Raw genomic sequence first — 144179 nt, forward strand, 5'->3', positions numbered from 1 at the left:
TAGGAAAAATATGAAGATACAAATTTCATTGGAATGCTTAGCCGGTGGTGGTAAACAGAGGATGCTTTCAGTGAAACGAGTAAGATGAAGGTGTATGTTTGGGTTTCTGTGTGTGTGTTTGTATGCGTGTGTTCTTGTTATTGTTGCTGTTACTGAAGCTTGAAACAGGGCCTTGGGTTCAGAGCTTCATGCTCTTGTTTCATGCTTTTCTTTTTAATGGAAGGCTTAACTACTACTTAATATACAGGTTCACTTCCACTGCTATCTATTTTTCCTTTTATTAATTGAAGATAAATTTTCACAGATATTTCTTCATAGGCTAGATAAGAACCATTATCCTCAGCTTTCCAATTCCTGAGTAACTAAGATTATAAGTATAAACTGGCCTGGATGATTAATTAGATATTAGTATCTGAAGAATGATTCTCCCAGCAAAGGCAGATCTGAGAAATCCAGTTCAAAGCCAAACAGGGCAGAAAAGTACACGAAAGTGCTCTCCAATTATTCACCAAACATTGAAAGTGGAAGTAGTTAGTGGTAGAGCACTAGTCTTGAGCACAAATTATAAGGGTGCCCAGATGCTGAGTTCCAGGTCCAGGACAAACACACAAGCCCCCAGCCCCAAGCCCCCCACCCCCACAAATAATAAAAATAAGAATCAGGTTTAAAGAGTGAGTCAATGAGCTATTGCAATACCATGTTTCAAGAAAATTAAAATGGAAAAAGAAAAAGACAGTGGCACCTGAAATTATTTTTGTTTTATCTATCTATCTATCTATCTATCTATCTATCTATCTATCTATCTATCTATATCTATCTATCTATCTATCTATGTCAGTCGTGGAGCTTGAACTCTGGGACTGGGCGGTGTCCCTGAGCTCATCATCTCAAGGCTACCAACCTACCTTCTGAGCCACAGTGCCACTTACGGTTTTCTAGTGATCAATTGGAGATGCGTCTTTAATGCCCGGGTTGGCTTTGAAGCGCCATCCTCAGATCACAGCCTCTTGAATAGACAGGTGTGAGCCATCGCGCCCGGCTTGAATTTATCATTTTAAAAAGGAAACATTTGCTCGGTGTTAATTCTTTTTTCTGTTATTATAACTTTAACATTTATATGTGCAGAAATATGATTAACGACTTTTAGGATTGTAATTGTTCTTTAAATAAAAATAAAATTTTGAAGATTTCAAAACGACTGTGGTTTTTCATAGTATAAATTTTTGGTACATTTTTTTTAACCTAGTTATTTTCTTAATGATAGTTCTTACTTTTCATGTAAATATAAACTTTGGTTTGTTTTCTTGGTTATTCTTTATACTTTGATATGTTTTCTGAATTCTATAGTTTGTAAGATAACAATGTGTGTGTGTACACACACACACACACACACACACACACATTGGATTGTACTCTTGGCTTTACTTTTGACATAAATTATTCACCAACACTTTTTTCCAAGTCAGTCTTTGAAGGTGTTACACTGTGAATAGCTAAGTTGAAATTTTATGGTGGCTAGAAGGTGTGGTTTTATCCTTTCGAAATTTCATTTTGACCTTAGGTCATGGAGTGTAGAATTACGAAGACACCGATATTGTGTTATAACTCTCCTTGGAAGTGGCTACCTTTTTTTTTTTTTTACTATTTCTCATTTGGTGTAAGTGAAAGAAGTCATTATCAAAATAAAATGATAGCTTTGTAATCTAAAACATAACTATCTATTTTTACATTCCTATCATAACATATTTTCACAGTTTGTTGAAATAGCATTTCAAAACTTATCAGTTGATGATGTATGCAAAAGATTCAAAGCATTGTCACTAAGCTGAATTTTTACATGGGATTTAAACATTTTTATTATTTAGTTTTAAGGTTGAACTTGAACTATATATTTATATAGTTCCAGGTTTCTTACTTTAATCCATATTACCTGAGTACCTTTATAAATACTTTGAACATTACTTACTGAGCATATATTATCTTACCCAAATGTGGTTAAAAAAAAGGCAACATTAACTTATGACTTTTTAGTGGCAGTGGCATAGAAATACATACAATCCTTTCCATTTTTCTTTCCTTCTTATAAACAGTCAGGCAGTTTAAATTAGTTTTCTGAACAATTTAACTGTTATACATGTCAATATGTTCACTTATGTAGCAATAAATCATAATGCACATATAAATACATCACGTTTACACTTTGTGCATATATAAATTGAAAAAAAAGAATGAGTTGGTTAACAGAATGTGGTACAACCATGATTTGAAGAAAATGAGCTAAAAAAAATACATGGTTGTTGTTGAATAAGGTAAGGCTTGACATAGGTAATACATTCCAGATAACTAGAAGGTGTGAATATAGTGCAAATCTTTACATCAGATTACAGTGATCAATCAAAATTAAATTTAGGAGTGCCCCCTAAAATGTTGTTCAGCCAATGGGAACAACCAGCTGTCGGTGTGAGTTGACAGGGCACAAAGAAATTCCAAAGGGGTCATCAAGGACTTGAACTTAACCTAAAGAAGGCTGAACAAGAAGTAAGAACCTGAAGGGTATATGCTAAGTTTGTCTTTTGCCTTCAGTAGTCCCCAATTATGTATGCTACAAATGCAGGCCAGTCTCTCTGCTAAAAGATAAGGTTAAAGAGTTCTACAATCATCTCTCTATGAGCTGAGGTTTCTAAGAGGCCAAAAGGTGAGACTGTATCAAGAAAGAATATATAAAACAATTCAGAAAGGAAAAAGAATGCCAAGGGGAAATAAAACAGCAATGGCAATAATATGTGTTTGGAAACTAAATTTAAAAATGAAAAAGTTATAATTTTAGGCCTTTGAATTTATCAACAAGCACAAAGCTTTCTAATACAGCATGACTTGAGACTATCAGAAGAAAGATAATTTTTGTATTCCGTATAGTAATTATAATACTAATAAATACAAGTTCACAGGATCTTTTGACAAAGTAATATCCATACAGATATATTCCATTATCTCATATATCTTGATTGTCACAAACTTTTGAAGTGTGTGGTTTCTCCCAGCTAATGACAATAAGTGCTGACACTAGTACAGAACATGACAAATGGCAAGCTTTCTCATTAGGAAATACCTGAGACATGAAAGGGAGTCAACTCTCATAAGTATTGAGAATCATCCATGTATTGACATTAGCATTTATTTAAACTATTTTTTTTGGCAGTAGACCATGTTTAACTTCATTGTTTTGCTTAAACTTGAATCTGAACTCAAGAATTCATGCTTATTGGTATGGCTTGTTGGGCAGGCATATTATCAATTGAGCCATGCCTTGACCTCAGCTTTTTGCTTTTTTTTTTTTGAGATGGAGTCTCACAGACTATCCGACTCATCTGGCTTCAACCAATGATCTTTCAGATCTCAGTCTTCTGAGTAGCTATGATTAGACAGAGGGCACAGGCTTTACTTTATCCTTTTAGAAACATCAATGATCACACTTTTATCTCGATGTACAAGTTTACTTTGATATTTTTAATGGATTAGCTGATAATTAACTTGGCATCTTTCTGTAATTAATTTTGTAAATAAATCATGTCCACACCACACAACTGATAGACGATATTAATTTGCTTAATATTTTGTCACACACCATGAAATTTGAAATTTACTTGGTTATTCATTACTTTTGTCCTATTCTGAATGTCATTACATCAAATATTTTCTGTCAAAGCATCAGTTACAGTATACAAAAAATTAGCATAAACAATAGCTTCCTCAAATTTTCAAATACATAAAATCAGTTAAACAACTAATACCCATGATTGGAATCATTCAGAACTCTGAAACTCAACCAAAAACTCCCAGAAAAAAAATGAGGAATATTGCTTATTCTTAATGAAAATGGCAGCCCCCCAAAACCATCAATCAATCAATCAATCAATCAATCAAATAACTGAAATTTGTGGTGCTTTACTTTCTCCTAGACTTTGCTTTATCTTGAGCCTCACAATAGCCATGAAATCCAGTAGCCTATAGTCTTAATGAATATTAGAAGCTGGGGAAGACCAGGCAGAAGAATGAGTTTGGAGTTTCTTCAGAGAATTTTCATTATTTTGCTTTTCTGCTCGCTTCTGCTTCTAGTGATAGATCAAAGTTAAAACTTTGTTCCTAAAAAAAAAAAAAGGCTCTGTTTCAACTGTAGAGTGAAAGAAAACATGACTCTAAGAAATCCTTTAGAAACAATAAAAAAAAGCCAGTGTTTAACCAGCTGCACACCTGAGGTAGTCAGTAATAGTTGAGGCAACTCATCAGGTAAGAAAATACATGAAGGACTATATGAAGTAGCAAAGGTTCTTTGAGAGGCTGTGAAATTACAGTGACTACCTGCAACAAAATATAGACATATGTAACTAACCCAAGAAAGCAACTTAAAAGAAACCACATTCAGAAACAGCAACAAAAAATTGAAGCCGTGAGAACAAGGAAAGTATCATTAGAGAGTTACTACATGGTATCATGTAAACATTCTATTGACAACAGAAAACAAAAATTTCTTAGTGTGCAAAGAAGCTGGGAGTGTTTAACATATACAGAGGCATTATGAGAAACTGCCTTTGAGGGGTCTTCCCCTCAAATTACCAATTTAAAAAAAATCTAAAATCTGCTAGTATAGGAAAGAAAGAAAGAAAGAGAGAGAGAGAGAGAGAGAGAGAGAGAGAGAGAGAGAGAGAGAGAGAGAGAGAGAGAGAGAAAGAAAGAAAGAAAGAAAGAAAGAAAGAAAGGAGAGAGGGAGGGAGGGAGGGAGAGGGGGAAGGAAGAGGGGAGAGGGAGGGAGGGAGGGAAGGAGGGAGAGAGGGAGAAAGGAAGGAAGGAAGGAAGGAAGGAAGGAAGGAAGGAAGGAAGGAAGGAAGGAACTAGATGCTGGTGTCTATAATTCTAGCTACTCAGAAGGCTGAGATATAAGGATATCAGTTCAAAGCTGACAATCCATAAGATTCTTCTCTCCAATAAAATATCAAAGAGCAAGAAGTAGAGCTATAACTGAAGGGATAAAGTGTTAGACTTGAGCCAAAAAGTTCAAGAAGAGTACTCAGGCCAGATCTGTGTTCAAGTAATAATAACAACAACAATAATAAAGCATTAATGATAATAACAGTAATTTTAAAATAATCACATGTCCAAAATAATGCCTCCCAAATGGAAGAACATTGTCATCAATAATTGACTAAGAAAACAGTCCAAAACCAACTTTAAAACATATTCTTTATGACCTAAAATCCATTTTCAGCTTTTCAGCTGGGACACAATTTTATTCTCAATCCTCTGTGCTTAGACAAAATCTTTTGGCTGTTAACGGGGCTTCGGTAATGTAGTTGGATGGTGTTGTGACAGCTTACAATTTGATTGAACTGTTAGAGTAGACCTTTGGGTTAAGTGGACAGCCTGCTTAACACATCAAGGGCATGACCTTTTCTGGTGAGTGTTTTCCTTTCAACGAGATTCAAACACAACTAGCAGTCATATTTCTCATTTCTTTGTAAAAACTACACTAGCCAATCCCAATTGTAGGGATAAGCTTTGAGTTCCACACTGCAATTTTCAAGCTATCAAAGAAGAAATCAACTTTACTGGCATTCAGAGATTGTAGTAAAATAGGCTGCAATCCTTGTAAATTGTCTTAGTGCTTTTTTTTCCCCCTGGAGGAACAGTCCTGAGGCTAGAACTGAGGTCGTGAACACTTGCACGTGTGGCTTTCTTGTTTGTTTTGCCTTGTTTTTTCTCGAGGTTAGTCCTCTATTACTTCTCATTTTTGGGTAGTTAACTGGAAATAAATGCTATTAGTTTATCTATTCTCAATTAGTGCCAAAATTCAACTTGAGTACAATCATTGTGACTCTCTTTAGGAAATAACAAGAATCCTACATTCTGTACATTTCAAATCACAAATGCTTTAATTTTGCAAAATATCTATTATCCATTCCTTCATAAGTAGAGTGCAAAATATACTTTTAAAAATAAAAATGTAATTTCAAACAGTCAAAGTGACTTCTGAATAAACCTAAGAAAGTGAACACCTAACTTTATTCAGTTGAGCTTAGAGAAAATAGTTACTCTGTTTCTATAAATTCAGCATTCAAGGCAACAAGGGAGTTGAAGATGTATTAATCTTTCACGATCATTGCATTTAAATGAATAACACTGACAGGCACAAGATTGTATGGAGACACAATTGATCTTTCATGTTAACACCTTGCTCCTGATTGGGTAGTTTTTATAAAAATAAGGTTTACTAGATAGACAATCTAGCAACCCTAAATGTAGAAATGTCTTACAATTTGGGGGGTTCTTGCCTTAGCATCTTCATTAAAAATATTTCCTTCAGGGCCGGGAGTTTGGCCTAGTGGTAGAGTGCTGGGCTAGCATGCAGGGAGACCCAGGTTGAATTCTTCGGTACCACATACATAGCAAAAAGCCAGAAGTGGTGCTGAGGCTCAAGTGGTAGAGCTCTAGCCTTGAGAAAGTCCAAGGACAGTGCTTAGGCCTTGAGCTTAGGCCCCAGGACTGGCATATATATATATATATATATATATATATATATATATATATATATATATTCAATTTTATAGCTGTTTACTTACTAAAGAGGCATGGCTTGACGGCACCTTAACAGCATGAATAAAAAATTGCTGAAAAGTTTTTCTGCTTGATGCATATGCACAGCTCCAGATAAAAGACGAAAAGCAGTATCATGATTGGTTTCAGCAAGTACTAAGCCTTCTATGTACTGTCAGTTGTGCCAAGGGAGTCACCAAATACTCCTCCTTCATGCCAACACTTATGGCCACGCATTCGCTCTCTTTGAGCTATCAAAGTATATTTCTTCCTTCTGGGTGCCATAAGATCACCAGGGAATCTGACTAAATAAACCAGGAAAGACAATAAAGTAAACACAATCTAGGAGAGAACTGAGGAAATTATTTGGATCCCATTATTAAGGATTCCAGTGGATTTCTAGAAAATATGTAGAAATCATATAGACAGACAGGCAGGAAGACAGTCAGACAGACAGGTAAACATGGTTAGAATACAGGAGAGAGGTCCAGGGTCATCATAGAACTCGGTAATGGATGTCAACTAGAAAACATTTTATCCATGAAATAGAAAGAAGTCACCAAGAGCACGAGTATAGAAGAATTTCAATCGTACTTTAATAACCAAAAATTACGAAGAGGAGAAGGACGTGGAAATAGAATGTGTGAGCAGGACTACCAGTGGGCCTCCCTTGCTTTCGCACTTACTTAGTGACGGTCTAGTCTCTGTACAGTCAAACCATCATTATAAATGATAGCCCTGATCACAGCACTTATTTGCTCCTACTCTTTAATGGCTTGACCTTTACTCAGAGTAAAAGTCAAATGACCACCACCATCTGCCAGGCCATCACAGCCTGCAGCGTTCATTAACATTCCGAACTGTTGCTGCCTTGTCTTCCTGGATGTTCCTTCAGGGCGCAGGCTGAACTTGACATGAGCGCCTTTCTCCCAGATTTTCCTTCCATGGGCTGGAAACTGAACTGTTTCCACTTTCTCGAATTTTCGGTCAGTTCTGACGTCCTCATAATAAGTCTCTCCTGACTTCTCCATTTAATAGTGTAACTTTCCTCCCATTCTGCCCCTGAAGTGTGGGAAATTTTTTTCTCTTTATCTTTTCATTGCACGCATTGCAATTTATAGTATTTAGTGTTGATTATTTCTCTTCCCACATAACCGAGCTGTTTCTGTGCAGGATCAACTTAGGTACCTTGAAAAGTCTTTCTCATTAAGTAGTCATACATTGGTATTATTTGGGACTCATTAAATTCATGTCTTATTTAAAAATTGATTTTCTTAGAACTTGTGATTTAGGATGATAATCTAGCAAGGTAGATTATAGAAAATAGTTGAAACGTTGTGTGATCTAGAGTTGGTGTTTAATTTACATTGCTTTTTTCCACCAATTTTCTAGAAACATTTATTATTGTATGTTATTTGGGTTTTTTATATCAATAGCAATGTTTCCTATTCTCAAATGATACCAAAATATAATATTTTGGTAGTAAATTAAGGACAGCAATAGTGTTTTAGGTTAGCTTTGTAGTTCAATATTATCTGTTCAGAGATTCCTTTAAGATCTAAGCAGACTAGCTTGGGTGCCTTTGATTCAAAAATTAAGGTGATTTCCATTGAAGACATTCTTGTACTTGATGAGTATTTTTGCACATGTGTTAGGAAAGGGATTCCATTTTTAATAGCTAATAATTTCTTCCCCACAAAAGATTTCCTTGATGGGGTAGAAATAAACTAAATAGTAGCCTTCTGTGCAGCAGAATGAATTGACATCAACTGTTTTTAACTCTTCAGACTAACTTTTATACTAATTCTCAAAATCATAGCTAATGAAACACACCAGAAAGGTATTTCATACTTTGGTATTTCATACTTTTTAGGTTCCATACCAGAAAAAAATATGTCAGAATTGTTAGTGATGAGGTAATTTCCCTTGTAATAGAAAGCTTATTCTTACTGACTTCCTGTTGGAAAAAATCATATTTATATGTCTTTAAAATAATCTTTTTCTATCCCCGCAAATGTATGTATCTTACCTAACATACTCTTTTGAGACTGAAATTGTCACCACAGAAGAGGCCTCCTTAGCAAGGAAGCGACTGCCTGTGTCTGCTTCCAGTGAGTGCTTTGTGTGTAAGAACCAAGTCATTTTATGTCTTGCTCGATGAATGAATGTTCTTCAATGACTGTCCTACATAAAATTTTGGAAAGAAGAAAAATGATCCAAGACAGTGATTTCAGCATTATGTATGCTTATGTTCTTGGTTTTGAAACTTTTTTACATTTATTTACATGTTAGGATTGGATTGGATAACTTTCAGTTATCCACATTTTTAACTTTCCCATAAGCTGATTTTTATCAACTTAAGCACAACCTGTTGATAGGGAAAATACAACTTGGGTTCTAAAAAAAGAAGATCTAAGCAGAGAAATGGAATTCATTTATGCAAACACATTATGAAAACAACTTGTGCATGTGTACATACACACACACACACACACACATACACACACACACACACACACACACACTCCCCTTAACAATTGATATTATGCCTCCAACCTCCTCGGCTGTTTTTCCTTATTTTGCCTCTATACTTACCTTTTAAAATAACCATATTACTTTACATTTTATATGTTTTTGAGAAAAAAAATTGGTGCCTTCCCTCATATTTCAATGAATTCAGATTGATTTGTTAAAAGAATATGTAGAATATTAGCTAAACCAATAAAGGATAAAAATAGCAAGTTATTTTGTACAGATCAGCACAGCAATCATACAAATACTATATAGCTGTCCTGTATGTTTGCATACATGTTGGAATGAATCTAAGCAAATGTTTGTATATTTCCTAAAGTTCTGTGAAATATATGCATAAGCGCTATCACATGTTGAAGAATTGCACTTGTATTTCTGTGTCATAGTTCCAGATCGCTGTTAATTGGCTACTTTGAATGGAATCACTGGACTATGTGGGTTTCAAATACAGAATTCCAGGTTTATCTTGATTTCTTAAACTTTTGCCTGCATGTAAGGTCTGCAGAGCTGCATGGCAAATGAGCTCTTGTGGTAATTTAGAGACTCTACTGAAAAGGATTTGGGTAAGTATGTTCAAGAATAATTCATGTTGGTGAGAGAAATGAAATTATTCTGAAATATTTGGTTTGCATGAATGAATACTTTTGAGTAAAGTTTCAAAGTGACGAAACTGGAGCTTCTAATCCTTGCATGTATTCAGTTATAACTTTAAAAGAAAACACTAAATACACAAATTATTTTTCATGTTTTCTTTTTTTCTGGTGGATTTTCAAAAATAGACTGATATTAATTAATGTGAACTTGCTTAAAGAGTAAAATCTAATAATTTGATTCAGTTTGTCTTCTGATTTCTTAGTCTGAGCTGTATTTCTTCTTAATGTTTAATTTTAGGCACTCTAGAATGAACAAAAAGACTTTGAAAAATCTTACCATTATTTTTAGACAACATTAGATACAAAATAACAAGTCAGACTCAAAACTTGTTCTGTAATGCAAATAAATATTTTTATCCAAGTGGAGCCCTTTCTGAAATCTTATTTGTTTACTAATTTCTCACAGATATTATATTTCACAATTTTATACAGTTCTTCAAATTCAATATGTAGATCAATTATCTTCCTCATATTATATCCATGATGTCTAAGCTAGCAATTGTCAACAAAATACTTTAGTTTTTAAAATATATAATAGACTTTGCTGAAACTATACCTATAAGCATACTCAGCATCTTAGAATGTTAATTCTCTTTATTTCCACACAATTAAAAAAAAGTATTCTTACTTATTTTATTTTTCTAATTTGTATAAAGTTAGCATGGGATCTTAATTAACATTCGGTTGATCTTTGATTCTGTTGATTGAAAATAAAAATATTAATTTTTAAAAGAAGGATATTGGGGGTGGGGAAGGTGGCTTAGTGTTAGAGTGCTTGCTTGCATGCAGGAGGACATGGTTTTGATTACTTGATACTTAACAAATGACAGAATAACATTAATGGTAATAATAAAATTGATAAAATTAGAAAAGGGAAAAACATTGAAATTGTTTTTATAAAGCTTCTTTCTAAAAATCAAAATAATAGTGGGGCTGGGAAATTAATGAGAAGTAGAAGAGTGCATAAAGTATTCTTTTCACTGCAATGCCTTCCCAAATCACCAAGCATTAACAAAAATAGAAGTAAGGTGTGAAATACTGCATAGTCCATTATTCTCTGTAGTTCTGCATGGTATGAACACTCAAAATTCATCAGGCAATATACTTGTGGTTTGTGTGATTTAATGTATCAGTTATGTGTTTCACAAATTAACTATCTACTTTTTTTAATTAAAGTGACTCATTAACAATATATTTCTCAAGTGTAGAATTCATTCTGTGCTAAAAAGCTGTTAGTTTACGTGTAATAGTGGTGCAAATCAAATACTGTATATCAAAAAACAATGTGCTATTTTAAAAAGAGGAAAGCTAATAATGTTTTTTATGCTAAGTAAATTTATTGATTGTGATACATTTTTCAACACTTTTTTCATATATTTTTATTGTAATTAAGAGAAGGGTTACATGATATTTGACAGATACATGGTGCATTAATTCCCATACATTGATACCCTTTCACATGTCTTGGTCCCCATTTCCCTCTCCCCCACCCCCACCCCTCATCTTGTTTTCCCCCCTTCCCTATCCAATTTCAAATAACCAAATACAAATATATCTGATATATCAGGTAACAAAGTGAGATACTGTAACAATATGAGATAACAAAGGGACAGCAAAAGAGATGAGAGATAACATAGTACCTTAAGAACAACAATCATTCATTATATGGTTTATGTTTCTATATCCTAGAGATCCTTTCATTTAGTGTCAACACGTTTTAAAGAAGTTTATGATCCTTAACTGTAAATGTCAGGATAATTTTTATATACTACAAATGATATCTAAATTTTTACCATTGTTTTATAAGCTATAGAAGAAAAATTTGTTTAAAATTAAGAGAAAATTAGGATGAATCTAGGTTTTATGAATATTAGGATAATGTACAATAGCAAGTAAGAGAATTTATGAATTGGAAAATAGTTATTCACAGAAAGCAATACTTTTTGCAGACTTTTTCATTAGATGTTGAAATCAACTTTTTAAAATTTTTGTTTTATAATTGTTTTAGAAATTTCAGAAATTTAAGAAAGAAAGTAGCATTTAAGCATTTTAAAACTGCTTATTTCTAACTTTAAATTTTTCAAATGTTGTCCCAATACCAAACAATTTTTTATAAATATTTTTATTGTGATTAATAGAAGGGTTACATTATATTCACCAGATAGAAGGTGCATAACTTCACAAACATTGATACCCTTTCTCATGACATGAGGACACTTCCCAATGTAGAGTCCTTTTCCCCCAACAGGGGATGAAATACCGAAATACCCACCTTTCTTCTCTGAATAATAATATCATTATGATTGTAATAGTGATGACAGATCAAGAAAAGAAAATACCCTAAGTTTGAAGAACATCCCATACATTTCAAAGCATTTTTCACACATATTTATTCATTTGTACCTAGTAATATCAATTCTATGAAACTGATGACATATTTACAAAATGCAGGAACTTAATGATGTTTTTAAAACACTTCAATCTATTATTGTATGTATTAATTCTTTCATTTATTATTTCTTTAAGTTAAAATTACTTAAATTAGGGCCTGGAGTTTGGCCTAGTGGTTGAAGTGCTTGCCTAGCATGCACAAAGACCCGGGTTCGATTCCTCGGTACCACATACATAGAAAAAAGCCGGAAGTGGTGCTGAGGCTCAAGTGGTAGAGCTCTAGCCTTGAGAAAGTCCAAGGACAGTGCTCAGGCCCTGAGCTCAAGCCCAGGACTGGCAAAAAAAAAATTACTTAAATTATAGCTCTGAATGAACCATACGAATGGATATATATATATATATATATATATGTATATATAGGTATGGGTATGTATACATAATATGTGGGAAAGTGTAAACAGTTTTTATCTTACTTTCACATTAAAACACTGTCAAGTTGACATTGCTTAAAAGTGAAACAAAATTAAACTTGCTTGCTAGTTTTCTTCTAATAAAGTGACATATGCTAAAAATTTACTTCTTTTATTCTGCATATGTTCTGTGTTATTTTGTTTCTAGTCATCTTATTCCCTTTGATCTAACTGACAAATGCTGTCTTTTCACTTCAGAAAAGACTATTAGATGATAGAATGTTAACTTTTTGTGTTACAGGATTAGGCAAAATTGTATTCAAGATTAATTGCAGTTTTTGTTATCAAATATCACATCTGACAGCTCTTAGGGCTAGCTCTCAGTTTAATTAGGATACTGTCCTGTTATTTTACTTTATTTTATTTTTTCAGGTAGTGTAGCTCTTTCTGAAGTTAGGGTGCCACAGTCAATCCGTGTTTAACTGGGACTAGGTAAGGTGGTAAGGAGGATTTTTATGATGATAGAAATCTCTCCAAAAGTGTTTCTAAAGGCAATCTGTGTGCATAAAAAAATGTCTCCAAAGCAGGAGTCATCTGAAACCATCTCTGTAAATGAGATGTATTTTTTTTTGAGAAAGAACATCACATGCCAGAGGAAATTAGGCCCCTGCCCACCACAGGAGGAATTAACCTACAGAAACCTTGCAGGCTTAGTGTGTGTGTACATGTGTGTTGGGTTTTTATATGGAAAGAAAAAAAATCCTTTTCCACGTATCTATCGTTTTCTGAATCAATTGGGCTCCAGTAGTAGTGATGAAATGTGTATTTTCTTCAGTACAAATATTTATATGAATTATTAGTAACATCTAGAAAGAGTCATTAGAGCTTTATGTGCTGACCAAACCTGATGTTTTTTAGAACATTGGGTAGTTTTTTTCGTAAAGACTTTTTCTTTAGACAACACAATAAATATGTATACCTAAATATATACACAATACAAAGGCTTGATTTCAGGAAGTTGTATTATTTGTGGGGGGGGGGGGTGGGGGGGCGGGAGTACACGTTCTTATTTGAAGATAAGTTGAGTCTTGAGCGAGGCTTAGAAGTAGAGTGCTTGCCTAGCGTGCATGAAGCCCTGAGTTCCATTTCTTGGTACCACATACACAGAAAAAGCCGGAAGTGGTGCCATGGTTCAAGTGTAGAGCACTTGCCTTGAGGAAGCTTAAGGACAGTGCCCAGTCCCTGAGTTCAAGCTTCAGGACTGACTAAATAAATAAATGACATGCTATGAGAAAAATGAGGATGAAATAAATGAAACAAAGTTGGCAAATGTGTTGGATCATTCACAACCTACCCTGGAACACTCATGTGCTTAATTGAACGAGAAAGGCTTATTGGCTATTTTATGATCAAGATGTGTTAAAAATCATCACGAAGATAATGCATTCACAGACAGGAAACTACTACTTTCACTGAGATAAGTCAAGGTATGAGGTGTGTTTTTTCTTGAAAGACTAGAAGATAATCTATTCCTATCTTTTAATGTAATGTAGGCCTTTGTACATCCTCTTCCATCTTTAAGACAGTATTAGCCAATGATTTTCTTCACAATAGATTGCTGTGCAACTAAATTTTCTTAATTGCTTACACTTAAAATAATCTGTGTTTACAGTGGAAACCCATATAATTTCTAAGTTTCATCTCCATGTGGGTTCATAATGACATTATCAATTATCAAATGTAATTTATTCATAATTTTGATCTCTTCCCAAATATATTCATAGATTGCTGAAATTGAGCCAAGTGACATCTCCAGGGACCATTATTATTTCATCTATCACAAAAATTATTGTCTTCTGAAAGTAATATTATCTCATATTAACTCACATGTTGCTCATAATAAATTTACTACAGGCAAGACTGGAGCCTAAATTTAGCCAAGTAAATATGTGAAAATATGTTTAATATGTCATTCCATAATATCAAATTTTTTTCTCATATGGATTAAAAATTCTCTCATATGAATAATGGAGACTCATTATTGGAAAATCAATACTGAGGAGATTCTTCAAGACTACTATAGCTATCTGGACAATATTCCACTCTTAAACCAAAGACAATGAACTTCTTTATTTACCTTTGGTATTATTTTCACATTCTCCCTAAACTCACCACTGAAATGTAAATTTTATTGTGCTATTCCTAATTTTTTTTGATGGTTTAACAGTAGTTTCAAATTTTTGGCATGCTGTCTACCTCCAAACTACATTACTTATGTTTCCTAAATGTCGCTTGTCTCGGAATTTTGTTTTTGTATTTGTTTTGGATTTTGCAATTTACCTTTTTTATTCAGAGGTTATTGTTTGTCCTTTGGAGCAAATAAAAAGTAAAGATAAAAAGTATTTGTATGGGGCCAGGAGCATGGCCTAGTGGTAGAGTGCTTGCCTACCATGCATGAAGCCCTGGGATTGATTCCTCCATACTGCACACACAGACAAAGCCAGACGTGGTGCTATGGCTCAAGTGGTAGAGTTCTAGCCTTGAGCACAGAGAGGATCATGGACAATGTCCATGCCTTGAGTTCAAGCCCCAGGACTGGAGGGAAAAAAGTGTATGTAAAGAGCTACTTTATTCTCTTGCCTTTATAAAAGAGGAAGTCATTTCTAACACTTGTAACCATATCTAAACCCTATTACCAGTCCATAAATATGTGAGTGGGAGCATCTTGTTTAATGCTGGACATTAATATAATAGAAAGCAATTACTTGAGCAGAGAAAACTAGGGCTCCTATGGCCATATATCTTCATCATATTATGTCCACACATCAGAAAATACACAACTACTACATTTAACATTAAAGGATCTTTTTAATTACTAATTTGGTTGGTATTACTAAGGTGTTCTACAGAGGGTTAACATTTCATAAGTCAGGTAATGAGTATATTTTTTGGACAATGTCATCCTTTCCTTGGTTTTTCCACCCAGTTTCCCCTTCTTATTCTTGTCCATTATTTGCATAGTTCATTTTCCATGTAGTATACACAGAATACCATGACTTCCTTCAAAACTAGAATGTTATTAAAGAATAAATAAAATATGCACTCAAAATATCTTCTTTCAAAAATACAATTCTCTTTAAGAACTGAAGTCTTTTGGTTTAGAATTTTTTCAACCTATATGTGAAAAGCTAGCATGTTTATGGCATGTCACTTTCAGCATTTTTTTTGTCTGTTGTGGAATATGAACTAGAACTCTGGGCCTGGGTGTTGTCCCTGAGCTCTTCAGTTCAAGGCTGCTGCCCTACCCCTTGAGCCACAGTGTCACTTCTGGTTTTCGAGTGGTTACTTTACGATAAGACTCTCATGGACTTTACTGCCAAGCTGGCTTTGAACCTACAGCCTCAGATCTCAGCCTCCTGAGTAGGTAGGATTACAGGCATGAGCCAATGTGCCAGATTCAGCGTAATTTTAAATTATATTATCCTATAGCTGATTTCCTCACATTTACTAAAGCTTTCTTACACACTTTATATTGAAAATCAGTCTTGCTACATTTCACAGAATAAATGACTACTTCTTATATCTTAAAATAAATAAAGAAAATATTTTTACTGTAAAAAAAGAAACATTTCTGTTTTAATGTAACAGTAAAAATCCCTTATTTCCTGGGGTATAAATATTAACTATTGAGAAATTTAAAATTATTGAAAAGGTCAATGTCAAGTTGGTCATGTCTTCGAACATGAAATAATACCTTATTAGTATTTTTTTTGCCATTCCTCAGACTTGAATTCAGGGCTTGGGCCTTCTCATGGCTAGCACTCTTCTCTTGAGCCACAGCACCACTTCTGCGTATGTGTTACCGTGGAATCAAACTCAGGGCTTTGTGCTTATTAGGCAAACACTCTATCACTAGGTATATGTATATACACATATATACCAATATATACCTATATATATATATATATATATAATTTCCCTACAAAGTTTTCAAGATCAATGCCAATACAAAGTAGGTGCTCAACAACTATCTTTCAATAAATGAATGAGTGAATGACTCACCAAAACTGATGATGGATTTCAGAATCCACAACTCTGAATATACTTATATTCTAAGGTATAATCACGGCAAATGGAAGCACTCCTGCTTGCATAGATTTTTAAATTAAAATCTAATTTATTGAGATTCTTAGGTAAGCCAGATGATATGGTCATTACTCTTCAACATTAAATGTTTCAATAGAAATGTCAAAATGAAATCCGCTTGTCTAAGTAATTGATGCAAATAAAAGAGAGTGGAAGTTAAGAATCAACTTTTCTGATCTGTATTACATCATGTAATTAGGAAAGAACACATGTATAAATTACAATACTTTCTTAGCAATAACAAAACAAACCAGCCTATTAGATGCTCATTTCTGATGAACACATACAATGCTTTCCTACTTTTTACAATGTAAGCTGTATCCAATTCATTATTGTTCTCAGTTTATAGTCTAACATGTTGAAGTACAGGAATTTTTAGTAACTCCCAGAAGACATGGTAAGAAGGAATAATTTGATCACAATACTGTCTGTGCCACAATTATTTTATTCTTTTAGTATTGCAAAATTGTCAATTGTACATTGATGGTATCCATGTGTACATTGTCTTCTCCAAATGAGAACTGATAATGAATAAATAAGTAAACAAAGTTCTATTCTAAAGTTATTTTATGTCTCTCCTCAGTGGCCTATGCTATAAACTTAGTTTTTGAGAAAAACATGAGAACTAGTTAAACGTAGCACTCCAAAACAAACACACATCCATTGACTTAAATAATTTTGCCTTTTTTTCTGGATCTACCAATAAAATGATAAAGAAGTACCAATTTGTTTATTGGGCTAGATAGTGGGCAGTATTTAATGTTTGAAATAATAATTTCACATAAATAGCATAAAACTTTAATGTTGACATTACAAGTATTGATAACATGTTTGTGGGGCTGTGTAGGTTCATTTTTGCATTCCTAAGGTAAGGTTTGTATTAGTTCAGGGCTTTTGATATAATTTAGAGGCTTATGTCTGTCCATGGTGTAATTAGTGGTTGGAATGCTCTCTAGTTTACTGGATAGAAAATATTGGTGCCCTGGCCTCTTCCTGATTGCTTTCTGACTACTCTGGGGTTAGCAGCACAGCACTATCCCACTTTTTCAGCCCAAGAGACAACTAAACAACCACTGACAGATACTTGGGAAACGGTAAGCCAAATAAAGGATTTCCTCTTTATGTTTTCATCTCAGGTGTTGTTGTCGCAGCAATGGACATCTGATTAATACAAGATATTTCCTTGAAACCATACACTTGTGACAAGATCTGTTTACTGAGTAGCAGAAGGAGGGAAAACCATGATGAGTGACAAAAATCAGTGCGGGTAGATTTTCTAGGGGACAGATTGTGTATCATTGTCTCCCCAACTGTCAGACTGTGGGAATGACATTTTGAAAGCAAATAGGTCTTTTTTTCAGGTAGGAAGTGAGGCGCCACAAAACGTGAGGCTCTTTGTTCCCTTTTGACAGAAGGCACAATCTCAGGTTTCCATTTGTCCTTTGACTGTGAATGAAAGCTAAGGTCACAGAAACCTCACACCCACAATCACCAGGGAAAATGTAACCTTTTCCCTGGAAGCAACTTAGAACGGATATCTTCACTTATATTTATACTTTTAACAATTACTATGCAAATTATTTCTTCATGGTAGCAAGTTGCAAGAGAATCTTAACAGAAATAAATATGTAATAGATTGCTATTGTCATGAATAATCTGAATAACACAAACACTTTCAAAAGCCACAGCTTTGTGGCTTCCTCACTGTTCCTAGTTCCCTGCTGACATGTATACGTAGATTTTCCTGGTGGTATTCATTCTTGTTCTCATCCTTTCTCAGAGGACATCAGAATCCCTTATTACTGGCTCCTGAGAATGTCCTTTCCTCTAGATTTATGTCACCAGTTTTAATTTTCAAAATTATTTACAAGAAACTTGTATCATTTATTGCATCATCAAAGAGACTAAAATTAGTAACTAATTCTTCCCTTTAGTATCTTTTAAGAGAAGGCAAAGAATTACTTGAAACATCTAAAGATTGTTTGGGACTTGAAGTAAATGAATAGATAACACTACCTGTCAACAGATATATACATTCAAATCACCCTGCAAGAATATCACAGATAATGGATACCAAAAAATTGAGATGAGATGACAGAAATTTATTTTGGCCAGTCCTGGGACTTGAACTCAGGGCATGGGCTCTATCCCTGAGCTTAAGACTATTACTACTGTAGTACTTGAGGGATAGCACTACTTTGAGCCTTTTCTGAGTATCTTACTAGAGATGAGAGTCTTGTGGACTTTACTGCCAAGGTGTACTTCGAACTGTGATCCTTAGATCTCAGCCTCCTGAGTAAACACAGGCTTGAGCCACCAGCAAGCTGCTATGAAGTGTTTTGAGATAAAACAGAAGGATAGAAAGGGTAGAGAGAAAGAATGACAATAGAAATGGAAGAGATGAAGGAAGAACTAAGAAATATAATAACCAGGTACTTTTTATTCCCTGGCTTTGCTAAATGACTTAAATTATACAGTAAATATAATATAATATAACATAACATACATGATTTAGAAATGTAAAGAGAGCAATAACAATAAATGGAATATAATAAATAAAGTAAGACATTAAAATATACAATAGAAATAGCAGATATGATACAGACATAAATTATGACTAAATTTAAGTGGATCAAATTTCCCAGTTGGAAAAAATAACTTCTAAACTTGAGTCCAAATATGAAATGTAGGTAACAGAGCAAAAATAAATAAATAAATAAATAAATAAATAAATGAAATTAGAAGTCAAGACTTGTAAAGCAGCCAAAAAAATAAAACCACAAATAAAACAGTCATAAGTGTTTTAAAAAGTAGTATTTAATTTTAGGCTGTGCATTGATGTTTTTGCCATTAAAGCAGTGAGAATGTTGAAAACAGTGCTGTGAATTAAGGTACACTGTATTCATAAACTGCCTCTGTGACTGGCAACTCCTTTTTGTAAAGGCTTAAATATATACAAATGAAAGAAAAAAGTTAAACTGAAAACAATTCATCAAGCAAAAATGTTGGCTCATGTTTACAAAAGAAACATCTGATAAAGCTGATTTAATAAAATCTCTTCATAGTAAAAGACTCATAAACGACATAAATCCATTTATGTACTTAAACCTTTAAGGAAAAAGAATATCTATGACATTGAGTTAATAGTTAAATGTTTTCCTTTAGTCTTTAAAAATAATGAGTACATTTCTTTTTGAGCAGTGTCACCACTTTCCTCATTTTCTGTGTTTTCCCTTCTGACTCCCCTCCCACACAAGTTCCATAGTTCATTTTTAACACAGTGTCAGTAGAGAACCCTTGCTGAATTTTTTCACCCTTTGTCCCTCCATGTCTGTGGAAAGCACAATTCTTCAAAATTATTTCCAGAGATGTCTCATTCTTTCCTTACATTTGGCTTTGGTTATTTACATCCTCTCCCTAGTTCTTCCACTAGGGAGCTTCCAGAAATTGTCTTTGCCTCACCTTTCATGACAGCAACAGGGAATCCTGTATATCCTCGATTATAGAGAAGCTCATTTGTGATAATTTGTTTTACAATAATATTTCTTTCTTCCAGGCTTATCATTTCCAGAGGGAAACAAAAAGTTCATTTCAGGAAATCTTCTGGCACTTACCATTATGCCAGTGTAAAGATTATTGTGCAAACATGCAAGCAAACAGTAAGACTTGGTCCTCAACAAGCACTGAGATTCTCCATCACAGCACAACAGCCAGGGAAACAAACAGAATTTCACCCCATGAAACTGAACAGCAGCTACTTTAAAAAAGGTGAATTTTCACAGTAAAATATGATGCTTGTCATGGTAGTTACCACTGGGAACTCTGTTAGCACTTTCCTCTTCTGTCATTAGGCTGTGAGAGTCTTCACTCATCTGAAATCTCTGCCAAACACTTTAAAAAATAGTCACATAATTATGTACAGCGAAAGATACACCTGAGATTTGTTGAATGTAAGAGAGGTGACGATGGCTCTCCAAGAAACATTACATTCTCCAAAGAAATCTTTGCAATTAGAGCTGGTGAATTTTAACTTTCCTGACAGTGTGTATTATTCTAGTTTGTATGTGTTTTCACAGAGTTAGTTTGGCTTATTTTTGTAATGCTCAATCTGGCAATCTATCCTGTAAGAAATAGTTTGTCTTTTAGAAAAGAGCTATCCATTTATACTAAAGCTTCCCATAGGAAAATATTGAGAAAACAAACAAACAAACAAACAAACATGAAAAGTAACTCTCTTGGGAGAATAATGGATGATACACGTAGAAGGCATAAATAAAATCCATGCACAAGCAAAGTATTATAACGTGAGTTCACCCATTTTTGCCAAAAGTAGAGAGAATCTATAGAGAAATTCAATTAGGTTATGTATTCTCTTTTCTTTTCCTTTTATGTAATGAGGGCAGACCTGCTTGGGAAATAGAGCATGATGATTGAGGTAGCATATTAAAATTCTTGTTACCTTCAGATGAATTCTCACTATACACACACTAGATTCTGGTTCAGCAAATTAGTCTTATTACATTTATTATGCCTAAAATTCCAATGCTAAATTCAAGGAAGGGGCTAAAATAAGGACATATATAGTTCTCTAATGCCCTTAATGAATTTTGTCATTTCTTTTTTCAAAATGTAACCTAAGCCCAAGGGAATCCCCAACAATTCTATTAAGCAGTTGAGTACATACATTTAATACAAGCTTGTGAGTACACAAAGACATTGTCACATTTCCCTAGAGGATTCTGCACTTATTATATTTTTCTGTTTAATGGAGTTTGAAGTCTGAACAAACTTGAGTGCTCTACTAATTAAGCCACACCTCCAGTATACATTTTTGCTATATTGTTAGAAGTGGAGTCTAAAGGTCAGTTCTTCTCATGCTGGCTACAAACTACTATCCTGCAAGTCTCAGCTCCCTGAATGGTTCAGATTAGACACATGAGTCACCAGTGCCCAGATTCAATATTCACCTTGAATTCTCCACAGCACAAAACATGGAAGGAAGCAAACCAAAGAACTGCAGTTGTTTTGATGATAAATCTTTATGAGCCTTTATCTTTGAAAAATCTTTATATAAACTTTTATAATCATTCTTTCATAGATTAGGTAATACAATTTTTGTCTAGTTTCCTTCCTGCTTCTCTGTTTAAATTCTAAAATTAGAAACAGGAGAAAAATGCTGGAAATAATGTTCACTTTTCTTCATTTCTGTTGGACATTTATTTCTTTTAACTATACATTCTCATTGTGGTAATCCCTGTCATGCAGGCTTTGTGTGTCTATGTCTATGTGTGTGTGTTTTGCTCAGATGAGTGAGAACTCCAAGGTTAATTGTGATTGCTATCAAAGAATGGGCACATTTAACAACTCCTTAGAATTACACAAAAATTTATTTTTCAATAATGTAAAATAAAACAATTATGATATAAAAGAAGGGAGATAAAATGGATGTGGAGCAGTTGTATTTACAAAATATTTTCTCAAAGTGCACTTAACCTTCACCTTGGATAGGACCTTTCACGATAGTGCTATGTAGCATAAAATATGATTCTTAAAAAATTGTGCTGGTTTACATCAGTATTATTGGCTGTGTGGGAAGCAGAATTTATCCAGAATATTGATTTCTTTTTTTTTCTACTTTCTTTTTTTTTTTGCATTTTTTTATTGTAATTAGTAAAAGGGTTACATGATATTTGCCAGATAAAAGTGCATTAATTCACATGCATTGATACCATTTCACATGTCTTGGTACCCATTTCCCTCCCCTCCCCCCAGAATATTGATTTTCTTAAAAAAACATTTTTAAGCTGAGATTTTTGATTTTATATAATACTTCTGTTATTATTTCAGATGAATAGATACATTAGTGGATTGTAGCTTCGATTTTTTTTATGTTCAAGACATTCTAACAGTCTTCAATTCCCTTTCTTCATATATGTATACTTTATATGAACTTGTGGGAATCCTGGATATTCCTTTATTACTTATGTTAAATTTAATATGACAGAACAGAACACTTGATTTCACTTGAATCATTGTAACTTTATTGATTGTGTGTGTGTGTGTGTGTGTGTGTGTGTTGATATATGTATGATGATATATTAGAATAACTATGGTAAGTAGTCACAAAGGATATTTTCTCTGCTTCTCTGGAAATATTTCTGCTCCTTGTTCCTTAAAATCTATGGATAAATATTAAAGTTGGAATAAATGGATTCATTACATCTATCAGAGACAGAAAAGATTGTATGGGTCATTTTTTGCAATGTTTAAAATTGACATGTAGTATTAGACATAGAAGTAATTGTGAAACAGAAAGCCACTCCAATGCATGAATTATTTATTTATAATTTAGATCTAATTTCCACATTGGAAAGAAAACATGCATCTTTTGTCTCTCTGAACTTGATTTTTCGTAATGTAATTTTTCCAGGTTTCTAGGTCAATTATTTCTCATCATTCTTACTGATCAAGATCTCTTTTTTGTAGTAGACAAACTATCTAAAAAAGTCTTAAGAAAATTATCCAGTCACCTATTATTTCACTGGTTTATCAAAAGTGATTGTGATGACAGATGTTTGTCTGTAATTTCAGTCACCATGGAGTTTGAAGCAAGAGTATGGCAGGTCCAGGGCAGCCCAGGCAAATTTAGACAGGCTCGATCTTTAAACACATCCAATGCGAGTGCTGAGGAATGGCTCCAGTTGCAGTGTTTCTGATTCACATCCATTGGCACTTGCAAACCTAAGAAGATCAAAATGGATTCATTTCTAGCTAATAGAAAAGTTAAGTAAACAAAAACTTTATCACTCTCTGTACTATTGCATAAATTACTTTATTTATTTATTTAGCCCGTTCTGGGGCTTCAACTCAGTGCCCGCGCACTGTCTGTGAACTTTCTCAAGGCCAGAACGCTTCCACTTGAGACACAGCACCACTACCGGCTTTTTCTAGTATGTGATACCAAGGAATCGAACCTGGGTATTCCTGCAAGCCAGGCAAACACTTTACCAGTAGGCCAAACTCCCAGCCGTTCTTTCATCATCCTTAAAATGCTAATAATTAGTGTGAGAAAACGTAAATACAAAACACCAACATTTCCTAATTTCCTCCTCCTTCCTGAGTTCTTACCTCCACTCAACTATTTAATATCTGCCCGGGATCCATACATTTAGATGCAAATGTGGCTCATTCTTGAAACATGCAGTCACTGTTTGACAAGAATACAAAAAAAAGGAACTAAAACCTAAATCTTTTGGGAGGTGATCTAGCTCTTCTTAGCACTCAGGCTACCTTTTACTGCAAAGTTCTTTTTGTAGTTGGAAAAAGTCAAACACTGGGAAACTGAGAATTGTATATTATTTAAAGTATCTGGAGATAATTCTATAACTGAAATTTATTCAGTTATACATTATTTTCTAAATTAATAAATCTCAGCTAAGTTTATGACCTTCTAGCAAAAAAATATTGTATTCAAAAATCTCTTTCTTTGGAGTTATTTTGAAATATAGAACAAATGGGGATTCCAAAATTGATTTTGTATAAGACTTTGTGAATGTAAGTAGCACAAGTCATTTCCTCCAAGAATTTTTAAGGCTTTTTAAAAAAAGCAGCCTATGAATTCTTGGAATAATTTTGTCTAATAAGAAACAAATAGTAGATGGGATGTAGTTCAGTGGCAAAGTGCTTGCCTTGCAAATGCAACATCCTGGGTTCAAACCCCAGTACCAAAAAAAGAAAAGACAGAAAAAATGTGGTTTAAAAAACTCAAACAAAGAAACAATTATTAGTAAAATCAGTGGTAATGTCTAATCTGCAGGCATTTCACAGATGATGGGAGCTGGTAATAAGGTGCAAAAATTAGACAAATCTGTTTTTGTGGGGTTTTTTTTTGAAATAGTTACAGAACTGTTGTCTCTCAAGGGTATTTCAGCATTACAAGCAATTTGAATGGGGAGTGGAACTAGTGCAGGTGGGTGACATCTATGATTCTAGCTACTCAGAAAGCTGAGCTCTGAGAATGGCCATTTGAAGCCATCCCAGGTAAAAAAAAATTCCATGAGACTTATCTCCAGTTAACCACCAAAAAAAAAAAAAAAATAAGTAGAAGTGGAGCTGTGGCTCAAGTGATAGTCAAGTGTAGTCAAGTGGTAGAACACTAGTCCTGAGCAAGAAATATCTCAGGAACAGTTGGTAGGCCTAGAGTTCAAGGTTTAGAACCATCACCAAAATCTTAATAATTTTCAATTTCTTTATAGTTTTTGCCTTCAATTTTCTTAATACTCAGGTGGAGTAAATTTAAAAAGGTAAAGCTTTTTTTTTAATTTCCTAGTCGGAAAATGTAATCATATTTATAATGTGCTAACAAAATATGCATATTAAGCAGTTTCTCACCAACTGACAGCATTAATTAGTGAGTTAAATTCATCAGCTATTACTGCTTCCATTTCAATTAACCTTTAAACTTTTTTTGTTAATTTGAGTACTTCTGAAAAAAAATCTCAGCTAGCTATAGACTAATTGTTTTATTTAAATTTACACCTATATATTTAATAACTGTGTGTTTGCTGAGTTATCTAATAACATTTGATGTATCTCTTCTAATTACATTTTGGTTCAGTTTCATTCCATGACCAACTATCTTAGTTTAAAATGATTTTAATATTTGCATCTTAATGATTGTAAATGAAATGAGAATGATAAAAATCCCATGACAATGTCAATAAAATATTTAATAGTCATAAATCATAAAATTTTAGCTACATAGAAACTTATATTTAGTATACTGTATGTCTGTTATCCATTTTTTAGTTATTTTTAATGCGCCAATTAAAAGAACAGGACAAATATTCTCTTCTCAATGTTCAAAGGGCATCAAAATATAGTGAGTAATGATCCTGAATTAATCATTGCCATTTTCTAATGCACAAATTTCCTGTGTCAAATTATCTAACCTTGTTATTACAATCAGTGCCATATAAGCTTGTATTAATTGTAGATGTTGTCATTCGCAACTTAGACATTTAAACAACACAGGAATCCAAACTATACCATCATTAAAATTGCATAAAAAATGTAATTTCTTTGTTGGTCACTATCATATGGCAAAAAGAATCTACTTTTTTCTCATATTTTTAATTGTAATGAATAGAACAGTTACAGTGATATTTGCCAGAGGAAAATGCATTACTTCACATACATCGATACCCCTTCTCTTGCTTTTGTCCCCATTTCCCTTCCTCCAAACCCCCTCATCTTGTTTTCCCCTTCCCTTTCCTATTTCAAATAAACAAATAAACAAAAGGAAGCTACTTTATTATACGGATCATAACAGTATTTTAAAATAAAATTGACTAATTAATAACTGTTCAAAATAGATACCTAAAATGTGTGTCAGTCAACATTTATGTTTTCCTAATAATATGCCTTGAACAAAATATATTTACTTTGTGGTAGCCTCCCAATTATAAAAAATGAGGTACATTTTTAAAAAGAAAAGAAAATGCCATTGAGGTGTCAGCGGAAGATGGCAGCAGTTCAGGGTGAGACATACTGAGCTCCTGCCAAGATTCATGTACTTTGCAGTGCAGGAGACAGTCCTCTACCAGAAATTGATCCTAAGTAAGCTTTAGGAACACAGAGAACTCAGGCAGAGAGGAAAAAAAGGAAGAATACCATGCAAAAAGAGAGCCTAGAACTCCACTGCGGAGCGGTCGGGACACAAAGGCTCTTCTGAATCAGAGCAGAGAAAGCGCTGTCTCCACAGCAGCACAGACCCACAGGCTGCAGACAGAACCACACAGAGCCTGCACAAACCCAGAGCCGACATGCACGGACCTGCCAGCTTCACAGAACCGGACAATCCAGCAATTTGTGAGTACCTCCAAGGAGAAGTTTCCACTTCTGCTCCAGAACGGCATTGGGAGGGAGGGAGGGAGGAATCCAGGGAGGGATCCCTCCCCCACCAGCTGAGAGCAGCGCCATCTTGACTGCTGGCAAGAACATAGGCCAAAGCAATTGGAGCCTGAGAGGTGTTGCTGACAGCGCCATCTTTCTAACTGGCAAAGGATTTCCCAGAGATCCCTTAGCCAGAAATCTAGCCCCAGCTCTGCTGAAGTCCATCGCCCTGCACCTCCTGCAGACCTGGTAAACAAAGCCACACATGGATCTTTCAGCTTTGTTTTACCAAACAAGCAATCTCACCCAAAAAACCGCAAAGCCAAATCACAAGAGAAAAAGACTTTGTGAAGTGTTCAGATTCCAAATTTAGTGGAGACACAAGTTTCCTATCCTGCCCCCCACCAAAAAAAAAAAAAAACCTGAATACCGTTTTTTAATTTTTTTACCCCATTTCATTTGCATTTTTAAATGAATGTTCTTATTTTTCTCTTTGCCATTTAACCTACACCTTTTTTCTAAAGTTGTGATTCATTCCTTTTTTTTTCCTTCTTTTTTTCTTTTTTTTCTCCTCTCTTTTCCCACAATCCTGCAGTCACTGTGGTCATTCCTAGAAACACAGTGACAGCTCTGGGTACAGTCTGAACAAAAATGATATCCATACTGATACAGTCATCTGCTTTTTAAACTCCTGATTCTCAACCATAGTATCTCTTTGGTAAGAATTCAGAACAATGAGGAATCTCCCCCCACCTTCCTTTTTTTGTTGTTTTTGTATTTGTGTGTGTGTGTGTGTGTGTGTGTGTGTGTATTCTGTTTTCTTTTATTTTGTTGATGTTTTGTTTCTTTTTTCTTTTTTTCTTTTCTTTCTTAAATTGTTATCATTGAAATCTCCTATATCAACCTCTCTCTTTTCTCTATATATTCTTCTTATTACTCTTCATATTTTGATAAGTTTTATCTAAGTTCATCTAAACTTTCTACACAAATGATCTACCTGTCTATCACCTTAGATCAGTTATCTTTACACGATACCCTTTCTTAATTATTTTAATATTCTTACACTCCTGTATTATTCTTTTCCTACCTACCTTGTTGTCTTTCATATTATTGTTCTATCTCTGGTCCTCTGTTTATCCTTCAACTCTTATGATACATGGATCTACATTTATGGTTGTTGAGCAATGCTGTGTATCTAGGTGTTCGATCTAGGTCCCTCTAGAGGGACTTAAATACAACAGAGATTGGATTGAGGGGCTTATTGTTTTGGTCATAAATTGGTCATCTGTGATTGTATTAGATTTGTATGTAAGGGTACAAAAAGAAAGAGAGAGTGTTATTACCAATCTAAAAGAGCTAATATCTATTGTCAGCCAACTAAAAAGGTCTAGGTTGGTTATATCTGAAAAATTATAATCTTGTTTAGTCTCAATCTTGCTCCCATCCTCAAATGGACAGAAAAAGAAGCTCAAGAAAAATGTCAAACCAAGGAATAGCATCTCCCACCCAATATAAACACACAATGGAGCAATCAGTGGCAAATCTATAGGAGAGCCTTCCAAGTGCTATACAAATGCAATTATTGATAAACATCATTAATGAAAAATGTGAAAACATAAAGAAATAGATAAGGGAGAAAAACAGAGCTAAACAAGAGGAAACCATAAACCAGGTGATATGTGAAAAAGGGGAAGCCATAAAAGAGGCCATAATAAAGGGTTTTCAAAGAAAATGGACGAAATCATAGAATCCACAAACAAAAAGGTGACTGAACTCCAACAAATGTCCACAAAGAGAATAAAGCTGCTGAGCTAACCACTCAAATGGAAATCAAGGCGCTAAAGAAATCCATACATGATCTAAAAGAAGAGATGCAAGGCATCAAAAATGAGCAATTAGAAACAAGGGAGATGGAGAATAAAGTAGATAGCTTTGATAGCAGGTTAGACAATGCAGAAGAGAGAATTTCCGGGGTTGAAGATAATTTAGTTGTTATAGGAAAAGAACAGAAAATGAGTAAATTCAAATCTAGGAAATATGAGAAAATGCTACAGGAGGTCCAAGATACAGTTAGGAAGCCTAATTTAAGGCTAATTGGTATTAAGGAGGGTCTGGAGAAAGAGATCAATGGTATTGGCAATATACTTCAGGGAATCATCTCAGAGATCTTCCCAAATATCCAGAAAGGCAGACCCATCCAGATACAAGAAGCTTTTAGAACCCCAAACAGGGATGACCAGAAAAGGACATCCCACCGCCACATTATAATCCTAACTGGATCAATAGAGGACAAAGAAAGGATCCTAAAAGCAGTCAGGGAGAAGAGAACTATCACCTAAAAGGCAAACCAATCAGAATAACCCCAGATTTCTCAGCAGAGAACATGCAAGCAAGAAGGCATTGGAATGATATATACCATGTCCTGAAGTCAAATAAATACCAGCCAAGAATACTGTACCCAGCTAAGCTCTCATTCATAATTGAGGGAACAATAAAAACATTCCATTCCAGGGAAAAGCTGCAACATTATGTAGCAACAAAACCAACATTACAGAAAATTCGCAAAGGTGTTCTACAAATGGAAAACCAACACAAATGTAATACAGAGAAAGACATGGCACCTAAAACTCATAACATCTAAGTACCACAAAAACTATCAAGACATAGACACTAATGAAAGCTTGTAAAAATGGTAGAAACTAATAAATATTTCTCATTCCTGTCTCTCAGTATCAATGGACTTAACTCTCCAATTAAACAGCATAGATTATCCAGTTGGATCAAAAAACAGGACCCATCATTCTACTGTCTTCAAGAGACACATTTTACCCAAAAAAACAGACACCATTTGAAAATGAGAAGGTGGAATAAACTCTATCAAGCTCATGGACCCCATAAACAGGCTGGAGTTGCCATCCTCATATCAGATAAAATAGATTTTAAACTAAAATTAGTGAGAAAAGACAAAGAAGGTTACAACATAGTACTAAAGGGATATTTCCTCCAGGAGGACATAACCATCCTAAATATCTACACACTGAATCCAGGAGCTCCGAACTTCATCAAGCAAACTTTACTTTCACTGAAACCATACATAGATCAAAACACAGTGATTGTTGGTGACTTTAACACACCACTCTCACCTTTGGACAGATCAACAAGGCAAAAACTCAACAGAGAAACCTTAGAACTGAACAACTTTACTATATAGACCAACTAGATATAACAGACATCTGCAGATTATTCCACCCAGCAATAACACAATATACATTTTTCTCAGCAACACATGGTACATTTTCCAAAACAGACCACATTTTAGGCCATAAAACAAACCTGGACAGATTCAGAAACACTGAAATAATTCCCTGAACTCTCTCAGACCACAAGGGCATCAAATTGGAACTAAACACACAACTCCACCAATGAAAACCCTGTAATTCATGGAGATTGAACAACACATTGTTGAATCACCAATGGGTCATCGAAGAGATCAGAACAGAAATCCAACAGTTTATGAAATTTAACAATAAGGAGCACACAGAATACCAGCTACTTTGGGACACGGCAAAAGCAGTACTCAGAGGAAAATTTATAGCACTGAGTGACTACAATAACAAATTGGAAAAATCACAAACCAACAAGTTAATGTCTCACCTTAAGCTCCTGGAAAAAGAGCAACAAACCAACCCTAATCCCACTAGAATGAAGCAAATTATTAAAATCAAAGCTGAATTAAATGAATTGGAATCCAAAAAAACTATAGAAAGAATCAACAAAACAAGGAGTTGGTTCTTTGAAAGATTTAACAAAATTGACAAACCCTTACCAAATCTCACCAAAAACAGAAGGGAGCATACTTTCTTAATAAGGACCAAGAATCACACCAAATCAGAGAAAGGCTGTATAAGTGGGACTGCATTAAACTGCAGAGCTTTTGTATGGCAAAGGATATAGCCAGTAAACTAATTAGGAAGCCTGCAGAGTGGCAGAAGATCTTCACCAACCATACAACAGACAAAGGCCTCATATCTAAAATATATGAACAGCTCAAAAAATCGACTAAATTTGTGAATAACGGCTAAAGCTTATTGTTTTTAAGATATCAACATTGACCCATGCCTAATTCATTCACATTTTTCAGCACTGACAGTTTATAAACTTATTTTATCACTTGTTAAATTTGAAGGATAGAAAGATAAGAGAAAGGGTAAGAGGGAAAATAGAGACAGCATATTAAGTGTACACAATTCTTGAAATCTTTGTAATATAGACAACTAGAAAATATATTTGTGTAATTTTAATTTGGCATGAAAGTTAAATTTTCTTCATTTTCTTAATCAACTATCCATGTTCATCAAATTGGTACTATATGTGAACACTTGCCTGTAGAACAGATTATCGTGTGCTGTAAAAGATAAACTTCTTTTACAAAGCAGGGATGATACTATCTTTCATGAGAATGCAATGACATTATGAATAACTAATATATGCCATTTAAAAATAATCACTTAAAATTGGTTAAATTGCATTGATCAAAATATATTTGAATCCTACTAACAAAAGCATACCTGAAGTTTTAGTGGCATATTCTCTTGCACAAAATACACACAAATAGACTCTGTATTTAAAAAAAAAAGTGAATGACATTTGTCTTTGCTGTGAATGCATCAATAATTCATTAGATTTGCTTCATTAACCTCTTTTAGTGCTTGGAGAAAGTACATGTACTCTTTTGGGTGGTGATAAAAGAAATTTGCATTCAAACAAAGACTCTGAAACAGGTTTAAACCAAATTGTAATCTTGCTCTTTTCTCTGGTTTATTTTTCTTCAGAAATTCTATGACCTTCCCAAGAGATGATATGGTTTATTTATTTGCTTTACTCTCTGTGTTATCAAGTGAGAATGTGAAGTGTAGGGAGAAAGATCATTTTGTCTGCTTTCCTTTGTTATTCTTTCTCTAATACCTCTAACAGTTTCTGTCACAAAATAGAAAAATATATGTGAATTTTATGTACAAATAAATAAAATCTTTTCTTCTACCTAAATTGAATGAAAGCTCTATTTTATCAATTAACTATATATAGTAATTTGCTCCAAGAGCATTTCATTTTATAAACCCTTCATGGTGACATGAAAAAGATATGCAGAGATTATTTCCTAAGAATCCTAACATGGTTTAATTAAAAAATCTCATGCCAGAATAGGAACTTATGAAATAGTGATTACAGAAAATGAATACAGACATGAGATGAAGATAAAAGGTATCCAGTCAGATCTATAACAGTTCCTACATCTGTTTCTAAACTGATTGTGTGTTTTGCTAGCTTAGTTCACTTTTTTTTTTTTTTTGCCAGTCCTGGGCTTGAACTCAGGGCCTGAGCACTGTCCTTGGATTTTTCTCAAGGCTGGAACTCTACCACGTGAGCCTCAGCACCACTTCTGGCTTTTTCTAAATATGTGGTACCAAGGAATCGAACCCGGGTCTTCGTGCATGCTAGGCAAGCACTATACCACTAGGCCAAACTCCCGGCCCCGCTTAGTTCACTTTTTATATGAATGTATTTTGTTTTTCTGAAGAACTCCACATTTCCAATGAAATAATATTCATACACATGTTTCTTCTACTGAATCATTCTTACAAGGAATGACAGAGTGATAACATCTTTTCTAGCTTATTCCACTATTTCCCACTTTCTCTTTGCTTGTGAACCACTTGCTTGTTATCCCAATACCCTCCTTTCTCTCTGACAAGTCAGAGGATATTTTTAAATGATCGCAATATTCTTTGATAAAAACAAGGCCCGCCTGTCTAAATGGTTAAAACCTTCCCCTTTTCTTTTTCAGAAATTGTTTCTAAATTGAAATCTTTCCATTCTATTTGGCTTCTGGTGGGTTAAGCTGTGAAACTATTATCAAACTACAATTAAAACAGCCCCCAATATTATGGTGTTGGTAACTGATGGCGAATCACTGCAATGTATTAGGAACCCTTTTAAAAAGATATTACGATAAAGGTAGAATTACACTTCTCAGTAGGTCTGAATAACTGATAATCAATTTTATTGACACAAGTATTTCCTTGTTTTTCCTTTCTTAGTTTCAATATTTTGTGAGGATTATATACAGTTAGGAGATGTGCATTCCTTGTTCTTAGCTGATGTTTAAAATTTTTTTAATGTAATCAATTTTCAGAAATACCAAAATTCACTTTTTGTTTTTTTCACCTTTCTTATTGTCTTTAACTCTTTGTAGCATTTAACAATCAGCAATTATGAAATGTGTCTGGATCAATATCACCCCTTTTAACAAACTCACTCATCCCTGCCCACACACATCTTCCTTCACTTTTCTTAACTTTGCTGGCTATTTATTGGATTTTGTTTTTTACTCCATTCTCCCATACTTCTTTTTATTGATTTAACCTTTTCCCATTATCTCACCCTATTTATTTCTAGTACCACTTCTGATCTTTATTTGACTTTGATTTTCTAAGAAGTTACATTGTTTGAGTTCTGCCTTGAATCTACTCTATTTTTGTGAACACATTTGGATAATACCTAGCAAATTTATATATATATATATATATATATATATATATATATATGTTTCTAATACGAGCTTCCATTTATGAATGAAACCATCCAAGCTTTGTCACGTTGGGCCTAACTTACTTCATTAATATAAATTTTCCAGGTCTTTCCATTTCCTTGCAGATAGAAAACATCATTTCTAATAGATGAAAACAATTACATTGTGTGTGTGTGTGTGTGTGTATGTGTGTGTGTGTGTATGTGTAACACATTATCCAGTCATCCACTTAAGAACATATAGTCTGATCTCATACCTTCATACAGTTCATTAGTTTTTAAATCTATTCATTCATCCTCTGTCAGAATAATCTCAATACGTAAAGTACTGAGAAGATATTAAATTCTATCTGATGATAGGGAATAGAGGTGATAATGTAAAGCAGAGTGACATGTGTTATCAGGAAGTCACACAGAAGTGAGTGGAGATTATTTTGGTACAACTCTAGATTGGTAGGTCATATTAGAAAAAGCCCTGCCTTGGATGGATGTCATTTTTGTGACAATTTGAATGACAAGGATGATTTAATTGTCTACTCTTCTAAAACATTCTTTCTGAACAGTGAGCTCTGAGACAGCAATGACTTAGTGTATATTATATACTGGAGAAAAAACAGATGTGAGTGCTCAAGTGGAGTCATTAGAGATGTAAATAGAAAATTAAGGTTCAATTTATAAAAAGTACTGTAGCCTAGATTTTTCTTTTAATTTCAAGGCTACAGAAGTTTACAGATCCTTCTTGTTATTATTATAATGATGTACACATTCCTGTAATACTTGGGATTTATCTAATCTTTATAAACTCTATATAATGCACATTGTAGAAAGGGTTCTTGCAAATTTAAAAATCTCAATGTGTAATTTAATTTATTTACGTAAAATAACTATTGGTATGCACATATACATGTAAATATATATTAAAGTAGAATTGTGGAAACCAAAAGTCTATGATTTCAAGTTATGATTTTAATGTCTTTCAAGTTTCATATGTTTTAAATGGTCAAACCCAAAACACTTAAGTGAAGAACCTTCAGAATGATTGGTTTTGCATTTAAAACATTAAAACCAGGGCCTTGAGTGTGGCCTAGTAGTAGAGTGCTTGCCTAGCATGCACAAAGTTCTGGGTTCGATTCCTCAGTACCATATAAATAGAAAAAAGCTCGAAGTGGTGCTGAGGCTCAAGTGGTAGACCTCTAGCCTTGAGAAAGCCCAAGGACAGTGCTCAGGCCCTGAGTTCAAGCCTAGGACTGGCAAACAAAAAGAAAAGAATAATAAAATAAAGTAAAACCAAGGATGCCAATGATTTTCCGTCTCCAGCTGACATCCTCATAACTTGGAAAGACAGATCAGCAGTACTGGAGATTTGAACTCAGGGCCTGGTCACTGTCCCTGAGCTTCTTTTGCTCAAGGCTAGCACTCTACCACTTGAGCTACAGTTCTACTTCTAGGTTTTCCTGTTTAGATGATACTGAGGACTTGAACTCAGGGCTTCATTTAGACCAGCACTGTACCACTAAGCCACATTCCCAGGACAAACCATCATCAGTTTCTATACATCAAACTAATTTCACATTTGCTTCAGTACCTTACCCAAAGGGAAGAAATGCTGATGTGTCTTTTGTTGAGCAGATCTCATCTTGACTCAGGTAGAGTTTGTTGATTTTTCTTATTAAAACTTACTTTTGTTTAGAAGGATTCGACCAAGTGTCTACTGTGTGCTGGAACTTGGAAGAAGTGCCCAGGCCCAGAGTTCAAGCTCCATGATCCACAAAATAAATTAAAAATAAATAAATAATAATGATTCAAAGAGTTACCATGTATCACACAATCAAGTTAAGAGAGGTAGAACAAGATTGTCCTTAAATGAACAACAATACCCATATTTTTCAAATTAGCCTACATTTGACTCTCAGAGATTTTCAAATTTTAGACTACAATAAAACGAAATGGCACCTACAGACACATCATAATTGTAACAACACAAATTAAAAAAAAAAAAACTGGTATTTATCAGATTGTTCTGCATTCAGACCTTCATTAGGCCTGACTGGTAATATGTAATCATATTGAAATCTATATCATCATTAATAAATTGGGTAAAAAAGAATACAGAGCATTGATTCTTATCCCTTTACACATTGTTTAGTGTTATCTAAAATGTATTGTTATAAGGATCGAAGCTCTATTTCAAGCATTTTGTTTTATTTGAAATAGGTCATCCCTATACATAAACGTATATTTCAAGTTTATATCAAACCTTTCCTGTTGTTGTTTAGAATGTAAGAAAGTTTAGGTGTGAATTTACATATAAATTGAAACAACTCTAAATCTTCTCTAAAAGAGACATCTCCAACTGTAATTTAATATTTATCTTTTCTGTTATATTTAAGTCAACACAAATTGAAAGAAACAATTATTTCTTAAATAATACATTGTAAAACCTCTTAAAAGGTTTCATGACAAGACCTCAAATAATCTAAATTTATTTGTATTTGACTAAGTGAAACAATGTTAGCTTTATTCTTTTAGTTATGAATTTCAAAATTGTAGTATAACACTTTGAGATATCAAACACAGTTTTCATCGAAACTATTGAAGCTGTAATTTAAACACAATATCAATATAAAAATAATTTAGTACTATTTTTTTCCTTTAATGAAAACCCATCTAATTTAATGTTTCTTTTTCTGTTTCTAATCATCCCTATGCACACCTGAAAAGCTATTTCACTATTAAATCTAGTACCTTAAAATTGAAGTATAGCCAGGCCCTAGAGCCTCACACTTGTAATCTTCACTACTCAAGAGAAGTTCTAGGAGATTGTGGTTTGACATTAGACTGGACTACACCTCCAAAATAGCCAGCAGAAAGCTTTGCTGGTGTGTTGTCTCAAGTGGTACGGCCCCAGCCAAGCAAGCAAACTCAAAAAGAGCCATGAACTAAGTCCAAACCACAGAATATCAAAAAAAGAATATTATTATTGTTATTGTAATAGTAATAAAATTAAAACAGATCCCTCCTTTCCCAGATACCCTTTTTCCTTTGGAAACAATGCATTTTGGTATTCTACTTGCATGAGAATCAAAAAAGGATGGAAAGAACAGAAAAATTAATGTGATAAAAAGAGATCCCTGAAATAACCTGAATGATTTTATACCAAATTTCCTTTGAATGGATTAGTATTTCATAAGCTTCCAGATTAATGTTTTATCAATCTACATAGATGAAATCTCAATGATTATCTCTGAATATGTTTGAAAGCAAAGAGTCTTAGTGGACTCGGTTTCAGATCATCTGCTTCTCCATGTGGTCCTCATAATTTCCGCTTAACAACTCCAGCAGAATGACAACTTGATGCTTCCAACACTGACATGATCAAACCTAATTTAACAATTACCAAAAAGCATTGTAGATGAGAGCAAGATACTTGTTATACTTTACAATTTTGTAGGTCATCCATTTGAGCAAAGATAGCTAGAGCAAAATTTCTCTTCCATGTACTGTTCAAAGAAATTATTTGTTAGCATACAGCTGATAGATCACCTAGTGTAAGCCACCCAAGATGGCTCCCTGTGAGAATCTATTGTCTGTAGGAGGCCTGTCAGATATGACCCAGATCTAGTCTAGAATGGAAGGCTTTCTATGTGCAAATAATTATTATGTATCTTAGGTTTCCTCACAAGATGAAGGCCTCAGGTTAGTTGATGTTTGTTTGTGATCACTCATAGCTCTAGGAATGCGATGGAGAAACTCCCATTTTTTCTAAAGCCAGGCCTTGAAACTGACACTAGATCATTTCCGCCATGTTATATTGAGTGCATAAGTCTGTAGGTCTTCCTGGAATTAGGGTAATTTAAAACACATTTCTGGAAAAATATTTGGGACTAGCTTAAAGCCACTGGACTTAGAAATAATGTTCATTGCTGTATTTGTCAAAACCTCATGGATGAGCAGTAGGGCCCTCATCATCAGTTAAAAAAGGAACCCTAATTTGAAAGACCCTAACTCTTTAGAAGCACCATCCTCAGTACTCTGCACCAGAAAATTATCTAAATGTCAATCTTTCTAAGAGTTTATGAAGCATACCATACTAACTTGTTCATAAACTTTCTGAAAATATTAACACAGTCACTTCCTTTTTCTTTGCTCCTACTGGTGATCCATCAAATCATGTTATCCAAAGTTGAAAATAGAAGTATTCCTCTTGATACTCTAGCTTACACGACCCAAATGATTAATTTTTGGAACACATTTATCCATTAGTTTCAGAAAGAAACAGAGTTTTCACTGACGTTTTGCAATAACACTTTTAAATTAAAAGCAATAGTGACATATTTGATTAGAAGTCCATGGATATACATGACTGACCAACCAATGAAAACTATTTCATAAGGACGAAGAATTAATGAGAAAGAAATGGAAATACAATAGTTATGAAGAAAGTGGCACTGTGGATTTGACATTTATAATGGATTAGCTGTTAATTTTTCCTTTTCTATATGTTGCTCTAATAAGATTTGTCAGACTACTGTTCAATTTATCTTTCTGCATATTTCTCTTACAGATGATGGATCATTGCATATTATGAGCCAAAATTTCAACTAAAATGAAGAGACTGTCCCCTAGCTATAGATGAACATGAAATAATGATATTTATATGATTATAACCATAACATCTATAGTCTACATTTCCTCTTTCCAAAATATTCTTATAGGTAAGGCTAGACCACCAGTTATATTTTAGATTTTGTTGGGTTGGTAGCTCAATTGTAAGACAGACATTTTCTATATTTTTTATTCTTTAATTTTAGCACTCTCTATCTTTTCTAACCATTTCTGTTATTTTTTTATTCATCCTTGATATCTCTTCCTCTCTCATGCATACATCTCTCACACATCTCTTCCTCTCATGCATACATATGTACTTTGTCTATTTCTTTATGTTTCTTTTGTTTTCCTTTGTTTTACCTGTTTCTCTTGTTTAATTGTGATTCTTGGAATTTAACCCAGAGCCTTCCTTTTCAAAGAAAGTGGCCTACTATTTAAGTTAATTCCAGGCTTTTGCATTTTTATTTGTTTTTAACTAAGATTTTTCCTAGGTTGACCACAGCCTAAGAATCCTGCCATTCTACCTAAATTTCTGGGATTACAGAGGTATGCCTGCATACCTAGAAACTTGGCCTTTTTGTGTGGGGGGAGAGGCGGGGGTTATGGGGCTTGAACTTAGCCTTGGTGCTGTCCTTCAGCTTTTTAGCTCAAGGCTATGGACCTACCTTTGAGCCAAATCCCCACTTCCCGTTTTCTAGAGGCTAATTGGAGATAAGAGTCTAAGGTACATTTGCACCCCGCCTGGCTTTGAACCTTGACCCTCAGATCTCAGCCTCCTGAGTAACTAGAATTACAGGCATGAGCCAGTGCGCTGGCCAGAACAAGAGATTTTAACTCATTTTAAAAGTAGTACAGACCAGGGTGAGTTGGATCACTACCTAGTCAGGAGGCTGAGGTCTGAGGATCAAGATTCAAAGCCAGACCAGGAACAAAAGGACCTGAGGCTCTTAATCTCCAATTAACCTCTAGAAAACCAGAAGTGGGGCCTGGCTCATGGGTAGAGTGGTGGCCTTGAGCTGAAGACCTTAGGAACATCACCCAGTCTGAGTTCAAGCCCCTTGACCCACCAAAAAAAAAAAAAAAAGTAGTACAACAGCAAAGGATTAGAAAGATGATCATTGAGTGAAAGTCTAGTCATACACAACAGATAAATAGACAATTAGTGGGTGGATAGATGACTAGAGACATAGATAGGAGTAGATGATAAATAGATGATAGACATATATATATATATATATGTGTGTGTGTGTGGTATATATATATATATATATATATATATGTTACTTTTATGGGATTTTGTTTTACTAATTATGCAGATTAAGATCAAGAACACTAACAATATACTCCTAGTCCCTTCTCAGAGATTGGTAAACGAATTGCAGCTTATTTCAATGTGAAACCAAAGACCTGAGAAATATGTACTGAACTAAACTTTCTTAACCTTTAATACGTATTGGTTACATGTAGATTTTTTTTTTAAAGTTAAGAACATTTTAATGTCCATAATGGGAAACAAATTTTAAAACAAAGTCATCTAATACTGCCATTTAAACCAAGAACTATTTTAGTATGTCCTTTTATTCACTTATATTAGTTATATAGAGGATGACTTGTTTAAATAGCACACATGTTCTTACACTCAGTTCTGATCTATTCCAGCCCCCCTCATGTTTCCTTTCCCCTTTCTACCTTCAAATAGTATTCCCTAACACGTTCTTTGTTCCATATTCATGCTGGCCAGTAATCTATTTCAACAATATTCATTTACTTTATCATGCTTGACAGTCCATTCCCCATATATGCACTTGTAAATGTGGATTGCAAACAAAACAGATTTTCTTAATTATTAAGAATACAGTTACATTAGACATGGGTGGTTCCTTTCTCTAATTCCAGCTAGTTAGCAAGGAAGTGTTCAGGAGAAACACAATTCTAAGCCAGCATGAGCTGAAAGTTTACAAGCCCTCACCATAATCAATGGTGGGGGAGGGTGGCCTACACCCATCATCTCAGCTTTTGGGGATGCTAAAATGGGGAGGATTCTAGTTCTGAGCTAACCTGGCTGGAGGTGGGAAGCAGGGGGCATCTTGAGACTCCATTTCAGGTTAAAAAGCTTAGCATGGTGATAACCACCAGGCATCCTTTCTGGTGGGGAGTGCAAATAGGAAAATTTCAGCATACGCTAACCTTGAAAATAAGGAAGACTATATTTGTTTTTTGTTTTTTGTTTGTCGGTAGTGGGATTCAAACTCTGGGTCTGGACGCTGTCCCTGAGCTCTTCATCTCAAGACTTGTACTCTACGACATGAGCCCCAACACCACTTGAGAATTTCTGGTGTTAGTACCATCGCTACTTTGAACAGCGATTCTCAGATCTCCTGCTGAGTTGCTAGGATTACAGATGTGAACCATTGAGCCTAACTTATTAGGAAGATTATCTTAAGAGCTGGGTACCAGTGGCTCACACCTGCAACCCTAACCCAACAAGAAAGCTACCTAAAGGCCAAAAGTGGAGCTAGACCTAAGCAGAAAAGCTCAGCCCAGCGTGTAAGTCAAATAAATAGGAAGAGGGAGAGGGAGAGAGACAGATAGACAGACACACAGAGACACACAGAGAGAGAGAGAGAGAGAGAGAGAGAGAGAGAGAGAGAGAGAGAGAGAGAGAGACAGAGACAGAGACAGAAAGAGAGAGAGAGAGAGAGAGAGAGAGAGACAGAGACAGAGACAGAGACAGAGACAGAGACAGAGAGAGAGAGAGTTTGGCCTAGTGGTAGAGTGTTTGCCTAGCATGCTCTGAAGACCCAGGTTGGATTCCTCCTTACCACATACATAGAAAAAAATTAGAAGTGATACTGTTGCTCAAGTGGTAGAGCTCTAGCCTTGGGAAATCCCAAGGACTGTGGCCAGGCCCTGAGTTCAAGGCCGAGGACTGGCAAAAAAAAATAAAAGAAAAAAAAGAAAAAAGACTCAAGTGTTAGAGGTGTTAGAGCATCTGTCTAGCAAGCACCAAGTCTAAGTAATGCGAGGCTCCTAGAATTGTCAAAATTGAAAAGACACATAAAGAGATGGATGGAAGTGGAAATGATGATGCTAACTGAAATAAGAGAAAATACAAGGTTATGACAATGGAAGAGGACAATTAATAAGGTACAGAGGGAAAGGGAAAATGCAAACATATTGAAATCATTAAAGAAATTAATATGATCAGAGATAAATATGAAATCCCTTATATTGAATTTATTCTATGTCATATGAAAAAGGTCTCCTTAATTTGAATTTAGATTCTTGCATACTCCTTACCTTTCAGTCACAGACTCCACTTCTAAACCCCTTGACTGATTAAGGATGACGTTTTTGATGTTGTCACCACCAATATTAGAACTAGAAACTTTTTCTCAAAAAGTTCACTATTCTTTCATTTCTGTGTTATCTGATCTTTCTTTGGAGATTTGGGATATGGACTTCAAAATATGAAAAATAGTCTATCAATTATTTTTCCCCAGGAAAAGAAGACTAAACTAAAACATGAAGATTATTCCTCATTGCCCTAAAGTACAACTTGGATACTTGTAATTAATACTAGAGTTTTCTGAATGAGTTTGATTATGAACAGCATCTGGGAACCGTTTTAGAAGACATAGATGACTCATCAACCATCCAAGATACATTGAATCAGAATCAAGGATAGAGGTGAAGAAGCAAAGTGGCAGGAAATCATTACCAGGAGGCTTTCAGGTTCATAGACAATCCAAACCCATAGCTTTTAGATGGGCAAGGGCTGTCATTCTTCAAATCATCTTCCATCTGCAAAACATATTAAGTCGAATACAAATATTAAATACTGAAAGACTAAACCTCAGATGTCAAACATAAAAAGAGGAAACAGACTGATTTTTAAATTTAGCACTTAATAATACTTCAAAGTATCTCTCAACTAAACATCTAAAATGTACATTACTTTTGGCACCATCTCTTACACGCCAAATGTTGGAGACATTCTCCCCTTCCCTGAATTCTTAGCATAAGAATGTGCCTGCACAGTTCCTTGCCCTAAGGTCACTAAGCAACTCATGCCTGCTTGTACTGATATGTAAACATCCTACCACCTGACCTCCTACCCTGAGCAGTGCCCCAACCCCCTCTTGCCTCTCCTGAAGAGGCATATAAACCCCTGTGTGAAAAATAAAATCCGCAGCTTGATCAGAACGCTTGTCTTGCTGCCTTCTTCGTGTCTCCTGTCCCTTTCATTCCTACTTCTCGGTTCTTGGCCTTAGTTGACGTTCCGCCGGACGGGACAGCCAAATATAAAAAAACTAAAGTTTGAGAGCAAGATAAGGCAGACTGGGATTTAGTTCCAGGTAGTCACTATGCTGAGTGATGATTTTTTTTCACATATTTTTATTGTAATTAATAGAAGGGTTACATGATATTTGCCAGATAGATGGTGCATTAATTCCCATACATTGATACCCTTTCTCATGTCTTGGTCCCCATTTCCCTCCCCCCCACCCCCACCCCTCATCTTGTTTTTCCCCCCTTCCCTATCCAATTTCAAATAACCAAATACAAATATATCCGATATATCAGGTAACAAAGTGAGATACTGTAACAATATAAGATAACCAAGGGACAGCAAAAGAGATGAGAGATAACATAGTACCTTAAGAACAACAATCATTCATTATATGGCTTATGTTTCTATATCCTAGAGAGCCTTTCATTTAGCGTCCTACTATATGGCCTTTTGTATCAAGGTTTTGCTCTATTGCAAATCTCTGCTAGGAGAGCCCAAGGTTTCTACTGATTATGACAAATGAAAGAAACCATTGAGCCTAAGTTCCTTTGAGTCTGGCTTACTTCACTTAATATGATCTTTTCTAAGTCTTTCCATTTCTTAACAAATGGAGCGATGTCATTCTTTCTGACAGCAGTATAGAATTCCCTTGTGTACAAATACCACATCTTGTTGATCCATTCATCAACTGAGGGACATCTAGGTTGGTTCCATATCTTTGCTATGGTAAATAGTGCTGCAATGAACATTGTTGTGCTGGTGGATTTAGTATGTCCTTGTTTCTGGATGATGATTTTTTTTAAAGCTTTCAGAATGTGGAAACAAGTCCACCTTTTTGGTGGTCCTGTTTAGGTAGCATGGAGATGACTCTTGGAGCAAGCAATCACTGCTGGACAAAAATGATGCCTCATTCATTATAAACTGATTACTCTTATAGTCAGTTCTCTACAAAGATAAACTAGCAGGATTTTGAGAGGAGTAGGAAATACAATTATTGTTACATATGTACTTATTGACATTTCTTTGAGAATATATCCAAACATATGATCAAATATCATTCAGTTTTATTTTTGTTTTTTCAAAGAAATTCTTACCAAAGCTGTCTCTAGCAAGTCAGATTCTTTGAAAATATTAGGAAGATATTTAATATAAAATAACAGTTACATTATGGTTATATTTCACGTAGTCAACTATGTTGTCAGGTTTTTTTCCCTGATTTTAGTTCTCTGTTGAATCAAGAAATTTACATGTACCTTGATAGGATTTGTTACATTACCAGGCAGAAGAATATCAGTAGACCAAGAAAGAAGTAAGATATCTTCATTGAGGTTCATAACAAAGGGCACCCGAAGCAGAAATATGTCAATTAGTTTTCTGTAGATACTTCTATTCATTGCTCTTTTTTTTTTTAACTAAAGGAGAGTTAATATAAGATCACATCTCCAATCAGAGCAGATAATACTATCATGAGGCCACTTTTTGGAGCCACTTAAGAACTCTGATTGTCAGAGTAATAGAGAAAGTCTAAGCATGAATTATTCAATGGGCTGTACAATCAGTACAACATTCAAATTAAACCCCAGAATGTGCAAATTAGGCAATTATTCTTTTAAAAAATTATTAACATTTTAATTTTTCTGAGGTCAGTGTGACACTTTGCTTAAACATGGATTGTAATGCTGAAATTAAGACCATAGTTCTGGATTTGAGCCACATAAATCGAGGTGAGTGCTTTCATGACTATAAGTGATGTTTTGAAAAAAATGTAAGAGGAAAAGGTATTGATGGTTCTGCAAATATGAGCATTTAGCCCATCAGATAATCTGATACCTGAATTTAATTGATTTGTGATGTTTTTGTTCTTTGCTCTTGTTCCTTTCTTGTGAAGAATATTTAGATGATATCATTCCACCTTCCATATATGGAAAGTATACAACATATGGTAAACACTCAGCTAAAACTGAGTGCTTTCTTTACTGTAAAACATGTTATACCATTTTTTTTATGATTTTGTAGAGATGTAATGGACAATTGAATTAAGTCAATGAAACTGGTGAACTTGAATTTTGTTGCTAGAAATAATTGTCACGGAGAGGAATATATAAAGAGGTAACCAAATTTCTAATTTATCAATTATATTTTATCTAAGTAATTCAGATTAAAGAAAGAGAAATTTGGGAGTGGAAATAAGTGTTAGTCAAATGTACCACCATTAAACTAACTTTATGGCTTGAAAAACAGTTTTAAAGCAGTCTTTTTTGTTTTTCTTTTCCTTCTTTTTTCTTTCTTTTCTCTTTCCTTCCTTCCTTTCTTTTTTTCCTTCTTTTTCTTTCTTTTTTTTTCCTTTTTGTTTTGTAAGTCCTGGGGCTTAAACTCAGAGCCTGGGCACTGTTATTGGACACTTTTTGCTGAAGGCTAGAACTCTAACCAATTGAACCACAGCACAACTTCCAGCTTTTTTCATTTATGTGGTACTAATGAATTGAACCCAGGGCTTTGTGCATACTATGCAACCACTCTACCACTAGGCCACATTCTCGCCCTGTTTTTTCCTTTTTCTAGGAACATAAAGTATATGTATGTTTATTATCTACTATTGCTATAATAAGTTACCACATGCTTAAGGACTAAAAATAATTATACAGGTAGTTTTAAAGTTCAAGTAGATTCATCCATTGTAAATGGATCTCCTTGAAATAAAATGAAGATATCAAAAGTTCATTCATTGTATTTGCAATAATTTTACATCAATGATTTATGTATTACAGTATTTTTCTTTGCAATGCCATAGACATGCATATTGCAGAAGAAGTTTCCACTTTTATCCTGATTATGTATTCTTAGACAAGTATTTAAAATAGCCTTTTATTTCAAATAAAGATATTGCAATGGACTAAGTTCTCAAAAGAACTTATAAGTGTTGATGATATCATTAATTTTTATGTAATATGAAAAGATAATTATATTTCACTTTTTCTGAAGATTTAACTTGGCAGTAGAGATGATTTCCATGCTGAAATGTAAGATTAAAATAATTAAACATCCCATAAAACCTTACAATTTTCTGTATTTTAAGTATGTAATTTAAACTATAATTTTCTTTTAAAAGTCACTACTACCATAACTAATTCAAATTGTCTGGCATCCAGTAATGAGCAAATCACACTTCAGAAAAGTAAAAAAAAAATTAAATAAAGCAAGATTAATTATCAAAGGAAATAAAATAGGAAATGTTCATAAATGACTAGACATTTTTAATTTGTTGATGTATAAGTAAATGTGTGCTGTCTCAATTTTTTAAACCTGAAATGTTGACATATAAATCTGGAAGAGACTAAGAAATATAAAATTGTATTTATTGACATTGTATTGTGAGAGGCAGATTCAGATGTAAGCCATAAGCACCATAAAATAGAAGAAATGAGAAATGGTTGTCTTCTCAACATGCATTGCGTATGGAATTCCCAGTAGATTCTCACCTCTGAGAAACATATGATTGTTTGAATGTCCCACTTGATTCTTCAGTGAAGCTGACAGTTGCAAAGCATGCATCATTTTCTTTGAAAATGTTTTACATATTATAATGGCAAAAATATAAAATATATAATGTCTTATTTCTTCCTTAATATCTCTAGGAAAGAAGTAACAATATTGCAGAAGGAACGTTCAAAACATACAATGAGCAGGGAACTCAGGGTTCACGCTTGTAATTCTCAGCCACTCAGGAGGCGGATAACTGAGGATAATAATTCAAAGCCATCCCAGGCAGTAAAGTTCATGAAACTCTTATTTCCAATTAACTACCAAAAAAAAGCCAAATGTGAAGCTTAGGCTTAAGTGGTAAAACACTAGTCTTTATCACAAAATCTCCAAGCCAACACCCAGGTCCTGAGTTCAGGCCCCATAACTGGCACAAAAATAAATGTAAAACACAAGTAAAAATAAACTCTATATAACATAATTATGCCATCCTAGTGATATCTATGATTTTGGCAATTATTAGAGGAGAGTCCTGGACAAGGGCATCACATGGTTTGTATCATATTTGCCTTATTGGTAAGAAGATCATACATCTAAACGTTTGACAAGGGTCTGTGATAAATTAAATGAGGATTTTTATATGTAGCATACTGTTTTATACCGGTGTGTGACAGACAGGTTGTCAACTCCTACACCTTAGTTTAAACCCTTACTGAATTCTGTTTATAGAAAGAATATGCTACTCAGTATTGTATAGGTTTTGTTATCAAAATCCAAATTTAAATTTTAAATTACTGAGTAAAGACATAGGATAATCTTGGAAAAACTTGCACATTTTTTTCTTTATAATGATGATTTCAAAAATTGTGAAGCTGACTTAGTTCTTTTGACTTGATTTAATTTATTTCCTGAGTTCACAAAAGGATATGTACATAGGAAAGAGTTCCCATTTTATACTTAACAATATATTTATATTATTGGTTTTAAATATACAAATTCAAACATAGAAAAAGGTACCTTTTAATGGAGATTATTCTTCAATGACTAGTACACACCCATACACAAACAGACATGCGCGCACACACACTCAGAGAGTATCTGTTAACAACTCAGTAGAGATCTGCTTATAATCCACAATAACTTTGTCTTGCTAAATTCTCTCTGACCAGCCCTAACAGATTCTTAGACTTCGTTAAAGAAGCGTCTGTATCAGATCAATTTTCCTGCTATGCGTGCTGTTCATCCTAAGGTACTTTAAACCATTCAAGTCAGGAAGTGTTTTCATGTCAATAAGCATACTAAATAACATTCTTAACATAGAACAGTAAATAACACTTCAGTTTACAAAATTCTGTATTCAAAAGGTAACATGGCCTAGATATGGGACCAGAAAGAGAGGCCGCAGGGAGACAGGGAGACAAGGAAAGAGACCGGGTGGGGGCGGGGGGGGGGGGTGAAGAACTCTTAAAAGACATTTTAAGAAATATCTGTGAAGTAAATTTGAAGGAACGACTGAATATTTCATATTAATTACAAGTTAACCTGTATCTGTGTGACCTACTCCATCAACACACCTGGCTGCCCCCAAAATAGTGAGTCTCTTCAGAAGGTATAGCTAAGTAGGTCATTTGGGAGGGGCAACTTACTAGGACACTGAGGTTAGCTCTCAGCTAGGTTAGCTGTGAGGCAGTGACACTGTGGTTTTATGTGAATGCACTGGGACATTTTCTTATAAACAAGTAAAATAAGGAGTCGTTGTTAGCTCAAAGGCCATGCCCACCTTTATAAGGATAAAGTTAATAGTTCTCCTAACATGTAGACATCTGAAATTTGAGATATTCATGTCATTCAAGTGTAAGAGACAGATTGGGTCTGAAACATTGAGTAAACTTATGTAGCCATGAAATTAAAACATTCAGTATGAATTGTTACTTTAGATACTAATGCTTTATTAACCTATGGCTAGTTTACAGTGATGTGCTAGTGTTGGAAAGTACCAACTGTGAGTGAAACTCCTTTGTGTTATTTTGATTGCTGCTTAGAAAATAAAAGCTAAATTGAAAAACAAATAATGTCATAATTTTCTGCATTAGGTATTTTAAAGATAGTTTAGTCTTTCAGTTCTGATTGACAATAAGAGAGGATATACAGATGATTTCATAGGCACCTTGCCTGGGGATGTGGGAAATAAAAGTAAGAAATAAACTAATAAACATACAATTAATTCACCAACCTAACAAATGTGTATGCAGGGGATATCGTTACTTATATGCATATATTTACATATATACACATATATGCATATTAATATGTGTATGTGTGTACAAATATATATGTGTTTATATCCATACATATATATATAACATACAATTGGTCTATATATATTCATATGTATTGTATATATACCTATATGTATATATAGGTACATATGTATGTATTTTACTGTGGATATCAAACAGCATTTTCATGAAACTGTAAAGAATGCTATTAATGCTATAGGAATCACACACCAACCCCTGTTAGGAAAACATGAATTTGTTAAATGATAACTTCTGAGGAACAATAGCAAACAGAATAATATCAAATAGATCAAGGGCTGGAAGTCAGATGACAGCTTTTTTGTGTGTGTTTGTTTTTTAGGGGTGTGTGTGTATGTGTGTGTGTGTGTGTGTGTGTGTGTGTGTGTGTTTGCCAGTACTGGGGTTTGAATTCAGGGTCTGAGCACTGTCCTTAGGCTCTCAGTGCTGGAGCTCTTTCCATCTGAGTCACGGCACTGAGGAATTGATCCCAGTCTTCGCATATGCGAGGCAAGTACTCTACAACTAGGCCAAATTCCTGACCCCAGATGACAGGTTTTAATTCAGTATTTGCCTACTAACACTGTATTACTGAATCTAGAAGAACTAGTAGGGTGAGGAACTGCAGTAATTTCAAACATTTTATTTGAAAAGTCCTCCATGATAGCTATGGAAAAAAAATCATAGAGAACGGTGAGAGAACCTAGACATGACAGGTAGGTAAGATCTTAAAAGGAGTCCAAGAGTCTAACCGTGACATATTTATGCCATCCCTACGGTAGGAAGCCATTTTCCATGCTTCAAACAGTTGTAGCATTTCCTCATTCTTGTTTTCAAATCACTGACCAGAATGCATTGTGCAAATTTTAATGGAGAAACCAATGCTTATCAATAAACCAATCAGTTAATGAGGGTTGATACTTGTTGAATTAAAATGAAGAAATAGAAAAGAGAAGACTATTTTTTTCTTTTCTGTAAATACTGATAAAGAGGTGAAAGTAACAGCTTCCAAATAGCACAAAGGGTTTGGCTGAAAAAGATCTGGGTCTCCCTAGGAAGCCCATTCTGAAGTCAAGCTTATCCAGGAAATTCTTAGGCCCCTGACATGAATAAGGAAATAAGGAAGTGGGAAAGGCAAGGAATAATCAGGGAGAAGCTAAGCTATTCTGCAGTACTGGCTTTTCAGCTTTGTAAAACTCACAGTGAACATTTGTGCTAAATTGACTTATTTGTTCATTCTCCTGGAAGTTTTCATGAGCTTGATTTACCTACTACATTCACTCCAACAAGGCCACTGTCTATGCCAGCTCTTATGACATATCTGTCATGTTAACCTTACTTAGCATGAGTCATATTTTCTAAGTGTATCTGGAAGCTGTCATTGCAGCAAGAGCATCTACTTCGGTAAGTTTAGCCACATTTAGGAATGGATTTGGGTAAAGATAAAATTTCTGGCTATATCCTCAGTTATTCTCTCTCTCTTTTTTTTAGCCTTCTTTCTTATTATTGTAAATATGGTCTACAGAGTGGGTACATTTACATATGTGAGATAATGAGTACATTTCTTTTAAACACATCACCCCTTCCCTCATTTTCTCCCCAATTTTCCCCTCTGAAGCTCCTTGCTCCTAAGTTGTATATTATATAGTTGTATACTTAATTTCCAACATAGCATCTACTGAGAATCACTGCTGAATTTAGTTCACCCTTTTCTCACCCTATCTGTGCTTCCCTTTCCCCTCCCCTAATTAAATAAACTTAATGCAAGACAAAAGGTATAGAAATCAAAGACAATGACAAAAGAGAAGAAATGATGAAATTATGAAATTTAAAAAAACACCAAAAACTCTTGTTTTCTTCTTGTTAAAGGAAATGATAGTCTTATACACTATCACAGATTTCTTGCTTTTAAAGCAGTCTTCTAATTTCTAGTTAGCTTCTGTGGAGCTCAGCAAATATATCCAAATACCATCATTTTCCCAAATGTATTTTTCATGTTTCCTTAAATTTTGATTAATAAGGTCATCTAGTTGATACAATTTTACATCCAGTCCTGATTTGCCCCTGTTATATTTTAAATTAATTACCTCACATAGGAGATATTGATACTCTGTTCTTTCCTAGCTGGTTGATAAGTGATCATATCCAAGAACCCATCTTATTGTCATCTCTCAGGTAATACCAGCAACAAATATTGTCATTTGGAGTTCTTGGGAAATGGAGATGAGTCAGCAGTTAACCTGATGTACAAGCATTGGGAAATACACTTTTGTTCAATCATTTTGGAAGAAAAAGTATAGCTGTGACACAAAACCTATCAGAGGGTAGCACAAACCTAGTCTTGAACTAAAATTGCTCTTTAAGCTTTTTCTGCTTAGTCCCCAAATGATTTTGCATTTATCAATATACAACACTCCAGGAATGTTAACACTGAGGGGAAAAAGCCTTCATGCAGCAGTACCTTTGAGGCTATAGCTGAAGATTATCTCTTAACACTTACTGCAGAAATAAAGAAAAATAGATCTTTCTTTAATTGACTATGAGTGATATATTTTCATGTCAGTTGTAGGAAACATCTACAATTTGTGAAAGAAGATATGAGTGTTTCAAGAAAAAAAAAAGTAGTCTAAGTATAGATACACAGGAGCATATTTACTAGTTTATGGAGGTGATGATGAAGTAAGGATTACAGACTCTAAGAATGGAGATAATTAAGGAAGAGAAGACTCTGGAAAAGAAGAAGAGAGATAATACCTGGAGCTGAAAAATCACATGAAACATTGTCTCTTCAAATGAGAGAACCATGTATCTAGTACCCATACTTTCATAAATCCAACAATTTTATAGGTGATGACTCCTTGCTTTGAATCTAAGCAGTAGGATTATCATCCCAAAGGTAGAATGCAGTATAGTGAGGAATAGGGAGAATATTTTGGATTAGATCCTAAATTGACTAGGAAAATGATAAGGACAATAAAGGCTCAATTGAGTCTGGCAGAAATAAGTTCACAATGGTACAAAGTATCTGAATATGTGATGATTTCCTACAGTGCCGGCCATGGAGGGATAAGCACTGAGAATTTGGATGATGTTCACAGCACACTAAAGTAAGGATGCAAAAACTTGTGAAAAGAACAATTAATTCATGCAATAAAGAAATGACAGTGATAATTATCTGAGTGAATTGGATTTTAAATGATCACATTCACTTTATAGATTTCTAAAAAGAATCTAAGATCATCTTCAGGAAGGACAAAAACTATTATTCTAAAACTTAACCTCCATAATGTAATCCAGAGTAAAATAAATACCATATAAGTACTAAAACTTGGCTGATCTCTTGTTTTTATTCACTCTGCTGCCAATAACCTGATTGCTGTTTGTCCCTGCATTTAGCAATTTGAATATTGAAGTGAGACTCTGCAAACATCTACTGGATGTCTTATGTCTTGCTGTGTATATTACTTTCCATTCATCTTATGTATTGAGCAAATGTTAGGTTCTTCTATTCATCTTTTATGTCTCTGATAAATTTTCATTCTAGATTATAGAATGCAAATAAGAAAATATCTGGTCCATTCAACAGGATGGGTAGATCTGTTTTAAATATACCTATATAAAATATGAAAAACATTTATCTTACTCCTATCTACTTGCTATTTTGGCTAGTTCAGATTTGCTGATAAAGATGAAGCAATCTTTTCAGTTAACTGTGTCCTAAAGCTTCAAAGCATATTTTTCCTTGAAAAAAAAGCATAACTATGTAGATCATTTTTTTCTGAGATATATATTTAGGATATGCTTTTGTACAGAGATCAAATGAATTGGAGGCAAGGTTACTAAGCTTTTCTTGTGCTTTAGTTAATTCAAGTAAGTAGACAGAGTTCCTCAGACAAAGCAGCTTTTAACCACTTCATAGACTATGAGTTATTTAGGGCTTACTTAGGTCATTGGATGCAGGAGAAAATAGCTTTACTTTAATACTTACATACAGTGGAGCATTACTGAATTATCCTCTAACAATTATCATTGGTGTGTTGAATACTACTTACATGTTCTTCCTTTCTTTTTAAAATTATGAGCTCTAGGAAGGCAGAATAAGCCTTGTCGTATGCTAGGGTACCTCCACGTCAATTAATGAACATGGTGTATCAGGTTCTTGATAAATCGCTTTTGAATGCCTTTATAAATGAAAAGTTCCACTGCAGAGAATAAAAGGGGAAGGATTCATTCTAGGCACAATTTATAACTAAAAGAGTTTTTTTCTAAATAGGGTGCCTGAGATGTGTAATAAGATGATAAAGAAACCTTCTTGACAAGAATTAGATTTTTTGAAAGAAAATAAATTGTGCAATTCTCTTCCTTCCTTCATTCATTCATTCATAGACTCTAGAAAGAATTCAGAGGCAAGAGAAATTAAACAGAGTGTTCAAGGTGACTGGGTGAATAAGAGGGAACATAAGGATTCCCAGAATTGTTAGACAAAAGATTCTGAGTTCTTAACTAAATGGGCCAATGGAGAGATCAGAAAGATGATAATGAGGGAACTTGTTTGTTCTGCTTAATTCTCTAACTAATTATCTGTAGCCTCAGGCAAGTTCGTCATTACCCATTGCCTCTAAATCTTTCCTTCTCACACTCAATTTTAAGAGGACTAGTCTACCTCCTGCCCTGGATTGAGGAGACCCATGAGTCACAAATAAAAATTAGGACTGTGTTGCACATGTTGATATGATTGTTATTACTGCTAATCTCAATGGGCAAATTACTCCCAGATCATAGATAAGTACAATTTCCAGTACCTTAAAGGTATTATGACTCTGTCAGACCTGCTTAATTCCAACTAGAGAACAGATAAGAGCACATTAAAAATCTATTTAGATTTCAAATAAGCCATCAATCCACTTTCCATATTTGCAAGATTCCTGGAATTTCTCTCCAGCCACAGACAGCCCAGTCCCTCATTACTGACCACTGAAGCTCAACAGCTATGACTTCCTCAACCTTTGTTTTAAATTCTATTTTATAGCAAATCACCTATTTTAGAGCAAATTACCTCCTTATTTCTTGAGTTGGACTATTTTAATCCACTAGGGCATTCTAAAACAGGAAAACTTTCAAATAAAATGATAAGAGAATACTAACTTCTCCTCCCTGAAGACTCGTTGTTCTTTATGTGGATTACTCCTCCATTCCCCTGGAAAACACTCTTTTACTTTAGGCAATGTAAAGAAAGAATCATATTCATTCTTTAGGAACAACAAGCTATTACTCAGTAACTATTTCTCAAGCTATCCATGGCCAGCTAGTTGATCGAAATGTTTTCTTGTTATTTCATTCACTGGTGTACTTTTGAGTAGGTACGAAAGTCATTCCAACATGTTTCACTTTGCAGAAAAAATACTGACAAACATAAATGTGAGTGTTTCTTACTAATAAAATATCATCACAAATTCTCCCCTGTGGAGAGAAAACAATCTCATTTAGATCTTTGGGCAAGAAAATGAAAGCATAGTATGTTTATACTATATATGGAGAGCAAGAGCTTCTAAATAGTTATGGAAAGAGTTAAGAGGAGCTAAAGTCAGGAAAATTGTACTTCTATAATTAAGTATAAACATCCACACTATCATTGTGACCAGTGCTCAGATTGTACTATCAATTACAAATCTCAACTCAAATAATTATAAATTCTGATCAGTTAAACTATCAGTTGGCTTAGTAAAGACAACTGTGTGCATGTGTTTGTACATATGTGTACACGTGTTTTTACATATGTGTACACATGCACATGCATTCACACTCACATGTCTTATCATATACATATTTAACACATTTTTATAAAAAGAAATTTCATTTTGTGTTTAAGCTATTTTTGAGTAGAAGCTTCATTCTTCAACTGAAATGGTGGATGTTCATGCATTTGTACATAAATTGGTGGTCATATTACTTTGAAGTACAGATCTGGATGATGTTAGAAATTTAATAAAATTACTTACTCTTTGGTGGATGTAGTCACATGTTTGAAAATTCTGTGTGATATCTATACTAGTTACATCATAGAGGAGTTCCATATTCTTTAAAATATGTATTTGACAGAATAGTGGTACTAATTCAACAGGGGAGTGCATTTTATTCTGTAAATACTTTATTTTCAGGGGATTATTAAGATAATATATACAGTAGAAATTCTCAGAGATTTTTAAGTCATGTAATTCTGCCAACCAATTTCTTCTTGTTTTCAGAATAATTTCATACGGTCAATGGTGAAAATGAAATTGAATGCATTCATACATTTATATAACAAATTTTTCATACTGTCATTAGTGATTCAGTAGATGTGTGCCACTTAATAATCTGGAATGCTTCCATTTAAAAATCATGAAAAGGATCGAATTATGGAGGGATGAAAACCAGTTTTGTTTTGGCCTGTAACTATTTTCTTCTCAAAGCTAGGGGAAATATAAATAAATTTGACAAATAAATTAAATAGCAAAATTCACAAATAGGTAATAATTCGTTAGCTCAGAAATAATTAAGGATTCAATTACTTTAGAAAATAAGTTGGGTCAGATTCTTTACAGGTATTAAATAACTGCTGAAAATATTAACTAAGAGTCAATATAATAAAATTACCACTAGTTAATAGTATAGAATTTGTGAGAAATGTTTCAGATCAAGAAGAAATACATTCTCCTCAATTACATAAAATCACTCATTCCAAAAAAGATAACAATTTAATTTAAACATATGAAGAATATAAGTAATAATCAATTGACAAAGTATTATTTATTTCTGTTCAGAAAATCATTGCAGGCATTTCTTAAAATTTTGAGCTTCTTTTTTGGTGGATTTGTGAAAACATCACATTAGAGACAAATGATACTAATTTTTCTTTTCCTAGTACATAGAAAAGGAGATTTCCACCACCTCTGCATTACTCCTGGAGTGCTGATTAGAATATTGAGACTACACAAATGAGGAAATAGATGACCTATCTGTGGTACCCTCTGCAATTAGGAAATCTGTTGAGATCAATTAAAGTTGAGTTATAAATGGAAATCATTATTCATATGTCTATTTTTTTTCTGTCCAGAATTGAATTTCAGAGAGATTACTTTAGGTAGGAACCAATGACCTGAAAAAATGTACTTGAGGCTAAAAGTGCCTTGACTGGTTATAAGAATCTTCTAAGTAATAACCTCTGTGATTTAACCCCTCCCACTGAGAATCATATGGGTTCATATACTGTAGAATTTGCTGGGGAAGATGGTCTAATAAATTAAAAATTAAACTAAAACCTTAGTTTAAAAAGGATGAAAGAACTATGTAGGCCACATTCAAAAAGAGAGTTGACACGATGATGTCTTAACTTTATTAATGCACAAAAAATTTCTAGGTAATTCTAAACAGGTACACTGATTTCTCAGAGCTAAGGGATGACTCTTAAATGTTTTTCCTTTTATTTTAGAAAATAAAATGTAGATAACTTAATAACATTTGTAGAACCTACTAACGTATATCCTCATTAGACTCTAGTTCTGAAATGGCTAGTGAGTGTCAGTCAACATCTATAAGTTATTTATTGAGGAAACATCTTAGATATTTGTAAAACTTAATTTATGATGAGGAATATTTGATTGAATACATTATTTCATTAAATTATATATATAAATATATCATTAAATTATGTATATGAATATATATAACATACAGTATATGAATTTTACTATAAAATAGAAACACCATAAATTTATGTGCTTATTATTTGTTCATTTGTGTGTCACAGGGTCTTGAATCCAAGGCCTTGTTTTAGGTAAGTATATATCTATGAGCTATAAGGCAGCTTCTTGACAATCTAGAAGTGCTATAATGCATTGAAATTTCTCCACTAATATATATATATAGATAGATACTCATGGAAGTTACAGAAAATATTATCCATGTTTACCCAAAGCTCCTCTACTATTTTCATACAAGTGAGAAATAAATGTTGAAACACCCATGTCATAGGCTGTTTATTATCATACATAGGCAGAATAATAAACAGCACTGTATATTGTTTTTGTGGAAGTCCATTTTGATTTTAACACTGAGAAATGCTAGCCTCTAGGGTTTTAAATAAGACACTATTCATTAATATCAGGCAATTCAGTCCTGCTTTAACTATCTCAGCATTTATATGAAACGTTGCAAAGACACTTGGTTACTCTATTCAGAACTAAGTGTTTATAGAAAAGATCATGTAAAACAAATTGTAAAGATAATGGTAGATGTGTATGATACGTATAAAAAATTAAAAAGAAAACTGCTTCCTTTCATTTCCTGAACTGTTCTTTACTTTCCTTTCTACCTCTTATTTCCTGGGAACAAGTACGATGACAAAAGGGAAACAAGCCTGATTATCCATACAGAGACATATTAATTTTTATACTAAGCTGATCTTCATTTTAAGATTTAAAACATGAGCCTGGGAGTTTGGCCTAGTGGTAAGAGTGCTTGCCTAGCATGCATGAAGATCCGGGTTCGATTCCTTAGCATCTCACATACATAGAAAAAGCCAGAAGTAGTGCTGTGGCTCAAGTGGTAGAGTGCTAGCCTTGAGAAAGCCCAAGGACAGTGCTCAGGCCCTGAGCTCAAGCCACAGGACTAGCAAAAAAAAAAAAAAAAAAGGATTTAAAACATCCAATTTCTTAGATTAGGCTCAGTCTTGTATATGTATATCTTTATTTTCAAAATCATATTGATATTTTTTTAGTGTACTTGGTATTCAACCAGATGAGAGGATACTGGTATGTATGTATGTATGTATGTATGTATGTATGTATGTATGTATGTATTTTGTGGGTCATGGTACTTGAACTAGGCCTGGGCACTGTCCCTGAGGTCTTCAGCTCAAGACTACTGCCCTAACTCTGGGATTGGGTTTGTCCCTGAGCTCTTCAGCTCAAGGCTACCACCCTACCCTTGAGCCAAACCCTACCTCCCGTTTTCTGGAGGTTAATTAGAGATAAGAGTCTCAGGTCCTTTTGTGCCCGAGCTGGTTTTGAACCTTGATCCTCAGATCCCAGCTTCCTGAGTAGTTAGGATTATAGGCGTGAGCCACTGCTCCTGGTGAATACTGGTATTTATAATTAGAAGGTCCTATTTATGGCTTAAGGATGAAATCAATTTCCAGCCTAGATTTTGCATAGTTAATTCAATTGCCAGAAGAAGTAAATAATTTTAATTATTTCCCACTCTTAGACCCATACAAAATGAAGGCTCTTTGCCTAGAATTATCCAAGCATAAGCATACAAACATCATATCACTGTGGTCATCTCCATTTGAACAGGCTCCAAAGCTAGAACAGTTATTGTATTTGAATACAGGGTTCAGCAAATAAGTAAGTAGTATATAGTAACATGTTTACAATAGATAATTGGCTCCTGAGGGCTTAGGTTTGAGGCTTCACTGGTAAAATGACAAAAAGAAAATAAATGATTTGAAAACATTTTGCTTGAGTGATTTTCTGTACACTTAATCAGGATTAAAATATAAAAGCTGCATTAATGATGACCCAAAAACATATATACATGTCATAACATGGTTGAAATCATGACAATTCAAAATAATTTTAGCATGATGAGCAAAAATAAAACCCAAATTTATATTTTCATTAATTTATAGTTAACATTTTGAAGTGATCATTATATTTGTTTATGTTTAATCCTTTAGAGCTGGTTTTGTTCTGCAGTATTTATCAGCATTACTTAATATTGCTCATTAATAGCACACTTAAGTTCTTCACTATCCTGTGATGGTCATTTAATGAATAAATTCAAGCTCATTTACAGGATCTACTGCTTCTAGTAATCTTTTGGCTTATCTTGCCTTTATTTATATACTGTGTAGGTTTATTGAAGCCTCTCTCTTACTAACCTCTTTTAATACATGGAAACAAAGTAAGTGTTGATTATTTGTTTTTCTGAATCCACTACATCATGTATAAAGCATTTTTTTTTAAAAAAAATTCTGGGATAGAAGACAGAGGATATAGGCTTTACCTCCAAACTATACAAGCAATTTTTAAAATGTATTTTTGTTGGTATATTTAAAAACTTCTTGTGTTATTTCAGATTCAATTTTTTGTTCATGTTTTTAAGATGTACATATCCTATTATATGCAATGCATTAATTTATTGCATATTAAAACATTTGCTCTTTTTTGCACTCTTTCCGTTGTAAATAGCATCTTGGTAAATGTTTCCAGAGTCTCTTTTCTTTGATAAATAATTTCTCATCAATATCATTACAAATAGAGCAGGATGTTCATATGTTATCAAATCATTTTTGAAGCTGAGGCAGAAGAATTGGCAGTTTGAGGCCAAATGATCCCATATATCAACAAAATAAAAATAATTAATATTAAAAGTTCAGCTAAGCACCAGTGACTCATGCCTCTAATTCTCAATACCCAGGATGCTGAGATCTGAGGATCAGGGTAAAAAATCAGCCAGGGTATTAAAGACCTTGAGACTCTTATCTCTACTTGATCCATTCAACTACTGAAAGGCATCTTGGTTGGTTCCATACCTTAGCTATGGTAAATAATGATGCAATGAACAAGGTAATGCTAGTAAGTTATTTTGTTGTTGTTTATGGATATTTATGTAAATGCCCAGGAGTGAGATTGCTGGGTCATAGGGGAGCTCTATGTTCAGTCTTTTAAGGAATCTTCACACTGCTCTCCAGAGTGGTTGAACAAGTTTACACTCCACCTACAGTATAGTAGTCTTCCCTTCTGGCCATATTCCTACAAGCATCTATTGTTATTAGATTTCTTGATCCTGGTCATTCTAACTGGATTGAGGTGCAATCTCAAGTTGTTTTGATTCGCATTTCTTTTATAGCCAGGGATGTCAAGCATTTCTTCATGTATCTATAGGCTATTCTTATTAGCCAACCTTTTAATGAGATAATTGTTTCTTTGAGGTTTTATTTTTGTATGAGGCCTTTATCTGTTGTATTGCTAGTGAAGATCTTCTTCCACTCTAAGAGCTTTCTATTTAACTTGCTAGCTACTATCTTTGCCATACAGAAGCTCTGAAGTTTAATGAATTTTCCCAAACTTTCTTTAATTTGTTGTGTTTCAGGCCTTTTATTAAGATGGTTTCAACCTGGCTGGGCATGGTGGCTCAAGCCTATAATCTTAGCTACTCAGGAGGCTGAGATCTGAAGGTCAAGGCTCAAAGCCAACTTGGGCACTAAAGACCATGAGACTCTTATCTCCAATGAACCACCAGAAAACCAGAAGTGTTACTGTGGCTCAAGGGTTACAGTGGTCCCTGAAGAGCTTCAGGACAAGGGCTAGGCCCAGAGTTCAAGCTCCATGAACCACAAAAAGAAAGTTACCACCTGTGCCAAGGAGCATGTATTTCCTATTCCTTCCTCTGTAGTTTTCAGGATGTCTGCATTTACCTCAAGGTCTTTGATCCTTTTGGAATTAATTCTGATGCAGGGAGACCTATAAGGATCCAACTTGAGTTTTCTACAGGCACTTAACCAATTCTGCCAGTGCCATCTGTAAGAGGCTGTCTATCTTCCATCCTATTTTTTTTTGATTCCCTTATCGAAGATTAGGTGGCCATAGGTCTGTGGGTTGATTTCTGGGTCTGCAGTTCTATTCTATTGGTCCAGTACCACGCTATTATTATTATTGTTATTATTATTATCATTATCATTATTGCCCTGTCATAGAGGCTGAAGTTTGGTTTGATATTCTTCTAATGCTGTTCTTTCTGCTAAAGATTGTTTTTGTTCTACAGGGTCTTTTATTATTCCATATGAATTTTTGTATTGCTTCCTCTGTTTCATTAAAGAATGATGTTGGGATGTTGGGTATTGCATTGAATTTGTAGATAGCCCTTGGCAGGATTACCATTTTCATGATGCCAGTCCTCTGAATTCAGGGGCATGGGAAGATTTACCACTTCCTTAGCTCGGCTTTAAGTTTTTTTTTCAGGCTTTTAATTTTTTCATCACAGAGATCCTTTATTTCTTCGGTTAATTCTTAAGTATTGTTACTTCAACGACTCATCAAAAAAAAATTGCACTATGATCAAGCAGGATTCTCTGCAGGGATGCAAAGCTCATTCAATATATACAAGTCAATTAATATAATTCATCATGCTGACAGGAACAAGGACAAGAAACATATGACCATAACAACAGATGCAGAAAAATCATTTGATACAATCCAACCCCCTTTCATGATAAAAGCTCTGGAGAAACTAGAAATCCATGGAATATTCCTCAGTTTAATGAAGGCTGTGTGTGACAAACCTACAGCTAGTATTATACTTAAAGGTGAAAAGTTTAAAGCATTTTCCTTAAAATCAGGAACAAGACAAAGATGTCCACTTTCTCCACTCCTCTTCATTATAGCAATAATGCAAGACACAAACATAAAGGGGATTCAAACAGGTAAAGAGGAAGTAAAACTTTCTTTGTAGATGACATGATTCTGTATTTAAGGAACCCTATAGATTCCATTCCCAAGGTACTAGAGCTGATTTGAAACTTTGGCAATGCAGCAGGGTATAAAATTAATCCAAAAATCAGTGGTTGTATGCTAACAATAAGAGTAAGGGAGAAATCAGGAAAGCAACTCCATTTGCAAAAACCTCAAAGAAAAATAAAATACTTAGAAATTAATTTAGGCAAGGATGTGGTAACTTATTTTATTTAATTTTATTCTAGGGTGATATCCCCAACATTCATCAGTAAGCATGTACATTACTTCTTGAACATTGTTACCCCTTCTCATGTTTGTTTCCTACCCCCCTCTCGCCCTCTTCCACTCACCTTGTTCTTCCCTTACATTCCAATTTTTAAATACACAAATAAAGGTATATACAATATGCCAGGTACCAAAATCAGATACAGTAACATGTGATAAACCTTAAGGGGAAAAGGAGAAAAGAAACAGCTTTACATAGTACACTATGAACAACAATAAACCTCTTGTTTCCATATCCTGGAGTTCATTTCACTTAGCATCATGCTATCTGAACTTCTTATCCTAAGTAAAATATTTCAGTTCAGAAGTTTGTATTATTTAATCTCTTACAACTAGAAAGCAAAGTCTTGGAAAACAGTTTCCCTCTAACAGAAGTGTGTTAACATACATTTGCAATGGTTTGTTTACTTATTAGCTTCTTCATTGCTCTTTTATTGTTTATTTTACCTGTATTTATGCTTAAATTTCTACTTTTTACATCATTCTGGCGTTTCATTTTTTTTTTATCATTTTTCAGGTTTTTTCATGCATTTACATATGGTTTTCTTTATTAATTTTGAATATTTTCTACATGTAGATAAAATCAACATTATTGAAATCAGATGCTGATTCCATGTTTGTTATTAGTATTTTGACTGAATTATACAGAGAAAAGGGACTGGGTTAAATAGGCTGTGAGATGATTCCACAGGAATATATTGAACAGATTCTGAGATGTGTTTCTAGAAAGGGTGAAAATAAATATTTTTTCTGTTTTTATTAATTAAGTCTACTTTATTTTTTTTTAATTTTGCTTCATTAATGCATGGTAGATAATTATTAATTTGGGGCACAAATAGTTCAATATTATGAACTCATATTAAAACCGTCCTCAACATACAGAAAGTTCTGCAGTGTGTTTATTCTACAAAAATAGATATTTCTGAAAATCTATCAGCCCTGAGTGCCTTGGCTTACTATGACTCTGCAGGGTCTTTCTCCTTGTGCTTCTTGCATCTTCTGTGTTTGCTTATGAGAAGGAGGGACAACTGGAGGATCATGTTCCAGCTGGTGAATGTTTCTGCTCACAGGCTTTTGGCCAGAAATCATCAAATGGCTCACTCCACCTAAACACAGGAGGTTACAGAATGTGTCTGTTCGGGGAGATTTGGGGGAAAACACAGAGTATCTGATGAGTAGGGAAGATCTCAGCCACAATAATCTCCTTTAGAGTTGTTTGAAATTAACTTCCACTTTTGTTTGCTAAGGATTTTTCAAGGTAAGTGTTCACTTGCATTCTTGGCTCTTTCCAAATCTATTGAAAACTTCCTATCATATTTTCCTTCCTTTTTCCCTGCTAATATTGAAATGAGATGAATTGATTTTGAAATGGCAAATCCTTTCTCATTTCTATATATCACAAGATGTCTATATATCACTAGAGTTAAGTTGCAGTATCTAATTTAGGATTTTGGCATCTTTGTTCACAAGATGGTTTAGAGTATATTCTTACCTACGTGTGCTATTCTGTTTTAATATTAAAATTATCTTGGCCCATTGTAAAATGTTTCTAATTTTTAAAATATAAATTGAAGAATTTATACAAGTTGCTATAGCTTTCTTATATAGCAACTATTAACATGTTAAATCATTAGGGAATACATTTTTGTTTAGTATAAAATTGAATTTTTAAAATATATACTATAATGTTCATATTCCTGTTTCGCCCTTTAAAAAGCATTTTATAAATAACCTCTCATTAATTCTAGTTGTGTTTGTTGTAACCGATTCTTTCCACAAAGCTATCATTTTTTAAAATGTAAGAAGATTATATCCAATTTTAGTTTTGGTTAGAGAAGCAGATGTTTTTCACTTGATTAATCCAGCTGTATTTATTTCTCAGATTTAATCTTTTGGATAAAATAACATTAATTTTGGTAATAATGCCTTCTGCATATTTATTTCATGTGTATCTAACATTGACATTGGCTTTTCTCGGCATTTTTTATTTGATTTTGTTCTTTATTCTTTTTTATTTTATTTGCTGGCCATCCTTGTTATTTTCAGATATGTGCTTTAAATGCTATTAATTTCCTACTGCACAGAATTCATAAAACCTTTTTCATATTATTTGTTCCATTCTACAGAGTTTATAAATCATTCTCTAAGTGTTCTTTTTTAAATTATTATGGTACAGAATGAATAGAAGTTAAGAGCATTTAAAAACAGTAAAAGTATCTAAAACACATGAAAACTTAAATAAGATAATACCCGATTTAATGTTTGTAACATTTCAAAATTTATATCTACTTTATGCATAACAATATCTATCTGTCATTCGGCATTTCTTGCATCAATTCACAAAAAATAATATTTGGTTGTTAATTTTGTTTATGTTTAGAAGCTGCATTATTCAAATTCACAGAAAGTTTAAGAATTGAGTGCATTTAAGTACTCAATAGAGTACTTAATAGAGATTATTTAATTATGTGAAGTTTTAAAAGGTGAGAAAAGCCAAGCACTGATGGCTTATGCTTGTAATTCTAGCTACTCTATTCAATTAGATCCTAATTCAAAGACAGTGTGGACAAAAATGTCTGAGTCTTATCCTAACTCACCATCAAACAGCTGCAAATGCAAATATGGTACTTTTATCTCAAAGAACAATCTATGTGTGATTTGCAGACCTGTGGTCCTAGTTCCTCAGGAGGGGTACATAAGAAGATTGTGGTCTGAAGTTAGTCCTGTACACAAACATGAGACCCTACCCGAAAAAATAATTGAAGCCCAAATGGCTGGGGATGGGGCTAGAGGGTATTTAGAAAGCAGTAAATGCAAAACACTGCCAGTCCCACAAAGAAAACACATACACACACACACACACACACACACACACACACACACACACACACACGAAGATTTAATTATCATGTTCTTTAAAATTCACATTGAAATGTAAGTGTTAGTTAGCTATTTCCTAAAACTTTAGAGAATCTGTTTTTGTGCTAACTTAGCAAACTTTAGCAACAACTCCATCAGAGAAAGACTATAACATTATCTTTGACACTATATTTTCAAAAGGATATTAAGGCATTTTATGGCTGATAAATTTAAAAACTTTAAAAAATGTTTTCACATTTTAAAATCTATATAATTATATTCTTGTGAATGCATATTTATTTTATGATTTACATTGTTTCCCAATATATATTTGATATATGTGTCTTGTTTATTGGTTGTTAAAAAAGAAAAGCTTATATGATAAAGTATCTCTGAAATATCAACCTTATATAATGTTATATATAGGCTTCCTATGTTTTAATAGAATTCTTTCCTTTTCCAGGTAAAGTATCAATACATAAGAATAAATTTAGAGGAAATTGTCATAAAAATGGAATTCTATCATTCCAACGTATCTGTGCTTACGGATAAATGTACACACAGGCACAGTAGACCTTGATGGATGATGAATACTGTCTGCTTAGATCTGTGTAATTAAAAGACAATTTCATTGAAATTGTTGGATGATATCAAATACTATTTTCTGCACTTTTTATTGTAACTCAAAGATTTTTCTTTTTATTTGCCTGGACTGCTCATAGTCAATTGACCACCTATATTTCTCTAAATTTCCAGGTGAATTAAGACACAGTTTGAATTTATTCCACACTGCAATCTGTCGAACATTAAAGACAATGAATTGATAATATTTGAATATATGCTTTCTCTAATCTACCTGTTTTTGTCACTAAAATATTAATAAATTCTATTAGTACTTCTGTTATTATATTATGTGTTATTATCTAGTGTTTTCTAGAAATTCCATACTTTCCATTTTATGTACAATTTAAAAGTAATCAATTAACTATTTGTAAATATTTATTTTATAAAAATTTCAAAATATTTGAGATAGCATTATTTGGTAAAGTCAAGTTTTCAAGAGGATCTTTCATTAAACTCTACAAAAGTTAAATTTCTAGACTCAACATTTTAGATCAGAAATTTTATAGTAACATCATTCATATATTATAATCTTAAAATCTTCTACTATATCCTTGTAATCATTGCATAACTTAACTCCCCAGAATATAACTTGATTTTACTGAATTCAAAGCATTTTACTTTTAACATGCATATTTCTCACAATCAATTTATTTCCTAGTTCTACTTCTTGTTATTTTTAGAAATGACAAAAATTAAACAAATACAAATCTAAGTTAAAATATATCTGGGGAGTAGCTGGTGAAATGCATATTGATAATGTGCTTTACTGACTGTTCAAATATTTCTGAAGTGATGTTTACAGAATGCATGAAGAACTATAGAAAATTTAGAAACTCTTTGAACTGATAAACTTACATGTAGAAATTGTTTTTGAACTGTCAATAGTGATATTGAAAAAGCAGTACGTATGTTCATCTATAATTAATATTGTGAATTAATATTGTATATATCACTGATTTAAGTGATTGTATTTCAATACGTAGAACAAAGACCACTTTATACCTAATTTATTTACAGCTGACAAAATCACACTGAAAAATTTTAAGTATTAATTAAAATATAATTTGAACCAGAACATCACTTTAGCCAAGCTGAGTTCAAACCTTAATGTGGTTGTATAAAACAGGAAATTCCATCACCTCAACTCTCCAGGCAGAACCTCTAATTCATGAGCATCTGTGAGAAGTCATGACATCTTCACTGGCCTTGCCACCCAAATCTGTGTATGAATATCTGTACATATTGAACACCGAACTCTCCTTTCTCCCTGTAGCTTTTGGAAACCACATTTTAATAGCATTCTTTTTCCTTTTGCTACTAAATTTTTTCACATCTATGTGTCATAGTTTTCTCCTTTTTAAGTCTGAATGTTATTCAGACTATGGAGATACCACTTTTCAGTTTATTCATCTACAGCTGGACTTGAGTTATTTCCATACTTAGCTTTTTGTGAAGAACACACTATAAATATGACTATGTCCATGTCTCCATAAAGAAACTGAAAACAGATATTTAAACAAATATGGAAAAATAAAATGGGCTAGTAAGTAAACCTGGAAAATTATGCTACAATAGAAACGTGTCAACCCCACAAAAGTTAACGTTAAAGAAAAAGTTATTATAGCAAAGATAAAATTGAGGGATTAAGACTTAAATGAATAGCAGAAGATATATTTTTAAATAGATACTATATTGAGATGAGAGATATGATTATATTTTACAGATTCTCCATATTTTATCCCATGAGTATGCTTTGCTTTACTTTTATATATTATCTGAAAATTGTAATTACGTTGCTACAATAATGATGGGAATTGAATATCTAAGTTTACTACTTCCTTTGAAAGTTAATTAAGGAAGTGGAGCTGTAGTTCAATTGGTAGAATGGTAGCCTTGAGCACAAGCTCAGGGACAGGGTTCTGATTTCAAGTTTTAGAACAGGCAGGTGCTACTCACTACACAGACTCAACAACTACAACAACAGACAAAAAAATTATAACATAAAGTTATGTGTGTACATTAAGAATTATTTAAATTCTAACATTCTTTTTCAATTTTTAAATTATTATTATTTTATTTACTTATTTATTTATTTTTGCTGGTAATGGGGCTTGAATTCAAGACCAGGGCTCGGGCTCTGAGTCACTTTGTGCTCAAGACTCGCATTCTACCACTAGAGCCTCATCTCTACTTCTGCTTTTTTTTTTTTTTTTGATGAGTTTATTGGAGATAAGAATTTCATGGAAACACCTCTTCCATGGCTGGCTTTGAATAGCTAGGATTACAGGAGTGAGCCCAACTTCCAATGCTTTTCCAATGCATTGCTAGATAGTGCCTTTGTAGCCATTTTTTTTTTTTGGCATTTCTTTTGATATGGCCAAGTAAAATAAGTGAATCACAGTAACTATTTTAACAAAGCTATCTGTGCTTGGCTCTAGGGTATGGTGACAGGTTTGAGTTGAAAATCTCAGGAACAACGCCCAGGCCTACGGGTAGGGTGGTAGCCTGGACCTGAAGAGCTCAAGCCCCATGACCCCCCCCCACACAAAATAAATAAATAAATAAACAAACAAACAAAAATAAAGTATGTTTTTTACATCAGTCTACAAATAGAAGAATTTTAAAAGTCAGAGTTTACAACTTAAAGATCCATAAATGTAGCTTTGGAGTGTTTCCATTTCTTTAAAACTAAACAGTTACAGTGAAATGAGTGGTAGAAAATTAATGAGCTGATGATATTGGTCATATTTGTTTTTATTTTTCTGAATTCTCAGTATACTACATAGCACATGTGCTCTCTTAATACCTTCAGAGACATGTTGAGGAACTGGAAATTCTTTCTACTCGTGGACACTAAAATAGTACCTGTTTCTTGTTAGTTGATTGAAGTAGTGATTATTCTTGCACATGTGGGCTGGTTGTTTTCTGCCAGAAATAATTACCCAGTGAAGCTTATGGTAAGTCTATCAGCAGGAAGCTAACAATTGGGGTGTTGGTGAAAAGAATGTACATAACACTTTTGTGTCCGCTGCCAGATGGAGAGGCAGATGGGTGTGTAATACATGCAGAAATTTCTACATGATCTTAAATCTTCCCGGTATCCATCATCAGCAAGGTCAAGGTTTTGAAACATCATATTTTCCTGCCCCCATAATACTAAAACCTACTTGAAAACATATTTCTGTTTATGAGTTGATATTTTACATCAAATCTTTTTATTTAATTAGTATGTATTCTGCCTGTGATTACATTGCTCAGCACTGCTATCTATCTAGTTATCATGGAATGGATGGGAATATCAAAACTGACAACAATTATTATGGCATATGTAAATAATAAATATAGAAATGAAAAAACTCTGTTCTGCTTATTACACTTTATATAAGTCAATTAAAAACTATTAAAAACTACTCATTTTTGAACAGAAATTATGGAAGAAAATATGAGAAATATAAAAAGAATAGAAAATGATTTCTTAATACTGAAAGTCAGTAAAGAATGTGGGATATTCTACTTTTACTATCTGTAAGGACACTCTTCTTCTACAGGACAATAGTAATATGTCCTTAAAAATGGATCATACTTCCATGAAGAAAGTGTGAAGTGATGCATGTGATTACATGAAAATAGGAATACACACACTCTATTATCAGAAAATCTAATAAGACTTACCTATATATTTTTATGTTTATATAAAAAGTGACAAGTGTCATGAGATATGTAGCCATATTTGTCACTTTGTCTCAGCATATGCTTCAGAAAATTAGAAGATTATTCACATTCTGCCCTTCCCAGGCATACTCCCTACTCTTATCTACGAGGAAGATGTATACAATACATAATTTGGACAAAAAGCCTAGAATCATCATTATTTCTACTCTGACATGAACAGGGAGTTGAAATAGTGATTCTATTAAAAGTACAATGATTCTTTCTGAGGACCCAGTAGTTGCAAACTATTGAGTCTCCATATCTTTTGTTATCATTTCAAATGACTCCCAGAATGCACTGCTCTGCAAGAAAAGCACCAAGCTATATAGTCACAAAACAACCGAGTGGACTCTGAGAAATGGAGTGAAATGTGATTAATTTTTTTTAAAAAAGAACAAGTAAATGTATGTGATATGTTCTTGTTATCTATAAAAGGAACCATTAATTAATAAGTAAATAGCAGCTAGCATTCAAATTACTGGACAAAACTGATTTTGTAAATTAGTGATACTGGAATGGCTCTAATTTTGGCTTAGGACATCTACTATTTTGGTTTTTTAATGTTCAGGCTTCTCAGATCTTTAGTGATCTATGGAGCGAAGGATGATACTTTCAAGGCACACCCCATAGAGCCATGCATGCCAGGATCATCTAGGCTTCAAAAAAGTCATAATCTTATGGTTTATAGACAGCATCAGTATTCTAAGCACTAAAAAATATAATTCAATTTTCTCTACTGGTATAAATCCAAACATAGTCATTATATAACCTTTTCAAGTAGAAAAAAATCAATATTTAGAGTGCCCATTGAGCCAGTCTGAGTTCATATAGCTCTTGAACTGAAAAGTAGCATTTTGATATTGAATATTGTTGTTTTACTGTTCTGTATTTTGTCAGTGTCCTTCCCAAGGATCAGAATTGAGAGTGTACTTTGATCATTTTACAAATTTCAGGAGGTATCCTACAGAGCGTAAGTAGGAAGGTTTGTTGATTACAAATAGGAATAATTAAAAAAAAAACAGAGAGCAGGGGAGCAGATACCCAGGCAGGAAGAAATAAGGAACAGAGCCAAGACAGTAGCAACACATAGAAAGATAGCAAGGACATAGAATTTTCAGAGAATTTAATATCAACAAAAAGCCTATAACTTCTCCTTTTAAGGAGTAAAATGCATCTTTATCTCTGTGTATTTTAGATTGCTTCCAGTCTTTAAATACAATACTTTAGGACATTTCTAAATTTTCCAATATATTAATTTACCAGGGTAAAATAACCAACTTGACAAAGGTGAAGTTCAGAAAGAAAGAAATGAGAAAAGTCCCATTGTTATAAATCTTGAACAACAACAAAACAAAACAAAAAAAAATTGTACTTTGTTCACAAAGACACCCTATACTATACATCATTTGTAACCCATAGCTGAGGAACTTGGTCTGTGAAGGGCCCTTAGGGATCTATGCCACTTAGGATTACAGGCAAAATTCTGCCTGTCTTTGCATCTGTGCAATTCCTGGGGGAAGGATCCATATCTTCTGGTTCTCAAAGGAGTTTGTGACAAAACGCAGCTTATAAACCACAGTCCAAACCCCTGCATGTAAAGAAAGTAAGGAAGAATGCTTACTTTTAAATTGCTATGAGGTGGGCCAGAAGTTTAGTATAGTGGTAGAGTGGTTGCCTTGCATGCATGAAGACTGGGGTTCGATTCCTCAGTTTCACATACATAGAAAAAAGCCAGAAATGGTGCTGTGGCTCAAGTGGTAGAGCTCTAGCCATGAGAAAGCCCTGAGTTCAAGCCTAGGATTGACAAAAACTAAAATAAAAAAAATAAATAAAATACTATGAGGTGGTAGTTAAGATCACAGAGTCTCCAAACAAATCACCGCAGCTTAAAGTAGGACGAAGCCACTGGCTTTAATTTTGACCATGAGTGGGTTTCTTAACATCCCTATGCATCAGTTCTCTTATCTGAAATCTGAAGAGTCTAATAGTTTAATTATGGTGAAGTTTTGGTACCAGTAAAAATTCCTCAACTGTTATATTTTACATTTTGCCAAAATGTTCTCTTCTCCACAAGAAATCATTATCTTTCAAAAGTGCTTTCCATAAGGTGATTATATTAGCATAACATTAAGAAATTCTCAGAATTCAATAACTTGTTAGAAACTAGGTGAACACCTCTCTGATGGATAAGAGCAACCCTCATCGTAAGATGATACATGAAGAAAAGAATGTGCAGTTAGCCCCAAGAATGCATACATAATGCATCCCTGAATAAAAATGTCTTGATCTGGTGTGTGTGCAAGAATTTTCTAAGGGCTTCAACGTATGAATGATCAAATTGCACCATCAACTACTGTGAGGAGCAATGCCTTTAATTTCTCCATTTGCTTCCTTTTTGTAACTACAGCCTTCTAAACTAATGTAATCAGGTGTGACACCAGTAGAATACATACAAGTTACCTATATGCTACACAGAAGTAGAATGCAGAATCTTTATTGTAAAGGTGATGAATAAAATCCTAATTCCCAATTAAAAAATATCCTCCTTTGGGAAACATACAATATTTCTATCTAATATGGTAAAATGCATATCTTGCTAATATAATTTGTGCTATAATTTGAAGCACCTATTTTTCCACTTGGCTATCTATTTCAATTCAGTGTCATTGCAGAATATCAAATATAGGGAGATGTTAATCAAACTCATGTATCGTCTCATTTTGTGTTTGCTAACTGCACATCTAAGGAAAATAGGAACACAGAAACATACACACAAACAAACACAGAAAAAGTAAAATTTATAATCAATTTATAATATGATTTGTATGACAAATCAGAAAAACTACATTGATGCTAAAACTATGATCATCTTGTTACAAGCCAATGAAAACATTTTATTTGTTCATATAAATCATATTCTTAAAATTAATTTGTGTATCTCATGTAGCTAAATAGTTTGAAAATGTGATTTTTTATCCTAGAAAAAGAATTTAGAAACATTTGTCTTGACATACTATTCCAATGGGAATTTCATGCAAAAGTAATATTCTAGCAGCCTGCTGGAAGGAAGACTCATTGCCTTGTCAAGTGCCAGTTACAAAATTAGACACAGCCTTAAAGGGAATAAATGGGAAACTAAAATGTTTTTGAAGCTGCTCATTTGTCTAAACTTTATTAAAATTTCTATGAAAGGGTAATGATATTGATCAATATATTGTATAATATACAGAAAAAAACAGTGTGAGCAGAAAAGTGATAAATTATTTCATCCTTAAGATTAATATTACTGATGATTAGTACTATCTGAACAGTATTTACATTCATTAAGCAAATGTTACACCTCTTTCTAAAGAGAGATATTTACCTCCAACCTGAACAGAAAGATAAATCTGGCAGTAATGTATGAAAATTACAACTATCAAACTTGCCAAGGAGACATACTACTCACCAAATCTTATTTTATCTCAATCAAAATTTAAATCACTACCATACTTGTGTTCTACATCTCCAGTTTTTATATGTAAATGAGGTGTAAATGCTCTATTATTTATTTTAATTTTGTAATCTACTTGGGTTCCCAGCAGACACAATTCTACATACTTCTCTAGTCCTTTACGCTAGTACATTTATGTAATCAGTCTACCTTTATGTTGATGAAATATACTTTGTTAGTAGATTCATATCTATTTTTCTTTATTGGGCATTCTTTTTGTATGATTATTTGTGTGAATGTCATGTGAAATAATGGCTCACCAACGTCAGTCACAATGGAGTGATAGTTATTTGATATTTAATGGAAGGAAAACTGTCCTGGAGTGTGATTTTCCTCAGCTACTCATTGCATTTGAGGTTTCAAAATATTATCTTTCGGGTTTTAAGTGACATTCTGTTTTTATGTTTTATAAAATCTTTCTTCATAATTGCCAAGACTTGGAAGCAATCAACTGTCAGGGTAAGTAGTAGAAAGTAAATAAATAAAGCACTCTTATATTGACAATATTTTACATTATTCAATAATAACACATAGGAGCAATGAAAGTCCAGAAGTACATAGAGGAAACTTGAATACATACCATTACTTAGTGAAAAAAATCTAATCTGACAGAGCGGCTCACTATGTCTCAACTCTACCATATTTTAAAACAGGAAAAATTATGGAAAAAGTAGAAAGTGTAGTGTTTAGAAAAGGGTTGGATAGATATGCCATGTTTAGGGTAGCGAAATTATTCTATATGAAATTACAATGGTGGATACATGTTATAATAAATACAATATGCATTATAATACACAGATAATATATATGTCATTAAATATATAAATATGTGATAATATAGAAACATATTGTAATATATAAATGTCAACAATATAGATCTATATGTTTCATTAATACACTTATATACATATACAGAGAGAGAGAGAGAGAGAGAGTTATGAGAGGCAGAGAAGGAGGAGATTCAGAGAGAGCACAGAAATAGTATCCTCAGTGATTCCAGAGGAGAAATTAGAGAAAATAAAGGCAATGATGGAAAGCATAGTGCATGAAGGTAAAATAGGAAAGTTTTAAGAAAGAGATTAATGCATATTTTCATGCAGAGTGCAAAGGTACAAGTGAGACAATGCTGACTGGCATTAAAAAAGGAAGTTTCTGTTGACATCATCCAGATATCATCACATTGTATCTTCCCCGTTTCCTTCCTATACATCCACTGTGGGTCCCCACATTCCATCACTATTTCTGTTGAAGGAGGGAAGAAAGGGAAATACAGTGACTTAGGGGAAGATTGTCTCCATTAACTAAAACAAACAAACAAAATTTAAAATTAAATTATATTAGTCAAAAACAGAGGCCACACTTCACTGAAAGATATATTGAGAAATCTCTTCAGTTGGTTGAATTTGGCTTATGCAGACATTCTTTCTTCATGACAAGAGATATATCAGTGCAGTTAGCTGTCTCTACAATGCTTTACTCTTCTAAAAAATGAAAGAAAAATGCTCTTGCAAAGCTTTCTGCTGACACAACAGACTCAAAATTCCAGCTCATTATATCTTCGCGTCACAGTTTCTGGCTGTTAGGTCATTTTCCCTCTGTTCTGACCTCTGTTTAACTAAATGTTAAAAAAGAGAGGAAAAGAAAATGATCATATGTTGATTGTTTCCAAACTGTTACTCTATAGGAAGTATATGATAGTTTGGTGGAAATAGCTTGTCACAATAGAACATACCATTTATAGAAAACAACAACAAAAGAACAGATTAATCTGTGAAAATGGATTTAGTTCTGTGTGTGTGTGTGTGTGTGTGTGTGTGTGTGTGTGTGTGTGTGTGTGTGTGTGTTTCAGAGCCAGCATTAAGACAGTTTTTGGCGCAGGAAACAAAGTAAGTTAGTGAGCCCACTTATTAGTCCTTCTCTGCTCCCCAAGAAGAGTATTCCTGTTGGATTTTTGTTGACCTTGGCTTGCTTGCTAGGATTCTTTGTTGCTATTATATACTATACTTTCTGAAATGTGCTTTCTGAAATCAACCACAGTGACTGCTGACACAAATGGAAGTAGAAACGGATGAATCTCATTAAAACTTCAATTTTTTGCAAAAGAAAGTGGGTTTCCAAACAATTTTTATTTGTCAATATTCTGTGCAAGCACCAGACAGAGAGCTCATCTGTACATACATATTAAACCTCAACATTCTCCCTTCCCATGTGGCACTCACTTTGTTTGTGTTTTGTCCTTCAAGATCTCTTTGTGTGTGTGACAGGAAATTGTAACTGTGTTTAGGACAGTCAACATTGAGTTTAGCAAACCATATTGTCTACAATGTCCGACAGTCCTTTCATTATAGTTCTATATTCAAAATAAATCCTTATATATACATGTAAATATATATATAATTAGAGTATGAAAAAGTGATCAGAGACATTAGTGAGCCTTTCAATGAATAAGTACATAACTTGTGCAACTATATTAATTGCTGTACATGGATCATATATAATGGGTAGAACAGAATGGTTTATTTTATGTGTTCAAATAATTTTCAGTATTTTCTGTCTTCTGGTTTGGAAAATATGGCTATATTGTCACAATTACTAGAAAAGAGAGACTTTAAATATATATACTATAATGTTTATGAGAATGAGAAGGGGAAATTGAATTTTTAAATGTACTCATATATAGTATGGGTGATTGATGAGACAAAGGACAAAGGGTAAACCAATGTAACAGCAATAGCCACAAGACAATATGTTAGACATGAACTTTACAACCTGGAGAGGGTTGGGGGAAGGAAAGTGGAGGAAAAACATGGGAAGGGATAACAATATTCAAGAAATAATGTCCCCATTACCTTATGAATGTAACTGTAACACTTGTATACTTTACCTTGACTAAAATTTTAAAAGAGAGAGGGAGAAAAAATACAGTATGGGTGACTCACACCTGTCATCCAAGTTAATCAGGAGACTGACATGCAGAGGATTGCAATTCAAATCCCACTCAGAAAAAAAAGCACCCTCAAATACTTTTATAAACCAGCAAAACGTTCAGCTTAAAGTGAGGTAAAGTTGTTGTATAATTACAACAAATAAATAAACAAACAAGTAAATAAAATGTAATTTCTACAAAATTAATTCGAATCCCAAAACTATGCAAAAATAATCCCTAAACAGAGTTTACTAGGATTATATGTGGCATAATTATTTCAATCATGTATTTATGTAAATTTACTTCCATATATAACATACTATATTAAAATAATCACTGGATTTCCTGTGATAATACTAGACAGTGTCTATTTATAACAATAGAGCAAAATCTAAAAGAATTTTGATTACACATTAACATATGATATATAATTAGTTAATATTATGAAGAACAGGACATACTAAGCCCACTAGCAAAACAATATTCATTGCAACACTATTTACCATAGCAAAGATATGGAACCAACCCAGATGACCCTCAGTAGATGATTGGATCAATAAGATGTGGTATTTAAGCACGATGGAATTCTATGTTGCCATCAGAAAGAACGACATCTCCCCATTTGTAAGGAAATGGAGAGACTTGGAAAAAATCATATTAAGTGAAGTAAGCCAGACCCAAACGAACATAGGCTCAAAGGTTTCCCTCATTTGTAATAATTAGTAGACACCTTGGACTCTCCTAGCAAAGGATTGCAATAGCTCAAAACCTAGGTTCATAAGGTCACATAGGATGAGGCTAACTGAAAGGACCTCCAGGATATGGAGACAAAAGCCATATAATGTGTGAATGTTGTTCTTAATGTACTATGTTATCTCTCATCTCTTCTGTTGTCCCTTGATTATTCTCATATTGTTACAGTATTTTACCTTGTTATTTGGTATATTGTATATATGATTATTTGTTTATTTGAAATAGGAAAGGGAAGGGGAGAAAACAAAATGAGGGGAGAGGGTGGGGGAGGGAAATGGGGACAAAAACATGAGAAGGGGTATCAATGTGTGTGAAACAATGCACCTTCTATCTGTGACCCTTCTATTAATTATAATTACAAAAAGAATGTTAGAGAGTGAGACTATTTTGCAAAGCAGAAAAGGCAGTAAAGTTAACCAACAAGGAACCAAATCTTCCAGTTATGAATTCAGTTTGCCTCTGAAGGCCTAGTTATATGCAATAAGAGGAAGAAGCAATTTCATAGTGAGCTAGAAAAGTGGGAGAGTTGTGCATTTTGGAAGAGAGGGAGGAATAGATGTTTTGGGTTTGCAGGTGAGTTTCTCCATGAAAACTATAGAAGAGGTAAATCAGTTTTGAATGGAAAGCTCAGAGACTCTGAACAAGGGAAATAATTTTCTTACACTTAAGAAACTACAAAGAAGTTCTGGGATTAAGTATGATAGATATTCAAAGGCTGAATTATGTGGAAATCAATATATGTGTGTATGTATGCATACATATGCATATGTGTGTGGATATATGCAAATTCTGTCTTATCACATATAAAGTATATATAATATATACAATATATACTACACATGGTATATATATGTGTGTGTGTGTAAATATGTACATATGCATACAGTAAGAGAGAAAACACAGTGTGCGTGATATTTTTTTTGAATTTTTTAAAACTTACTTATTTTTTGAATTTTTTTTTTTTTGTGGTACTGGGGATCGAACCAAGGATATTGCAATCAGTAAGCAAGCAGTTTACCATGGAACTACATCCTAGCCCCAAAACTTCTATCTTTTTTATATCTTTTTTATTGTAATTAATAAAAGGGTTACATGATATTTGCCAGATAGAAGGTGCATTAATTCACATATACTGATACCCTTTCACATGTCTTGGTCCCCATTACCCTCCCCTCCACCCCCCGCCTCCGATTGGTTTTCCCCTCTTCCCTATCCAATTTCAAATAACCAAATACAAATAAATCCAATATATCAGATAACAAAATGAGATACTGTAACAATATGAGATACCCAAGGGACTGCAAAGGAGATGAGAGATAACATAGTACATTAAGGACAACAACCATTCATTATATGGCTTTTGTTTCAATATCCTGGAGGTCTTTTCAATTAGCTTCAAACTATATGGCCTTATGTATCAAGGTTTTGCTGTATTGCAGATCTCTGCTAGTAGAGCCCAAGGTTTCTACTGATTATGACAAATGAGGGAAACCATTGAGCCTAAGTTCCTTTGAGTCTGGCTTACTTCACTTAATATGATTTTTGAATAAGGTTTTTTTTTTAATGTCAGTGTCTCTCATTAGAGGTTCTCATCTAGTTTCTGTCTAAATAACATACTTTTCTGTTGATTTTTTGTTTTGTTCAAAAGTGATTTATTTTTGCTTGTTTATGTGAAAGAAAATGCAGTATTAAAATTCTATTAAAAACAACATTGACTTTGTATGTAGATTTCTATTTTTTCTCCTAAGGAAAAGAGTCTATATGGTTTATTTATGTATTTATTTATTTATGTTTAAATTTGACACTAGTAGGCCTTGAAAAGAGAGCCTGGACACTGTCCTTAACCACGTTTACTCAAGCCTCTTGTTCTATCACTTGCGCTACAGCTCCACTTTTGACTTTGAAGGTAAGTGTCTGAGGGATTTTCTTACTCAGACTGGCTTTGAACCACAGCCACTGTATTTCAACTTCTAAAGTAGTAAAGTCTTCAAGCATTAGCTAGCAGACCGTGGCCACACATTTAATTTTTAAAATTACTATATATCAGAAAACATATCATGTAGTAACTACTGTTTCTAGGTATTTGTTACCAGAAATATGATCCCTATACAAAAATGAATAAACTTCAAAATGCACGCAGGTCTTGTTACATAAAAATTAATATTTTCTAGTGTAATATTTCCTTAAGAAATCTGGCATTGGAAATGTAGTTTTAAATAATAGAGCAGTGGGGCTGGGAGTGTGGCCTAGCGGTAGAGTGCTTACCTAGCATGCATGAACATTGGGTTCAATTCATCTGAACCACATACACAATAAAAGCCAGAAGTGATGCTGTGGGCTCAAGTGGTAGAGTGCTAGCCTTGAGAAAAGCCCATGAACAGTGCTCAGGTCCTGCAAGCCTTAGCACTGGCAAAGAGAGAGAGAGAGAGAGAGGAGAGAGAGAGAAGGGGGGAGAGAGAAGGGGGGAGAGAGAGGAGAGAGAGAAGGGGGAGAGAGAGGAGAGAGAGGGGGGAGAGAGGGGGGAGAGAGGAGAGAGGAGAGAGAGAGGGAGAGAGAGAGAGAGAAAGAGAGAGAGAGAGAGAGAGAGAGAGAGAGAGGCAGCAGTGCAAAACTATACATGTTAAATCCTACATTATACAAAATGTACAAGTACAACAAATGAAAAAAATTTCCTCATAAAACAGAGCATTGTTTATAAACCACATAAAACACACAAAATAATTGTAATGGTAGTAAATATGTATTATCATTCTAAATCAAGCCATAACTAATGAAGCACTGGGAAAGATTTAGTTTATATTGAGGTTAGGTGTCTTACAAATGAAAAGCTATTTAAGTGCTAAAATCAATTGAGTATATAATACCATGGTTTCTGATGGGAATAGTGCAGAAAAAGATGCCTGGAAATTGTTTATTACAATGACTAAATAAGATTCTACCTGTGCTTATTATCAACCCATACATTCATCATTATAAACCACTTCATTTTTATTTTATTATATTGATTCATCTTAGCACCCAAGACAGTTTGTACTCCTACAAATTCAGAAAACATTGATTTACTTAAATTATTCAATACTTTGCTGTATGGCTATTATGTCATTTAACATTTTAGACAAATCAATACAATTTTTTTTAATTGCATGTCACCTACCAAAGGTATTGCAAGTATGTCTTTCTGGAATCATTAATTTTCACTCTGCTGATAACACTTTTTATAAATCAACTAGTTTAAAATAATAATGTAGCATGTGTGGTGGGAAAAGGACTAGAATATGATATGAATAATTTAAATTACTTGGGATAGATACACTGTATCATATTTTATTAAGTTTAAAATTATTCTATTGCTCTAGTAGCTTAAAGGTAAACTTATATTTTGTGTGTAAATATATATGCATATGTGTGCATTTTTTTCAAAGTGTATATAATAAATGAGATGTGAATGCAATATAATATTTTCTGCTTTGAGAAGTGCAATCCAACCGCATTTTGACCATACGACAAAGGAACCACTATAGTTTTGAGGATATTAGTTAGGGAGAAATTCATTATATTTGTAAAATATATGAGACTGAGGAAATTACTAATTAAAATGTGAAAAAGGAACTTACACCACAAGATAATTTTATAAAATTTCTTTTTTAACCTACATATATTATCTTTAATTTGATCATTTTGTAAAGATTTAATGTGGATATAAGAATTATTTTCTATGGAAAGAATGCAGATTTTAGGGTCAAAAAACAATGGCTATTTTATGTACTTTGCTATGCTCATATTATCTTTAACTTTAGTGAGGCACGGTAGATGTTCAGTGAATATTCATTGGATAAACAATAGAAAAGTAATTGTTGTGTTTTTATTTTATTATGATACTGGCAGAAGCTACTTGAAAAACTGATATTTATAACCTACTATTTTCTCAAATAATCTTGAACCAAATTAACTCTGTCCATTTATATTTGAATTTTGGATGTCTTGCGTAAGAAACTACTGTCACTACCATAGATAAAGCTGAATCTGAATCTTCAGTGGTTACTGCTAAAGTAGCGCATTCATTTTATAGAATGAAGGAAATTCAGTAGAGTTCTATGAAGAAAATAACTGTATTACAGTGCTAGAAATCACTGCAAATATTATTACTATTTTGAGAAGTCAATTTGTATATGTGTATGAAATACCATGCTTTGGTAATTTTCCTGGCAATTTAAATGTTTTAGCAAGAACGTTTAGTATTTTCTAGTTATAGAAATAGTTTTGAGGGTTTTAGACTCCAAGAATGACTGCTATCTACTCATCCATGGATAATTTATAAAACTTAACCCTTGAGACATATATTATGATCCAAAAATAGATATCTTGTCTTGAAGTTAAAAATCTTACTTTAGCTCAGTGTGTCTTGCTTGTAACCTAAATATGTAAGCGGTTAAGGCAGGACGATCCTAAGTTCAAAGCCAGGTTAGGCTACAGAGAATGACCTTGTCCCAATATTACACAATTATAAAATTTTAAGTTGAGGGAAAAAATATGCCATAGACTATAGGAAAATAAAATAAATGATAGAAAAAAATAGGCTTCACTAAAAGAATGGCATTGGAAATAAATTTCATCAGTGCTTTTGTACATTAAATTTTGTTTCTCTCTTTTGTTATGTTCATGATCTATGAATCGTAGAATATTAATTTCTCAAACTACTATGGTGAAAAGGAACTAACTGGTTATTGTACAAATAAAGTTAATTGATATATTTTTTTAAAGTACATGTGTGGGGTTAGGAGTTTGGCTTAGTGGTAGAGTGCATGCCTAGCATGCACAAAGACCCAGGTTCGATTCCTCAGTACCACATACATAGAAAAAGCTGGAAGTAGCGTTGTGACTCAAGTGGTAGAGCTTTAGACTTAAAAAAGTTCCAGGGGAGTACTAAGGCCTTGTGTTCAACCCCAGGACTAGCAAAAAAAAAAAAAAATCAGAGAGTGATCCTGGGTTAATCAGTCAAAGAGTACACACACACACACACACACACGCACACACACACACACATCACACAATAAAATCATTTTAAAATATACCTAAAGCGATGAATGTTCACAAGCATAGATGTAATCATGAAAAAATGTTCAGTCAGTTGTAACTAATGCTCATAATCATAAACTTATTATTACTAAAATAATGAGCTATCAGTTGAAATACTAGGACTTTGGAATGAATGTGAAGTGAGTGAAACTAGGGGAGAAGACACAGACCAGAAAGGATACATGCTCATAATTAACATTAAACTACTGCTTCTAAGATAGAAAAAAATCTAGAATTGCTATTATGTTACACTACCATTTAGAAATACACTACATGAAATAGTTCCATGAGATTCACAGGATTGTCTTTGGGGAATGTAAATTAGATATCAGGAATGAGAAAACAAATATTATTATTTAGTTGTATATTTAATCTTATCAGTGTGTTTATACAGAAAATGATGCATCGAAAACAATGGAAAGTAAACCATTTTATTGTAGGCCTTGTTTTTAGCCACATCACTTCTCCCAAAGCAAATAAAATCAGATGGTTTTGTTTTGTTTGATTTTATAATTGGAAGAGTGAGTCTTGAAATGTTCCTGTTTTGTCATTTATAAGTCATTTTTAGCCTAGTCTTTCTCGTATAGTGGTATGAAGCTCAGGCCACTTATCCTATCACTAATTTTACCCCAGATTCTCAGTAGAGAATGTGTAAGAATAAGACAGGTTCTTACATTGACAGAATGTTTCACTAAATTAAAGCTGTTCCCACTGTTGTGTACGTAAATTTAAAAATTAACACTTGGGGCCGTGTGGTGTATTGTTATCTAGTGATAACAATACCTTAAGATCAAACCCCAATATCACCAAAACAAAGAGAAACATAAAATAAATGATTCATTATTGTGTTAAACTTCTTGAAAGTATAACAATAGTCTCATCTAGGAATAGATTTTACATTTGCCTATTGGGAAACAGATCATAGTTTTGGAATAAGTTAAGCAATGCATTTGAAAATTCTTCAAAAAGTCTACTAAAACATGTTGCACTGTGAATTTTCTTAAGGAATAAATTTGTACTTTTTACCCATGTCTACTCATGTTTGATTTTGTACTCTTTCTTTCCATCTATTTTTTCTAGTCTTATTTTTTTCTGAGGAATCTTTTCATTATTCCTTATAGAAATATTTTCTTATATGTGTAAGGCTTTCAAATAACACATAATGAATCTCATCAGCTTAAGAATGAAAAGTGCATCCCATAATGAATTTATGTTCCTGTGTTAGCAAATGGATCTAAAGTGACATCTATGGTCATGTTAATAAGATTGTCTCATGTGGGGGAATCTGGTAATGGGATCATACAAAATCCAATTATTTAGAGATGATGTTAAACAGTAATTTAATTAATGTTTGATATGCCCTTCCTAAGTTACAAAAAGTAAAAGTGTTAACTAGAAAGATACAGAAACAGAGGTAATGAAATCTGATTTTAAAATCATAATCTATAATTTGTGAGCTGGGTAGCTAATCATGCAAAGAAGTGCATTTGAACACAAGTTTATTTAGAATCTTTTCAATTACTGATTTTCCTTGATCATGAAAGGCTATAGTAGGCCAATCATTCCTACATCTTTCAATTGCCTGTGCTATTTTGTCTCTTCGAGTACTTATTTTATTTGTAATTAGATTTTCCTTTACAACACTTGAAATGCCATACCTTGTATGTGCTATCTTAGCATGAATTTTAGTGTAACCTCCTGAATTTATGTGTGTATATAGATAAATCTATATCTATTCATAAATTACACTTAAGGAAGTAATTACATTTACTTATCACAAAAACTGTGTCATTGTTACTCAAAATGCATACTTCACAACAATTCTGTGATATTTATGCTGGGTATGTTTATTGTAAAACTCCTTTAATAATTAGTTATACTGTGTAATACCGGTTTGAGTCTGTGTTGTTGTTTATTGTGCCTTATTACTGAAGAAAAGTGCATGTACATCAAAACAAAATATTTTTAAAAAAATAATTGACTTTGGTATTGATATGTATTAAATAAGCATATATTATAGATAGATGTAGGCATATTGTTTTACAGCCTCTTATAAAATATCACTTTTTTTCATCAGAGTTAAAAATCTGGTAAAGTCACACTGAAGTTTTCTGTGACAATAATAAAAGATTGCTTCAGCATCATTATTAGAAATGTTAGTGGAGTCTGCTCAAAAATGAAAGTTTACACTTTCCCAAGCCACTCTATTTTGACAAAGTCAGAAAGTAGTAAAACACACAAAAGACCAAATCACATTGACTAAATAAAGTTTCCTTTGCTGAATCTTGAGAAATGTAGCACTGGTTACTATGAAATTCTTTCTTTGTGAACATAGATCAATTACTAACATACACAATAATCTCTGAGTAGTAAGGGTTATGAGAGATATGATGTTAATTGTACCTTCAGTTTTATATCAGAAAATTTTAATAGCAGAGCTTGGCTCAAATTTAAATTATTAAACCAAAATATAAATCAACATTCTATTATATCATTAAGACAGAAATATTAAGACAGATATAGTTTGACAAAAGAGGCTAATTAAGTTTCATAATATTTTTAGTTTTACCCTCCATGTCCTAGCCTTCAGATTTGAGCCTATAGTTTTCCTGAGGTATAAATTATCTTGTTTATTGTTGTTCCCATGCTCCTGAGGCTTATCTTTCACCTCTTACTAAGTCAGTAATAACGTTACCCACTACCTTCATTCTTTATTATTTGATAATTCTGAACTATCATTTTAATTTTACTATTGTTTCTGCCATTGCTAAATTATAGAAGAATCTTACTTAGATTAGAATTTTGGGAGAAAACCGATGGAAAATACGTGATTGATGCTTATTATTTATATGTAAGACCTTACATTTACCAGTCAAATACTTTTGAAGACATGAAACAATCTTGTAATTAGCAAGACCCAAAATATTCATACCTCTTTCATTCTGTACTTTCAATGACTGGCCAGTACTTAAGATTGTATTTGTGTATGATATCTTGAGTAGCTAGATCACAGGTACTTAAGACAGCCCCCAGAAAGGATCCACAAACAGAACATGAAGCAAAGAGGATGATAAAAAGTTCAACAATATGGACATGAATAATGGTGATGATGGTGGATATAGGATGCATTCTTTAATTTGTAGGATACCCAAGGGGAAAGAGGTCCTGAACCCACATGTTTTATGTTCTATGCTTCAGTTAAAACAAGATGTGATCCAACATCATGTAAAAAAATGTTCACCAAGATCCTATTGAGAAACACAAATTTTTAAGGAATGGCACCACTATTTATACCATGACTAATAATATTTCCAAATTTCCTATTTTAGGTTTTCTTTTCAGTGACTCTCCATACGTTTTTTTGTCAGTCATGGGTCTTGAACTCTGGGCCTGGCCTTAGCTCTTCAGATCAAGGGTACTGTTGTACCCCTTGAGCCACAGCATCACTTTCCATTTTCTAGCGGTTAATTGGAGATTAGAGTCTCAAGGACTTTAGTGCCCAGGCTAGTTTGAAACACGATCCTCAGATCTCAGCCTCCTGAGTAGCTAGGATTACAGGCATGAGCCCCTGTGTCTGGCTTTTAGTGATTCTCTTTATGTTCTCACTTCCTATTCCACTAGAAACACAAGTATTCTGAAGTGCATATTCTGAAGTGGTAGTTGTATAAAAGTGGCATGTTCTATAAAAATGTTTAAGGCATCAAGGCTTTAAACTTTGTTTTCATTTAAAGTCATGAAATATATATTTTCTGTTGTATTATACCAGATGAAAAAAATAGACTATATCCCAATACACATGGATATTATTAGTATTAGGATTTGATATTACTATAGAAAATCATTTACAAAATTTACTTATGTTGTATGTTTGCAATAAAATAAGAATTTTCAGAGAATTCTTGAACTCTCTTTCATATGGGGATCCACATATGCTGATCTTAACATATTTTGTATGTCAATATTTTTTCCAATACTAAAATTACATTTTATACTAAAAAGTGTGCTTACATTTTATCAGTTGATTTTAAAAGTCTAGTGTCATATCATCACGACCAAATTAAAGACATTTCCTTCATTAAAATGACTATTGAACATTAGGTACCTGCAACGTTGGCTAGTAAGATAATTGAAGATGTGTGTAACATATTTCAAGTGAGTCAATTATTATTTTCTGTAACTTTGAGAACTTGAATCCTGAAATCACTAAGGTTTCTAAATTAATCAAGCATGCCAATCACATATCTAGCTTTTTTTTGAGGATGGTTGTAATTACAAATATTTGATCACCTTTTCAGACTGTTTTTTTGGGGAGAAATATACTTAGAATGCAATTTAAACAAAAGAGTTTGAGGAACTGCAAGATGAATACCAGGAGAAATGTTAACACAGAGGGAAATGCCAGAGCCACTTCCTCTCATATCACTAAGTAAGCAAGAAATTACTTTGTCTAAGGAAAGAAAGTCCTCATTGTTCTTATGTGAGCCCTTTGTTCAAGAAAGTTTTAGTTTGAAAAGCTTTCAGATATGATATTCTAATTTCCTTTTTTTGTAATTAAAACATTTTCAGTTCTTCCCCCTTCCCGGATCTCCTCAAAACAAAAATACATGCATGTTTCTCATATTGCTCTTACCATTCTCATTTCTGCCAAACTTTTGGTTGAGTGGGTACTCTGCTCTTGAAAAGTGATCATATTTCACTCCCGTATTTTTCAGTATTCAGTTATGCTTTTGTGAAGTCTTTTTCCAAGGTGAATTCTACACATTAAATGCTAAAATTAAATCTCTGATTTGATCGCAAATTATTTTACAGAAACAGGCATTTGTGATAAGCTCATCTTTCCCTTTTATGTTTCTATTACAGCCTCTCTTTTCATTGGCTCTGTATCATAGAACCTATTTCATAATAAGATTCACAAACTATATTCTTCCAAAACTGTAAGTGTGATGAGACATCAACTTCTGTGACAGGGAAATTACTACAGGCTTAGGTGGACCCAAATTAAACACATCAGCCTTTCAAAATTAAAATTGTTTTGATGGGTTTTGATACAGGGAAAAGTTTGAGGTGGAGAAAAATGTGATGATCTACGGCTGGTATCTAATTAGGAGGAATAATTAGGATGAAATATGGATGGCTTCTAGAGTTGAAAGCAGCTCCAGATTTATAGAGCAATAGACAAAGAAGGCCCCCCCCCCCTCTCTCTCTCTCTCTCTCTCTCTCTCTCTCTCTCTCTCTCTCTCTCTCTGTGTCTCTCTCTCTCTCTGTGTGTCTCTCTCTCTCTCTTTTAACATACGTATATTGTGTGTATGTGCTATACATGTCAAATATAGCCTATGAAGTATATTGACCTACTGATCTATGAGCCGTTAAGGAAGTATGTTTATAAACCACTTCTTCAGCAACAATTAACTACATAATCTTTCCAAGTAAGATGTTCGTTTGAGATATCAGATTTTTATTTTAATAAAGCATATCATGAAAAATCTCATTTTCTTCTGGTATTTAAAAATATCTAAATGCATGTAATTGTTAAATGTCTATCTAAAGCTTTGCATTCTATAAAATTTCAATAGTTTCATATATCTATATATGATTATTAAAAATAACACTCATACTCAACTTTTCACATGCATGAATAAACTCACTATTCTTGAAAATTAGTTTCTCTTCTCTCAGGCTAAACAAGTGTTAGTCAAACAAGCTATAAATAGTGGAAAGCTTTATGTGGGGACTTATTACATTATAATGAATTTAAACATAGTAAAGAGATAAGTCCTTTCACTTTTTCTTTCATACTTGGATAGCCTACCTCTTGAGGATTGCTCCCATTGTATGAGTACTAACTAAAATGACTACAGCCCACTATAATGATGACTCAAAAATCTGTGAATAAATTACCCAAAGATTATGGGCTGAGGTCACTAATATTTCACTCCATAACATCATACAAATATGAAATAGCAATAAATATAAAAGTAAGAAAAGAAAAAAGGTGAAAGAATGTAAGCTCTGAATTGCAAAACATTAACTTTTTTTTGCAAGTCCCAGGGCTTGAACTCAAGCCTGAGTGCTGTCTTGGGTCTTTCTCAAGGCTAGAGTTTTACTATTTGAGCCACGGAAACATTTCTGGCTTTTTCTATGTATGTAGTACCAAGGAATCGAACCTGGGTTTTCATGCAACGTAGGAAAGCACTCTACCAGTAGGCCAAAAATCTCGGCCCTAACTACAAAAAATTTTTACATTAAATAATAATTATTTATATTCAGAGAAATTTATTTCATTCAGAAAGACATTTCTTTAATGCTGTAAGTTATTACAAATATACGTATATTAAGGACATCTGCACACCCATATTCATTGCTGCACTACTCACAATAGTCAAGATATGGAAACAGCCCAGGTGACTCCCATGAGATGAATAAATCAAAAAGCCTGTTACCTATACACCATAGAATTTTGCACAGCAATGAGAAAAAAAGTAAAATGCCACTTGCAGAGAAATAAATGGAACTGGAACAAATGATGGTAAGTGAGGCAAGTCAAGATCAGAAAGAGAAGAGACCTAAAATGCACTGGGACATGACCAGTTATACTTGATTCTCACAGACACAGTGAGACCAAAAGAAAATAATTATTCTATCTAATACTTATTTCCACCTCATATGTTTACCAAAAAAGCAGCAAATTAGACTGATAAGTAAATTTGGAAGACATGCTGAAGCATCAGAATTTGTTTTCCCTGTTGTACTTCAAACCTAAAGTGTAGTAAAGAATCAGTGGCAATTCAAATCTGAGACTTTGTTTTGAATGTAAAAAATGAATTATACAACTTTCTGGATTAATAGGAGACAAAGCCAAAGAATCAGGAGAAACAACACTTTTGACTTGCAAATTTTACAAATCCATTATTTCTTGCTAAGATTTCTTGGGGAACATATGGAGGAGGAACTGGGAACCAATTAGGATTTTAGTTATCCGTTTCTATCTGAATTTGAACTTTATCTACTTCAAAGGTTGAAAAAAAAAAGACAGCGAAAAGATTTGCAATCTGAAGGATTTGAATGCTATAATTCTGTAGAGTGTCTAAATTAACCTAAACTCATCTGTTCTCATTTAATTACAAAACCATTTGTGAAGAATGAAATATAAATTCCTGTTAGTGAGGAATCAATAAGTCATAAACCCAATATCTAGTACTTGCATTACATAAAGCTCAAGTCTAGATTTCTTTACAAGTTTTCTCCTCTTCTGGTTTTTTACTTTTCACTTTTATCCTTCGGCACATTTTTAAACTAGTTCTGGGCCTTAAATTCTTGCCTCCTGAACTCCTGTTTACTAATGCCTAGCACAGTATTACTTGAGCTTCCTTAGCACCACTTCCACTCCTGATGTTTTCTATGATTCACTGGAAATAAGAGTCTCCCAGACTTTCCTGCCATGGCTGTCTTTGAACCACAATCCTCAGCTCTCTACAGCCTGCATAGGATTACAGGTGTGATCGAACTTCCTCTAAGCCAATCTATTATTTCTTACATTACTCCTCATTTTTATTATACAGATGTTGTCCAGAACTGTCTAAGGGATTTATCTCTTGTATTCTAGTGACTAGAATGAGATTGTGAATTAGTGGCACAAAGCCATATGTACTCGACATTTTATGTAGAATACAGAGCTTAAATCTGAAATAGCACTGTTGATATGGACCTTGATCATCTGACAGAGTTGTGTTTTCCAACATTCTCTGTGAAATTACTCCGTATTGTCCATTTCTATACTATCTTCTTTAGAAGAAATTCTCTAAAAGCAGCACAATATATTTCTGGGTCATGAGGCAAAGTATGACATATTCAAGTCATATTGATATAAATAAATGAATAAGTAAAGAGGACAAAGGAAACTTGTGAATGAAGAATAATTCAAATAATATGTAGAGCTTCTGCTTGCTTAAGGAGAGTGATTCCCACCCCCTCCCCTCATTTTAAAGGTGATATACAGAGTGGTTTGAGTAGTATAGGTGAGGTAATGAGTACAATTTTTTGTAGAACATTGATACCCTTCTCTTTTTATCCCACTATCCCTACGCCTGACTTTCTTCTCTACTCCCCCCCTCAAATTGTGAAGTTTATCTCAAATAAAGTGTCTTGTAAGTATTGCTGCTTTACCATTTCACCCTTGTCTCACAGTTGGGGATATTACTCGGAAATATTCTCAGCAATTTTTGACATAAATTTTCAGGATATGAGAGACTGGCTGTAGAATGTTTTAATCATATGCCTACAAAAATAATCTACAATTAAAAAGAACCATTGAATGCGCCTTTGACTCTCTATTTGCAAGTGATTGTGTAGAAAATTTATGAAAAATTAATTGCAAAAGTGGTTTGAAAAGATTTTTATTTTATGTAAACGCATGTGCTTTCGAAATTCTTTAGGAAAGAAATGAGAAAAATATAAAGCTTACAAATTACTAAATAATAGTGTCAATGACAAAATACTTGAACATCATTTCAGTGACAGGAATAGAATTTTAGAGCTTGCAAAACATCACTGATAAAAGTTTCCTTAATTTATTCTTACTCTGATATATTAGCTCTCATAATTACACAATTTCATACATATTATGCATTTTTAATTTGTTTATGCTTCTGAAAGCATGAACATGTATGAACATAAGTGTATGTATATCTCAGAGATATGAGTCACTATTAGTTTATTCTAAATATTTGAATATTACCTAGAATATTTATTGAAAACAGTTAACTGTGGGAATATTGCATCATAAATGGAGAGTTATAAAACAGTGATTCCTTAAAAGAACAAATTACTCCTTTTGAACAATGAAATATTTCTGACCAAGAGGGATATTTAAATAATGTTCTTTAAGATTTAAAGAAGATATCTAAGAAGATTATTAGAAAAAGAATTTATGTTACATCTTCAACAAAATCTCTTAGTGCCAATCCATGCTTGAATGGATTGTTCTCACATTTTATTTTATGACAAAGAAGGACATACATTTAAATTCCCCTAAAATTTAAAATGTATGATTTATTATTTTGGATAATTCCAAGCATTTCGTTTATTGCTGTTTGGAAATTTATATGAAGACACAAATACATTTGTCATATGTAGGGTTTATAATTTGTTTAAGACATGACAAAGCTATGCTGTCAAATACTTAAATAAATCTTGACAGTAGAAGCAATATGGTACACTTTTAGAAAATGAAAACATTCAGGTTTAGGTGAAAGTTACCTTCAGTTCCCTTCACCTTGCACGGTGAAAGAGGATAAGAAAAAAAATAGTAGTCTCTTAGGCCTCTAATGTTTATAAGTTCAGATTTTGTGTACTCAGGTTTTTTTTTTTCCCTAAATGACATAAACTTGCTCAAAACATCATCCAGGAACACATTTTCTCTCACAAGAGACTTTTTAATTAACAGTCACATCTGTGCTATTTCACTATATTTTTGCAAAGCTAGCAACAACTTAAACCACATTATTAAATTATGAAAAAATTGTCTAAATCTCAGTGGACTTGTTTAGTATTTCAAGAGTCAGAAGTACTGACCCCTTGCCTCTCATGTCTGAGCTTGAATTACTTAAATTTTTTCATAATGATGTTATTAAATATTTAATGGTGTAATGTTTTGAACATCTTTCAAATATAAATGGCATTAAAAATTAACCTACTTAAACTATTAAAGGTTACCTGAGTAAAGTTGATTAGAAATCTGTTTGAAATCTCTTTAAAGTAGCTCTACTGCTAAAGGGTGCCTTTTTAAAAAATGAGTAACCCACAAATAAATATTTAATTTTAAATAAAATATATATTAAACAATGAGTATCTAAAATCAATGTGCTGAAATGGCAATTTGTGAAAAGTTAAAATGTAAATGTAAAATGTAAAATGATTTTTTGCTAAATTGCAGTATTAAGTTCTATATATGCTATGTACAGTGTATATATAATATAAACATATGTTATTTCAAGCATATATTAGATATATATACTAAATATGCTATATACAATATATGTACTTCATTATGCAGATGTTACATATATACATATATACATATTTATATGTGTATGTGTATATACAGTTTAGATGTATTGTTTCTCAATTTGCTCTGGAACTGTGTAGTCCAGGCTGGCTTCAACTTATAGTCTTTCTTCTTCAACCTCCAGAGTGCTGGTATAGTTAATTTGATGTGACTTCTTATATAATAATAATAGTCACTGACCTAATTATTACATAGCTTTACATTTTTGCATAAGACCAAATGGATACTTTAACAATGCATTTTCATAGCCTTTTTTTCCTATCTTTTATTTACTTTTCATTTTATACATTATTTTTCCAGTCATTAACTTAAAATATTAGACGAGGTTTTATTTAAAGAATTCAAAACACTTTCATGAGTTCATATGTAATATTTGATTAAAATATTTTTGAAATGAAACAAATGTTGAATATTTATGTATTTATTTTAATATAATTGAATTAACATTTTTTTTCTGTAGTTAGTAAGCCTGTTGTGTTGTGTAATTTTTTATCTTTTGAATATATAAACATGAGCATTTATTTTAAAAATACGTTTTCACATGGAAAAACATTTTAATGTATGTCAAGAATTTTAAATCATTTCATAGAAACTTGTTGAAACTTTATTCAATTTTAAATGACATGCAAATCTAAGAAATAATTACAATTAATTTTATGGAAAATAATGCCTAATTTTTTTAAAAAAGGTGTTTTTGTAAGTAATTTTGAATAATACAACTTAATTTTTTTATATCATTAGAGGTCAGGAAAAGCTGATTTAACTTGAAAACTCTTACCCTTTCTTGAGTGGAAATTGAAAAATATATCAGACAACCCCCTTGACTTAATGATTTGTATGATTTGTATGAAACTTTTGATAATATTGTTAATGTCCAAATAAAAAGAAAAGGGACAATAGATTGTGTGGTTCTCCAACTTGGAAGGATGAAATGTTACGTTTCTAACTGATATTCTTTAATCCATTTTACACAAAGTCTGAACAATTATACTGTCTACAGGGCAAAACTACATGAACTTCGACACTGACACTTCTTTTTCTTCCTTGTGAAATGCTTCATTTAAATTAAACTTTCTATTTATGTATTCATTAAATCAACCTCCACAATGTTTTATTATGTCTAGACACATATTACAAATTTTTTATTGAGATGAATTATGCAACATCATGTCTCGCTTCTTGGAGAATTGCAAATTTCTTATATGCCATATAATTAAGATTAGGACAATCGAAATCAATCTCATCTTTAAAATGAAAGACATTTCAAAGTAACCTGAGGCAGGGGGAAAGTAAGAAAGAAATTAGCCTTAGATATTAAGACCAAAACAAAGCAAAACAAAAGCAAGAGAATGTCAAAGCATGTCCTCTCCTTGAGGTAGCAAAGAAACAAGAAATGCTCCAGGTGCCATTTTAATATATATGTAGTTGATTAAGCATGATGGAATGGAAATGTATGAGAGATATGGAAAAGCAAAGCCACCAAACATTTTACAAAATGAATGGGAAACTTGCTTGAAAAATTAGAAAATTTCAGAATGTTTATTGGAATCCCTGAATTGTGACTGAATGCAAAGGGAATCCTTTTTTTTTTTTTTTTACAAAGGTAAAAAGTCTTGGTGATTGTAGGATTAATGCAGAATTAGAGTAGGAGGGTAAATATATTCTGGGAGGAGAAACTTTAAATAATCAAGGTTTTATTAGGACTGCTGAACTCTTTTGTATCTAGGGGAAATAAAATAAACAGTAAATGATTTGAAGTTATAACGGTAGGGCTGAAAGCAAAGTGGTTAATAAGTGAAATAAAGTGGCATGATAAAAAATAACTAAAGAGAAGTAGAGCCAAGAATCATTTTAGCTATAGTTATGGCAGGCAGTAGGTATGTATAAAAGCCAACTTATATTTTTAATGGAAAAACTTCTATAGAGATCAGAATCACCTGACAGAAAATAAAACAATATGGATTAATTTTGTGAGAATTAAATAATAATGAATCATAAATTGGCACAATACTAGGGACACTGACATGAGATATGTTTCTAGTACTAATGCAGCTTTTAATCATTGTTATCACTGCTTTCAATATCTATGGGAAGGATTTGACTAAAGATTAGTTTCACGTGTTCAACATTTAATTCTTCTTAATGATATTTTTTTTTATCACTGGTACCCACTTGGTTGAAATAGTTTGATCTTTTACAAAGCAAACTAGAATCAAGCCCATCTTACTTTTTGTGTTTGCCATTAACCAAGACTTAAAAGTCTCTCATGCTTTCTAGAAGTTGTCTTTCATCTTTTGGGACCCAGCCCAGTGTGGTCTATATAGTATTTTACACCTCCCAGACATCTTCTGAAGGTATTGTACCTTGACTCATTGCTCGCTTCAGCAGGCTTGTAAGGTATTTCCAGACTACTCTGCTTGGACCAGAGAGTCAAGTTATTTTCTTTGTCTGCATAAACAGTTTTACCTTTTCAATTTATTTTCCTATAGCTTGTTCAATGCTTCTTTTTTATAACAATTATTTTATTAAAATGGATTCCTTTTCTCAGCCTGGAGTTAATTTATAAACAACTGTGGACTCATTACTCCATCATTAACATCAGGAGACTCTTAATTTTGTGTTCAGCCATTTGGCTATAGACACACTAATTGCAGTATTTATTCTTCTAGTTGTTTAAGCATCTCTTCAATGTGAAAAAAACACATTAGATTATCTATGTGGAAATATCTTCCAGGTATATATATACTAATGTGGACAAATAATGATTAAATCAAACTGTTTTTGGATCGACTAGGTATATCATTTCTCCAATAGGTGTTTTCATGGGAAACTCAATGTATTTTCTGTATTTTCTTCTAACATGGTGATGTAAGGGACCGAACAACATTTTATTAACTTTTTCAGCTCACAGGGTTTCCATCAAAGCTAGTGTTTAGTATGTGAGAACTAAGGGATAAGGAATTTTTTAACTTTGGATGATGCTTTAATATTAATCACATTTCCATTGCTGGGGTTTATTTAATGTCGCAATTAAGTTGCTGTTAAGTGTACTAATAGTATTCCGGAGATAGAAAAGCAATATTTTCTGAATGTACCTGGTAGGTGATCAGAGAGCCATGAAAGTTCTCTGAAAACTAGATCATTACATTGACCCCTGTAATCTTCTACTATGTAATTGCAGTAATTGTTAAGTATTCCATGTACACAAATATATACTGGATTATAATTTTTTTCTTAATTATTAATAGCCATATGAAAATTTTCCAATAATAATGTCAATGGCTAAACAGGCAGCCAATTATATTTATGGCACACAAAAATAACACTGAAGAAACACTAACATTAAATTATTTGTTTTTAATTCAGTGAAAATAATATAAAAGATGGAATATCATGAGTTGACATATCTTCTAAAGCATTTTCTTAATTTCTAATTCATTTTATTTTTCTTTTTCTCATTGTTTTATAATTGAAATTACAGAATCACCAAGATACCAATGTAATGATTTCATTAACATAAGCAGAATGATCCAAGATGCTAATATATCACAAATAAATCTAATTAAATTAATGAGAGGAGGGAGGAGTTTTAGAAAAGCAAATGCGTAAACTTGATAAAATGGAAGTGTTGTTTATGCATGGGGTCAGTATTATTTCCTCATAGTCAACATACAATGACATTATTTAATTTAACATTGTATTAGGAAGATTTTACAGCAAGTTTTCACTTTAACACTAATGTCTATGTTATTGAAATAGTCTCTCTCCAGATATAAAACTTCATTTAAGGGACAGGAGATGTATTTGAGTGCCAGTAATGAGGCTTTAACTCCCTCCCTCTCTCTCTCTCTCTCTCTCTCTCTCTCTCTCTCTCTCTCTCTCTCTCTCTCTCTCTCTGCATATTTTGCTCACAGCTGGCAAGCTACATCTTGAGACATACCTTCATACCTCGAGTCCAGCTTTACTGTAAGTTAATTGAAGCTGAGAATCTTGTGATTATGTTTCCTTTTGTTAGCCTTGAATTGTGATCTTCAGATATCAATCATCTGAGTGGTTCATGAATAAGCCACTGATATCCAAGCTGATGGGAAATTTTAAATGAATTTGATTTATACACTAAGGAACATGAAAGATTAGCCATTTCACTCAGAAATAAGTGTTATGGTAATATATAGTGATTTCTATTTGTAGAAGAATATTGCTGTTCTTCACATAGAATAATTCAGTATTTCCATGAGCTGAAAAAATTTTACAATGACTCTATGTCTTTGTATGTGTGCATGTGTTAGCAAGTAAAGAACAGTGCAATATGAAATTTTCAGATAAAAACACACACACATATAGTCAAAATAAGGGACAAAAATATATTCAATTTAACAGCTTGATTTATATGAAATATTTGCTAATTTGGTATGCTATTTAGTTCCAATTTAATTCTTCTATGAGCCTGCAACTGGTAAAGATCCGTATTCCAATATTTTCATCCAACTGGAAATTTTATTGAATATAGTATATTCTACTGTTTTCTGCACTATAAAAATATTCAGAAAATCTGGCAGCTAAACTAGTACACATTGATTTTCTTAGCATTGTTTTTATATTTTGGAAGAAATGTTGTACTAAATATTGATGAAACAAATTCATACATTGGTAATACCCTAACAATACTAAACCTGCAAAACCCATCTGGCATATATTTTATTAGCTGGTTTTTATTATTCTAGCACTTACATGTTCTAGTATTATCTTTTGCTGTCTCTTCTTTTCCTGTCTTTCCTTTTTGCTTGCATCATAACATGTAAAGATATTTCAAGACATTTATTTTCATAATGCATATGATTCATTAACTCTAAAATATTTAAGATATTGCTTAGAATGTAGTGGTTTTAGTTATCAATTGAGGTTAAAATATAACTAGAAATTAATTAGGCAATAAACTCAGAAATAAAAGCTTAGTTAGCATCATTTATTTGCATAGCTAATTTTTAATTAATGACTACTTTAGACAGACTAATTTTAGTTCTAAGAAGGGTATTACAGGGCTTCAATTTTTGTTTTATAAAATTATGTCAACTTATTTGCTTCATTATATTATATATATATATAATATATATCATATTTTATTACTTCCCTTCCCTCTCCTTCCATCCCTTGCCCTCCCCGTCCTTTCCTTTCCCTTCCCTTCCTTTTTTTTTTTTTTTGTCGGTGTTGGAGCTCGAACTCTAGGCCTGGGAACTGACTCTGAGCTCTTCACCTTCAGTTTATTGCCCTACCCCTTGAACCACAGAGTCACTTCTGGATTTTGGTGGTTAATTGGAGACAAGAGTCTCACCGACTTTAGTGTCCGGGGTGGCTTTGAACCATAATACTCAGATCTCAGTCTCCTGAGTAGGTAGGATTGCAGGCATGAGCCACTGTGCCTGGCAATTTTTTCTAATTTCATGCTTAGTAGCTATTTCAAAAATACATGAGTTTACAATACTACACTTTGAGATAATAAATGGTATTTTGCATTTATTACATTTGTATATATCCTTTTTTCTGATCATTTGTCAGACTTCTTGCATGTACTTATTTCAGTGGTCACAAATCAGATATCTTTAATGCATTTAATTACTTACTTTATGTATTTTTTGAATTCCTTAGAGATGTCTTGAAATGTGGATTTGATGATGTTTCATCCTGAAATAGGGAGATGGTAATTTATGAACAAATTTATATTATTTTCCAATAACAAATTTCTAAATTTTCAAAACTGTAACCTTTATTGTGTTTTCTGGCTTAATCTTCTTTCTAATATTCATTTTCTTACACATTAATTCCTATTTAGCAAATATTCAGGTTATTTATTACCTATCATAAGAATGAATGATATATAAGGCTGCATGTTTAAATATATTCATATGTCAAATTAGGAAATAAGGTAAAGCAAAACAGACTATATGTGCAGAAGTATTTCTCTCTGTAATGATTTAGTCAAGGCAACGCAAAATATAATCAAAAGCAGACACACAAAAAAATGGCATTTGTTAAGATTCCTATTGATATACTTGGAAATAATTTAAAGATCTCAATGCTTTATTAATGGGTTTTAGAGTTAATAGAAAATTCGCCAAACAGAAAAGTAAATAATTAGTGAGCATATGAGAAAGAGCTCACCCTGTACAATCATAAAGGTGCAAATTAATACAATAAAAAGGTAGAACTGAAAATCTACAAGATATACCTGAAAAGCTGAACAATATGAAGTCCCAGAAAAGACACAAAATTTGCAAAATTTTGCTGGTGCAGCCAATTCAAAGCCATTCTCTAGCAAAGTTAAAAACACCAGTGAGAAGTTTCTCTTTCTTAGAATACATTCCATACAGATGTGTATGCTTGTGCACTACAGATCTACACAGAAATGTCTGAAATAACATTACCTAAACTATCAATCCAGAAAAGAATTCAAATGTCCATTCGCGTGTGCATTCTGTGTATCTTAGAATAGCCCTCTGTACTGGAATATATATTGTAGAGCTACTGTAGCAGCAATCATTGAGTAACAAAACAAAGAAGCTCAGCTAAAGGTTGTTGTAGTGACATGTATGTACTGTCAACACAACTCAGGAAGCTGATCTAGAAAAGTTGTGACTTTAAGGCCAGTCTGAGCTGTTTACAGAAGTGTCAAACATTGAAACAATTTAATATTGTTTCAGATTTTCATATCTGTGCCATGTAACACAAGATCTACATGACTGACACATGATTATTGAGGACATAAATAGTATAGTCTGGGTAAGTAAGAACTGAGATATTTACTTATATTTATTTTTAATCCTGTTTAAAGGTAAATATTTGCATTTAATTTGTTTTTGCATATCCATAATTTTGTATGACTGTTTCATAATCAAATCATCCATTCTGTAAAATAACACTGCGTATTTCAAGTTTAAGCTTTTCTGAATATTATTGTTCTACGCTGCTTTTTATTTCTTTAAGGAAAAGTGTGCACACATTAATGCCAAGTACTTATAGGCTCCAGAGCTAACATAAACCTCAAGTTCAGTTCCATCAAATCATTCTCAAATTTGTTCTACTTCCTAGTTCAGCAACAGACAGAATAACAGCTACTCAGGAAACAAAAAGAAGGTTTGTTGTGAGAATCAGTCTGGGGAAGGGCAGGGAAGAAAAGGCTGGGAAAGAGAGAGATAGGAAAGAAGGAAGGAAGGAAGGAAGAAAAGAAGAAAGGAAAAAGGAAGGAAGGAAGGAAGAAAGGAAGGAAGGAAGGAAGGGAGGGAGGGAGGGAGGGAGGGAGGGAGGGAGGAGAGAATGGGAGGAAAGGAGGGAAGAAAGGAAGAGAGGTTGTACCACATTATACTTTTATTGGTAGTACATGTACATTCCAATTCTTTCATATCCTCATTGTATTGTCTTTTTTTTAGAGCATCTTCCCACATTCAATGCGACTGGCACTGTGTCTTTCCCCTAAGTAGTCATAACCTCACTAAAATCAAAGGAAATTATTAGAAAAAAGTGACATTTAAAAAAAAATGCTTCCACAGTGTATTTCAAACCATGAAGGGTGTGAAGGAAGCTGGAAAGTTCCAGAGTCAATAAATGCACAGCAAATTAATTATTAAACATTATTTAGTAATCTTGATGGTAACAAACAGTAACTGTACCTTACATAAAGACTAAGCAACTCTGTGTAAAGTTCTATTTAAGAATGGTGCTATATTTATGTACAACCAAAAAGCCAGATACCAATAAATAATATGAAATCTTTTTATGTGTGTGTGTGAGTCATGGGGCTTGAACTCTGGGCCTGGGCACTGTCCCTGAGCTCTTCAGCTCAAGAATACCACACTACTCTTGAGCCACAGCCCCATTCCCCATTTTCTAGTGATTAATTGGAGATAAGTCTCTTGGCTTTGTAGTGCTGGGGTTGGCTTTGAATCATAATCCTCAGGGCTCAGCCTCCTGAGTAGCTAGGATTACAGGCTTGAGCCAAGCATCTGGATAATAATATGAAATCTTAATATACAATATCTGGGTATTTTGATTTCAATTTTGTTCAAAAAGTAACTAAGAAAGCATTTTATATATCTTTTTGAAGCAATTTGTAGATATCCTTTTGAAGGTCTAATAATTAAATCTAACAATATTAAAATTTTGGCTAATATAAACAGTGGTTGAACTTTAAAAAAATAAAGTTATTATATATCAAGAAAGAAGTAAATTTATATTCTCCAAATTCTAGTGTGACAGATCACTAAATACTTAAAGGTCTCTTTGTGGACTGAAAGAGATTAAAAGGAACTGCTGCATTTGCATTGATACTCTTGTGATTGACTCACTGTGACAAACAGGAAATGAGATTTTTACAAATCACAATATCAAAGCAACTACTTTGTCTGTCCCAAAATGTACAGTAGGTAACACAATTCAAGGTAAGGCTTCTTTTTGAGACAGAAACATCACTTGCATTTTATCAATGCAAAAAAAAATAATTTCAATAGAGTTGATCTCCATGAATATATTTCCTTTCACACATTACCAAGGTCAAAGGAATTTTGACATGAGTTGTACATTCGTGCTAGTTATACAGCTTGAGCCTATATGCTATATCAGGTTATTTGTTTTTTTTTTTCTTTGTCATCTTCCTAGGCTTATTTTCATGTACCTAAAGCCTTAGATTAATGGACTAAGATTTCCTAGCACTCAAAACATAACCAAACATTAATTTAGATTGTTCACTGCATAAGAACACTGAGAATCCAAGCATAAGCTATTTCTGATGTTTATTGTAGTTAAAAGTACACATTGATAAGATTCATGGTAGAATTTACAAACAGTGTCTTCAAGAAATGCAAAAGGTAACATCCACTGTTGAAAATAAAAATATTAAGTATTAATAATCGTGAAATTCATGATTGCATAAATTATAGACAGTAAAATTCCTAGTTGATTCATTTTTAAATATCCTGAAGTTTTAGTGATTTTTGGTTTATTTTTAAAAATATTCACTGGACAAAAATTAAAATAAAAAATCTTCACTGAAGATATTCTTCCATAAATTATCACTCTAATGATTCTGGCTAAAGAAACCAGATTTGCACTTTGACAAGTAAGAATCACAAATTGTTATGCATCAAAGATTTTTAATGTCAAACTATTAATTTTATTTATTTATTTTGTCTCAGACCAGGAATTTGAACTCAGTGCTTGGGTATTTTCTTCAAGCTTTTTGTTGTTTAAGACTGGAACTGTTATGGGGTCAAGAGGAGGGGATTCTACATCCCTCCAGGTGGGGATTCCATGTCCCACCAGAGTCCACCACACAGAGACAGTCTCATATAAAAAGGTGAATTTATTGGGGAATAGATGGAGAACTGACTAGCCAGGGGAAATAGATGATGAACTGACCAGCCAGGGACACAGTGCAGACTTGGAAGCTGACACTGTGACTCCCAGCGGCTCTCACACTGGGTTTTTAAGGGCAAAACCCATGCGGTCGAACCTGGCCACACAGGTGGCCAATGGGATAGTTACATACACAGAGGGACCATTGCCAGCTCCGGTCACACACAGGTAGCCAATAGGGTTACAGCCCAGTGTTTGAATTTACCTATCACCTTAGTTGGAGTTGGCGTGCAAATTGGGAAGGTTTCCATGCAAAGCAGGCCCATCCCATCCAAGCGGATATCCCTCCTCATGGGGGATGGGAAGAGGTCAAGGTTGCCCTTCCCTAGAAGGGCAAAGGTGGCTGGGCTGTACCAGATATCCCTCCTCATGTGGGGTGGGGTGGTCAAGGTGTCTGGGCTGTACCATTGTCGACCTTCCATAATGGGGCGAGGAACTCTTAGGCATTCCAGATGGCACCAGTCTCTGCTCTCCTTAATACTTCTTGCTCCCCTTAACACTCCCTGCTCCCCTTAACTGAACCACAATTTCACTTCTGGGTTTTTGGTGTTTACCTAGAAATAAGAGTTTCACAGACTTTCCTGTTTGGCTGACTTCAAGCATAAATCCTCAGATTTCACCCTCCCAAGCAGTTAAAAAGTATAGATGTGACTGGCGACTGGATGAGTCAAATTATATTTTTGATGGTTCTAGGGCTTAAACTCAGTTACCAGACAGTGTCTTTGAGCTTTTGTGTTCAGGGCTAGTGCTCTACAACTTGAGCCACAATTTCATTTCCAGCCTTCTGGACATTATTGGACATAGGAGTCTCGTAGATAGTCCTGCTCAAGCTAGCAAAAAAACTGTGACCCTCAAATCACAGTTTACTGAGTGGCTAGTTTCATAAGCATGAGCCACTTGTGCCTAGCTGAATCAAGTATTTTTAAGTATAAAGTAACTAAGTACATCTGCTTTGATCTTCAACAAACTAATATTTTGCTTTCCTGAAACCTCTCATTCACTTTAACAAAGATGTCTTTCCCAATATTCAATGAATACCATGACATTCATTAGCATAATGTAGGATTTTAAAATAATAGTTTCAGATCTATTAAAGGCAAATTAATTAAAATAGATGCTAAAATATATATAATGTGGAACTTGGGCCCCCAAATCTTACAACGTTGTGAAATAAAATACCATTAGAACTTAAACCGACAACAGCTTAAGGTTCACCGGACCTCTGTGAAAGGGATGAGGAAGTTGGTGATTTATCAAATTAACGCAGCAGTAGATTAACACTCATTAGTAGGCTGTTATTCACTGGGGGCATTTGTCTCTCCAGTTTATATCAGACACAGAGTCACTGACGTGAATTTTCAAATAATTTACACTTGTACAAAGTGGAGATAGAAACTGACCAGGAACCAGTAAGACTCAGGACAGATTTCTGGTAATTTTGACACACCTGGTCCGGAAGCAAACTGGGGTTTTATTTTATTAGAAAATAATACCCTAGGACAATTTTTATGTTGGAGAACCCTTGTGTTGACATCCTCCGTTTGAAAACACTGTATGAATTAAGAGAATGGAAAATAAACAGTGGGTTTGTGGAAGAATTTCTGTCATAACTCACTTGCGCTTCAAATGTAGAGGCAATGGCTAAACGAATTTCTCATAAAGTCTATAGTGAGTAGCATTTAGTAATATAGATGATGATGATGATGATGATGACGATGATAATTGTTAGTTTTCAATCGTGGGGCTTGAAATCTGTGCTTGAGCACTGCCCTTGAGCTCTTCAGCTCAAGTCTATCGCTCTAACACTTTATCCACAGCATCACTCCAGTTTTCTGGTTATTTGAAATTGGACAAGGAAGGGGGGGGAAACCAAGAGGAGGTCCCTGTTCGGGCGCCAGTTGCCGGGGCCAGCCGGCAGCAAACCAGGGTTTGCAGATTGGGATTCCTGAAATAGGGGCAAGGACTAGGAAAAATTAAAAGGGAGACAAACAGATGGAGTTCGGGAGGACTACAGCCCAAGTCAGCAGTCCAAGAAGGCTGTGAGCTCCAGACTGCCGCCTAAGACTCCTCTTTATTTTTAGTTTCGACCTTAAATACTCTTCTTAAAACTAGGGAACTGCCAGAGGCTACATTCATACAAAATAGTAAACAAGTCACATATAGGACAAATGAGAAAGGATTAACATTGCTTAAAGTCATCCTGATAAGAACTGATTAACATTGCTTAAAGTTATCCAGATAAGAACTGATTGACATTGCTTAAAGTTATCCTGATAAGAGTTACTTCCTTGTGTATACAGTTGTGTAGGTCCAAGGTCAGGTCCAAGGTCATTGACCCCACAGTCGGTCCCCAACATCTCCCCCATCTTTCTTTTAAAAGATGCGGACTTGCTTGTCTTAGGTTGGGTGGATCGCTGACTCTGCCTTACCCGTCATGGGGAACTTCTTCAGATCAAGCTGAAGGCCCTGTCTTAGGTTCGTCAGAGAGCATCCCCTTTTATCCCATCCTTGATTGCAATTTCTCTCGGGGGGGAAATTCATCCATCTGGGGCTTAGATCTGCGGAGTTGTTCAATTGGTGACTGTTGCAGATGTGACCATTGGACGGGTACTGGCCATAGGTGTTGATTTGTTCGCAGCCATAGCTTCAGTTGTCACTTTACTTGGAGTAGAAACAGCAGGAGTTGGCTTGATACTGGCTGTTGGTGGATCTGAAGTGCTGGCAATTCCTCGTTCTTCAGAAGCTGCAGTAGTTTTCAACGTGATCTGTCTCTGCTGTTCTGGGACCTTACTAGTAGGTTCTTGAGGCTCTTTTCTCTGCTCTAAGTGCCTCCCTTGATGCTCTCGGAGTTCTCTCTCCAATCTACTGATTCGACCTTCTTAATGGGACTTAAGAGCTGTCATACGAACATCAAGTTCATTTTTTTTTGATGATCTAATGTTCCATTCTCCCCCCTCTTTAAAACAATGCAAGAATTCAAACCTAAATTATTTTCTTGATTAAACCTTGAACATGTTCACTCACTCATTCACACACATTCATACTCAAAGATTTTAAAGTGCACAAAATTAATATTGGCCGTTCATTTTCCGGAAGTTTGTGTCAAGAGAGCTTTGCCAATTTTACTCTTGCAGGTGAGAACCAGGTTCAAAACAAAACTTTAGAAAAACCATAAGGATCCATATTTAAAACTGGTACCAATTTCAAAGACAAAACTGGACAAGAAAAAATATGTAACATGAACAAAACAAAGAAATAGAGACTTTTGCACTTAACACAAAAACATGAATTCAGGTCTTTTCCCCGTTACTGGATGCATTACTGGAGGGTTGGGGGGTGAAGGTCCAGTGAGTTGCTGCTTGGATGACCACTGTCACTCTCCACAATCCAAACATAGCGTTCGGGCAGCCAGCGGACATCATTTTCTTCCAGTGAGAAAACACATACATGCCCTCTACCCCAGGTTAGAATAGGATCTGGTCCGTGCCAAGCACCAGTTAGGGGATCCTTCCATTTGTGTCATACTATTTGGCCTAATGTCTCTAGATTTTGTTCTATTGTAAATCTCTGCTAGGAGAGCCCAAGGTAATGGGGACCAAGACATGTGAAAGGGTATCAATATCTGTGAATTAATGCACCTTCTATCTGGCAAATATCATGTAACCCTTTTATTAATTACAATTTTAAAAAAAGAACTTAAAAAAAAAGAAGCTCATAAACTTTCTTGTGCCTGAACTGGTTTTAAATCAAGACACTCAGTTCTCATCTTCCTGCATGGCTTAAGATTACAGCCATGAGCCACCCAGCACCCAGCCATAGAATTTTTAACCTTAGAAGTCAATAGCCGTAGACAAACTATCCTGGAGCATGTGTCTTATACCTAGAAATCAAGGATGGCTACTCTGATCTTTGTTGACATAGAAAATGGACAACCAGGCACCTGTATGGCTTTATGGAGGGCCTGAAGCTGGAGTCCAGGCCTGTTAAGGCATCAGATGGGCGAATTCAGGTTTCAATATCCTGGGATGGGAAAGTCTTCAGTGCTCCACTGGCCTTATCTGAAACTGCCAGGAAGGCTTTGGGAATGGTTAACAGAGCTACAGAGAAACCAGGGAAGACTAATGAGCCCATCCAACAAAAGCAGTTAAACTTCACTGTCAAAAAGATGACAGAGAAGACTGAAAGCATCAAGCTCTGTCCCTGCCTCGAGGACGCCTACCCAGAAATAGAAAAATGCTTCCCCTTCAACCCTGTAGACTTCCAGAGTTTTGACCTGCTTGTAGAACACCAGATCGCCCACCTGCCCCCGATTGGAGTGCCTCTCCTGGTCCTAGAGGAGAAGCAGGGACTGGGGACACTGCTGCAGTTGGGTTCTCTCTCACTGATAAAGAAGCCAGGTCCTGCATGAGAATCTGATCTGTCTGTAGCAGTCTCCCTCCAGCATTCTCTCTTCCCTGGATGTCCAGCTGCCTCCTGAGTGTTATGATATGGGTACTTCAAGTTCTTACTGCACTGTGGTTTGTGTGTATTAATAAAGAGATTTTTGTTGTTGTTTTCTCTCTCTCTCTCTCTCTCATATATATATATATATATATATATATATATATATATATATATTGTGGTTGTCTATTTGGTGATAGGACCTTTTTTTTTCTCTTTGTTTTGGGAATTGCCTTTTTTTTGTCTGAGGTAATCAACTAGTGAAATTGTCATTATAAGAAACACTGTGGTCAATGTCTGAGCCACTGGAAAAACAAAAACTATGTCCCAGAACAGAATGATCGGATATATTTTAATCAGTTTTTCAGGTTCAGACAGAAGCTATTTTCTACTAAAGATTACTGATAGTAAGATATAATTTATTTTAGACCTTCTGTGCCCTATTTGTATGATTGAATAAAACATCCATCTTCACCTCCAAGAGACCAGAATCTGTAGAAGGTTGTATCCAAAACCATCCATGTAAAGATACCACCGGAAATTAGATAAAACTTGGCATTATTTGTTAAACACTTAGAATGCTTCAGCTATAAGATCCTATCAGATTCCTTGAAAGACAGTTGATCTACACATGTGAATGTGCATGTGCCAGTATATTTACCTGTGGTCCCTTTCTGACTTTGGCCTATATTGTGCACAGCAATTTTCATGAATAGGTTCTTCTGATTCTTCATATTTCATATGCTGAAATTCTGATACATATGTGTGTTAGAAAATGGGACTTTGGGGACGTGATTAGATCCCTAGCTTGGAGCGCCTCTGGAATAGATTAATTTCATATAAATGTTCATGAGCAATTCCTTTGCTTCTTCTCACTCAGTTGGAAGGCAGCTGTCGATGAAGAAAGTGACCCTTTGCCAGTTCTGGAATTTGCTAGAATAATGATTTTAAGTTGCTCTATCACTGCTCCGATGAGAATAAAATTTCCATTTTAGCTGCCTGAAAAAACAAAGATTGTACTCTCTGACAAATCATTTTATATAATGTGTGACAAGTTCTACAATGCTTATGCATTAAGCACATAAAATATCTAGCTAAATATACAACCACATTAAACATTTTTTAGGAGGTCAAGCCCATTACAGGAATAATTTCAAGAATATATTTCAATAAGTTGACTCTGCTCTGTGGAAACTGAAATCCTTGTGCAACCAGAGTTTTAGGGATTTAGTTTAGATTTTCTTTTTCTCTTTTTATAAAGGCATTGTAAAAATTATATAAATATTCTATTTGGAATGCTTTTCTAGTGGAACAACAATAATTGGTCTTTGTGGGAATACAATTAAGAAATTAAAATGTACACATGCCAAATCAGTGAAATATAAATGGGCAGAGTTGAAGAATTTTTGCCATTAATCTGCATTAAACCCCATCTTTTATCGAGTTGAGTTATGACCTCATTATTTCAATGTCAAGTTTTTTACTGTTCCACTTTTATGGAGGGACTCTTCATTTCTTCCACCTGATACATTGCTAAATTTGACAATTAGACAACAACATTTACAAAGTTATAATTAAGTTTAATTAATATGTATGAGTGTATTTCTTCCTATTAAAGAGAGAAAATATTGAAATTAGTTTTAGTAGTGTGCCAATCTAATACAGAAATCAGACTTAGGGTTTTGAAATTCTGGCACATTTCGCTTTGTGGAATATTCCAGTGATCAAATAATTTAATGTGGTATATATGCTTAATAGCATTGGAAAGCACAGTGTCCTGGCTTGTTTTAAATCAGCATCAGAGAAGTGCCAACTTGTCACCACTCTTATGCATAAAGCACACTGTAGCTCTTCACACCCCTTTGAGCTCATATCAATCATTTGAAAATAACATTTTTCCCCCCTCAGAATGAGCTGTCACTATCAATTTGAATAGTGGCTGTTGAACTGGAATGCATCCAAACTTTCAGCAAACCATTTGGTTCATTATATCACAAACCAAATGACTTATGAAAACATATTCGTTTCATACTGTTCAAAAGCCAATACGATAATATTCCACAAAGATTTCGATAATCACTGAAGAGTATTCAAATATCGATTTCAATTTCTAGAGTTTTTTCTTCCCAATTTATTAGTAGAACAGATGCCTTTATAAAATAATCAGCTTAAATATTTGTATTCTTAATATTAAACTTACTTGATCCCGAAGTGTTACAAGATTTGGTCATATATGGGATCCCCAATGCTGTCAAAACAACTTTGTAATAATGCCTTGGTTCTTTCCCTGTTACAAAGCAGAAATATACAAGGTGGGAAACATACTGTTCAAGAGAAAGAATATTCATGAAAATACACAGTCTGGATAAAAATGATATTTCTCATTTTAGCACAGAGACCATGATTAGTGTCTCATAAATATCCCATCATGTCAGACTTTTTGGTCTTGTTCCATCTCAATCAGACTCATCTATTGCATTGGCTTCCAATGCCAATTCAGCTGCAGACTTCCTTAGAGAAAAACATCTACAGCCCCTTTTCTAGTTAGGATTATATTTTTTCCCAAATTAGTGCATAACCTTTTTGAACAGTCTATCAATTTCAGTTGTTTATATTAATTGAAATGATTGCTGTTAATTCTTAGGCAAGACGTGTTCTCAATCTTGACAAAGAAATCAAGAAACATGAGATTAAGCATATCCTAGCTTCTAACAGAAATTTACATTTCATATCATGACAGTATTGCCAGTATGAACAAAAGATTGTTCACATTACGACATTTGGTTTGAGAAGTTTCACGCAATTTGTTGGATGACTTTGGGCATAGTATTTCTTTTGTCTGGAGATAAAATGAGGGTAAAACATTGAACTTGTTCCTTTTCATGAGAAGCTATAAAGGTAACACAAGTTAACCAACAAACCTCCTTCTGGTTTGGGATCTATTTGGAAGTCACTTTTGGCCTTTCATGTAGCATTTTTAAATACTGTATTACTTCACAACTTGTTTCCTTCTATTGTTCACTGAATATCTTCATTACCTGTTACCAGTCCTAAATAGGTTATATCTCATTCTCATCTTCCTCAGTTAAATGTTCTTATCTCCAATTTCTTTCAAATATGTGTCATTAATTTAATTACTTTCATGTCTATTGCTTCACCACAGATGTATCTTTTATTTATAAGTACTACATACATAATGAAATGCGTAAGACTTCTCTTTCTGCGCAGTCTATTGTAGATCAGTTAATGAATCTCAGTATATGTCTCCTTTTGGTTCAGTTAATAAGTGCTTTACAGCTTTGTGTTACAAAATTGGGTTGATAGGCATTTACAATGGTTATATCCTCTTCATGCATTGATAACTTTCTTTTTGTAATAAACTTTTAGCTCTCTTTTAAAGTTTTTAACATAAAATCTATTTTTTGATATATTCATCTTACCCTACTTTAGCTCATCTCTCACCATTTACAGCGCATATCTTTCTTTTCCCTTCGCAGTCAAATATGTCTGTCTTTCTGGCCAAAGGCAGTTATATCAACATATTTTTGGACTTTTTTCTTTCCATTTAATCTACTGTTCTTTGACTGAAAAATTTTACCACTGCCATTTTATTATTGGTTGATTGTTTCATAGTTACTATGCTCATTTCTCCCTCTCTTTTTTCATCTTTTGTGATTTTAAGATGTTTGGTACTGCTGTGTTTTCATTTGTTTCCTTTTCTTGTGCAAAGCTCTAAGCCTCTGAGGAGCTAACAAGTAGCACTATTTTAACCACATATGGATGAATAACTACCTCTTTCTCATTTCAAGAACCTTTGAGCAATGTTACATTAATCCATAAAGCCAATCTATCGGAGATTATTTTATTTGGACGCCAAAAAGACATATCTCAGGTAAGGAATGTCAGCCAGGGAAAATGAAATGTGAGGAACTAAAATGATCATGCAGCTACAGCCAAAAGCCAGGGGTGAAAGTATTTTCCTAAGTTGTAATTATGACTTAGGTGTTTCAGTCCAAATTAGGATGGTTGTCTGAAGGCACAAATACTTTTAGGATGCAATATGTAGCCTATTGTAACTTTACAGAAATAATAAACATTTGGTTATCATTTCTAGAAAATCAGCAAAAGCTATTTATTCAATTATTTTGAAATACTGAGTATAGTAAGGGCTAGTGGCCTAGTGGTAGGGTGTTTACCTAGCATGCATAAAGCCCTAGGTTCTATTGCTCAGTAACACAGAAACAGAAAAAGCCAGATTTGGTGATGTGGCTCAAATGGTAGAGCACTAACCTTGAGCACTGAGTGTCTCAGGGGCAGAGTTCTGGCACTGACTTCAAGCCCTAGGATTGACTGACAAATAAACAAACAAACAAAAAATTCTGCAAAACTTGCCATATCGATTCATGTTTGCTTAAGAGTCACAAGATACACAAGATACTATATTATTACATTATGAAAAATAATGAAATGGTTTTGATTTTAGCTAATTTCTAAAATATCATATTTATAAAGAAATTAAATTGCACAGATAATTTTAGTAATATTGCTATATCTAAACAGAATGTTTCATTTTGTCTTACTAAGATAATCTTAGGATGAATATTTGAATAATTAAAATTATTTTATAAGACTTTATTTTGATTGTTCTCTTATATTTAATATCCCAGTATCCCAGTTAAATATGGTATGAGTCTAGAATTATTAACAAATGTATATAGTTCATTTGCATAAGGGCAAACATAAAAGCAAGTAATATTATTACCCAGGCAGGACTTCATTGCAAATTTAGAATTAAAACTTTTATATCCAATTGTAAGTGACATTCAAATTTCTATTATTATGAGGTAGTTTGATGGTGCTATAAATTATCCCTTTCAATCATAAGTTTGACTAGTTAACATGTTCAGGGAGCATTTTCCTTTGATATTTCTAAATTTCTATAATATCAATGCATATGTTTAAAAAATCCATTACTTATGACTAATAACAATATCAATTCTGATTTATGATAATTATTTTTCTATATCTATTTTATTTTATTAGATTTACAATTAGGTCACTATCATAAATCATGTATCTACGTTTAATTGTCTCTTATTTCTAATTTATTCTGCTATTTTGCTATAGTAGTTCATAGAAGCATTGTATTTTATTTCTCAAAGGCGTGCTTTAAAAAAATACCATATGCCATGTGGTCTCTACCATACAGAGAATTGAAACAAAAAAAAGTTTATATGAGTATAAAATGGGGGATATTTGGAAGTGAGATACAGTGGCAGTAGAGAGACTGAAAGAAGAGACAGCGGGATTGAATGTGATAAAATTACTTTATATGTATGCAGGAAAACAGAATAATAGAACTTTTCAATGTCTCTCTCTCTCTCTGTATATATATATATATATATATATATATATATATATATATATATATATATCATTAACATTAAGCTGGGCACCAGTGTTCCCACCTGTAGTCTTATCTACTCAGGAGGCTGAGATCTCAGGTTGGTAGTTTGAAAGCCAGTCTAGACAGAAATGTCCCTGTGAGGCTTTTATCTCCAATTAACCACCGGGAGTGTAGTTGTGGCTTAATCGACAGCGGACACTACCTTTGAGCACAAAGAGGCACAGGGACAGCACAAGGCCTTTAGTTTGAGCCCCACAACCACAACACCAACAACAAAAATAACAAAATGCTGTTAGTGGTACAAAGAGATTATAATTCCTGAAGTCAGGTTATGAGTACAACACATGTCGAAAAGTGTTTCCTCTTCTATCATTCCCCCTATTTTCCCCAATTCAAGCTACTTAATTCTGTTTTTTTACAAAATGTGTACCCTGGATGTTCATAATGTACACTCAACATTTGTTTTGTGAGAACTATTTATCCTTGGGACACTTTTGGAGAGTAGAGTCCTGTGAGTTTTGAAATGATTGTTGTTGGTCCAATCTGATCTGTATTTTCCAAATTATTGGTAATTTACACTAGATATTTTCAGATATCAACCCCACATAAAAGATACATTTCTTTGTATTTATAGTTTCTTCAAAATGTCTGCAATTTTTCTAAACTAATTTTTGTTTTGTTTTGTTTTCTTTCAGCTTTTCTCCCTGAATATGTATTCCTTCATATGAGGAAGAGTATAAAAACACAGAATTAAATTGCCCTATGTTTTTCAGAAGACTGCATTTTTACAGCCATTTAGAGCTCTTTAACCACTTTGGTTATGTTCTCCTTGCCATTTTTTCCCCCAAAGCCACAGATGTCAATTTCTCCTCATCTGTTGCTGAGAATCTAACTGACACCCTGCAGGCTGCATAGCATGCATTCCATCTCACACTGGATCATCTGAGTGAGAAAGAAAATGCTAAACATTTTAACTTCTCTTTGACTCCTATACTAACAATTTCATACTTTGTAAGCCATCATTTCTCATGTCAAATTTTCAGTGTTGTGTAATTCATACATGTATAGGTCTTCTTTTGGCTTTGGGGAAAATCTCAAAACAGAGAAAGAGTCATTACTTTTTAAAAAGTAATTTATAATATGAAATTATATTATTCAAAGGCTTTTAATTAGGAGGCAATAATAAAAATATGATGAAAGCACTAAGTACAATATTTTTTAAAAAATAAAATTTACAAAAAATTAAAATTTAGTTTAGTGATAGTTTGGGATGGAGTTTAGTGATAGTTTGGGATGATCAAATAAATAATAATTTACTAAAATGCATATTGTTTGATTACTGTGCTTCTCTGTAAACAGAAAATAACATTTATCTCAACATTATAGTATTCTTTAAGCAATTAATGAAACTTTGCTAGGATTTACAAAAGTGCATCATTTGCAGTCATCCTACTTTATTTAATGCCAACCTTCTGTATATACTTTCAGCTTCAGCAACATAATTATTTCATAATTTAGGGAACCATTAAGTTTAAGGAAAGACATAAACTCACATACAACTGACAGGGTTTGAATTTTATCTTATTTATAAATTATATGTATATATGTATATATATGCGTATGTATGATATATCATATATAGATAGATCTCTTGCTTACCTCTTTTGATCTGAGATTGAAGTAATACGATATATTTCAAATGCAGTATAATTAACTGGTGTAGCAGTTTTAATGGTCTTTTGACCAAATTGTAAATCTTTTCCAAGGGGAACAGGTAATAATTATAACAGAAACACTTTCTGATCTGCCCACATTTAATCTCCTATTACTTAAGAGAAGATAATTCATATTTTACTAATATATTGAGAACAAAATAAGTAGAAGTGTGAAGGCCTGTTTCTCATACATCTTTCAGTCATTGTAATAGCTACATGAAATCTATGTCAGTACTATCAATAAAATTCCTTTATAGTAAACTAGTGCTTTGGATCATTGGTCTATTAATCAAAAGAATTCTCAAGCAAGTTTGCAAATTATTGATTTAAAAATTTTGGAACCAGACTTCTTAGGATCAAGTCCTTTATCTCCATTTTGCTCAATACCATAAATTACCTGTATTTTGACTAACAGATTTATTTAAAATTGCTTTCCAAACTGATACTATTTCAAGAGTTGTAATGCAAATTACATGCTAAAACATCTACTGCATTAGACTAAGGCCCAGTCTTAATATACTATATGTATTACTAAGTCTATTTAATTGTATTATTGTTAATCACCTGATATTTGTGGTCACTAAGATAATTGTCAATACATTTTCTTTGTCAACATTATAAATCCTTGCAGAAAATGTATAGTTTTGAACATATGAATTCAAATATTCTTTATTATTTTTCAAAAATCCAAAAATACATAGAATGTATTATTTGAAAATAAACAAACTGAAAATTCTCTACCACATTTTGATTCACAGAACCTCTAAGAAATAAATCATGCAATAGATGAACACAAAATTAGATATCTCATTAAATTCCTGCTATGCATTAATGGCTTCAATAGCTTAAAGATGTTATTAGAGAGTTTTAATGTACTATGGATTAATTCCATGTAATTATTTTACCTTAAAGCTTTGTCAAATCATATTATTCTATTGCATATTTACTTAAAATAATGACTTTTTAACTTAATTCATATAAGCTTTACACATGTATAATTTAAAATCATTTGAGCATCTGTCTTAGCAATTTCATTTAAGTCTTTATGTTTTATACTTATGTTACAGATGGCTAAAGAAATGAAGAGCCCACAAGGACCATTTCAGTTTTCTGGTCACTGCTCTATCATGTTCAATCCCCGTGGCTCTTCTGCTTTCTTTATTTTGTTTCTGGCAGTCTTGTGTAAATTGGAGTGTTCCTATTCTCATCTTCTCATTCCCTTACTGTCATAACAATCCCATTTTGTATTGGAAATTGGTCTTCTCTGAGGCTTAAATATTGTTTTATGTTCTTTATAGTTTCTATATTCTAAATGAAAACTAAGATTTATGATGCCCTGGAGAGACCACTGGTTTCAGTCCTTCAAAGAAAGATGTTACATTAAAGACAGTCTTGGTAACCCTGCAGTGTGTCAAAGCACTTTATGAAGTATTAACTATGCTGGAAAGACAGATAACAGCATGCTTAGTTGTGAAACTGACAATTATTATATATAGTAACATCATATTATGAATATTCACAACATTTCTTAAATTACTCTTTATTTTTTAACACAGGTTTCAATACTACACCTTCCCTAGAATGAATTCCCTCTCTCACATCAGTACTTAAAGCATTCCCTGTGTATCACTGCACAGAAAGTGCTGAATAACCTCAAGGGAATTCATCTGTTGTCTTGTAGAAGAATCTGTCTTTGAGGATAAATGTGAAACATTAATAAATTCCACAGGATGCTGTATAAATTGCATTTCCATCAAAAGCAAAACAACCATTATTTCTAAAGTTTATTTTCAAGTATTACTTTTACTCTATTTTCTGAAACTTCAACTAGAGTAGTTCATGAAACAACTTCCACTAAATCCATCTATTTAAGGTCAACTCAAGAGATGCTGTCATTTTAATCAGTAGGTATAGCTCATTTCCTTTTCTTTTTTTTTTTTTTTGCCAGCTTGAAGGTGATGAATCTAGGATCTTTCAAGGTCATTTTTTGATAATGCTTCCATACACGAGTAGCTTTTGAAATACTGTAATCATTCCATCCATAAATTAGCCATACTACTTCAAAATAAAGCATTTTCTGTAATCCAGCACAGCACTGTGTTTTATTCTGCTGCCACAAACTAAATTGGTAATGTCTGAAAATTCCAAGTATGACCTCAGAGAATGGGAGAGAGTACTGGGTGAATTCTCACAAGCATACTATTTGATCATGCAACTGCTAGTATGAAACAAAATACATTTCCTAGATATGATGTAGTCCTCAATCAACACTGTCCTCAATTACAGAAACCCACTAATGCCCATTACGGAAGGTAATGGGTGTATGTGGAGTCCTGAGAACATGCATCATCCAGTTCCTTCACAGTATTTTTTGAGTAAATGAATGAACAAACCAGGTAATATTTACTGTTTGCTTCTCTCATAATTTAGCCCTTATGTAATTATGCCATGTGTAAGAAGAGCATACTAAATCATTCAGGTGGATTTGGGGGTTAATCATATTTTGGGTGCCAAAGAAAAGTAACATTGGCATGGTTATTAGCTATTTGGGCAATACCAATCCCCACTTGCTCTCTCATCTCAGTCAGAGGGGGGGGGGGGTTTGAGGCAAAAGGCATCCTGAATAGTTGAATTAGTCCTGGTTTACGGTGTCCTTGTAAGGTTCTGTAGTAAGTTAGACAGTGTGACATGATCTCAGGATTGCATAGAAATGTGTTTCGTACAATAGGTAAGAAGAACAAAACAGTAGAAATTAAGAAGGAAAGGATAGGATCAAAAATTCTCTGCAGAGAGCGGTTAGCATTTGACATTTAAGTAGCATCGATATCTGACATAAGATAATGATATTGTAAAACTGAAGTTGTGTGAGACAGAAGAGTCATGAATAATTGTTCAAAAATTCTACAGAACTTTTGAAGCTAAGTTTGTGGTTTGATGGCATGATTCATGGAGGGTGTCAAACAAATGACAATGCCATCATTTCTAAAGATAAGTATTTATAGTTTTGTTTCTAATTATAGATTTAAAACCTTGTATTAAATAACTATTGCAAATTGATTGATAAACTGGGTATGAGTACCAAAGAGACAGGTTCAAACTAAACCTATTTCTACCTTTATAGAGTCTATTTTCACACAAAGACACAATAAATAAAAAAAAATAGTGGGCCGGGAGCATGGCTTAGTGGCTAGCATGCACAAAGCCCTGGGTTCAATTCTTCCATACCACATACATAGAAAAAGTCACAAGCGGCGCTAGGGCTCAAGGTTAGAGTACTAGCCTTGAGAATGGTCAAAGGCAGTGCCCATTCTCTGAGTTCAAGCCCACAAATTGGAAAAAAAATAATAACAGAAAAATTATAAAACATAGATATGACAAAAATAATTTAATGAAGTTATCCAATAAATGAATCAAATATAAGCCAAAGAAAGAAGAAGGTTTCTTCTAGGAAAATTGAGGTGATATTCAGATTGGATTTTGTTAAGAAATGGTGAAATTTATCAAAATACATTTTCCTCATAGACTGGCCTATTGATTTAAAATCTCTTTGTACAACTATCTAAATGTAATAAAAAATAAAATGAAATAACTGATGTATCACTTAATATTAAAGTATAAAATAAAGTCATGTGAAATGTGCTGGTTCCCAGACTAAATCCTTAAAACTAGTCAAAGAAAACGAGTGAAACAAGGAAGAGAAATGTGATCATTTCTCTTTTAAATATATTTTATTATAATTAATAGAAGGGTTACATTATATTCACCAGACAGAAGGTGCATTACCTCACAAACATTGATACCCTTTCTCATGTTTTCGTCCCCATTTCCCTCCTACAACCCCTCCCTTCATCTTGTTTTTTACCCCTTCCCTATTCTATTTCAAATAAACGTATGTACAATATATTATCAGATAACAAGGTAAGATACTGTAATAATATGAGATATCCAAGGGACAACAAAAAAGATGAGAAATAATCTAGTGCATTAAGAACAACAATCACACATAAGAACACTTCTCTGAACTAAGCATCCCTGACTCAATCTTATAATTCTTATTATTCAGGAACTCTGGGTCTGGGTGCTATCAGCTTGAGCTATTCAGCTCAACGTTAGTGCTCTACTACTTTGAGCCACAGAGCCACTTCCTTATTTTATCTTTATGATGTTCAATATTCAACTTGTACACTATTTTAGAAGTTTAAAATACTTAAGAAGAAAATTTTAAATATTTGTTTTCTTATTTATTTTTATTTGATATGTAAGTCATAAGATTGTGTTAACCGAATACAATGTAGTATTTATCCTATTTTATATAGTATATAATTTTTAAATCAGGTTTAAAGTATCTCTTCAAACATTTATGATATTTATGACAAAACAATTCAAAACTCATGTTTTATTGATGAAAATGAACTATGCAAGTAGTGGACAGAGATGGGAGGGAGCAACTTGTGGACAGAAATAGGAGGGAAGGAATGGGTGAGAATAAAGGAACAGATAGTATTACAAAATAGGAAGGAAATATGCTTATTACCTGAATTATGTAAAAGCAACCCATAGGTGTACCACCATAAAGTAATTAAACCAAACAAACAAACAAACAAAAAGTCCTTATAGCTTTTTGAAATGTACAGCTCATTATTGTTATTTGTGATCTACACTCACCTTAATGTACTGGAGCATATTATAAGTTCTTACTATTTGGTATATGTAAAGGAGTTGAAAAATAACATTGAAGAAAGATCTGCAGCCCATGTTTGGTGAAGAAATATTCACAACAGCTTTGAACTGTCGATAACCTAAATTTCTATGTCTATGACGAATACATGGAGAAAAAGAAATACGCACACATACACAGTATATTATTTTTAGCCATCAAAAAGAATGAGATTCTGTCACTTACAGAAACAGGAATTGGAGAACATTATGTTAAGTAAAATAAATCACATAGAAAACCAAGTACTTCAAAGGAATACATTATTCTAGGGAAAATATATTTTTTACAGACATCTAATCAAATCATACATTTTCTTTATGGAGTCTAGAGAAATCCATTCCACTAATAATTAATTTATGGCTCCCTTCCTAATAGTGTCATTCTTAAACCCCAACCTAAGATCACAAATACTAGGATTCTTCTCAAATGCAATATGATCAGGAGGAATTTAGGAGTGTAAATAAGAAAACACACTTTTTAACCATGATTTTCCATTTTTTAGAGTAGCTAGAAAGAAAAAGACTGCCAATATTAGAACAATGCACCTTGATGTGCTCAATCCCATCTAAAAGTGTTTGGAATAAACCATGAGCTCCCACTGTCATTCTAGAAGTTAAATGCTTTTCTCATCAAGCCATTTATCTTCATTCCCAGGGCAAAGAAACAGTAATGGTAATTGAAATAAAAGATGGTGCTGGGGCTCACAGTTTCAATCATAGCTGCTCAGGAACCTGAGATCTGAGACTGTGGTTCAAAGTCAGCCTGTGAAGGAAAATTGGTGAGTCTGTTACCAATTCCCCACCTAATAATCAATGCATTTACTTATCTGTTTATTCAACAAAGAGAAGAAGTAGGGGATAATGATACCAAGAATTCAATGTATATCCTACAAAATTAAGAAAAGCTAAGGGAGTGGTTGATTGGGCATGATGGCTGCTGATAATATTGAAAGGGGCGACATTAATTAAGATGCATTATATTCATAAACTACATTGTTGGATGGCAACTTTTGTACTACTACTTAAAGATATTAAAATCTAGCTAAATCAAAAGCTAAAACAAAATCACCATCCCTAACACATACTATTTTCTGGAGCCTAATTTTATTCTGTCTTGTATGAAGGGTGATGAGAGACATATAGATTCTATTTATTCATCTTCACTCCTACCCACAGTACCACAAACACTATACCATGAACCCAGCAAATCATTCTTGGTATGTTCTTGGTCATGTAATTTCAATAAAAAGTCACCAAAAGAGGTCAACTTTATCTTCAGGATTCTCCTTGTAAACTCTTCACATTTTTATCTACTCCTTAGCTTATTCTTTTCCCACATACCCTCAGAATCCATAGGCTTCCAACTCTGAATACTTGTATATATGTATTCATATAAACCTATGTATGTCATAGGCATATATATATATATATGAAGATCACTTAAGTGCTCTTCACATGAAGCTTGACATTCCTTATCATATTCCCATAACCAATGCACTTGACTATAAGACTACAAAAAGCCACATGTGGATCATACCATCAAATCTCATCAGGTCTAAACCTCTGAACCCAATGGAACATTTCCAAATTCAGTCTTGTCTTACCTGGTGCCAGCTACTAGTTTTCAGTACTTAGTTTGCAGTATTGACATTGCATTTTATGTCATTTCTTTCCTCATCAGACCATATAGATCTCAGAAAAACTGGTAATTGGTACTTCTGTGATGTGTAGATTATGTAAAGCTAATATATCTGGAGTTTAGTGAAAGATAAGAGAATTGGAATACCATACATGGACCTGAGATGCCTAAGCTGGTGCCTGCATATCATGAATAAGTCACGGAGGTTATTAGTAAGGTGCATAGATCATGTTTAAAGGTTGATAAATCTTTAGAACATAAAAGAATTCTTAGCAGTTTTTATTTCATTTTTGTTCTTTCTTGCCTTAAAAAAATAAATCTGCATGGGCATTAAAATAATTGTTATAATACAATAGAAACCACTAAGTACCCCAGTTCTGAATAAAAGTATCACTAATAATAATAATATAATAGCAGTTTAGTTAATTGCTTTACAATATTAGTTCAAATTCACCCTCAAATTTCTTTGCCTAACCAGAGGAAACCAACTAGAAAATCTTTGTACTGGGCTGAGCTTCAAAGACATTCATTTTATTGCCACCTTTTACTTCAGGACATTGATGCTTTCCTTTGTTTTGTTGTACTTGTTTGAACAGCTAATGCTCACAGCCATAATTAAAGCAATGCCACATCCTCCCTATTGAATATGGTGGGAAGAAAACTGAAATGGATAATTTCACTCTATCCATTATGGACACCATAAAGAGAACTCCTCATGTTTTCCAGACATGTTCATATCGTGGTCCCTTAGATAATGATAAAGACAGGTTATGTTCAATTATCTTTCTAAAGGGGACACTATTGCTACCACATCCTTGAAAAGTTCTGGGAGTACTATGAGATTTTTTCATTTTGCTCACCAACTCAAATTTTTGCCTGGGCACTAGGTTCTGTTAACTTCACGATGGGAAATACTGGCATATAAGTAAATATTGGAATATATCCTAAAATACAAGATAGGTAAACTAAAAAATAAGGCATAGTTTACATTTGTACAATGGTTTAGTACCTTTTATAATTTCCTTTTTCTTGTAAGAGTACTGCTGTATTATGGTGATGTTTTCAGTTGGAAAGCTAGACTTGCAGTCAATCAATCAATCAATCAATATTTTTAACTGAGCTCAATTCAGTCTTTTATAAAATTTTCATAGGGTGACTTACTGACCAAGAGTCAATGACTACAATTATATCGTTCATTCACATTCTCAGGATAATGTAAGTAAACACATGTTTATATACAAAACCAATATACATTGACACCATGCTCATCATTCCTTTAAATAAACCTATCATAAAGGATAAACAAATTAGCATTGAATATATTCAAAAATATTTATCTCTATGTTGTTTGTTTCAAAATGTTTCAGAAATTAGCTAGGATTATTGACTAATAAATTGACTAATGATTAGTTTGTGTATAATTGTCAAATCAATCTTTGTCTCTCTGTGGATAAATTATAAAGATAAATTTCCTCATATTTTCATATGTATATAGAATATAATATATGCATGCATCATAACTATATACAAAACAAAATTCACATAACTGGCATTAATTTCTGTGCACATTATTTTCTATGCACACTTTAATTATAGAATTTTGAAAATAAAGTTTCATCATGGTGTGAGTAGAAAATGAATATTAGTCTAGAAATTCATAATAGTTACCGAAACAATTGAAGATAATCTACTTTTATTCCATAAAAAGATGAAATTATTTACCAAGACATAAAATATCTAAATATCTAATTGGACCCCAATACGTTCTGCTTTGCTCATTTTCTACTGTCAAGAACCATGGCTGGCTTCTAGCCTTGAAGATGGGATTTCAGAAGTCCTGTTGTGAGGAGCTGAGATATGCCTAAACTTCTCCTCACTGAACATTTGGGAAGCTTAAAGGTACCACTGAAGAGTGTTTCTCAGTGCTTGGTAATGCTCCATATTTAGCTGAGTCTGATCTTTAAAAAGACAGCAGGGTGCTGGAATTTTAGCCTAGTGGTAGAGTGCTTGCCTAACATGCACGAAGACGTGGGATCGATTCCTCGGTACCACATACATGCAAAAAATCCGGAAGTGGTGCTGAGGCTCAAGTGGACTTTCTTGAGAAAGTCCAAGAACAGTCCTCAGACCTTGAGCTTATGCCCAGGACTGGCCAAAAAAATAAAAAAAAGATGGCAAAGATGAAAGAAGAACATTGAAAAGCTTGGGTTTGAAAATAGTAAGTATCAAAGGATAAAAGTTCTGAAAAGATGTGTGATATTTTAATTAAAACCCTTAATTTTTTGTTTATTTTTAATATGTTTCTATTCTTTTCTTTCAGTACTTTCAGACACCCTATGATGTAGTGTACTCCATTAGATGAAATATTATAGAAAATCAGAACAACTTCTTAGGAAATTCACAGATGAATATCATTAAGCTATTTAGTATTTAGTAATAAAATCCTAACTTCTGAGGGCAATTGCACTGTTGATGTCATTATCTCAGTTATATTAAAATTAAGTGTGTTTATGTCAATGGGGAATCCAAAAACAACTGGTTATAGATTACCATAATTATATACCTTCCTTAAAATCCTTCCTAAGATAAAGCTGTAGTTTTATCATTTTTAAATGCAAAAATGACATTCATTTTTGTAATAATATCTTTTAAACATAAAGGACAATGATGCATTTTATATAAAAGCTTGCCATGAGTAGCTGTAACATTTTAAAATGGAAAATCCGGTGGCTCATGCTTGTAATCCTAGCTACTCAGGAGGCTGAGATCTGAGGATCAAGGTTCAAAGCTAGCCTGGGCACAAAAGGACCTGAGATTCTTCTCTCCATCTAACCTCCAGAAAATGGGAAGTGGGACTTGGCTCAAGGGTAAGGTGGTAGCCTTAAGCTAAAGAGCTCAGGAACAACACCCAGGTCCAGGGGTAAGGTGGTAGCCTTGAGCTGAAGAGCTAGGGACAGCACCCAGGCCAAGCTCAAGCCCCATGAGCCTCCTCTCACACACACACAAAAAGCAAAATGGAACCTACTGGGAGAGAATGGATTATTATAGCCCATTAAATGGAATCCAAAAGTTAATGTCATTGGTAAATATTGTATTGGAGGTATTTACTGTACAACTCACAAAAATCTTAAACGTCTTTTTATTTTCCTCTATAAGACAGTTCAGCCATAAAAATAAGTGCTGGTGTTGTCTACAGAAAATAATTAAGGGTTAGTAAATGGAAGACTGCTGTATTAATGAATTGTCCAAATGAATATTTCAATGTATCTTGTGCATTCTTTCTATTCTTTTAAGTTATTTTTATGACAGTATATCTGAGTATAAAAAAGTAGAATATAGTTCATATAGGAATGTATCCCTTTGAATCATTCACAACTATTTATGTGAAATGATCAATTTAAATCATGAATTGCCTTTGTTTAGAATCTAAATACCTTTCTTCATCACATTTCCCCTAAGACATTTCACTCTAATACAACAAAGTTGTCTACAATTTTTGATATCTATCTCTTTTGTGTTTCTTTATTTTCCTTCTTTCCTATTTGATAAAAACTGTTTCATTCCCTTCTACTAATCCATGATATTGAACAAATCCAATCAAATTTATTAGTTTTTATTTTTATAGAATGTCTGAATTATTTTTGCATAAAGTAGCCAGTTCCTTCCTTTTCCAACTGTTTAGCTGAGTACAACTGAAGATGACAAGTGATAAGCGATACAAAAGAAAATACAAAGGAAACTTGCTTTAAAGCTTTATTGTGAACTGTCAGCATCTGGACACAGAAAATGAAGGAGCAATTTAACATGAATGAGAAAAATGTTTAGAAAAACCAAGAACAAAAGAAAAATATATTTCCAATAGGGGAGAAAAGAGAAATGAGAAAACTAAAGTGTAGGAGGACATGTACAAAAAATAAGATATAATGAAAATCAGCAAGATCATTCTCTGTCTGTGAAATAAGCAATAAAGGCTAAACCTGGTTCAGAGCAAGCACTCTGTCTGTGGTTGATTGGCAAATGGTGAAGTCAGGGCTCAAGCCTGAAAAAGAAGGAAGACAATCATAGAGGGATTAGCATCTTAAAGAGAAGCCCAGAGGAAAAGGAAAAGCAAAGTCTGAAAGTGCAGTAAGCTTAGGGAAGGATAAAGCAAGGGGGGAAATATCCAGTAAGACATCAAGAAAGGACATATAATAGAAATGAAAATTAATTGGATAGTCATTGATTGGAGACCAAAAGGGGGGAACTGCTATTTTAAGATTAATGAATATTAAAATATGAAGATAAGAATGTCATAGAAGGAAAAGAAAAGGAAGAGCTACTATTAATATACATGAGAGATGTATAGTTTAAAGTTACATTTAGAGGCACTGTCATTGTGAAAGCATGAAGATAGCTGTAAATGAAGGGCAGGAAGTTTAATACTCATCAGTTCCTCAGGGTAAAGGGTGGGCAGTAGGGAATCAAAATAAGTTAGCTGTGAAAACTGAGCACAGTTTCTGCTTGTTGGTAAGAAATAAAGGCAATTTTTAAGTAATGCCATACTTAAGAAATCAAACAGGCAATAGATGGCACAAATGTTTTCTCCAAGTGTGTGTGGGATGCAGGAACTGGAGAATCTTAGTTCAACAAGATTATTTCTCAACAACCAGTCATGGCATACTGGTATGTGTTCATGTGTGTATATGCACATGCACATGTGTTAGTCCACTCAGAAAGTAAATACGAAGAATAAGTGGACTGCAATTAAATATGGACTTGTAAATACCAAAGACAAGACGGAAAGCAGTGGGGAAACCCACAATTATTTGGGGAGGTATTGATTTTTTACATACTTTCCTTACACTAATTGCTAGGGTAAATACAGTGAACTGAACTGGCTGCACAAGATTCATGTCAGTCCCATACTATCATAATGTTACTTCTTTGAGGAAAAGAAAGCTTTGTAGACATAAAGACCTTGAAATCAACTCATCCTGCATTTCCTGCAAGCTCTAAATCTGATGATTGATAGGAGTCATATGAAGGGAAGTTGCAGACAGAAACACAAGGAGAGAGAGGCCATGGGGACATGAAAGCAGAGATGTGGTCATGAAAAGGACTTCAAGAAATACAACTAGCCTGGCTCAGTGGCTCATGCTTGTAATCCTCGCTACTCAGGAGACTGAGATATGAGGATCAAGGTTCAAAGCCAAGCCAGGTACAAAAGGACCTGAGATTCTTATCTCCAATTAACCTCTAGAAAATGGGAAGTGGGGCTTGACTCAAGGGTAGGGAGGAGCTCAGGGACAGACAGCATACAGGCAGAGTTCAAGCCTCATGACCCACAAAAAAAAAAAAAAAAGAAAGAAAGAAAAGAAAAGAAATACAACTGCTTTGGACACCCCTAAAGCTTTTCAGAAAGAACCAATTGTAAAAAAAATTTTAAACTTTGCATGCATATTTTTATTGTTTCAGATAATCGCATCTTTTGATATTTGTTTTTTCTTCATTAGAGATTAGCACAGAAAATTAGCACAATACATTAGCAAATTTTTGGAAATGTGTACATGCTTTGTACATTATCCTACAACTGGACACACAGGTATCTATAGAACAGCTTCTGCAAATATAAACACACTCATTTTTTTATGTGTACACCAACTATTCCCTAAGAAAGATCCAATTCTGAATGTAAAATAAACTTTATAAAGGTATGTAGTTCAGCATCATAAAAATGTCACATTGTTTTCATGTACCTCATATATAGTGCACTGGGAAGGGAACTTTACAACGTGATTTTTTATTCTGCTAGACTTCATTACTTCAGGTTAGCCAAGCGATATATCAGTTAAACCCCAAATTTCTGGTCATTCTCAGAATTATGACGTTCATGCAAATTAAGAAAGTCCAAGAACTTGCCACAGATGAAAGAAGACTTCAGAGACATAACTAAATGTAACATGACATCTTGGCTTAGATCCCGAGTCATTAAATGAAAGTGGATGGGGGGATAATGACATGCAAATGCAGGTTTATCAATTGTGATGACTGTAGGTCTCTAGTGAACAAATTGTCAATGAGAAATGTATGGTTGAAGGGTAAGTGGGAAATCTCTGAATCTTTACTCAATTTTGTTATGGACTTAAAACTACCCTAAAAATAACTTAAGCATATTTATAAAAGAGACAAAAGAAAGTGGGGGAAAAAAACTGCTGAATTTGATCGATAACACTATAACCAAATAAACAGTATCAGTTTGTTAAATCTACCATGATAAAACAAAATTATAATACTAGGAATATCCAAATAATTGTTTCTAAATACAGATAAGAAAACAAAAATTGACTGTATCTTTATGGATCTGTTTCAGGATTATTTTCTTTTCATGCTCTGAATATCGCTGTTATATTCACATATCACTTTCTTGATTATTGCAACTATATAGTAAACATAAAAAAGGTTAAATTTCTGCCTTCTTATTAGCTGATTATAATTGTCCTTCATTAAACTTATGCTACTTTTCATGTGGTATGGAAAATTCCGATCAATGTTTTCCGAAATCTTTTCTCTATTCTTATGATATTATTTGCATACATTTCATTTTTATAAGTATTAGTGGTACACATTACAAATAATCTGTAAACATAATACATTGTACATATTTCATTGAGAAAGTTTGTCATTTATAGTAATATACTGTTAAAATATATTGCTTTTATTCATTTAATTTCTGTAAATGTTTATTTTTGTATGAAAACCCTTAAATTTGTGCTTCTTCTTGGGAAGAAATTTATCTATACCAGACATATTGTAATATTGCAACATTTTGAATACTGGATATTTATTGAGTCTTTCCTTGCCTTCTTTCTCTACACACACACACACACACACACACACACACACACGTGTGCATGGCCATCACAAATAATCTTTTTTTCTATTTTTCTTTTTTTCATATATTTTTATAATAATTAATAGAGGGGTTACATTATATTTGCCAGATAGAAGATACATTAATTCACGTACATTGATACCCTTTCTCATGTCTTGATCCCCATTGCCCTCCTCCTACCCCTACCCCTCATCTTGTTTTCCCCCCTTCCCTACCCAATTTCAAATAACCAAATACAAATATATCCAATATATTAAATAAAAGATACTGTAACAACATCAGATAATCAAGGGATAGCAAAAGAGATGAGAGATAACATAGTACGTTAAGGACAACAATCACTCATTATATGGCTTTTGTTTCTATATCCTAGAAGGCCTTTCATTTAGCATCATACTATATGGCCTTATGTATCTAGGTTTTGTTCTATTGCAAATCTCTCCTACGAGAGACCAACGTTTCTACTGATTATGACAAATGAGGGAAACCATTGAGCCTATCTGCCTTTCAGTCTGGCTTAGTTCACTTAATATGATTTTTTCTAAGTCTTTCCATTTCCTAACAAATGGGGCAATGTCATTCTTTCTGACAGCAGCATAGAATTCCATTGTGTACAAATACCACATCTTGTTGATCCACTCATTAACTGAGGGACATCTGGGTTGGTTCCATATCTTTGCTATGGTAAATAGTGCTGCAATGAACATCGTTGTGCTAGTGGATTTAGTCTGACCTTATTTCTGGACAACTAGGTAAATGCCAAGTAGTGGAATTGCTAGGTCTTAGGAGAGCTCTATGTTTAGTCTTTTGAGGAACTGCCATCCTGCTTTCCATAGTGATTGAACAAGTTTGCACTCCCACCAACAGTGTAGTAGTGATCCCTCCTGGCCACATCCCCTCCAACATCTGTTGTTACTAGTTTTTTGATCCTGGCCATTTTAACTGGGGTGAGGTGGAATCTTAGAGTTGTTTTGATTTGCATTTCTTTTATGACCAGAGATGTTGAACATTTCTTCATGTGTCTATAGGCCATTTTTGTTTCTTCTTCAGAGAAGACTCTCTAAGACTTTGGCCCATCTTTTAATAGGATGGTTGTTACTTTGGAGATTGGTTTTGGGGTGATTCAATTTTTTGAGCCGTTGATATATTTTAGATATGAAGCCTTTATCCATTGAGTGGTTGGTGAAGATCTTCTCCCATTCTGTAGGCTTCCTAATTAATTTACTAGCTATGTCCTTCGCCACACAAAAGCTCTGCAGTTTAATGCAGTCCCACTTATCCAGCCTTTTTCTGATTTGTTGTGATTCTTGGTCCTTATTAAGAAAGTTTTGACCTGTGCCAACGAGGCCTAGTGTATCTCCTATTCCTTCTTGTAAAGTTTTCAGTGTGTCAGCTTTTACCTCCAGGTCTTTGATCCATTTGGAGTTAATTCTAGTACAGGGTGACAAAGAAGAATCCAAGTTTAGTTTTCTGCAGGTGCTTATCCAGTTCTGCCAGCACCACTTGTTGAAGAGGTTGTCTTTCTTCCATTCTATTTTTTTGGCTCCCTTGTCAAAGATTAGGTGGCCATAGGTCTGTGGTTTAATATCTGGGTCCTCAGTTCTATTCCACTGGTCTTCAGGCCTGTTCTTGTGCCAGTACCAAGCTGTTTTGATAATTATAGCTTTGTAATAGAGTCTAAAGTTTGGTATTGAAATTCCTCCTGCGCTGTTCTTTCTGCTAAGAAATGGTTTTGCTATACGGGGTCTTTTATTATTCCATATGAAATTTTGGATTTCCTCTTCTATTTCTTTAAAGAATGGCATTGGGTTGTTGATGGGTATTGCGTTGAATTTGTAGATAGCCCTTGGCAAGATTGTCATTTTCACTATGTTGATTCTTCCAGGAGCATGGGAGGTTTTTCCATTTCCTCAGTTCTGCTTTAATTTCCTTTTTCAGGGTTTTAAAGTTTTCATCAAAAAGGTCCTTTACATTCTTAGTTAAGGTAATTCCTACATACTTTATTTTCTTTGAAGCTATTACAAAAGGAGTTGCTTTCCTGATTGTTGCCTCAATCCTCCCACTGTTGGCATAGAGGAAGGCAGTTGATTTTTGAGGGTTAATTTTATACCCTGCTACCCTCCCAAAGTTTTGAATCAGCTCAAGGAGCTTGGGAGTGGAGTCTATAGGATTCTTTAAATACAGAATCATGTCATCTGCAAAGAGGGAAAGTTTTACTTCCTCTTTCCCTATTTGGATCCCCTTTATGCTTGCTTCTTGCCTTATTGCACTGTCTAGGAATTCTAATACTATGTTAAAGAGTAGTGGAGAGAGTGGGCATCCTTGTCTCGTTCCTGATTTTAGAGGGAATGGCTTTAGCTTTTCTCCATTAAGTATAGTACTAGCTGTGGGTTTGTCATACACAGCCTTTATTATACTGAGGAATGTTCCATGGATTCCTAGTTTCTCCAGAGCTTTTAACATAAAGGGGTGTGGGATCTTTTCAAATGCCTTTTCTGCATCTATTGAGACACTCATATGAGTTTTCTCCTTGCTCCTGTTGATGTTTGGAATTATATTAATTGATTTGCGTATGTTGAACCAACTTTGCCTCCTGTTTGATCATAGTGTATAATTTTTTTGATGAATTGTTGTAGACGGTTGGCCAGTATTTTGTTGAGAACTTTTGCATTGGTGTTCATCCAAGAAATAGGTCTATAGTTCTCTTTCTTTGAAGAATCTCTATCTGGTTTTGTAATGAGGGTTATACTGGCTTCATAGAATGAGTTTGGTAAAGAGCCTATTTTCAATTTCGTTGAAGACCTTGCGGAGTATTGGTGTGAAGACCTATAGAATTCAACTGTGAATCCATCTGACCCTGGGCTTTTCTTAGGTGGAAGGCCTCTTATTGCCATTTCCATTTCAGTGCTTGAAATAGGCCTGTTTAGTTGGGTTAGTTCTTCTTGATTCAGTGTGGGTATGTTAATATTGGCTAGGAGATCATCCAGTTCTTCTAGATTCTCAAATTTGTTGGCATAAAGTTTTGAGAAGTATTCCCTCATGATATTCTGGATCTTGGTAATTTCTGTCGTGATATTACCATTTTCATCTTTGATTTTGTTTATTTCGGTATGCTCTCTTCTTTTTTGGTAAGATTCGCTAAGGGTCTGTCAATTTTGTTAATTTTTTCAAAGAACCAACTCCTTGTTTTGTTGATTCTTTCTATAGTTGTTTTTAGACTCCAATTCATTTAATTCTGCTTTGATTTTAATAATTTGCTTCCTTCTAGCGGGATTAGGGTTGGTTTGTTGCTCTTGTTCCAGGAGCTTTTCTATTTTTCTTTAGCGTTAAATGTTTTAATAAAATTATTATATAGAGAGAATTCTTAATTAACAATTTTTCTTCCTCCCTTTTTTCCCTTTTTAAAGTTATTTCCTTTATTTTTTTCTTATTCTTTCAACATTTTAAAATGTGACTTCATTATTTCTGGCTTGATAGAATTCTGACAAAAGTACTTTCCAATCTTTACCTGAAACAAGATGACTGGGAGGGAAATGGGGGAGGGAAAAAGAGACAAAAAACATGAGAACGGGTATCAAGGTTTGAGAATTAATATACCCACTATCAAGGTTTGAGAATTAATGTACCCACTATCTGATGAATGTTAGTGTAACCTCTTTCTCTATACATTATCCCAACAATGAAATACAAAATTTTAAAAAACAAAAAATTTAATTCTTGGACAATAGTGAAGATTTTTACTTTCCCTTCTTAATTTTCCTGCCTCTTTGTGTTAACAATGAATCATCTTCTTCCTCATCTTAAAAAAGAGAAAAATCAGCCAGACACAGTGGCTAATACCTGCAATCCTAGTTACTCAGGAGGCTGAAATCTGAGGATCAGGGCTCAAAGACAGCCTGGGCAATAAAGTCTGAGAGACCCTTATTTGCAATTAATCTCTAGAAAATGGAAAGTGAGGCTGTCGCTCTATAGGTAGGGCAGTAGCTTTGAGCTAAAGAGCTCTGGGACAGCCCCCTGCCCAGAGTTTAAGCCTCATGGCCCCCCCAAAAATAATCCTGAGAAAGCTCTGGATTGTTTCCTGGCTCTCCCTACTGAACTGCTGAAAGTCTTCTGTGTATGTTCTTCCAGTGAGGGCATGTAAATGTGCTTGCTGAGGGTACACGTTGCATTTTATCTGTGGTCCCTGAGGACTGCTTAACCTTTTGCAAATGTACAATTGCTATTTCTTCTTTTATGAAGCACTTTAGGTGAATTCTCCTAACTAGTATCTAATAACATGTGCCCAAGACAATCAAGTGCTTGCATCCCATTATTCCTTGCAGACATTTATTTCTTTCTTAACTTTTAGCCTAATTGTCTGTCCTTGCCTTCTCAGTTCTCTGAAAGAGAAAATTGTGATTTGTCAGTTTTATGACATGGCGCTATTCTTTCAAGTTTCCAAGTAAGGTTTATGTCAATTTTCTGCATCCCAACTAGAATCTTAAGTGCTTGCACTAACATTTTTGACTTCAGGTTTAAGGTATTTTGTTGGTGTTTTTGTTTCCTGACACTTACTTGTCTACAAATTCTCAAAGTTCTTGATTGAAATTCAAAGGCCTTATTGACTTGATTGTCAAAGATAGTTGTTTTCATCAGTTAAATTCCACAGAGTGATGATGTTTGGATCTATTTGTGAAGCAATTTATCAGTGCTTTCACTCTGATTTGTTTCATTTTCCTCTCTTCTTTTTGTGTTTCACCCACGTATCTATGTTCCTATATTCCCCTTTCTTCCACAATTGAAGTTGATGTTGGTTTCCATTCTCCGCTATTAAAAGAGTTATCACCAATTTCTTTTCCATTTAGGAGTGCATCTCCATTTCAAAGAAATGTTCTTTGTGTGACCTCTTATATGAACTCTGTATGGGTATTCTTTTATACTTTCTAATGTTTTCAATCTATATTTTATAAAATAACATGGGCATTTCAATAAGATTCAGTCTTCGCATTTTGCTCTTTTATTGATATATATTAATTGTACACCATAAGTGTATTCATTATTACATTTCAATGCATGCAAGCTGTGATTTTAAACACTCAGATTTTTCTTATAGATACTTCTATATAGTGAAAATATTAAATACAGCAGAAAGGTGGTTTGAAAATTCAGTTTCAATGTTCTTTGAATTCTGCCTAGGAAAATTAGAGCCTTGTGGTAGAATACTTCCTGGAAAGTAGAATATATTAAAGCTGCATAGTTTTTTTTCCCCCTTTGACTTATTGCTAGATTCATTAGCCAAGTCACTGGGGCCAATTACTTATTGTGAGGCTGTACTCCTTGATATGTATATATATATATATGTATATATATACATATATATATATATGTATATATACATATATAGAGAGAGACATATACCAAAGAGCCTATATTAATTAAATTTTCTATGCTATATTCTTAAATTTAATACAAATTGAGAACTTACATTTTTAGTGGTACATAAGCAATACAACATGATGTCTGAAGTTTACATCATAACTAAAAGTTAAATTCACTTTTTATTTAGTAAATATTTCCAGGCTTTTACTAGGAGTGAGGCAAAAATCTAAATACTAGGAAATTTCCTGCACCTATCTTATCAGTTTAGTACAAGGTATATTGTGGCACATAAAATATAGTGTTCATTGAAAGTACCAGAATAATTTTTTTTTGGTAAAAAGCAATACTAAATTGAAATTTAATGAAGGAGTAAGACAGAAGATAGACAGAATATGAGAATTATTGTGAGTGCATGTATTTTACATCAGGAAATAAGATGTGAAAATATAACACATAGTAGACAATAAGAGAAAGTACATAAAATACCAGTTCTGGAAAAGTATAAAGTATTATATTGGCAATAAATGTTGTGGAATAAATACATTAGTTCAAGAAATAGTATTTAGGGATGGTTTAGTCCCTAATCAGAGATTTAAAATTGTCACATACTGGATAATATGAAAAAAAAATAGTACAATTAAAGCCATTTCCTGGTTACTCATGACTATGTTGTTAGCTACTCACTAAGCTGAGATCAACAGGCTCTCTTTTCAAAGCCATATCTAACAGGAAAGTCTGAAATACTTCATCTTCAAGTTAACTAGGAATAAGCAAGACTGGAATTGTAGTGTTAAGTTAAACATGTTATACACATGGTCAAAATGAATTGTGGTAGCAAATCACATTTTCAGTTTATTTAATATTAAGATACATTACTACTACCTTGGTTAAATGAAAACACACATAAAAAGCATGAATTATAATAAGGCAAACCTACAGCAAGCATTATAGTTAATGGTGAAAAGATAAAGCCATTTCCTGTAAAATCAGGACTTAGATAAGGATGCCCACTCTTCACTCTTCTTTAATATAGTATTAGGCAAGAAGCAAACATAAAGGGGATCCAAATAGGGAAAGAGAAAGTGAAATTTTCCCTTTTATCAGATGACAAGATTCTGTATAAAAAGAACCCTATACACTCCACTCCCAAATTGTTTGAGCTGATTTGTGAATTTGGTAACATAGCAGGGTATAAAATTAACTCTAAAAATCAAATGCTTTCCTGTATGCCCACAATGTGAAGAGAGAGGCAGAAATCAGGAATTCAACTATTTTTTTGCAATAGCCTCAAAGAAAATAAAATACTTAGGTATCAACAAAGAATGCAAAGGACCTTTAAAAACTTGAAATGGGAAATTAAAGCAGAACTGAAGAAGTGGAAAAACCTCCCATGGAAGAAGTAACATCCTGAAAATTGCAGTCCTGCTAAGAGCTATCTACAAATTCAGTGCAATACCCATCAATATCCCAATGTCATTCTTTAAGGAAATAGAGGAAGCATGCCAAAAATTTATATGGAATAATCAAAGACCTCATATAGCAAAAACCAATCCTTAGGAGAAAGAACAGTGCTGGAGGAATATCAATACCAAACTTTAAACTCTATAACAGAGCTATAGCAAGCAAAACAGCTTTGTACTGGCACAAGAACAGAACTGAGGAATAATAGAATAGAACTGCAGACCCAGAAATCAACCCACAGACATATGGCCACCGAATCTTCAATAAGAGAGCCAAAAGAAAAGAATGGAAGAAAGCCTTTCAGCAAATGGTGCTACCAGAATTGGTTAAGCACCTGTAAAAAGCTAAAGTTGAATCCTTATATGTCATTTGCACCAGAATTAATATCAACTTGATCAAAAACTTTGAGGTAGAAGCAGAAGATGTAGCCAAGACAATAGGGACTCTGCCTAGCTCTCTCTCACAGAAAGAGCGAACCAGGAAGTCCCACGAGTCAATTACCTTAAGAAATCCACAACAACAAACTCAAGAAGCAACAGAGAAGGACTCAAACTGGAAAAGAAATCCAGATAAAGCTTACATCTAACTTTCTCAAAGAATTCGGAATGCGAGGACCCCTCCCCCACTCCTCACCGCTGGCTCTGAGCCGAGAAAAGCCTCAGCGGAGGGCGCCAGGCAGCCCCGACCGCTGCAGAAACCAGCATAGGACCGGGCCAGCAAGCCTTAGAAGCAGTGGAACCCAGATGCGGAACCAGAACAGCAAGCAGCAGAACACAGATGCAGAACACAGGTGGCGGCGGCAGCGAAGATCTGAGGGGAGTGAAGGATTCTCCAACACCATGCAGCACCCACAGACGAATGCAGAGTCATGAGTAGTGCAGTGGATCCCCAAACCCATCAGGAAAGCAGAGCTGGTGCCAAGCAATAGAACTTAACTCAGACCTCTCCACCCTGCCCGAGAAAGATCAGCAGCAGCAGGGGGGCAAGGAATTTAGAGTCCCGTCCCTTCCCTCAACAGCCCCCTCCCCCAGGCCATTGACTGGTGACTGACAGGTGGGCGGCGATAAGACCCAGCACCCCACCAAGGGAGGCAGAGGTGTCCCAGCCCCCACCCGCCCACCAGGTTCCTCTCCCAGGCCACTGGGTAAGGAGAGTGGGGGGGGGGATTTGAAACCCTGCCTTACAACAGCGGGTGGGGTGTGCAGGAAAATAGGAGCCAGCATCTGTCCCCCTCAAATCTTGGGCCATGCATCCTCCAGCTGGGAATACTGAGCAAGAAAGCACTGAGGGGCCCCCCACAGTCACAGACTCTTTGACAAAGCAGCAGGGAACTGAAGGGCTGACCAGCAGCCACTCTTGCGAATCAGAAAGGCAAGGCTTCATTCTTGGAGTCCTCTGCTGGGCCCCGCCCCTGGGAACAGGGCTGATAGCTGCTGGTCCTGCTGAGAGCCCCTGGAAACTCCCAAACCCCAGACCCTTGGCAGGGGGCCCACCCCTAGAAACAGCACAGGAAAACCAACTGTCCGCCCAGCACGCTGAGACTGAAGCTGGCAGATCTATCCCATGGCCTACTGTGAGGACATTGGTTGGGCTGAGAGCTAGTTGTTCAGCAGCACACAGCCTCTGGGAACAGGCCAGAACACCTGCAAAAACTGCAAACTCTGACCTAGTCAACAGAGGAATCAATTTGGCCAAGAACAGAGTCCCAGAACCACCGGTACCAATCCACGTAAAGACTGCTACCTACCGACCACAGAGAGAACTACAACAACAGTTCTCGATGCCTAGGAGAGCACAAAGATGAATTAAGACATACATAAATAAACAAAATCCCACGCAAAGCCCAAAAGGAAACAAGAGCGAAGGGAGGAGAGAGATGTCACCATCCCAAGAAATTATACCTGAAGAGACATGAAACATCGCCCTATTCAAGGGGGTGATTGTGGACATGACTAAAGAGATTAAAACAGAATTCCAAAAACAATTCCAGGAACATAAGCAGGAAATCACAAAAGAGCTGCTCGAATTCAAAAGAGAAATGGAAGAAAAGATTAATATCCTCACAGCAGACATGATCAGCTCAGTGTCCACACTTCAAGCAAAAATGGAGGCATTAAGTAGCAGATTGACTGAGATGGAGAATAGAACATCAGGAATGGAAGATAAAACATAGGAACTGGAACAGAGAATCGCCACCTTGAAATATCAGTCAGAATCCACCAGAGAGAGCTCCAGGAACTGGCAGATGCAGCAAAGAAGTCTAATCTTCCTATAATAGGGTTTGAGGAGGCTGCAGAGTTTCAGGACAAAGGAATGCAACCTTTATTCACCAAAATCATAGCAGAGAACTTCCCCAACTTCAGAAGGGAAAATACTCACATTATTGAAGGTTTCACGACTCCAAACAGGAAAGATCCTAGAAGGAACTCATCTAGACATATTATAGTAAAGACACAAGACCCGAATACCAAGGAATTGATCTTAAATACTGCAAAAACAAAGAAGGAGCAATACTACAATGGGAAGAAAATTCAAATTACAACATCTCTCCATGCAAACCCTAAATGCAAGAAAAGCTTGGAAAAAGCATCATTGATGTCCTGCAGACCAACAACTGCCAACCCAGACTGATATATCTAGCAGAACTAGCATTTACATTTGAGGGAGAAACAAGAATATTTCACTCCAAAGAGAAGCTTTATGAATACGTGCACACTAAACCAGCGTTACAAAAAATACTAATTAATGGAGAACAAATTGTAGAACATCAAGAACCCCCATCAAGAAGTAAACATCTATAATTCACTAAATACAAAAGGGGAAAAAAGAGACAGAAAGAAACTTAGAAGTAAAAATAAATAACAACAATGGACACTGACCACTTCTCCATGATCTCCCTAAATGTGAACGGGCTGAACAATCCAATCAAAAGACACAGAGCAGCAGACTGGATTAGGAAACACCACCCATCCATATGTTGCCTCCAAGAGACCCACCTCACTGCCAAACACAGAAACAAATTCCAAGTGAAAGGATGGAAACGAATTTTCCACTCCAATGCACCATGCAAAAAAGCAGGAGTAGCAATCTCCGACAAAATTAACTTCTCAGTAAAATCAGTACATAAAGATAGAGATGGCCATTATATATTAGTAAAGGGTACAATCCATGCCCATAATATTACAGTTATAAACATCTACTCCCCCAACACGGGAGCACCCAAATTCGTCAAACAAACTTTTAGAATTACAGAACAAGATAGACTCAAACACAATCATTGTGGGAGACCTCAATACACCACTCTCAAAAATGACAGGTCAACTCAACAAAAGTTAAGCAAAGACACCATTGACTTAAATGACACCATAGCCCAGCTGGGCCTAACAGATATACACAGAGTCTTCCACCCAATGACGAAACTTTTTACATTTTTCTCAGCAGCACATGAAACACACTCCAAAATAGATCATATAATAGTTCATACAGAAAACTTAAGCAGATACAAGAGGTCTGATATAAGCCCATGCATCCTATCAGACCACAGTGGAGTCAGACTAATTCTGAACAATGCAGTCAAAGTCAAAAAACATTCAATCACATGGAAACTGAACAACACACTTCTGAATAACTCCTGGGTAACAGATCAGATCAGAAATGAAATTAAAACCTTCCTTGAATGTAATGACAATCAAGAAAGATCACAAAGGAACTTATGGGACACAGCAAAGGCAGTTCTAAGAGGCAAATTTATTGCACTAGGAGCGCATATTAAAAAGTCAGAAGAAGAGCACGTAAATAACCTTAAAAAAAACTGAAACACCTAGAGGAGCAAGAAAAAGTTAATTCTAAAACAGCTAGAAGGACAGAAATAACAAAAATAAAATCAGAAATTTCAGAGATTGAAATAAGATCTACTATACACAAAACTGATCAATCAAAAAGTTGGTTCTTTGAGTCAACAAAATAGACAGACCCTTGGCAAGATTAATCAAAAAATGGAAAGGGGAGACTCAAATAAACAAGATTAGAGACCCCATGGGAACAATCAAAACGGATTCCCAAGAAATCCAGTCCATAATGAATAGGTACTACCAGGGCCTATATTCAAAGAAACAAGAAAATCTAGTAGAAATGGATGGTTTCTTAAATAAATATAGTCTACCCACACTGAACAACCATGAGGTAAACAAATTGAACAAACCAATTTCTTACAACAAAATTGTGGAAGCAATCAGGGAAATGCCAACCAAAAAAAAGCCCAGGTCCAGATGGATTCACTGCGGAATTCTACAAGACGTTTAAAGATGAAATAACACCTATACTCTTGAAACTGTTCCAAGAAATAGAAACAGATATACAATGGAACAAACACAGTCTATTCAATTATTGATGCTGGCAAAACTGGGCAGCCACATGCAGAAAACTAAAAATTGACCCTAACCTTTCACCATGCATAAGCATTAATTCAAAGTAGATCAAAGACCTCAACCTCAGACCAGAAACTGTGAAACTGCTACATGATAAAGTAGGAGAGACACTGGAACTCATAGGCACAGGCAACAGATTCCTGAACAGAATCCTAGGTCACAACAGATTGGAGAGAGACTCGATTAATGGGACTACCTAAAAATAAAAAGTTTCTGTACAGATAAAAACATAGTTGCAAAAGTAGAGAGACAGCCAACCAACTGGGAAAAGATATTCACTAACAATACATCTGACAAATGCTTAATATCTATTATCTACAGGGAACTCAAGAAACTAATCCCCCGAAAACCCAATAAACCATTCACTAAATGGGCAAGGGAACTAAACAGAGACCTATCAGAAGAAGAGATTAAAATGGCAGAAAAACATAGGAGAAAATGTTCATCATCTGTGGTCATAAAGGAAATGCAAATAAAAACAACCCTAAGATACCACCTTACCCCAACAAGAATGGCAAAGATTTTGAACTCAGACAATGACAGTTGCTGGTGGGGGTGTGGAGAAAAAGGAACCCTACTGCACTGCTGGTGGAATTGTAAACTAGTTCAGCCACTCTGGAAAGCAGTGTGGAGGTTCCTTAAAGAACTGAAAATAGACCTTCCCTGTGATCCCACCATCCACTTCTGGGCATCTATCCTGAACAGCATGACCCAGGATATTATAAAGACACCTGCTCAGCTATGTTCACCTCTGCACTATTCACAATAGCCAGACAATGGAAACAATCCAGATGCCCTACTGCAGATGAATGGATACAGAAAATGTGGTATATATACACAATGGAATTCTACATAGCCAACAGACAAGATAAAATAATGGCATTTGCAGGGAAGTGGATGAATCTAGAGCGAATCATGTTGAGTGAGACAAGTAAAGACCTAAGGAACAAAAGGCGCATGGTATCCTTAATATGCGGTTATTAAATCCAAAGAGTACAAGAGTGAGGACTCAATAACTGCATACCCAAAGCTATGGACATGTTAATGGAAATACAAGCATAAGTATATAGACATAAATACCTCTGACTCTATAGACATAATGTTTTATTTCATAAATTGATATGTTTCTATGACATACAAACCCTTAGCCTAATTTTGATTAAGTTCTAAATACTAAGTCACAGGGATTGTAATTAGAGATTCCCTCCTTGAACAATTGTTTCTTAAACTTGTCATTTAAAATATGATGTAAACATAAGCCATATAATGAATGATTGTTGTTCTTAAGGTACTATATTATCTCTCATCACTTTTGCTTTCCCTTGGTTATCTCATATTGTTACAGTATCTCACTTTGTTACCTGATATATCGGATACATTTGTATTTGGTTATCTGAAATTGGATAGGGAACGGGGGGAAAACAAGATGAGGGGTGGGGGGGGGAGAAGGAGATGGGGACCAACACATGTGAAAGGGTATCAATGTATGGGAATTAATGCACCATCTATCTGGCAAATATCACGTAACCCTTCTATCAATTCCAATAAAAAATATATGAAACAAAACAACTTTGAGGTAAATGCAGATATCCTTAAAATTTTACAGGAAGGAATCAGAGATACACTAGTTCTCTTTGGTATAGGTCAAAACTTTGTTAATGAAACCCAGACACACAACAAATTTAAAAAGTTTGGACAAATGGACTGCATTAAACTGCAGATCTTCTGTATGGCAAAGAACATAACTAGCAAGTTAAACAGAAAGCCCACAGAATGAGAGAAGATCTTCACTAGCCATACAAAAGACAATATCTACAATATACCTACCGCTCAAAAAATTGAATCTCTCAAAAACAAGTCCTCAACAAAACAACCTTCACATGAAAAGGTGGGCTAAAGTATTAAATACTCTGAAGTATTAAATTTCTCTGAAGAGGAAATAAGAATGGCCTGTAGACACATGAAGAAAAGCTCAACATCTCTGGCCATAGAAGAAATGAAAATCAAAGCTACTTTGAGGGGCCGGGAGTTTGGCCTAGTGGTTAAAGTGCTTGCCTAGCATGCAAGAAGACCCGGGTTCGATTCCTCGGTACCACATATAGAAAAAAACCGGAAGTGGTGCTGAGGCTCAAGTGGTAGAGCTCTAGCCTTGAGAAAATCCAAGGACAGTGCTCTGGCCCTGAGCTCAAGCCCAGGACTGGCAAAAAAAAGAAAAAAGAAAGCTACTTTGAGATTCCACCTCACTCCAGTTAGAATGGCCATTATCAAGAAATCTTAATAACAACAGATGCTGGTGGGGATGTAGCCAGGAGGGATCACTATTACACTGTTGGTGGGAGTGTAAACTCCTTCATCCTCTCTGGAAAGCAGTATGGTGATTCCTCATCCCCTATGACCCAGCAATTCCACTATTTGGCATTTACCCACATGTCCAGAAACAAGGGCATACTAAATCCACTAGCACGATGTTCAGTGCAGCACTATTTACCATAGCAAAGATATGGAACCAACCCAGATTCCTCTCTGTAGATGATTGGATCAAGAATATGTGGTACTTAAACACAATGCAATTCTGTGCTACCATTGCCCTATTCATAAGGAAATGGAAATGTATGGGAAAAATCTTATTAAGTGAAGTAAGCCAGACCCAAAGCAACATAGGCTTTCCCTCATGGTTTCCCTCATTTGTAACAATTAGTACACATCTAGGACTCTCCTAGCAGAGGATTACCATAGCTCAAAACCTAGGTACAAAAGGTCATATAGGATGCGACTAACTGAAAGGAACTTTAGGATATGGAAACAAGAGGTGTATCTTGGGTGATTGTTATTCTTAATGTACTAGGTTATTTTTCTTCTCTCTTTTTTTGCCCTTATGGTTATCTCATGTTATTACTGACTTTCTTACCTGGTATATTGTATATGCATTTATTTGTTTATTTGAAATAGGGAAGGGAAGGGGGGAAAATCAGATGATTTGGAGGGGTTGGGGGGAGTTAAATGGGGATATAAACGCAAGAAGGGGTATCAATGGATGAGAAATAATGCACCTACTACCTGACAAATGTAACTGCAACACCTCTATACATTATCCTGATAATAGAATAAAAAGCATGAATTGTTTGAAGAACAGATTGCATACTATGTGTATGCATGCCTATTAATATTATCAGAAAGTAGTTGCACAAACAAACCTTGGGAAAGTGTATCAGTCACTTTTGCTCTTATTTGCTCCATTTAAATTAAGGCTATATAACTACTCATTTTTAGATGCAGAATTATAGACAGCATATTTATCATTACTGGTAAAAAATTATCTTCATTCTTCTGGCTGGACACATTTCTGGCAGGAATTCCCTAAACCTCAATTCAGTTTGTGATTTGTGTATTGTAGTGATTTTAGCCATACTAATGAATGTGCATGTGATGACATGAATATTATACAATACATAAATATACAAACCACCCAAATGTACCCCATGAATACACCAAAATTATTACAAGTAAATTAGCAAAATATAATATACAATTTTGTCTTTAGGATGGATGAATTAGCACCTGTTATTAACTATTTAATAATTTCTCTAGTAACACCATTGTAGCCTGATGACATTTTAACACAGAACTAATTGTACATTCGGTAACTGTCTTTCTGGATGTCCAATGGTTATTTCCTTGTGATAAGTGAGATTGTAATGATAAAGTCTATTTACATGTGCCCTGATTTTTCCATGTGAATACTAATATCATAGATACATGCATCTTTCTTAGATTCAGACAGATGAGATACAGAGAGATTCAGACAGATGGATACAGAGAGATCCTCCAGCCACTAAAAGCTGTGTTATAGGTATCATATCCCTGCTACAGGCCCTAAACAAGTTGCCTTATAATCTCATGATTTGTTTCTTGAGTATACAGTGTATGGGAACATTTGTATAGTTGACTATCCTCCTGTAGTTGGCTTTGCTGATTACCACGATACCAGCAAAATTTGGGCCTTTGTCTTAGCTCTAGGTTAACAGCAACATTCAATTGATATATAATAATCAGGGGAAACTGAGGGGGTAAAACTGAAGGAAATCTTTTTTTTAATTGTCTGAGTAATGCATAGAGTGGTTACAATTATAATCTCCAGGTAGTAGTTGCATTACTTCTCACACATTGATACCCCTTTTCATGGTTTTGTCCCCATTTCCTTCTCTGCTTGAAGGAAATCTTGTATTGCAAATTAATTTGAAAGATTTTTCCCATTCATATTTGTCTTTCACATACTGTCATTTGTGCATGAATTTTCAAATATGTCCTCTCTAATTCAGGACAATTTTCTTATTTCCTATTTTGTTGCCTGCATAATAATTATATATGATTTATGTCATCTTCTAGATAATCTTCAAATACTTTTATTTTTTCATTAACTAAAGGTAAATATATTGTTAAATAGTGAAACTTGTGTGTGTGTGTGTGTGTGTGTGTGTGTGTGTGTGTGTATGAGTGTGTGTGCTGATACTGAGGGGGCTGAGTTCAAATCATGGTCTTAAGATCTCAGCCTCTGAGTAGTTGGGATTACAGGACTGAGCCATTGGTACTCAGAAGCTTACATTTATAAGAGTAAAATCCCCAAGGACAATAAATGTGTACTTTTTCTCTTCTTTTGTCACCATGTATGGAGTATTTTATAGAACATGAAATGTCAAAATTTTTTTTTAAAGATTTTGTGTAACTTTAATCAACTATATAAAAGGATGCTTATATTTTATTCTCCATTCCTTGCCTATATTCACTTTTGCTAACTTTATCGTGTTTCCCTCAGATTTTGTTTCCCGTACAATCTGAGACCAATAACTTCTCAATTTCCATCTATTGGTTACATATCCCCTGGAAAATAAAATTTAAGCTGAATTTTATCAGCTTGTTTTTAGCATAGGAAAGAGCTGTTCTGAAAAGTAAATGTCAGACTGTTTGGCTTGACATTGACACTTGTATAAGTAGTTTAAAAAATATTATTATTTACCACACATTTGTCTATGCATTTTTACAGAAATATATTTACTTAATTCCTGTAATAGATGGGTTCACTGGATTTTAATGTGGATTACTTGAAATCTTTGTCTGTATTCAAATGTCAATTCATTTAGCTACATTTAAATGAAACTGGTTGGAGGGTAGCTTCCTATCAGCTAGAGCTGCTATTCTACAGATCTTGCAACCCCTCAACTGTATGTTTGCCCTTTCCAGTTCTTTTTCTATCTGGGGAAAATGAAGGAGCTGCTCTTGGATATGAGAGATAGAATGTCTACTTTATATTACATTTTGCATTCTATTTTTTATCCCAGGAGTTAAATGCTAGCTGTTTGACTTGCTGCACTGAACTGTCCAAGATAATTATTGGTATTCTGCAGCTGTTCAAAGAATATTTTTTGAAGGGCAGGATATAAAGAAATGCAGATTTATGTTATTTTGTCAACAATGTATGATAAAATAAGAGCATGTGCATACAATTTTGAAACAAAAGAAATGGCACCACACAATTTTGTTCCTAATGAGTACAGACATACCTACAGAAAGACTGAAAAACTAAAGTTTATGATTACACAAGTTGGTTTGCTGATAATGTAGCTAAATTAAGGAATAGTAAAGCTTTTATAAAGAAGTTTATTTATGTCACAGACATGGAGATTGAAGGATATGATCAGCAAAAGTCCCCTTTTATCATAACATAAGGAAATAGTTGAGGCACTTGAACAGAGAACTGCCTGGGCCAGGTTTGGTCAATTATGAAAATCAGCTCAGTAAAGTTAACTGAGGTTTTTATAAAAATAAATAAATAAATAAATAAATAAAGTGTCCATAAAGAACATGTTCCAGTGACCAAAATTGCCCATCACACAACTTTTGAAGGTCCTGCCATATTCCATTTCCAGCATCCTGAGATCCAGCATTTATGATGAGTGAACATTAAGGGGACAAATCCAAAATATATTCAAAGTACAGCAATTATCTTTAAGCTATGTTGCTATTGATCTAAAGTTATAGAGAATATATACTTTTAATACTGTTTTGAGTATTTATTGAGTCTCTCTCACTTCCACAAAAACATGACACCTTGAATCTCTGAAATAACATTCATGTGACTATTACCTTTAAAAGAGAAACTAAATATTTTAAGAGTGAGAATAATTTTTTAACTAAAATTTGCTAAGCTTTCAAAAATGCATGAAAACATTTCAATCAACTATAGTGATAGGAATTAAATGAATTTTAAGTTTAGAAAATAATTTGAAACTGAGCACTGGTGGCTTATGCCTGGAATTTTAGTTATTTAATAAGTTCTGAGGATTGTGGTTCAAGGTCAGCCAGAGCAGGAAAGTCCATGACAATTTTTGAAACAGAAAATTAGTATTACCTGTAAAAGAAAAGTATAATCATCTTGGAAATTTTTAGTGTCGAAAGATTGTGAGAGTATTAGAGGAAATTAGGTGAAATACTTAAAATTAAAACACTTTTTTAAAAAACAAATGCAACAGTTAGAAGAATGACATATATAAAGCGATTATGGCTACGACTTCATGCTTTGTATTTCTGTCTGTTTAGATACATTGTTTCTTTTTCTTTTTTTTTTTTTCCTTTTTTTTTGCCAGTCCTGGGCTTGAGCTCAGGGCCTGAGCCCTGTCCTTGGACTTTCTCAAGGCTAGAGTTCTACCACTTGAGCCTCAGCACCACTTCCGGCTTTTTTTCTATGTATGTGGTAGTGAGGAATCGAACCCGGGTCTTCATGCATGCTAGGCAACCATTAGGCCAAATTCCCGGCCCTAGATACACTGTTTCTAAACACATATATTTTACACTGAAGAAACGGAAAAATTAAGGACAGCAAGGGTGGGTCATGCTTGCAATCCTACCTACTCAGGAGTCTGAGATCTGAGGGTCACGGTTCAAAGGTAGCCCAGGCACAAAAGTCTATGAAACTCTTATCTCCAATTAACCACCAGAAAATCAGAAGTGTCACTGTGGCTCAAAGTGGTAGAGCACTAGCCTTGAGCTGAAGAGCTCAGGGACAGTACCCAGTACCCAGGCCTAAAAGTTCATGCCCCAAGATCGAAAAAAAAAAAAAAAAAAGTGAGAGAAAAAAGAAAAACTACTAGATATTTTCTGTTAATATTGGGAATTGAATAGAGGTCTTTCAGTTGAATTCTGAGTCCTTTATGGAATAATTCTCCATGATAAATTTAATAAACAAAAAATAAAACTTAAAAAGTTCAATGAATGATTTCTGAAGACAGAGAAGTAAAATGATTTTTAAGAAATGCTAATATGGCTGTGAGTCTGTTTTAGTGGTAGAGGGCTTGCCTAGCATGTACGAAGATTCCCATTGGAGTCCTTGGTATCCCATATATAGAAAAGCCAGAAGTGGTGCTGTGGCTCAAGTGGTAGAATACTAGCCTTGAGGAAAAAGCCCAAGGACAGTGCTAAACAGAAAAGGAAAAAAAAAAGAAAAAGAAAAAGAAATGCTAATATGCTTATTAATTCTCCAAGAGCCTTGAATTTCTTTTCTTAGTGCACATTTTGGTTGGCCCACATTATATAATGTTCCCAAAGAGTATTATTTTAAATAAGGATATAATGATCTGATTTAAATAATGCTATGAAAATTATTTAATGGTATATTCTGTTTATGTAATGCAAATAACAAACCACTTTCAGTGAATAATTTAAAATGGCAATTCTATTATGTGGAAAATGTAACCACTCAAATGTTCAACTTGCTATTTTCACTACAGAGTCAGGATTTGGGTTGATTTGCATGCTTAAATTTAACTATGCAAACTAAAATATGAGACCTGAACAATATTTTACATTGTTTTTTCGAGAAATATATAACTACCTTATAATTTTAATTATATGGCTTACATAAAAGTGCTTTTTAAGCATAGAATATGTATTGAAATAAAGCTACAACAGCTTAATTACAACTATGTCAAAATTCTATATTACCTTTTGTTTTCATTCTTTTTGAGTTACAAAGTACTGTAGCATACACTGATGTATTTATACCAATTATAATAATATAATGCATATATGTTTTTGCTTTATTTGGTGGTCTCCTTTTCACTGAATCCAACATTTTCTACTGAGATATAAACTTTTCTTCAAATTTAAGCATTAAATTTTATTTGCTAATGAAACTTAATCTTGAGTTTACTTCCTTTCTTTATCATGTAGTGAGGTCCAGAGCTGGACAAACTAGGATACCACTCAGAACACTGTTGAGATGTTAAAAGTTTATTGAGCAGGGAAGGAGCTCGCCAGGACTACACCCCAAGGTCGGGATCTAGGAATGCAGCTCCAAACTGTAAAAGCAGGCGGTTTTTAAAGAAGGCCAGTCATCTTGCTGGGGTTGGGGGTACACTGTAAATCTCTTTCTTCTTTGACTGTAGTCAAGACGCATCTAATTGTGGGCACCAGGATGCCTCAAGAAACAGCCTTAGAGTGGGTAAAGGAATGGCAGGGGACAGGGTGTTAAGTTTAGGTAAACAGTGACAGAGGGAAGCTTGGGGAAGGGTGTTAAGTC

General features: G+C 34.0%; 1 long non-coding RNA gene and 1 pseudogene across 1 annotated transcript; both read left to right on the plus strand.

The window, feature by feature from the left end:
- Nucleotides 1–61759: 61759 nt before the first annotated feature.
- LOC150049289 (uncharacterized) lies at nucleotides 61760–113236 on the plus strand. Its single transcript, XR_016538977.1, has 5 exons — nucleotides 61760–61921; nucleotides 94083–94134; nucleotides 96867–96945; nucleotides 107823–107905; nucleotides 110116–113236. It is a non-coding gene; the product is annotated as an uncharacterized LOC150049289 (long non-coding RNA).
- LOC150049290 (securin pseudogene) lies at nucleotides 103467–104105 on the plus strand (annotated as a pseudogene).
- Nucleotides 113237–144179: the final 30943 nt, after the last annotated feature.

The sequence above is a fragment of the Megascapheus bottae genome, chromosome 20 (assembly GCF_031878675.1).
Source record: "Megascapheus bottae isolate mThoBot1 chromosome 20, mThoBot2.hap1, whole genome shotgun sequence".
NCBI classification, from domain to species: Eukaryota; Metazoa; Chordata; class Mammalia; order Rodentia; family Geomyidae; genus Megascapheus; species Megascapheus bottae.